Genomic DNA, 107033 nt, shown 5'->3' with positions numbered 1-107033 from the left:
CATTCCGTCCGTTTATTTTGCTCGTCTGTACAACTCTCATGCCCTACCAGTATGGATTCGAGAAATATTCCCAAAAATTTTACTAATATTCAGTAATGTTCAGTTGCTTAGAGTCTAGAGGAAATTATGTGCCAATGTATTGGTAGCGGGGATTTTTGACATTTCCATGTCTTTGCTCTGGCACATAACCGAAAAAAGTTTTTTAGCCGAGTCTGCAACCACGGAAGAGCATTTTCATGTCTCGTTGAAGTACCGAATAAATTTAGATTAGTTGTGGAATTATTATTTAAAGAAAAAAATTACATGGAACTTCCAGTTACAGCATAAGCCAAGGACATTAAAAAATTATGTACAATCAAGTTTCTGGCTAAAATTGTAGTGTTTATTATCAGGCCAAAAGTAACTCAACATAGTAAATTAAACTATTTTGAATTTATTATTTAGTTCTAATTTGAACGTTGAATGTACAATATATCTCTTATCTCATATCAGATAACAGCGTAACAAATTAACATTCGAAATGGATCCGAAGTGGCCTTTCCGATAATTGTCTTTCGTCGTCGCTTCGTAGTTAACATAACGAATGATTTTTGGTACCTTGCGGTGCGTAGCGTAACGCTTTTTTTGGTAACACTTTTTTTCGGTTATGTACCGGCTAATTCTCACCCCTATCTCCCGTACCCAACCCCATCTCCGTGTGGTAACGCTTTTTTAGTAACGCTTTTTTCGGTTATGTGCCAGAACTAAGACATGAAAATATCAAAAGCGTTACCAAAAAAGCGTAACGATAAAGAAATGGGGTTGGGGGTGGGAATTAGTTTTGGCACATAACCAAAAAAAGTGTTACCAAAAAAAGCGTTACGCTGTTATCTGATAAGAGATAACAGGTAACAAGATAGAGGTGAGAGATAGGAGGTGGGCGATAGTGGTTGGGGGCTAGGGGGATGTGAGTGATAAGGGAAGGAGATAGGGGTAGGAGATAGGGGATGGGAGATAGTAGGTAGGGGATAGGGGTAAGATATAGGAGGTAAGAGATAAGAGATATGTTGTACGTTCACGTTCAAATTAGAACTAAATAATAAATTCAAAACAGTTTAAGGGCGCAAATTCTCTGTGAATTGTTTTAAGCCAAATATTAAACACTACAATATAAGCCAGAAACTTGATGTTTTAATATACTAGCTTGTTACTGCTTCTTAATATACTATATCATTATTTATAGTTCCACCACTACTCTAAATTTATTTGGTGCTTCAACGAGACATGAAAATGCTCTTTCGTGGTTGCAGACTCAGCTGAAAATTTTTTTTTTTATTTATCGTACCTAAGTCTTAAAGAACCCGGGATATTTACATTGGTTGATTTTACAGCATATTTTCATTAAATTTTATTTAGGCAAGTTGAGTGCGGTTTTTGCGTCGTAACCGTAACCCATGTAAACATGCCAAAAAACACTATACAAAATTTTCTATAATTTTATTTCCAAAATTGTTGTGTGCAACGAATATATAATTATTTCCAAAAAAAGTTTCATTTCATTATAACATATTGAAACAGTTTTCTTCTATGATTTATAAATGATAGTGTTTTAAACAATATACGGTATTTTAAATTTAAGTAATTTTTATTAAAATCCATTTAAATGATATTATTATTTTTATGTGTGTTCAGTTCTAGTAAAATATTTTAAATGGACCCGAGCACAAAATAATATGTCGATCGCCTGACAATAATTTAAGTCAAACATAAAATATGTATTATTTTTAAAAAAATGTTTAGAATTAATATCATAGTTAAACTCATTCTATAGTGTATGACGCAAATGAATATAAGATTTCTTTTATTGATACAATTGTTAGGACATAATAAAGACATCAATAAACAAACATGTCATCAATTGCAAGCGCCTAGTTGTGAAATATAATATTAAGTTTTTAGAGAACGTTTGATTATTATACACATTTTCAAGTTCAAACTACAATCACAACCGAAGTTGGAACAAGTTAAGCGAATTGCTTTCCACCGCCAAAGTTAATAACTTTGAATAAGTTTAAAAACCTCTGAGACACTAGGTACCGTTTTATTGTACTGATTTATTAACAACTGCAATTCATCTATAACATTTCGAAAGTTATTAACTAGTATTTAAAAAAAATTTTAATAAACCCATAAGGCAGCTTATTATTTATCATAATTATTACTGTTTTGTCGTTTGTCAACTGTATGTAATTGTTGTTTTTGTCTTTATTTTTCAGATAAAAATGAAACTTGTATGTGTTTTAATATCGTTTGCGTTTGTAAACGTTTCAGCTGTAACTCTAAGTAACTATCACATTTTGTTGGCATACTTTGGTTTACAGAATGTGTAGTCTCACGTTCTTTAAAAAGTATTCGTTTATTATTATGATTGTAATGAATAATAACAAAACTTTGTTATAGGATAACATTTACATTTTCAGCTTATTATTGAGCTAACCAGTACTTATCAATCTAAATATTTAAATATTAATATTTACCTTTTTTTTTTTTTTTTTACAGCGGATTACAAAATGGAATTATACATTACAAGTCAGTATTTTTTTTTAATAAAACATACTTAAAAGTTGTAAAAGTACAAGTTCCCGTTTTTTTAATTTTTTTTTTTTTTTATCAAATTTACAGACAACTATTTTAACGTAGTACAACAAAAAAAAAGTAAAATATTTAAATTATCTAATACACTTAAAAATAGCGAATTTTTTACGGTTATTATTACAACGTTATTGAAGTTTAAAGTTTAGGGCAGGTGTGAAGGTTAGGAGTGTCATAACTTTGAAAATAGTTGTTGAAAACTGATCATCGACCAGTCAACATTTCCAGTGCGTTATTCTGAATTTAAAAAGCTAATGAAATAGTAGTCGGTGGTCAGTGATGGAGCATAGTGGGGCCGGAGAGATAAGTGTTTCCTGAAGGGGGGGGGGTGGGTCATTCCGAAATTTGTGTTACGTCTTCGCGTCTCACACATAAAGATGAAGATTTTTTTTTTTAGTGTGATGCGTATGTGGGTACCAGGGCACTATAATACACACATATGCATTGCCACCTCCCCACCACCCGCTGCGCACCGTCCTCGGCTACTGAAAACTCACACGTGCGAACGGTGAATATTGCGTCACTTCGTCTAGCCAACCCCTCCGCACGGCCTGTTAAACCTATTAAAAATAGATTTTTTTTTTTTTTGTTGATTTTTTTTGCACACGGCCTTTTAGACCAAACACAACTGTCTCCGTCAGTGTATGCCAATCGTATACAACCGGTTGAAAATCAACCCACTGGCCGCAGTCGCGGTCTTCCTAAAGGTGTTTTCCCTCTCGGATCCTCTCGTGAAACTATCTTCGCCAAAGCTTCTGGTTGGCCTCCGCACGTGACCGGCCTATTGCAGTATTTTTCTTTTAATCTCATTCACTATGTCCCGTTTATCATAGAGGTCCCTAAGTTTTCATCCTCGTGTCTCTTTTGCCGTTTATAGAGATCGACGTATGATCCATATATTATCCTCCTTAGTATCTTCCTTTCGAAAACCCTCGACCTTGGCCGTACATTACTAAAGATTATTATCAGCGTGATGTATAGTTGGAATTGTTATTTTCTTCGATACTAGTCTCAGCCGAAATTGATTGTCCAGGGCATATAGCACTTATTCTCCATTAGCATTCTTTTTAGTATCTCAATTTCCATTTTAGTCATTTTCTCGAATTTATAGGATCCCACCTTTAATGTGTGTTCAGCTTGTCTTTATTCCTCTTGTATACTGACTGTACTCTGTTTTTTCTTTATTAATACAAAGGCCTACGTCTTAAGTCACTTTTACTAGTCTTGTGCGTACGGTTCTCTCTGCATTCATGTCGTTCATTAGCAGATAAAAACTAAATTTACCTAACTAAATAATTATGTAAATTAGTATAATATATATATATATATATATATATATATATTTATTAATATGTATTTTTCTAGATCTCATGTGCTCATTAGTCAAAAATTACTTGTGTTCAACTGAGTCGACAAGTAACCATACATTTATGTTATTATAAATTTCTTATTAAAAATAAAATAACGCTACATTGATACCAGTCAATAAAATTTCAAATAAGAAATTCAGAATATGATATAGGAGAATACCTATGCTATGCTATTTCTTATTAGTTCCGGAAAAGATAGTTCAGCTAAGACTTGTATAGTTTCTATTAAAAATGAATTTGCAATATTTTTAGAATTAATAATAAGCTTTTGACGCTGTTGAACAAATAGAATCAATTTATATTTTGCCAAATTAGGGAACCGATGGAGAAAGGCTCAAATGGTTTTCTAGTTATATAAATAATAAGAATTATTATTGTTTACCTCGAAGCAGTATATTGACCTACTAGTAGTAACGTATGCGAACAACAACTGTCTTTTTTTTCTGATCAATGTAGCTAGTAACTGTACAACAAAAATCTACTTTAGGTTTAAATATGGCATTTCAAAAATTAAACAGTAGGAAGTGAACTTTGAATGTCAAAAGAATTGTTGCTTTTAATTGTAAACTAATATATATACAGCTCAGAATTTGTTAAACGTGTACCCAAAAAATTCTCACTTTATGTATTATATAGATTCATAAAGAAGTGTTTTTCTAGATTATGTGCACGGTTTCGTCGAAGGGTTAATACTGTCAGCTACGTCATTTGGTACATACATACTTATTTTGTATTTATTTAATTTATAAAATTATAATTTTTTTTATCTCTGCCTAAATTTATTTTTTTTTTGGATTTTGTCTTTAAGACTTTCGCCAATTATCCCAGTCTATGCTATCTCCTTTACTGTCTTTGCATCTCATTTCTTTTATCAACAGCATTAGTTTACGTCAGGTATGCCACTCCCACGCCAATCTTCTTTTTATATCACTTTAGCTAAATAGTATAGTGACGACTGTCTTTAGAGACTAGAACTGGATATCAAAATCTATGGTTGTACATTTTTCTGAGATCTCGCACAAGTACCGCCATTTTTGGGAATCATATCTTCTTTTGCCAATGAATAACTCTTAATAATATTATCGAATCTTGTTTAATGTGTTTAATTTTATTCATTTTAGAGGATTTGGTTATAGCGTTGGCTGCTCCAGGTAATTATTTAGCATGTGGAAATTATTCTTTATTGTGTAACACAACAGATACGGTTGATATTGACTGAATATTACATATAATTGTTCACATTTCAGACTACCCAGACCTTGACCATTTGGACCGTAATTAATTATATATATATTTTTTTATAATTATACAAGTTGTTATAACAAATATTTATCGTTGATAGTAAAGTAGACCTTAAATGTTGACCACCCACTGATATAAATATAGTGAATTATATAATATAGTAAACTGTGTTTTAAATTTCAGAAAGTGTAAATTACGAGAAACGAATACAAAATTTACTAAGATGGAACCACGGTAAATTTTGGCACTAAATAAACTATAAAACCTGTATGTGTTTTCTTACTATTAGATTTGATATGCTCAATCATTTTTTATCGTTTAAAGTGTAATACATGATCTAAAGTCAAATTAGGTTCGCTAGGAAATTACACAACTTTGGGAAATATGTTTTCTAAAACATTTTTTTTCAACATGATTAGCCATCGCAGCTATAGATAAAATAGTAAAATGCATAAACTTGCGCTGCAAAAATAATGTATGGTTTAATATATTAATATTTCGGTATTTTTATTTTCGCAACAGGTATCGAACTGGGATTTCCCAATACCTCGGGCAAAAGTAACGTGTTCAAATATTTTAAACAGGGTGTTATTATAGGGTTTATTTATGGGTGTTTTTCTCCGATTATCAAGTAGAATAGTGCAGTTATTTTGATCATATAATGCTCCTGCTCAAGGTTTGTGACCCATAGTGGAAATGTATGAACAAATCGGTTCAGAGGTTAAAAAAGTTAACGAGAAAATACTCATTGTAAATTATATCTACTCAACATCGCATCAAACGTCAGACGAAAAATAAAACTAAGCTTATTTATTAATGTATTTAAAGCAACACCTTTTTCTTTTGTTTTAAATTGCAGATTTTGATAGCATTGAATTATCAGATTTGGCTAAAACTAGAAGAAACATAGTGAAGCTGTCTTTGAAACGTTTACACAAGAAAGTAATAGGTACGTATAATTATGTTTGATAGGAAACTCCAATATTGGTGTATGATTTATAGGTATTTATATAACTACTGCATTATAGTTATTATACAAATATTATAATGTTATCAACGTTAAATATTCACAGCTTCTCGTAAATTAATTTATAGGAAAAAAATATGTTTTTCCAAATAAATGTTTTTATTGTTTGAAGGTCAAAATGATGGTGAAAACTTCAATGAATGCCAGAAATGCTATATAATAGCGTTGATGATAAGTTTGAATAAGCCACGTAATCGCATAACCAAAGCTTATATCGACAACAAGGGTTATTGTAACCTAACTGACTCTTATGGTGGTAATTCATTGTTCGAAGTATGAAAAAAGAGATCATGTAGGTATATCCGAAGAGTACATCCACTTACTTTTACTATTGAAATTCTTGTAATAAATAATGTATGTAAACGAATAATTAAATATATTATTGTTAATAAAATGTAAAATCAATATAATAACTGTTATATTTAATAAATTAGAAAAAACAATGTTATTTTATTGCCATCCGCAATGTGTTTTTAATATTTTGCTGACAAGTCAATCGCGTTATAGTAGTTTTTCATGTTACAAACACAATGCTTTTTATGTATTACTATAATATTGTACTATTGAAATGCCAAACTTGCGGCAATTCATAAATGTTTTTTTTGTCTAGTACTGCTAACACAATCCAGTAAAATACCTACATAAGCAAAAAATATATACTTATTATCGCTATTAATGTTTTTCAACTAAATTTCTATTATGTTATTATACTTTAATGGTAACGTCTATTAAGTATAGCTATCTCAGTTATGAAATACTATTATAATTACGAATACCTGACATCTACAGGACAGGTTACTTGTTTTTTATCTCATTTATTATTTTCTAAATATGAAAATATATTGTTTGCCATTCTTTATTTTCTAGAATCTCTAAATTGTTTAAATCAGGTGAATGTACCAACCACATTTGTTATAATCAATGTACAATTCTATTATTCCTAGTATATTTTTTTGTACTAATCGCCATAATGATTTACAGCGAGTAGAGCTCCTTAAAAAATGGATAATATTCAGAACATGGCGTAATAAATTAGCGTAATAGATAGGCAGCTACTCTGGCTTAGGTGTTACACCTGTGGTAATCCCAGCCTTGTTTGTAGCTTAGTAAAAATAAAATACTACAAATATAAAATAATGTGTACTTACGTAACACATAACGTTAAAAACCCCAATTACTTTTTTTGATCATAGTTTTGTGACTATTGAAAACTAGACAGACCATTTTTTAGATCTGTAGTCAGGCTATCACAAATGCGGTGACTGGTTTTATGTGGGATTCCCGGTGGCAAGAGAGGTACCCTCATCATAGATTACCATCTCGTCTTAAATAATGCTACAAGAAATACCATTGTGCCGCAATGTGCAAAACTAGGAGACAGTACTATAACGGTTTACTCATTTTCCACCTGTTAAAGGCGAATTGAAAATATAAATAGACTAACTGATCGACGCCACGACGAGATGCCGTTTGATTTTTTCACACCTAAAGACAGACTACAAAAAAAAGAGGTGGTAGGGTACATTTTTAAATAATAATCCTACATACTACTTTTACTAATAAAATGACATTATTTAAATGTGTTATCAAAGTATTAAAGTTTAATTAAAATACTTGTACACTAAAAAGACAAGTAAAAAGTAAAATGTAATCAAATATTTATACAAAACAAAAGATTTTAAATGGTATAAAACTACCTTGATTATTTTTAAGCCATAAAATTTCATAAAAAATAAATCAACAGTTAATTTAACTTACGGGCATAAATAAATGTATAAAAATATTATTTTTCCCTAATGGAAAACATATCTATGGATATGTCCTATCACTAAGAATCACTCTTATCTCTTATCTATAACCTATTATCTCTAACTTTTATCATGTTAGACTTTTTGGTCGCTCAAATTTTGTCTGACTCCCGGCCATAAGAAATATCTATGTCAAAACCGGATAACTCGAACAATTGAACAATGAATAATTGTGTTTCTAACACCCTCCATCTCCATCACCATATTCAGCTCCAGATCCAGCTTCAGATCCAGCTCCATCTTCATCTTCAACTCCATCTCTAGCTCTAGCTTTAGCTCTAAGTCTAGCTCTAGGTCTAGCCCTAGGTCTAGCTCTAGCTTTAGCTCTAGCTTTAGCTCTAGCTTTAGCTCTAGCTCTAGCTCTAGCTCTAGCTCTAGCTCTAACTCTTGCTCTAGCATTAGCTCTAGCTTTAGCTCTAGCTCTTGCTCTAGCATTAGCTCTAGCTCTAGCTCTAGCTCTAGCTCTAGCTGTAGCTCTAGCTCTAGCTCTAGCTCTGGCTTTTGCTTTAGCTTTAGCTCTAGCTTTAGCTCTAGCTTTAGCTCCAGCTTTAGCTCCAGCTTTAGCTCCAGCTCCATCTTCATCTTCAACTCCATCTCTAGCTCTAGCTTTAGCTCTAAGTCTAGCTCTAGGTCTAGCCCTAGGTCTAGCTCTAGCTTTAGCTCTAGCTTTAGCTCTAGCTCTAGCTCTAGCTCTAGCTCTAGCTCTAGCTCTAGCTCTGGCTTTTGCTTTAGCTTTGGCTCTAGCTTTAGCTCTAGCTTTAGCTCCAGCTTTAGCTCCAGCTTTAGCTCCAGCTCTAACTCCAGCTTTAGCTCCAGCTCTAACTCCAGCTGAAACTTTCCTTTTCAGCTTTACCTCCTGAAGCTACAACTCCAGATCCAGCTTCAGATCCAGCTCCATCTTCATCTTCAACTCCATCTCTAGCTCTAGCTGTAGCCCTAGCTTTAGCTCTAAGTCTAGCTCTAGGTCTAGCTCTAGCTTTAACTCTAGCTCTAGCTCTAGCTCTAGCTCTAGCTCTAGCTCTAGCTTTTGCTCTAGCTTTAGCTCTAGCTCTAGCTCCAGCTCTAGCTCTTAATCTAGCTTTAGCTCTAGCTCTAACTCTAGCTCTAGCTCTAGCTTTAACTCTAGCTCTAGCTCTAGCTCTAGCTCTAGCTCTAGCTCTGGCTTTTGCTTTAGCTTTAGCTCCAGCTTTAGCTCCAGCTCTAACTCACTCTATAGCTCCAGCTCTAACTCCAGCTAAAACTTTCCTTTTCAGCTTTACCTCCAGAAGCTACAACTCCAGATCCAGCTTCAGATCCAGCTCCATCTTCATCTTCAACTCCATCTCTAGCTCTAGCTGTAGCCATAGCTTTAGCTCTAAGTCTAGCCCTAGGTCTAGCTCTAGCTCTAGCTTTAGCTCTACCTCTAGCTCTAGCTCTATCTTTAGCTCTAGCTCTAGCACTAGCTCTGGCTCCAGCTCTAGCTCTAGCTCTAGCTCTAGCTCTAGCATTAGCTCTAGCTTTAGCTCTAGCTCTAGCTCTAACTCTAGCTCTAGCTCAAGCTCTAGCGCTAGCTCTAACTCCAGCTAAAACTTTCCTTTTCAGCTTTACCTCCTGAAGCTACAACTCCAGATCCAGCTTCAGATCCAGCTCCATCTTCATCTTCAACTCCATCTCTAGCTCTAGCTGTAGCCCTAGCTCTAGCTCTAGCTCTAGCTTTAGCTTTAGCTCTAGCTTGAGCTCTAGCTTTTACTCTAGCTCTAGCTCTAGCTCTAGCTCTAGCTCTAGCTTTTGCTCTAGCTCTAGCTCTAGCTCTAGCTCTAGCTCTAGCTCTAGCTCTAGCTTTAGCTTTAGCTCTAGCTCTAGCTCTAGCTCTATCTTTAGCTCTAGCTCTAGCTCTGGCTCTAGCTCTAGCTCTAGCTTTAGCTGAAACTTTCCTTTTCAGCTTTACCTCCTGAAGCTACAACTCCAGATCCAGCTTCAGATCCAGCTCCATCTTCATCTTCAAATTCATCTCTAGCTCTAGCTGTAGCTCTAGCTTTAGCTCTAGCTCTAGCTCTAGCTTCAGCTCTAGCTCTAGCTCTAGCTCTAGCTCTAGCTTTAGCTCTAGCTCTAGCTCTAGCTCTAGCCCTAGGTCTAGCTCTAGCTCTAGCTTTAGCTCTAAGTCTAGCTCTAGCTTAAGCTCTAACTCCAGCTAAAACTTTCCTTTTCAGCTTTACCTCCTGAAGCTAAAACTCCAGACCCAGCTTCAGATCCAGCTCCATCTTCATCTTCAACTCCATCTCTAGCTCTAGCTGTAGCCCCAGCTTTAGCTCTAAGTCTAGCCCTAGGTCAAGCTCTAGCTCTAGCTCTAGCTCTACCTCTAGCTCTATCTTTAGCTATAGCTCTAGCTCTAGCTCTGGCTCCAGCTCTAGCTCTAGCTTTAGCTGAAACTTTCCTTTTCAGCTTTACCTCCTGAAGCTACAACTCCAGATCCAGCTTCAGATCCAGCTCCATCTTCATCTTCAACTCCATCTCTAGCTCTAGCTGTAGCCCTAGCTTTAGCTCTAGCTTTAGCTCAAGCTTTAGCTCTAGCTCTAGCTCTAGCTCTAGCTCTAGCTTTAGCTGAAACTTTCCTTTTCAGCTTTACCTCCTGAAGCTACAACTCCAGATCCAGCTTCAGATCCAGCTCCATCTTCATCTTCAACTCCACCTCTAGCTCTAGCTGTTGCCCTAGCTTTAGCTCTAAGTCTAGCTCTAGCTCTAGCTCTAGCTTTAGTTCTAGCTCTAGCTCTAGCTCTAGCTCTAGATCTAGCTCTAGCTCTAGATCTAGCTCTTGCTCTAGCTTTAGCTTTAGCTCTAGCTTTAGCTTTTGCTCTAGCTCTAGCGTTAGCTCTAGCTTTAGCTCTAGCTCTAGCTCTAGCTCTATTTCTAGCTCTAGCTCTAGCTTTAGCTGAAACTTTCCTTTTCAGCTTTACCTCCTGAAGGTACAACTCCAGATCCAGCTTCAGAGCCAGCTCCATCTTCATCTTCAAATCCATCTCTAGCTCTAGCTGTAGCCTTAGCTTTAGCTCTAAGTCTAGCTCTAGGTCTAGCTCTAGCTTTAGCTCTAGTTTGAGCTCTAGCTCTAGCTTTTGCTCTAGCTTTAGCTCTAGCTCTAGCTCCAGCTCTAGCTCTTGCTCAAGCTTTAGCTCTAGCTCTTACTCTAGCTTTAGCTCTAGCTCTAGCTTTAGCTCTAGCTTTAGTGCTAGCTTGAGCTCTAACTCTAGCTCTAGCTCTAACTCTAGCTCTAACTCTAGCTCTAACTCCAGCTGAAACCTTCCTTTTCAGCTTTACCTCCTGAAGGTACAACTCCAGATCCAGCTTCAGACCCAGCTCCATCTTTATCTTCAACTCTATCTCTAGCTCTAGCTGTAGCCCTAGCTTTAGCTCTAAGTCTAGCACTAGGTCTAGCTCTAGCTCTAGCTCTAGCTCTAGCTCTAGCTCTAGCTTTAGCTGAAACTTTCCTTTTCAGCTTTACCTCCTGAAGGTACTACTCCAGATCCAGCTTCAGATCCAGCTCCATCTTCATCTTCAAATCCATCTCTAGCTCTAGCTGTAGCTCTAGCTTTAGCTCTAGCTTTAGCTCTAGCTCTAGCTCTAGCTCTAGCTCTAGCTTTAGCTGAAACTTTCCTTTTCAGCTTTACCTCCTGAAGCTACAACTCCAGATCCAGCTTCAGATCCAGCTCCATCTTCATCTTCAAATCCATCTCTAGCTCTAGCTGTAGCTCTAGCTCTAGCTGTAGCTCTAGCTCTAGGTCTAGCTCTAGCTTTAGCTCTAGCTTGAGCTCTAGCTCTAACTCCAGCTAAAACTTTCCTTTTCAGCTTTACCTCTTGAAGCTACAACTCCAGATCCAGCTTCAGATCCAGCTCCATCTACATCTTCAACTCCACCTCTAGCTCTAGCTGTAGCCCTAGCTTTAGCTCTAAGTCTAGCTCTAGCTCTAGCTCTAGCTTTAGCTCTAGCTTTAGCTCTAGCTTTAGCTCTAGCTTTAGCTCCAGCTTTAGCTCTAGCTTTAGCTCTAGCTTTAGCTCTAGCTTTAGCTCTAGCTCTAGCTCTTTCTTTAGCTCTATCTTTAGCTCTAGCTCTAGCTCTAGCTCTAGCTCTAGCTCTAGCTTTAGCTCTAGCTCTAGCTCTAGCTCTATCTTTAACTCTAGCTCTAGCTCTGGCTCTAGCTCTAGCTCTAGCTTTAGCTGAAACTTTCCTTTTCAGCTTTACCTCCTGAAGCTACAACTCCAGATCCAGCTTCAGATCCAGCTCCATCTTCATCTTCAAATCCATCTCTAGCTCTAGCTGTAGCTCTAGCTTTAGCTCTAGCTCTAGCTCTAGCTCTAGCTCTAGCTCTAGCTTTAGCTCTAGCTCTAGCTCTAGCTCTAGCTCTAGCTCTAGCTCTAGCTTTAGCTCTAGCTTTAGCTCCAGCTCTAACTCCAGCTGAAACTTTCCTTTTCAGCTTTACCTCCTGAAGCTACAACTCCAGATCCAGCTTCAGATCCAGCTCCATCTTCATCTTCAAATCCATCTCTAGCTCTAGCTGTAGCTCTAGCTTTAGCTCTAGCTCTAGCTCTAGCTCTAGCTCTAGCTCTAGCCCTAGCTCTAGCTCTAGCTCTAGCTCTAGCTTTAGCTCTAGCTCTAGCTCTAGCTCTAGCTCTAGCTCCAGCTCTAACTCCAGCTGAAAGTTTCCTTTTCAGCTTTACCTCCTAAAGCTACAACTCCAGATCCAGCTTCAGATCCAGCTCCATCTTCATCTTCAAATCCATCTCTAGCTCTAGCTGTAGCTTTAGCTTAAGCTCTACCTCTAGCTCTAGCTCTAGCTCTAGCTCTAGCTCTAGCTCTGGCTTTTGCTCAAGCTCTAACTCCAGCTGAATCTTTCCTTTTCAGCTTCACCTCCTGAAGCTACAACTCCAGATCCAGCTTCAGAGCCAGCTCCATTTTCATCTTCAAATCAATCTCTAGCTCTAGCTGTAGCCCTAGCTTTAGCTCTAAGTCTAGCTCTAGGTCTAGCTCTAGCTTTAGCTCTAGCTTTAACTCTAGCTCTAGCTTTAGCTCTAGCTCTAGCTCTAGCTCTAGCTCTAGCTTTAGCTCTAACTTTAGCTCTAGCTTTAGCGCTAGCTTTAGCTCTAGCTTTAGCTCTAGCTTTAGCTCTAGCTTTAGCTCTAGCTTTAGCTCTAGCTTTAGCTCTAGCTTTAGCTCTAGCTTTAGCTCTAGCTTTAGCTCTAGCTTTAGCTCTAGCTCTAGCTCTAGCTCTATCTCTAGCTCTAGCTCTAGCTCTAGCTCTAGCTCTAGCTTTAGCTCCAGCTCTAACTCCAGCTGAAACTTCCGCTTTTAGCTTTACCTCCTGAAGCTACAACTCCATTTCCACCTTTGGATTCAGCTTGGGCTCCGACTTAAGCTCCAGCTTAACCTCCATCATCATCTCCAAATCCAGCTCTAGATTTAGCCCTAATTCCACTTCCAGCTCTTCCACCACCTTCAGCTTTATTTTTAGCTTTAGCTTCAGCTGTAAATTATACATGAGTATAATACGTATTGCTGTAAAATTAAAAAAAAAACTTGATTTCTAAGAATCAAAATGGGGGTCGTTTGTTATGTGCGCAACATAGTTAGGTTAACATATTTGTTTGCCGCCTCGCTATTGAGGGAATAGGAATTAAATACGTCCAGTCAATTATAAATCAATTTTAGATATTTATTTTTATTTACATATTAAGTACATATTCGGTTTGGCAAATTGTTTGACATCGTTAATGAATTTATAATTAATTGTTTAAAAGCTTCATACAGTGGATTTTCCTAAATTATTTCAAAAATCAGTTTTAATCTTTATATAAATTAAATTCAATTGTTTTACAAGATTATAAAATAGCTACTGTAGTTTGATCATTTTAATACACATTCATTATGTACAATATTATGGTTTGCACAAGTTGGTTTATGAAACTTTCATATACGTTTAATTATAATATAATAAAGGCAATATTTTAAGGAAAAAAACATCTAGTGACAATACTTGAAATTTATGTTTCGAGAAAATTTTCAACTTGTAATTTATTACAACCCAGTTATAACCTTATGGAGCGCAGACTGTTCGCAAATCTTTTTGGAAATGCATCAGATTATTTTCAAGCGCTGTTCGGAGTTCCTCATGGTAGTCATCTTGGTCCCATCCTGTTTAATATCTTCATAAACACCGTGTATTCCTTTGTTTCCCCATGCCGTGCTCTACTTTTTGCTGATGACGCCAAAATTTTTTATGCAATTTCATCGCAGGAAGACTGCCTTGTACTACAAGCCGTTTTGGATAAATTTTCAATCTGGTGTAATTTGTTAGGTCTATCACTGAATACTAATAAGTGTAAAGTCATGTCCTATTGTCGTACGCGTGCGATGTTGACATTTAACTATAGTCTAAATGCGATGCCTCTCGAGCGAGTTTACCAAGTAAAGTATCTCGGATTTTTGTGTGTCCCTACCCTAGACTTTCGGCCCCATATTGATTTCGCTATCAGTAGAACGTTACGAGCTCTTGGGTTTATTAGGAGACATTCGCCTGATTTCAATTCTAGCGAATGTCTGTCTGCCCTATATAATTCCCTAGTTCGGTCTAACCTAGAGTACGGCGCAGTCATTTGGGCGCCATATACTGCAGGTGACAGACAGAGAATGAACCGTGTGCAGAATAGGTTTTTAAGTTTTGTTGGGTACCGCTTAAAAATCTTACACCCACCTCATGATTACAGTCCCGTTAATAATGTTCTTGGACTGCAACCACTAGAGCAGCGGTGCAAGAACCACTGCTCTCTTGTTTTGCTTTGTTTCGTTTTCTTTTAGTTGATTTGTGTATTTTAAATATCACTACATATATATATATATATATATATTATTGTCTAATTTATAAAAAGCCGTTTGGCGTAAATTACTATAAATAACCACAATGTTATTTTCTCTACGCGTGTTCAGGTGTTTTTCTTTAAATTAATTATTAATAATTGTTGTTTAATTTGGTTTTAACGATGCAAAAGACTAAGAATTATTATAAAACCAACAATAAAAAGTAGTCGTAAAATGTACACAATATTGAATAATTTTTTATAAAATCAGATTTAAGAAATTCTTAAGATGACTAACGATCTTAAAATGTATTAAATAATTAATCGCTTCCGTTAATATAGCATGGAGACAGTCATTAAAATCATTATGTTATACATTTAAAAATGAAAATTTATTATTTTATTACAAAAGGGGACAAGCTTTAGCTATGTTTCTCAATTTTTATCATTTGTTACATTCACTAAATACTTTTCTCTTATTTTCTTCCTTTGAATTACACCTGTTTGCTTCCATTTCTTTAATTTATTTATTTTAATATAGCCTTTTCTGAACTTTCTGATCAATCTGGTTGTAAACTTGATCACGTGAAAAGTACTACTTATCAAAATACAATAATGATGTCACTAAATTGGTTAGCCTACTTCCAAGCAAGTCTATAGACCACAAATCGTATCTAAAAGGTACTTTATTAGGCCAAAAATTAAATAGACTAATTAGACATTAGTCCCAAATTCATATGGGATTTTCTTTAGACATAGTACTACAAAATAACGTTGTGAAACTATTTTTTTTTTTTTTACATTAAGAAATGTCTAGGTTGCTTTGTGTGAGAGAATCAAAAGCCTATTTTATGAAATATTATTGCGTCGATGTGCATTCGGTTCTACTAAAATATTTTCACTATCATAGAAAAACGTTTTCTATGTACGACGCAAATATATTATTTATAAGGTTTGAATTATTGACACAATTGCTAGAACGCTAAAAAGATATCGTTAAACACTCGTGCCGACAGTTGCACGAGCCAACTTGCAAAAAAAAATATATTTAGTGTTTAGGTAACGACCGATTTGCAAGTTCATCTACAAGACCAAAATACAACCACAGCCGAAAAATTAAAACTCATTTAACAAGCTAAGTGAATTGGTTTTGTTCGCAAACGCACAAACTTTTTTTAATAAGTTTATAAGCATGTAAGATATTTAATACTTAATGAGATATTATTACTATAACTGTAATCCATAGTTTTAAAAAATTACTAACTACTCGGTATTTTATTTTTAATTAAACCTATAAGCCAGCTTATTATTTATCATAATTACTAGTTTTAGAGTTTTCAATTGTACTCTATTATATAACGACAAGATACTTATTTATTATAAAAAAAAAACTGAATGTATGTTGTTTGTCAACTGTATTCAATATGAATTGATTTTGTCTTTTATTTTTCAGACAAAAATGAAACATTTATGCATTTTAATATCATTCGTGTTTGGAAATGTTTTGGCAATTACTGAAAGTAACTATCACATTTTGTTGGCCAACTTAGGTTTACAACAAATTTGGTTATCATTATAAATAATAATTAAACATGTTATAGAATAATTTTAATTTTCAACTTATCTTTGAACGAATGTGGGCAAATAGTTATTTGAATTATTTTATGAAGCCAATACTGAAACCAATACTTACAACAACTATTATCTAATTATAAAATATTTAACCTTTTTTTTTTTTTTTACAGCGGAATTTAAGAAGGAACTATACATCACAAGTCAGTACTCAATAGTTTATCCATAAAATATAGGCATTGTTAAATACAATTTAAATTGTTTACATGTTTTTTTTTTAATTTAATTACAGACTTCTTTCTCGGTGCAATAGAACAAAAAAAAAGTAAAATATTTTGAATATCTAATAAACCGACAAAATTTTTACGGTTCTCTGAATATTATATCTTAATTTTACAAAACTATTTAATTTGCTCGAGTTGATGTTATGGCATAATATAGTGGAGCATAGAAGGGCGAGAGAGATTAGCCTATAAATATATCTTGCTATTTTCTTCGCAATCAAACAAATATAACTAATAATAATGACATTTTCGAGGTTTGAATAACTCCATTTTGTTTAGGATATAATTATTCTGATATTTCGCCCCACATAAAATCGCAATTCAATGATAGGAAATATTTGTATATAAATCTGTAAATATGTGTTTTTTTAGGTCTTGTGTCAACATTACGCAACAGTTTAGTATGTTCAACCGAGACGATTGGTAAACATATGATTTATATTATAATAAGTTTCTATTAAAAGTCACATGTTTACATTTATACTTTGTGCATAAATAGGGTATTACTTTAAAATAAAAAAATAGCTGAAACATATTAAAAAACATGTACAACAAAACCGAATACGTTCAAAAAATTAAATTGTTTTCCGTTTAAAACAAACTATAATATAATATGGTGTTATTAATTGCATATTTTCCACGTACGCACCTTGTCTATAGCAATTAAAACGGTAAAAAATATATTGTAAAATTGTTAATATTATTTTTGCAAAATAGCATGACTTCTTTTAATTTTAAAACTTAAAACTTCACGATGCCAACTGGTGTTAGTCATTTATTTACATTGCGGCAGTCGTGATAGTCATGACCAGTCAACAGTCATTTTGAAATGTACTCTAAATTAATGTAAGAAAATATACCGATAGCTTTTTTACATTACTGCTATTTTAAAAAAAAAAATTAATAAAACAAGTTGCTTACATACAATTAATGATTAATCGCATCTCGTACTAATTAAACCCACGGCCCATTTATCCTAACGTCTTAAAGGGTGAATTAATATAATATTTTTTTTTAGTATTATTTATTTTATTTTTATTTTTCAAAGTGCTATCAACTTTTGAAACATACAACGGGATCGTAAATACGTTTTTAAATCGAGAACATTTTTCTGACAATGTTGATTGGTCGATGATCAGTTTTGAATGTTTAGCATTAATGTTATTAGAATTTAGTAAAATTTAAGATGGGAGGTAGAATGTAGTTGATTAATCTGTGCGGACAAACATTAAAATTTAACATCTAAAAAAACCTAATATTGAGATGCAATCGAAATTTGCAGCCAACTATTTATTTTTTAAAACATTTAAACATTTATCCCCCCTATTTTTAAGGGTAACGGAAAGCACATTTGCAACAGTATGCATTGAAGGGTTAAAATGGTTGCCAGTTAAATTTTTATCAAATATTGCATGACCTTTGCCCCTAAATAAATAGCGTTTTCCAATCCTCTTAAGTACCCAAAATTGATAGGGCTCTTCAAAATAAAACAAAAAGGTAATATAGGGTAATTTTATAATATTGCATTGTAACATATTTAAGTCTTTTTACAGATAATCCCCTGGATACAACCATCGAAGATTTAGTTATGTCAAATCCGGAAATTGGTACTTAAATACTTGTATTTTGATTTTCAATATCCTTCCCTATCCTAAGCTCTCGTTCAAAGCGCTTAGTCAATAAATGAGATAAGTTGATAATAAAATGAGATAGCCTTAAGATCATACCGCTAATAACACATTTTACCATATTTCATCCAAGCTCTCCGCTGTTTCTCTACACTGTATTTGCATCATTCTTCACACAGTCTACCTTAGCCGTGATCTGCCCAATGGTCTTTTTCCAATAAGGTCATTTATATTTTTTTTATCAACAATCCTTGTTTAAGTCAGGTATGCCCCTCCCACGACCATCTTCATTTTGCTATACCCTTAGCTATTTATTGTATTTAAAACTGGAAATGGACATCAAAGGATAGGTCTTATTTTTCTAAAAACTTTCCTCACAAACACAGTCAATCGTTCTTTAGCATACTTAATAATTATTGGTCATATAACAGTTAAGATTAGGTCCACCAACTTTTCTACCGGTATTGATAAGTATTTCTCTCCATCATTTTATCGGATCTTGGTAGGTTTTAATCATGGAAAAAAAAGGGGGGGGGGTGCGTTTCTATGCCCATAAGTACTTCCTTTTACCGGTTGTGATTGTGTATTTGGTATTTTTATCCTAATCTCCGTTTGATTGCCGACACATGTTAAATGTTTAATTTTTTTCTTATTTTAGCCTATTTGGTCATAACGTTGGTTGCACCAGGTAATTATTGTTGTAGATATTATGTTTTATGGATGTAACTATTTTACAGATACAATTAATATTTACTGAATATATTACATATAATTGTTAATATTACAGACTACGCAGATCCTGAACTTCTGGACCGTAATTAATTTTATATATTTAAGAGTTATAGTATTGATATAGTTAGGAATTTGAGCGGAATGACTATCCAAATTATATGAATATAGTAAACAATATAACAGTTGGGGTGATTTGAATTTTAGGAAGTGGACAAGACGAGAGAAATCTTCAGGAAAAGATAAGATTGGATTACCGTAAGATTGTTCAACTAAATAAAATATTAAGTCGATGATATTCAGTACATTGGTAACGGCTTGTCTAGATCCCCCTAACTTAAATCTCCACTGATATTGAATAGGCTTCAAATAATCATGATAGTTAAGTGGACTGGAAGTATAGACCTATTCGAATGGGTCCAAGGGGTCCTTTTAAAACTAGATTTGATTAACAATCAATTAACTACATTCATTTTAATTTTTCATCGTTTAAAATCTAAAGTCAAACGAAGCTACTCATGTTGTTAAAACACAATACAATTTTAATAAAAGTGTTGTAAAACATTTGTATTCCAACATCTATTATTCAATAAGAAAATTGTTTATTTTATTTAATTTATTATCATTTATTTTAATTTGTTGCTATATATTTTTGGAACAGATATCAAAGACCCCGACATCTCAAACATAGGTGACATAAATATGTTTTAAACAGTTATAAATAAGTCTAAAGCAATTTCAATATATTGTCTTAGCACCACCGATTTCTTTTGTTTTTATTTGCAGATTTTGCCACCTATAATTTGTCAAACTTAGCTGACATTAGAAGGAATATAGTTAGGAAGTCTTTAAGACGTATACAAAAAAAAATAACAGGTACGTAAGTATATTTTATACCAAACCACTATGTTGGTGTGTAATTTTTAGGTGTTTATATAATTACTGCATTAATAATACAGCTGTTGTATAGATAAAGGTTAATTTTCACATTCCCCCTAAATTGATTACCAAATAAATAATAACAATGAAAATTAGTAAGCAGAAATTTCCTAATAATTTAGTGAAATAAGGTTTTTGTTTTTTTTTTTTTGTTATTAGAAGGTCAAATTGAATTCAGCCCAATCGAAAAATGCTACTTAAAAGCGTTGGAAATAAGTATGGGCGAGCCTATGAAACGCATAATTATAGCTTCTATCGATGTTGAGGGTAATTGTCACCTACATAACCTTGATGGTAGTCGTGATCGACCGTTCGCAATATGAAAAACCGGTACAATGTGTATTTACTTTCTTCATGAAATTTATGTATTAACTATTGGCATAGTATAATAAACTATTGTATTCAAGAAATCCTAAAACGCAGTTTTGTTTTATTAAAATTCACTATGTATTTGTTACATAGTTAAATTATTGTCATTATTTCACTAACTTTGTATTAATTAACGTTTAATACGTTTTGGTAAAAATACTCTAATGATTTATATGGGTCACTTACAGGATAGGGTCCGTTTATTAATTTCTCAATATTAATTACACGAATATTGTTACAATTAAGTTTTTTTGAATTTTGTGTTTCTTTAATATCATCACGGTTACTATTTACAGCGAGCTTGGTGTCTTAAAAATAGTCAGAATACGGCGTGACAGATAGGCAACTACTCGAGCACAGGTGTTACAGCTATGGTCGTCCCAGCCTTGTTTATAACTGTGTAGTGTGTCTTAAAATATTACAAAAATTAAATAAAAATATGTACTTAACGCATAACGTCCAAAAACCCCGTAGAATTGCAAAAACAGTCTTAAATGGTTAAGTACATTTACTCGTTTTTGCATTTGAGCATTGATTTATTATTCAAAAATAATACTTAAAGTTTTTTTAATGTACAATAATTTTATCGATACAACAAATACATATAATAGATAAACACATTTAATGATGAATTACGAGTTTTAAAATAAATTCACATTCTCCTTATTTGATAATAGTTACTCCAATAATCCTAACTTAAATACATCATCACTATCATTTATCAAGTTATTTTTTCGAGCCAACTTCTAATCAACAGGGCATTTTTTTGTAAACTATATTATACTGGATCGTAAAAACAGTTTTAATTTTAACTATAGCTACATATTGTGTAGATTATTATTTTATCATTTTTACTGTGTTACATTATAACCTATTGACGTTTATTTAGCATAATAAAAATAAACCTTCACGGATCCAAAATTATTGCAGTTAGGTACTTAATAACTAAAAATGTTAGATACATTTGTGTGTATACCGGTATAGACTATATTTACAAAGTAAACTTCATTGGGCTCCAACAACTCCACACAAAAAAAACACATTGCCATATGAAAATCAAAAGTTGGTTTCAAGTTTTAAACGAAGGGGAAATCCAAAAAATATATATATATATTTTATACTAATTGTAAGTTAGTGTTTTATTTAAAAAAAAGTTATTAAAAATGTTTTTCCTAAAAAATAAAGTGATCTGTTTTGATACCTTTTTCAAAAATGTTTGATAAAGTTAATGGAAGTGAGATTAGCCGATAATTATTACCTCAATAAAATAATGGAGTTATGATTAATGTTTTAAGAGCTAAATGATAACGGTCGATTAATAAAGATCTATTGAAAATAATAGATAACGATAAAGAAATGGATTTAGACATTTTATTGAGTATGTAATTTGTTTCAAATACTTTTGGCGAAACGAATTATAATTGTAAATCTTATCGATAAGCTTAATAATTTTCTCACTGTTAATTGTACTAATAAATATACTATCTTTGCTATTATTAACATCTTTAAATTGTAATATATCTGTATTTATATGCTCTATTTCTAATTGTTTCCTACATTAATTAAAAAATCATTTAATCTATTACAAATTTCAGTTTTAGATTCAGCAACAATACCATCTTTATTTGTAATCTTATTTGTTTTATTTTTATATTTGTTCGGTTTGTTCGGATCTTAAACCAGTTTATTGTCAGTTTGGGCTTGTTTTAGTGGTTTTTTAGTAGTATATCTGTTTTCGTTTTCTTATTAATAGGCGTGTACATTTGTTAATCAGGAGACCTAGACCCGCGCTAAGAAAACAGTTTTTCTCTATTTCCCATAGAAGTAATAATTTCAGTTGTGATCCACTCTTTTAGATTTAAAATTTTGTTTGACTTGTGTTTTTTTATAGAAACAGAAAAATGGTTAAAACATTATTTTATAGTATCTACATTTGCAGACCCTAACCAGAATGCAAGTTCTCTATTTGAATTAACAAAATCTAAATGGTTTAGTTACAATTAGTTTGTACTCACAATTGTCACATATGTAGAAGGTTGTATAATTTTGTGATGTACAAGCTTCGTGCGACCATAACTTACACCTTTGGCATTGGATCCACGGTTCTCCGCTCTTACATTTTGAATACAATTGATACAATAAATAAATTAATACAATTTTAATAAAAATTTAATGTTACAGCTGTCCCCTAATCAACTGTTACATTTGTCCGTTATATCAAGCATTAGAAAAAAAAATACTTACTAGACAGAGCTTTCTTAACAGAAAAAACTAAAAAGTACTAAATTCTTTTTACATGTACATAAAAATATTGAATGTTATGAATATATATTGAATAAATAATGAAAACTCGGTTGCTTCGTAACAACTAACAAAAGTATACTAGTGATTATTTTTTTTACTTTTTGGTGCCATAATAACTTTTTATTATTTTGCTTTTAATGTAAACACGATAGCAATCGGTTGATAAGAAGATACAATTCATTACACAATGTTACCAATTAGTGTATTTTTTTCAATTTTTTTTACTAGTCATGACTTTTATTTAATGTACCTAAAGGGTGAATAGTTTTAAAGTCATTTAGTTTAAAATTGAAAATCATTTAGAAGCCAGGGTTGCAAGTGTAATCGTTTTTGCCACCATAGTCACAAACAGCGTCAAATTGTCAACATTTACCATTTTTGAGCAATAGCATTATTTAAAAAAACTACTGAGCGGAAATTCAAATTTTCACCACCATTTTTGAAGAAAAAAAAAATTATAATCCAACAGGATATCTGGGGAAAAAATGAGGGTTCCCACATTAATTTCAAAAGTCTGTATCACTCATTGTCAAACCACTCGAGGTCAATTCAGGCATAACACAATATGCGTAAAGTTACATAGAATAACATTCAACATTTAAATACAAATCAAAAGCTGCTCTGAAAATCGAGTAGTTCCAAACGTTTTGAACACCCTGTATGTATTAAAGATGCACCGTTGGACTTGTTGAGCGCAAGAAGAACGTAGGCAAGTTACTTAGAAACTGTCTACACGTCAGGAATGTTTGTAAACAATCGTTTGCAGTAATCGTTTATAGTTTTCATCTTCTAACTGCATATTGCCTTCCTACAGCTCATCTCCATTCGTCTAGGTCTTCTGTTTTTCTTTCAAATGTCTACATATTTTGCGCCCAGTTCTCCAAGTGTCTGTGATATGAAGTTTGCTCTAGGTCGTCTTCTTCTTTTTTTTCCCTAGTATAATTCCTTTCGAGCACTACTTGTATGACACTTGTCTCAAAGTATGTCCAAGCCATTGTAACCGTCTCGCTTTTATAGTAGTATCAATCATTGTCCTTTGTTCAGTTTTACTATTGGCGAAATTTACTACTACTTGTGTTTTTATTTCCATAAAAGCATTTTTCTTATCTCATTTACCTATGTGATGTTATATCGCATGAAAGTGTTCAACTGCACGATGTGTTCGGATAAAATTATCAATATTTTATTTTGATGAATTATGTTACAAGTATTAACAAAATTATTATTTTATTTTAGGTCACACAGAAGTTAAAAAATTGAACATAGTTGACAATCCTCCAACTCAAAATATAGTTACCATATAGGTGAGCATTTAATATTCTCGGTGACAAATTTAATAGTTTTTTTTTAACATAAATTATTTGTTCTAACTACTTTTATTTGAATGATAAAAATAATTTTTAAAATTGTCTTTTCTGTTATAAATAACGATTTTAACTGAGAACGTTACCCTTACATAAAATTAAAATATTGATTTTTATTTAAAATTATGTTTTTAACAGGTAAACGGAGTCGCACTTGGTGATTAAGCAAATTATTCCCTTTTTAGAATATTCCAATGTAAATTAAACATTTTAAATATTTTAACAATACAGCAATCATATTCGTACGCTAGCTTTAATATAGCGAAAAAATACATATGCATACATAATTGTTTATTTATATTAAAACAAATAATTCTAAATGAAAAATTGAGCACATTTTAGTAGAACAGTTTGCACAATCATATTATTGTAATTATATTATTATGAATAAAAATACTATATACATTATCTTCATTTTTTAAGTCATATAATTTCAAACATGTAACCCTTTTATAAAATTATCCTAGAATGATATCCGTGTGTTTAATAGAAGGATAGGTTTTTGTATGCTAAAAAAAAAAAATGTAGTCATAATAAGTAAGTGCTTCTACGATGAAGTTTTTTCGACAATATGGTACCATATTGGATTTTCCTCGGTAAAAATTATTTTCCAAAAAAATATCCATGTAAAAATGAATACCACAGAGAATAGCATCAGTCACAGTTCGTATTGTGCAGGCATGATTTTTTTTTTTTGTTGGCAAGATGTGAAAGTTGGACCAATTAAGTAATGAAAATATATAAAATAATATTTTCCTCGACTACAATAATTATTAATATTCGATGACTAAGTCGACGTGTACTGCAAGTGTACGCGGTATAGCGTTATTTGCTGTTGAAAATAAACGTCGAAGCAATAAGAAAAAAACACGTGTAAAACACACACAGTAAAAAACGTACAGTTTTTTTATTTAAAAAAAAAAATAGTACTCCTACAATGTGTTATATACATGTATTAATGTTATGCCTACACGTATTATAAAGCAAAGAAAAATAATATGATAAAACATGTAGCCCGACTAGTCCGACTAACAGTCAAGTAGATAAAAAACAAAAACTTGTTAAAGTTTATTAAGTTGTACCAAATAAATTATAATGAAAGTTAAAACATATATTGCTTATTTTGTTACGACTATTAGGAAAATTATAAAGAATTATATAATAATTTTGTTTACCTGTTAATTTATCATTAATCATTCGAATGCATTTATATTGCTTATTGTCGGTAATCTATTATACTCAAGAACCACTTTATTCTTTTACATTGAAATTGAACCCATTGGATTTAAATGGGTTGGGCCCAGTACTTTGAACCCTGTGTGTAGTGCTTGGGGTAATTGTATTGCACTTGTTCTGCCTGTTTGTTCGACCTCTCCGGCATTTGATACAATTACATACAACGGATGGAAGTATAAATTTTGAAAAATCTACACTTGCCCGTTTTGCGATATAACCATAACAACAACATGAATTATGATCGTTTTAAGTAACCTATTGTTTTCGTTATAGCCGTCCGATGCCTCAACTCCTATGTTAGCTCTATTCTGATTTCTCAGCGGCCGCACAGCGATTTACACGTCCCGCCCGACAAGAAAAAGGCACCGTTGTTAACATAATAATATTATATACACATATAATGTGATATAATAATAATAATATAATATAAGTCGTTTGCATTGCTCGTGTGTCACTTTCTTGCACCGTGGGTCAGCTGGACGAGGCGCCTAGAAAGTCGTCTGTTGTGCGGGGTCAAAAGACCAACCGTAACCCGGCACTTCTCGGGGGAAGCGTCTGGAATGGCTGGCCACAACTATCACAATAATAATTGTGTGCCGACAATGCGTTTGGAAAATACATCATCGGCTAATGAAGTGTGATTCTGAGATTTTTTTATCACTGACGAAACGTTATATTTTTTTCAAAACACATTCAATTCGTCCCGACCGAATAACTATAAAAGAATTTAACCCTTTCAGACCCGCGCGCCATTATAATGGCACAACAAAATAAAAGCCGTTATAAAATTCAATTCAAATAATATCTTTGTGTAATACATATATATACACGTAAAAACATGTGTAGAATACGTTAAAAATGATAAGAATGCGCTATGGATGAAATATGAAAAGATAATGAAAGATTGTCAAAAAAAAAAAAAGTTGGCTAAAAAATTTTTAGCCATTTTTTTCACATTATCTTCAATTTTCAACAAAAAAATAAACACTAAAAATCCCATATTTTTTTTTTTTGCTTCTCAATTTATATTGTATGCATATTATGATTTAATATCGAGATTATCTTTTACCGTTATCATTTTATTGTACCTCCAATAGTATGTCATTACAATGGCAATTGGGCGTCAAGTGTTGGTAATCAACTAATTTTACCTTGGTAAACGATTTTTGTTATCAAACAACAGAGATAATAAAACCCGCATTTTTCTTATCAAATTTGATATACTGATCGTCCTGAGCAATTTAAAAACTTCGTTTATACGTTAAATGTAAGTATTTTAAACATATAAATTGTTAATTATTGTTTTTTATTATTCTTAAAATAATATGAATATTTTATTCTTTCTGTTAAAGTTTTTATCCAAAGGACATTTTACTCTATATATTGTTTTTTTATAAATGTAATGTTAATTTTGTTTGTATACCTAAAGAATATATGTATATGATAAATAAAATTGTTTTATACCTAGGTATATTGTTAATTTTATTTGTTACAAATAGTTTTAAGTGTTAGTCAACAGTAAAGATCTATAAAAAAAAAATAGAACTGAAAAAACTTGGTTAGGTTAGGTTAGGTCTGAAAGGGTTAAAAAAAGGTCTAATTTCTTCTTGATATTATCGACTGGACCATAGTTAACCATAATCATCCGTTACACGCATTACACACCGTCCTCTCCAAGGAGAAGACAATAGCGAAGCTCCTCATGTTTCCCAAGATTATGATAATCTCAGGCGACTCGGAAACGACGGCGTGGGCCAATATTATTATGGTATTGTGTCGGTTTACAAATAAATTTGCTTGCATCACTTAAACAACATAATTTTACACCCGTGCGTTATTGTTCTGTCCGCGAACAGTTTGGTACAATGAGTAATAGCGGGTAGCCTCGAGATGATGTAAAATTTAAATTGTTGGACATTTTTTATACACCTCAAAAAACGCTCTATTAGATTGAGAACTACGAATAACTAATTTGTTATACAAGTAATAATGACAAGAAGCCAAACGGTACGATGACACCAAAGTACTATTACAGTGTACAGTATTGAATATGTATTAGTATAGAACAGTATAAAACGTTGTTGAACAGTGTTCTCCAAATAACTGAAATAAGTGAATTCCATAATATAATGTGTGCTTTTGACATTCTTTTACTATTCCCATTGCCAAGAAGAGACGAATCGAAAATACTCAAAAGACTTTTATATAATATTGTTTAACCTTTAATTTTGTCAATTATTTTTGAAATTTAAAAATTGTTCTCTCAATCTCTCTGCTTACAAAACACGCGTACATGGTTAGGTGTGCTTCGGCCTATGATTGGACGCCTTTTTGGTTTCATTACTGTCATATGTAGTTTTGTATTCGCCGCTATCGCCGGTCGATGATCAATGTGATGTGCCGAACAAGAGATGTGTATTAAACGTCTTAACGGCCCTATTCACTAGTGTGATTCATCGATATTGGTACCGCTTCGGGTGTAGTTATGGATGTGACCACAGAGACCTGTTGTGACCCCGTCGTGCCGTGTAATGTCAAACAAATATTGACATTTAAAAAGTAATGAAACACCGCCGCGTCATTAGTGGTTAACGCGAAACAAGCTAAGCACCGGAACTTAGATGGAAAAAAAAAGTAATAATAATAATATGACTTTGGCGTGACCCTTTGCCGATACTTTGTCGCCGGCTTTCTACCCAAGGAAGTGGTTGGTATATTATATTGAAATGTGGTTAGGGCGTTGCTATTTAGTTTTAAACGCAACACTTAGTATAGCGTATACATAACAATAAAAAATTTACACATTTTTACCGGGTGACAAATTGTAGTTTTCTATTCAAAAATAAAAATCGGTTTTCATATAGTTTATTTGCAGCCAACTTCTTAAGATGTAGGTAAGTAGTACACACCGTGAGTATATCAGGCACGTCTTGCGGTAAATGAGACAATATTATAGACGTGTTCTTTTATGGCTGTTATTATTATCGCATTACACTTAAAAAAAAGGTTGACATCAAAATTGTACCTACGTTTATTAAGCCTAATTGCAGTGCGGTTACACTTGAGTAATCGACAGTTTTTAGACTCTTTGTCCAAAAAAAAAAAACAATGTAGTAAACAAAAATACCTATGTAAAATCAACATTACGGTAATTTTTTTAAATCGGTTTCGTCATTACCTAGCGCTGGCCAAAACAACAGCTCAGTTCGCATTAAAATATCCAGAAAGTGTCCAAGTGATAGACACGCGTTTGTGTGTAAACTACATAATTGTTTACAAAATTTGCAACACAATTATTTGGCTGAAGAAACTTCTTATTTATGTTGTTGTAATAATTTATAAGCCTCGTACAACTCTTCGAAAAAAATATATTCTGATATTAACCGAAATTATGAAACAATAAATTTTCTAGTTTAACTCTCCACAGCAATAAAATATTTTAATACTTGTTCGTTGAAAAATTACAATGATATTATTAAATAATTGTGGGATAGTCAAGTCAAACCACTCGGTCTAGTCGTTTGACTACTTTTACAAAGCTTTTCTATACTTATAAGGAAACAATGTGAACAAAATATAACCCCAACAATTTTTAAACAAATAAAAACACCATTTTTCGATTTTTCATGTTGTATTGAAGAAAAACAAAAACAATACATTATTCTGAAACCAGTTAAGAAAAATAATTAAAATTAAAAATAAGAAAATACATTTTAGAAAATTATGCAACGTAGAAAACAAGCTGAAAAAGAAAGTGGGTTTTTTACAACTTTGGGACGATTCGGTTCTTGTTGCAAAATAAATTCAAAATGATCACTTTTCGCTAGACCAGAACTGAACGTGTGTAAAAAATTAATCTCTTCTTTCAATCGCCGTGTGGGATATATGAAGTAAAAAAAAAAAATCTGCGTGGTGTCTGAGCTATAACCGGATTTAGTTGTACAACTCGCATGACAATTATCGTTCCCGTAATAAGTATTAATCGTTCCACGCGTATACCATCGGCCGGACGGTCAAAACAATAGCGGCTAGGACCACAAAAGAGCGGCAATAATATTGTTATTATCGGCATACTATATTTAATGGCAATTATAAATGTTGGCAATTCGTCCTATTACATCGGTATTGTTTTGAGCAATAATAATAATTATCATTACCGTCGTTTGTTATCGAGACAAAAGTGGTTTAACCGAGTTGCCTTCGGGTATTGTTAACCCGCGCGCGTTCCACTTGGAAACTCGATCGACTAGTCTCATTCCGGTGTGCAAAACGTCTTGACCGTCTGCCGCTGTTGTTGTACAACACTATTCGATGATGATAATTACTATTATGGCCGGCCGTTCAAGTCTCCGCGACCGGTCGACGGTACAACATACACCCTGCGCTGTACCCAAGTGTGTCGTCACGCTCGTGAAAACGCCTGCGGGTCGGGTCGTCGCCGGGGTTGCCTTTGGAAATTATTTTCCTTACACGCCGAGAACGGCCGTCGTCTTGCCCGAGTGAAATACAGATATACAAGACGACCACGGTACATTGTACAGGTGTCAAACGGTCACGAGTTCACAGGCGATAGAGTAATCACAGCGCTCAATCGAATCCGGCACTACACACCCCCGTTGAGTTGTGCAAACGCGCTATCGACACCTTTTAATAAAAAAAAAAAAAACCAGACAATCGGAACACATTTTTTAACAGTCTGTTGTGCAAAAACGACGATTAACAAACGCGTTGTCCTGATAAAAATGTGCTTCGTTCAACCGTGACGGTATACTTCAACCGCGTCACCTATTTGCACCTATTGTCAGACCCTCGGCCTGACAGATGCCTAAGATAAATATAAAGACATAATCTCGGAAAACGCAGATTGCTAACCACCAGTGGTGCGAGTAGCTACTGCGATTTTGGAGGCGTTTGGTCAATAAGCTATTTTGAAGGCTCCGAGTCGAAACATTCCTGAACTATTTGAACCGCCTTTGTCTTATACACACAACCCTAATTCTATCTAACCTAATTAGTCCACACAACCACTTCAAAATTCATCAACACACAAGCCTTACTGCAATAGTAGAACATTTTTCTTCAGACAATGACCTTTTTTCATCACATAACTTAACAGCTATTGTCTTTAATCTCCACTTCATTTAATTCTACAAGTCAATCTTAATTGCTCAATTGTCTTTCATATCTGTGTCCTGATACTTATATTTTTCAACTCATTAACTATTTGCTCGTCCAGCATAATTATTATTTTTCCATTGCTCCAAAATTACTTTTAAGGCTTTCTCATATGAGACGCTAGTATTTCTAGCATGTCCATAATAAGATTATCTATAATTAAAAAAAAAATAAGAGCTTAATTTTGGGTCTCGATGACCTCCTATTCTATGTGAGTAGACCCTTTGCTTGAGTATTGTTATTAGGTGCTCAGTGATAGTTTGAGGCGTGCACTAATGTACACTACAACTCGTTATGAAAATAATAATTATTGGCTGACATTTAAAGCCTGCATTATTAATGCACATTATGTTTTTGCCATTTTACTCCGAGTCACGCGTAGAATTTTGAATGGCCATATTGCTGTACGTGATCGTGTCTTCGAACACCGAAGATGTTCGTTAATATTCTGTGCAAACTATATTTGTATTTATTCGTTAAATTGTTTAAGTACGTTCGTGGGAAAAAAATAAGTCGTTTATGTTATATTGGAATAATGACAACTAGTAAGTAACGTCACTACGGTGTTTGATTTTGCTAACGCATCTTAGTAAACGTTTTTGACATCAGTATGCCTTACTAAGGTGATGGAATTTTCTGTCACAAAGAGGAGGAGATAAAAGAAAGGATTAGGGGAGATGGAAGATAACTAATAAGAAATGATCCAAGTTTTTCCTTAAAGGCAGAGATTGAATTTGTTCACAAGACCATAATTTGACAAGTTTATTAAATGGACATGTTGCACTCGTAGTTGTTCTGCTTGAATCTTTCCCATCCCTCGCACGTGATCAAGGCCGGATGTCTGATGCGGATGATGGCCGAGTCCTTGTGCACACAAGGTTTACCCCGCAAGTACTCGGTGGCCGGAAGTCGGGCCATCAACGTATCCGGTCGCTTCACCGACTGATCGTCGAAATGACATCCCGAAGTCCATTTGGCGGGACTGCTGACCAAGCCGGTGAGTTGGGCGAAATCGAACAGGGTAATCGAGCCGGTCTGCAGCCTGCACCTACGGTGGTCTTGAGCAGTGACGGCCAGGTAAGTATAATACTGTCCGTACAAGTCGTGCACCGAACGCCGACGTCGACCAGCTGACTTGTCCGGCGGAAGACCGTATAACCGTCGTATGTTCTTGGCGATAAACTGCAAAAAACAAAATTTCATTTCCATCAGGTCACATAAGTCGGTCCGAGTGAAGCGGAAAAAAATCTCGCTGGTTTATGTTCATTATTCAACGAGTTAAGGTTTGTTGTGGTTTTTTTAAAAACTACAGGTTTTGGCGCGAAATCAAAATATTTTGTCTTACAAGTAACCAGGTTACAAACCATAGGTTACCGCTCGGGTCACTGTTTAATCGCGCGATTTACATTTTATGCGAATTTCAAAACACCTTGCTAATGTAAAAATTATTGTTCTGATAATACACGAAGATTGTTATTTTATTTTAATGTTTTTTTTTTGTGATGAATATTTAAATTTTCAACTCGTGTTATCAGGTATAATTGATGATAACCATACGCGGTAACCTCCGAAACCTGTTAATCAGTGAGCACCGTTGATTGGGCCCTAAAACCAATCGTTTAAGCATATTATAAAAAAAAACAATAATAGCATTTTCAAATTGACCGTGTTTTTATTTTAGATTAGTGATTTTTAACGAATTAAAATATTTCAAAACTGTTTTAGTGTTGAAACCGTTTACTTTTGTCTACCGTGAACAATTTTTTTTTCCATGGACATTAATTTGGAAACTCATAAATTATGCAAAGTCGATAACAGTTTGATAAGTATGTTAATTGTATAGCGATGAAGTTTTGAATCTTTTCGATAGTTTCATACGAACTTGGTACACAAACAAGCTTTTGTTAAGCCCAATGTTTTTTTTTTTCAATATTAAATAAATGCAAATAACGAATACGCGGACAATAACGTTATGAAACACACTTTGGCAAAACATGGAGAATTGTCATAGTGTCATTACGCTTTTGGCTCGGACAATGATTTGTCATCCCAAAAACGTGCACTAACAAGCGGTCGCGACGAGGTTCCGGCAAAATAATAGTAGGTTTAACATAATAAATTATTATGACGTGTACACTTTGCAAGACCCTAATATAGGAGCCGACCAAAGGTCATAGAATGCGGTGAGCGACTTTCCATCGTAAAGATCATACTAAGGCGGTTTCCTGTTGGGTCATCTCGTTTATTGTATGCAAAGGTAATGTGCAGTAATGTTGTGCTACCGTCGGATCCAATAAAACAATCACACCGTTACAATGCAGCCTCCGTGAGTGGGGCCTAAATATTGTTAATATTATCATTTGGATTCAATTTAATCCTGTGGCATTGTTATACTAACATATTATGTTGCATAACGGTTGCGGTTGTTTTCATGCGCTGCGACCGCTTGTTATTTATTATTGTCGGTAATCTTACAATATGGAATGATTCATTTGGCCATTCGATTGTAGCTGTATATCATTGAAACCGCATCGAATGCTTTTTTTTCCACCTTAATGTGCATGAATCATTGCTATGTAGGATGATACCTACACGTTAAAATGTGATCAAACACCGTCGCGTCGGTGGACAACGAAACCGGCATGTCGTTTTCATGTATAATGCACATTTTTTTTTTTAGAAGACAATATATTATTTTGCTTAAATTATTATAAGCAGAATAGGTAAAAAATAAAATGAAAAAGATATTTTGTAAAGGTGAGTCAAACTATTGTCAAAACACACTACAATTATTTCAGAACCTTAGCCATGTTATGATATAACATACTAGCTGGTCACTTTTATATAAGTACAAATTATAAATTACATTTTTTTTTCTTCTTATAACTAAATATCTATTTATTATTTACAAGTATTGAAACTTTAAGTCAAATATCACTATTAGCTTAGATCCTACGCTTTACCTTTATGTGTTCAAAGTCGGTGATATTCAACGATGGCAACACAGAACAGTCTATCAGTATCAGTTTTTTGCCGTCGATTTCATTGTGCTTGAATGAATTCTGTGAATAAAGTACATATTTCGCATTCTGTGATGGATAAACAAAAACAAACCATACGCCTAACTTATTATCAGTAATAAATCCTAGTAATCTTAGTAGAGGACATCAGTGCTGGGGTAACATGTAAAATCCAAAATTGTTGTTCACGAGACCTAATATGATTATTGTGAATGCCACTTTTTTTTTATGGAAAATCCCATCTAATTGTATTATTTCAGTTATTTTTGTCTGCCAAATCGTACAAACGTGCTTGTCCTTGTTTTAATGTTATAAAATGTACAGTTTAACAACAACGTTTTAATTAAAATATACATTAACATATTATTGTAAAAAATATGTGTTTTGGCATAAAAATCTTTATTTTGTAAGAATAATAATATAATATATTACTGTAGGCTACATTAGGCATTAGGTTTAACAAAAATTCTCATTTATTTTACATAAAAAATACTTTGTTTTTTAAACCAGTTAATAAAATAAACTTACAACATATTGAGGTAATTTCAAACGTTCCCCGAGCCACTCACAGACATCCGATACTGTCCACGACCAACTTATAGGTTCTCTGAGTTCGTTGATAACGTTCCCGGCAATTTCCATCAGGGACTTGGGGTGAATACAATCCCTAAGGAACAAAATTGATTTAAATAATTGTTTTCACGAAACAAACACAACTTGATCGTCGAAGCAAACCATCGAGTGAATTCGAGTTTGTACTTGAAATGCAATCATTAAATAATAAACTACTATAACTATTAATAATTATAAATACAGGCCTGCTTAATTTATGTAAATATTGTTATATTATATAACAGTGTTGTCTTACATAGTTTTTAATTATGCAAAAACCGTCAAACGTTGAATGAAAAATATTATTTTACATATTTGTTTATTTACTCGAATCTAATGTTTCGCTATAGAAACAGAAACTATAACTTATTTTAGTTTACACGCACAAAAAAAAAATTATTTTCGAAACGTGTTGATTTAAATTGCAAAACAATTTTGGATATATTTTAAATTGTTGATAAAACACAATATTTTCCTTATTTTTATCAATAAAACTATACATAAATCCTTGTAGAAAAATATATTGATGTAAAATCATAATAATTATTACCGACTAAAATATGTGATGGGTGTAATAAATAATAATTATTATTTATTTATTTATCATGTGGGTTATCTAACGTGTGTTAGACAACCTGGGTACTTATTTAATTATGCGAAACGCTCTTCCATAAACTATGCACACAAGTATTATTAGGTATAGTATAATGTTAATTTTATTGCTGTTTACTGTGAGCCTCTCACGTTAAACGATCACCCACATAAACATGCCAGCATCGATAAAAATCTATACAACCGAACGTGATCAACACATTAATTTTAGTTGCTATTAACATGACGTGCCTGTGCATGTAGTTGTTTGTGTGTATTATGTTTTATTTCAATGAATACAGCCAAAATGTCAACTGGATATTTTACCCTGTTATTTAGATGTAATGTTAAGATTTTAAAAGCATGAAATAATTTTCTGTTTATTACTTCTTAGTTCTTATCATATCAGTTATCAGCTGATTTATTCTTATCAGCCGTCGTTGTTATCAGAATCGTAAATCGTATTAACTAAATTCCTTATCAATAAATCATATCATATCAGTTATCAGCCGACCTCGCCATTTACATTTATCAGTTCAATTCATTTACAGATACTATTTAAACGCTGTTAAGTAAGTCAGGGATTTAGTAATTTGCCAAGTAAAATGCATTGACGTTAAAAGTTAAATTAATTTATAACTTTTTGCCAAACTAACATGTTATAAATATATATATATATACATGTTAACAGTGCAAATCAATTCGGTAACTAATATTGTCACTGGACATAATTGAGTCAATTGAAAATTCAACTCATAACGTAAGTTGTATTGACTGTGTTATTCAATTAGACTTGTCCGAGTCGAGTGTGTGCTTCATTTGAAAATTATTATAGTTGATCCGTTAAGGTGGTACGGCAAAAGGAAAATATGGAAGTTATGTCATTGCATATTGTTGTACTTACTAGTGGACATAATATTTCGGTTAAGTGATCTTGAATCTTGACTTTGGACGGGCCGACCAGTAAAAACAAAGCCGAGCACGAAGTCGGTATGAAAAAAAAAAAACAATATTACATTCAAGTGTACTATAACGAGACAAGACGTGTATTCAGCAGTGTGATAGCACGTGTACCAACTATACAGTGTTGCTTAATCGGTTGTAATGACACGGAAAGATGGACCGCTGGCGAATTATTAACGTTTTAAGAGCCGGACGGGTAAATAAACCGTACTTGGACGTTTGTTGTTTGGCGTTAAGTTGCCCAACAGAAGATCTGAAATCGTTTTACACGCTGTTTGTACGGACCAGCGGACCGTGAATACTCGCGCAATATCCCATCGGCTTCACTTGTGTTTCACACTGTTTTTTTTTTTTACTTCTACTCGGTTTAACTTCTTCATCATAACATAATTATACCCACCACTACCACCTACAGGTCCGCTTGCCCCTTTTGCGATCATGATACCTAAACAGCTCGTTTCGACAAATTCTCCTCCGAAGAACAATGCTTGCCATACACACACACAATACTAATACAATCATATTGTTTTTGTACAATGTGATCTCGATTTTTCACAATTTGTTTTGTTTGAATCCCCCTTCCAATTACAAACGTTGACTAGTCGATGACAAGTGTTGAACAACTATTCTTAAAGTTACAAGAGTTTAAAAGACAGGATAGCAGGGTAAGTGAAGTTTATAAGTTCGCGCGGATAAAATAACACTACACTCCACTTTTCCTTCGGTCCTAAATTTTAAACTCTTGTAATTTTGAAAATAGTTATCCAAAACTGACTATCGACCAGTCAACATTTTAGTTCCTACATTTTTTCTCAATTTAAAAAGATAATAAAATGTATGCGTTACAGTATAAATTTAAAAAGTTGCTATCGAAAAAACTAAGTCGGGGGAGAGGGGGTAAAAACAAAAAAAATTGTGAAAAATTGAAATCAATATAAAAAAACAAAAATTGTCCTTATAAACCCTATGAGATATTGAGTGGTTAACGATAAAATTATCACCCTTTGTTTGTTTGTTTGTGATTTTAACTTAAGTAACCTAATTTGTTGAAACGTACATAATTCAGATTTCACGGTACAATATAACATCGGATTTGTATTATTTTTATGTATACATTAAATATAAATACATGCATATAAATTACACATATTTATAAAAAATTGTCTAAGGTTTTTCTCTGTTGTCTGTAGAAACAGGAACTATTGTTTATTTCTGAACAGTTAATATCTAATTAAATATAACCAACACTCAACAGGAATTTGAAAAAAAAATATCCGCTGGAATTGGTAATTATTTTTTTTTTTTTGCAACTCTGTTACTGATGCCTTCGATCGAACACCAGGATGTTACACAAACATATTTTTTCTGGTTTGTGTTTTGCTTTACACGAATCATCCGCCTATGTATAACAATTGACCATTCCTCTTTGGACAAGAAAATATGCAATCGTAGTTCGAGAAATGTAGTCCAGGAGTCGTTTGGTAAAACCGTTTTTGCGCCACATCCGCCACAGTTAATTATTTACTGTTAGCATATTGTTATTATTATCCGACTCGTTAAAGCGATAAAAATCCGTGTATTTTACTTAGCTGATTGTATTCTAGGTATATTTTAACGGTAGACACAATAAAGTAAATTCACAACAAAAATTTAAAGCACATAACACGCCTTGATTTCTCGAAATAAACAACGTTTGAGACCAAGTCGAAGATTCCAATCTTATAAGAAAGAACAAAAAATATTCATTTTTGTATTTTCTCTTCACTATATACCTCTTGTTCGCTGGTATAATCTTATCAACTACAATTCTTATCACTTTTCAGCTGGCCTTTCCTTGTAAATGATCATTCGTACCACCTTTATATCTAATGTGAGCTGATTTACATTTATCAATCCCTATTATATCTCATAGGAGTCACCAACCTTATTACATCTCATGTCTATTTAGTTTGTTTATTCTTCTTTTGCACCTTCATCAGATCTTTATTGACCTGATGGTTCCTTATCAATCACTATCATATCTCATTTAAGTCACTAACCTTATCTCTATATCATCCCTGATTCCTTATCAATCACTATCATATCCCATTTAAGTCACTAACCTTGTCTTTATATCATCCCTGATTCCTTATCAATCACTATCACATCTCATTTAAGTCACTAAATTTGTCTTTATATCATCTCTGTTTAGCTTATTTCTCCTTTTTTTGCGCCGTCCAGGCTTTGTTGACCTGCTGATTCCTTATCAATCGCTACTCTTATAAGATATATATACATATACAATGTTTAAAACTATTGAATTTGATATCTTCTTAAGGAGGACTACGTGTAAGTTTCTGGCAGAAAGAAAATAAATCCATGTTGTTCTCTAGACACCACAAAGGTTGATAAGGTTCCTATTGCATCTGAGTCATCTAAATATGCAATGTTATTGCCGTCAGCTGATATTAGTTTTTAACTGTTGTCGAAGGTGTTTTCAACACACATTTTGTTGGCTATAGACTCGCACAACAGTAACACAAACAGCTGTCGATATTAATACACATAGCATTGTAACTGTAATTAATGTTACCGCGTTTAATTTTTTAAAAATTGCACATTAAAAAAATCTAGAGCTACCATTGTGTGAATTTTAGTGAAATATTTTGAAATAAAAATATATACTATTTTATTAAACTTCGCCATGTGAAACAATTAATTATCGGCGGTGGTATAGTTTCCACCTGTATTAGCCTATGCAAGGTCACTGATTTTCTCATTTATAAAAAAAACATATGAACGCACTAAATTACACACATTCTTCTCACAGATCGTCGTGAAATAGTTAACGTCATTTTATAATAATATGTGCGGTAATTCACACCCGACCACAATATTATGTGAGTGAATTAATGCTTGATGTATTTACACAAATACAAGGTAATTATATATAATTCAGTCTTAAACAAGTAACAAGATGTGTCAAAAGACCTTGGGGTTTTTTTTTTTGTAAAATATTCTTTCTGTATGCACAGTAATAATTATACTATACTGGGTATACGTTGTATATTATATACTTTATTATTGAGTAAAACAAAATGATATGACCCTTTATATCGAAGGTACAGTCGAACTGCACCACGTTACATCCAAAATCTTACTTGTTTACATTTATTGCAATAATTAATTTTGTAGTTACTCAAATAGAGTTGCGTTCACATTATCAGTGCATTATCATAATGTGGCAAATACATTCGACCAAAAAAAAAAAAAAATTAATCAGCAAACGAGATTTGATGAAACACGGTTTTCTTAGCTTACAACCAAAATGTCAAGGATTCATAACAAATGTTAAGCAATGTTAAGTTATCGGTTTAATGATATGTATCGGATTTAAATATAATATGTTAATCTGTTTAGCTATGGTATGAGAGTATTAAAAATATTGATCCCACGGTAAGAAGTGAACGCTTACTTTGCTTGGTTTACAGTAATAACTATATGCTGTAGAATTCTTAAGGTTTTGGGTTTTATGCTGAAACGGTTTACGTTGCACCGGTTTCGCACTATCTACAAATTTGCTTTACTTTGACGCGAAAAATGAAAAGTTCAAAGGAAGTGCGCTGTATTTTGCAGGAAGTGCGGAACCTTTCACTTATTAAATGTCTCAAATTTTACATAACAACAGCAGCATGTCCTGTGTGAATGGGATGTTAACCTATTCCCAAACAATGAATCGTAAAACCGTAGTACCATCGTTAATTTGGCCAAAGTAATAATAGTAATCATTTAATAATATGGACTCGAGCCGCTCGAGTATAAGTCAATTCAAAATTACAACCTATTTATGGCCTGTATTATACAAGTGCAAGCATGTTTATTTGTTGGCTAAAAACGATAACAGTTTCCGTTACCGGTGTTGGTGTTACCTAACTTCGAATAGCAATTAAATAATAATATGGTCGTCAGAAGATCAGACGGTCCTTGTTTTGTTTTATACATTAATTGAACAATGTACACAGGGAAGGAGGTATTAATATAGGTATTATAATGTTTTAATTTCAATTATGTTCAGTGCAGCAACAGTTGGCATATATTATGTAGTTTTGGTACTAACAAATACAATATATTATCTAAGCTAGAAGCTAGACAAAAAAATAGAAACCTAGTATAAACATTTAAAACATACCTAGGTTTTTTTATGCATAGAAAAATAATTTGTTTGTTATTAAATCAAGTGCATGCATTAATGGTATTATGTAAATAAAAATAGTTCTTTCCAAATTCTTTATTCTGACTTCATCTTTGTGTTGACCAGCATTGACAAAATGGAGTAGCACCTTTGTATTGTCTGTACAAAAAATAATTCTCGAGTTTAATTATGCCATACAATTATCACATAAGCAAGTACAAAATTTAAGAAACACAATTACCAATTCGTTGAAAAACAAAATGTATTTAGTAAGCTATAGTCATTATTGGTTATGCTCTAAAGTCAATAAATTTGAAAAATCCAATGTTTTGTCTTTAGACTCTACTGTTTTTATTTCATGCTTTTTTTTGATTTGCTATCTTATCACAATTGAAAAGTGTTTCAATGCTAAATGACTTAATAACAAATATCGTACCACTGCAAACAACTCCATGCAGATGAGCTTCGTGTATGTCATTTTCATATTGAACTGATTGGCATTATTCATTTTCATTGCTGACAGCACCAACTTCCTAGATTTCAAATTCATTTCCGTCCAATTGCTGCTGTAAATAGCGAAAATTATTGACGATTGCTGAAAAACGCACAAACAAAAACCACTATTATTCTCTTTGATTTTTCATTTTAATGTAAAAAATATATTATAATATTTAATACACATCGGTTACTTTTTCCGATAGGTTTCCAAATATGTAGCACGGCAAAAACAATTGAAATGAAAACGACGGTATAGTGAACAATACTTTCAACGACTGTATGGAATTTAGTTCACCGGATAAATAATTCTGGAATGCAATTATTACAAGCAATACACGGTATCATACACGGTTGTAGTATTTTTTTTTTTTAAGTATGAAAAAAAATAATACATTTTTACATTCATTATAAAAACTAGCAATATGTACGTTTATATTTTATTTCAAAAGCAACGTTTGAAAATTATAAATATTTATTAATCAAATCGTACCAATGCTAGGACGTACGATGCACAAATCAGAGACGTTGAGGAAGTAAATATTTGTACGATAGTCATCATTTCAAAGTATTTAAAGTAACTTTTTAATTTCCTAAAAATAAAAACATGACTTTGTTCACTTAGGAACAAAAAATAAGGACTATGAGCCCAATTTTCTTAAGCTATTTAGGTAAACTAGTAAAATTATTTATCCTTTTACTAGGCTAAGTTTTCTTGTGATAGTAAACATTTGTATTTTGGTTTCCATTTAACGTAGAAAATAATGTATACAATTATTTTTATAAATTTGATACTCACTCAATTATACTTTGATGATGTGAAATAATCATTTTCATTTCCTCAAAAGGCGTCGCTGTACTTGTGGGATTTGTTTCGTTCGGATAACCTAAATATCATCCAGTTGTTTAAGTAAACATTTAATCATGGTGAATATAAACATTAATTACTTATACAGTGTTTTTTTAAGGATTCCACTTAACAACATCAATTGGTCCGTTATCACACTAAATGATAATATGGCACATCATCTTCACAGATTATTTCCCTCAAATCCATTAATGGTAATATAACAAGCAGTAAATTTTGAATTTATATAAGAACTTCGAATGAATTCGAATGGTATGAGTTATATTGAATTAACATGTGTATGTTATTGGGCTGGATACAAGAAAATTCATGTAACCATTTTCACGTTACAATATTCAAATATATTTAAAAATATTAGGAGATTAGAGATAAGAAAAATCTGATAAGAGTTTTTTTTTTTTTTTAAAAACATTTACAATCTGTACACAAAATATTATACAATAAGCAAATATGTTAACAAAGTAAATATGTGACTTGGAGACTTTGGGTAGGGAACCTATCCAGTGATAGGACCCTATGACATGTTACGGCTAGAAATTAAACGGTAGCATTACAATTTAGGAGGTCTCGACACCAACGTCTTTTAAGACGACGAGGGGGGTTGTTCGGGATAGTAGCCGTGTGCTGGCTTGCTATTAAAGGATTCGAGTGGAGCAGTGATCTAGAGTGGAATTTTTTATAATGAGTCTTAACTAAATTTTCAACTGATTCGATGTGTAAGTCATTGTGAAGGATGAGGTTGGAAACATACCATGGAGCGGACGTAATTGTACGGAGGGAAATCGATTGGAAAGCTTCTATTCTTTTTGGTTGGGATGGTTTGGCACGACCCCATATTTGAGCTCCGTATGACCAAATTGGTCTTAACATTGACTTATAAATAAGAATTTTGTTATGAAGCGGGAGTTTGGATTTCAGTAACGGACGTAGTAAGTGCGAACGAGTATTTAGAGACTTCCTTTTTGATTTTAGGTGGGGGCCCCGGGTTAGTCTTTTATCTAAAATAATACCTAAATATTTAGTTATTTAATTTTTCTAAATGTATGGTAATTGGAATAATGTTAGGATGATGTATAAAAATATTTGAGAGGTGTTCCCCAAACAGATTGGCTTTATCGAGGGCGAGCGACCCGTCTAATTTTTGAATAGGACAGGAAAATTCTTTTAATTTGAGCAAGTTTTTTGTGGTTTTCCATAATGACCCATCCTGCGTGTTTAAAGATTTGAATTTTCTATCAAAAAGGTCGTTTTTGTATTTTTTAATTAAGTTTTTAATGGTGTTTGCCAGATTGTTGAAAGTAGTCTTGTCGGAAGGAAGTCTGGATCTTTGCCTGATAAGAGTAAGAGCGAAAAAATTGGAGATAAGATATAAGTGATAAGAAATAAGAGAAGAGATAAGTGAATATATATTAGATATAAGGACAGATATAAATATATATATAATAAACTAGATTGCTAACTGTACATGCCGCCAAAAGAGAAAATTGAGATTGCCACTTTTCGCCATCTTTGTAGGAATTAGGACCTTATCACATAACAATTATTAGCCGTCGATTTATATGTATATACTATATATCTGCGCCTATAGATAATATTATATAAATCCACTGTGGTTCGTGATAACACCACGGCAAAGATAACACATAATCCCACAAAAATGGCCGACTGTCGACTTTAATTCTTATTACTATCTGTGGATATAAGAGATAAGTGATAAGAGATAACATATCAATGGTTCAATGACCCCTAAATTTTAGAATTAAAAAAAAGATTTTCCCTTTTTTTTTTTTTTAATTTTAAAGGTGTAAAATATAAACCAGAACTCACATACGTCATGTACGGTGTATCCTACACGGTCCGCCTGGTAAGTATGAAGCACTGAAAGACTTACCCAGTGTCCGGTAGGAGTGAATTACGGTTTCTAAATGCTTGGAAATCGATAGACTCAGCGATATCACTATGGTTTCGAAAACGGCCAGACAGTAAACGTAGCACAGCAAGACAAACGACTCGACCGCGTGAAAAAGATAGAACCATTCGTTGTACGTTCGTTCTTCGATGGGATAGTGCAAATTGAAGATGCTCAGACGGTACGTGCTGAAGGTACGGTCGCGGTTCTGCAACCGTATGTGTCTGTTGATCGGATTGAACGGCACCATTATCCACACCGAAGTGGCGAAGAACAGAAAAGCAATATAAACGTTGGTCATTTTTACGAATTTTTTCTTCCAAGTCTTGAGAGCGCCGGAACCGCGTCGGTCGAGGGGCACGAAATCCGTGCGGGACACTCGGAAGCATTTGTAAATTTCCGACGAATCTCCCAGCATTGCCAACGCTTTGTAACTTGTCAGCCAGAAATTTATCACAACCGAAGATTGGATGACGACCAACGTTAAGTTGTTCGTCCAATAGTATATGCTCAACGAAATCATCAGCGTCGCCACGGTTTGTATCGCCACTAAAACATACACAACGACACTGACCACGTTGAAACCCAAAAGACGATTTTCGTAATCGGGATCCAAGAATTTGTGGATGCCCAAGGTCCTGGCAAGCTTCATGTTTATCATATAATTGTCTTCTTCGTTTTCGTCGAACATGTTCACGGCTCGTTCTACATACAAAAATAAAAAATAAAACCAACACTTTAAACTATATTGTACATTTTTATCCGTCCGAAGACTAGCAGAACCACGGATTGACACATCTTGAATTTAGTATACAATCTTATATTTGCGTCGGTTACTCACTTTTATAAAACGCAAAACGGCCTTTGGACATTGTTTAATCAAAGAGTGTTTCGTGACCGGCAATGATCCAATATGAAACGATCAAAACCAGTCGCAGTGTTGATCCGAAACAAAATGACTGCAGAATTGTTAAGTTCGTGGATTTATACCAGCATGTGCATGTTAATAATATATTCATTTATGTATAATGTTTACCAAACATATTATCCTTTGTAGGTATGCGTTTCTCAAACATTCGGTTTTGCTGTTACACGCGATGATATTGACACACACACACACAATAGCATGTATCCTTAAGCAAACAGGAAATTATATAGTTGTGATCAAGTGCCGAATTAAAATCAACTTGTATTTTCTTAGGACCGGACTAATCAAATAGACAATATCAATTTTGAACCACACGGGAAAAAGTAAAATAATAAAAAATAAGTTAGGGGAACCGGATAGTTCACAGAAGGAGTTAGAGGCAATCGTTCACCTGAGAAGGGGTGGACAAAAATGATAAATGATCATTTAGAATGTCCTGATAAACTTTATGAAGGTAATTTAAGAACTAGCTATAATTAACTGCTACCTAGTTAGTAAAGGTCATAGTCTTAGATGTACAATACACGTTTATAAGCATGCTATTTACTTATGTATGATGTTTACTAAGCATGGGTATCATTTGTGTGATGTGTGTTCATCGGACAAGACGGTTGTTTGTTACACGCGATCTTACATTATGTATACACCGAAAATCGCCAAAAACGAATTAATACTATATTTTTGAAGTATTCAAAAAAAAAAAATACCTAAGCTATTATTCAATATAATATATATATCATAAACAAAAAACATTAATATTTATATGGTCGCTAGTTGCAAATCTATAAATAGAAACCAAATTTGAAGGGAATTAAGTTTTATGGTTTTTCCTCGATTAAAAATAAATTACTGAAGACTGTTGAATTTATTTTGTAGGATCTAGGATAGGAATTAAAAAATCCATATTTACAATTGACGATAAATCCCACTATTAGCTTAGAAAAATACAAAAACTAATAAACTTGGTGTCTAAACATAAACGTTGTAGAAAAAAAATGTATTAAAAAATAATACTAAAAGAAAAATATGATAAAATTCGGATAATTAGTGGCGCCTATTCTGTTTAAGTACTAAGATTTTGAACTTTATATTAATTTCCATATACAGCTCTGACATTTTAACACATTTCGCAACAAATAATTTTTTTATTTAAACTCTTTCTCCAAATTGTAACTAAAATGTGTTTATAAATCTGGTAAAATAATTAATGTTTCTTTGTCAAAGTTGACGTTTTTCGGTGTTCTTTCTTTGTTAGTAGATAAATTATAAGTTCAATTTTCAAAACCCAGCCCTCAAATCTATAAACAATTTTTTTATTTTTGATGTTTTGGTGATTTTCCGAGTTTAAGAAGATAACAAACACATTTCATAATCATAAAACAACATACAAGCGCATCAGTTGAGTTGGTATTAGTTGACTTTTCCCGTTGAATTATTATTTGTGTGCTCCGGGTATAAAGTAATAATTATTATTATTATGTTTCATAACGTTTAAACATTTGTAGAGTTTAAAATAAATTATAATGGTGCTGTGTATTTTCGTGGTCAAAAGTCCTTGGAATTGTGTTGGTACGGTCGAAAAAGCTCTTTTCTGTTTAACGTTACCGTGCACCGACGTGGATAACAGTTATTAAACGTCCAACTGCGCTTTAGGTCATCTATTCCATTAATCAATGATGTTGGTATTATTTTTGAATAGTTTTTGATAATAATTACATTTTACAATTACCTACGACTTACCTAAAAAAAAAAAACCGTGTCGTTTCAACTGACCGCACAAAACAATTTAATCTCAGTGTGTTTTTTTATGCAACAACATCCAACGTCCGACATTGCTGAGAAATTATATTTATTTATGGCCTTATATTCTGACCATAGTCTTAAATTCATACAAGAACATTATATCAATTGAAATTTCCCAAAAGTAAAAAATACTGTTAACTTACATTCGAATTTTTAAATGCTCCAACTTTTCTTTTACAAAATTACATATTTTTATAAATACCCATTTAGCTCTTTTTTGTTTTTTTAATTACTAAACCTAAACTCTAAAAAGGTATTCAATGTTGTGTCTAATAATTTTTAAACCAACTTTTTATACTAATCATTTCTTGATTACACTTATACTCATCTACTTAAACTTCAAAACCCCTAAACAATTGACACCTAAACTTGCTTGTACTGTAAACTATTTACCTACTTAATTTGTTTTTGAAAACATATTTGTTTATGTTATTTTACAATGTTATAAAATTACTAAATATTTACTCGTTTCAGTATTTTTCAGAGATCTATCGACTTCTGCAAATTAAACGGAAATAGGTGAGTACCTATTTAATTACATTTTTAAGGGTTAAGAATAGTTTGCTGAACGTTTTGACTGGCCGATGAGCAAAATCTCAATATTGTTTTAAGAGAAAATTCGTGGCTTGTCCTAAATGTGAATCGCCATGTATATTTTTTTGGTCGGTGAAGTAATTTGTGTTGAATAATATATTTTTAAGTAGCCGATGCCTACACGTTATTAAACATATTTTACTGATGACGCCAATTGTAGATTCTGTCGAAGAAGCGCCCATTGTACTATTACAATAACATGACATTTATACCTATCGAATGAAAGTTGTCGAGCCGTAATAATAAATGTTATTTTCAAGTAATGGCGCTAAGCCTTTTTATTTATTGCATATTTTAGCAATACACGATTTAAGTTTACACGTGGCTGTATTATTTTGTTGATTTCCATGCAAGATTTTCCTTGTTATTAATTAATATACTGTAATTTGATTATGCTGTAATAATGCAACATAAAATGATCACCCTGTAGATTGTCTGTATCGACTGAAACCAATGCAAACCTAAAGTCATGCAGCTTTTAATACTATGTAGTTTACTCGATTGAATTCAACGTTATTTAGAATTTACCCGAAACGTATTAGACTACCTACCTGCGTCACCTGGGTAAATACCCAAATTGAATTCGCCTACGATTCAGTTGATGATATTTCTACTTTTGTGTTTTCTTACTAAAAAAAAAAAATAATAAATAACCTCTTGCAGCGCTAATATTATTCATGTCCAAAAAAAAAAAATGGTAATAAACATTGTAGGACTCCAATCCACGACAGAGCCCATTCGGATGTTGTTTTCAGCTAACGTTGTGAAACGTTTAAAGGAAGAAGAAGAAGAAGTTCCATTATATCTAAAAACACAATATTTTTTAATGACTTTTTATCGCATCCGACCGGTAGGCATATTCCATTTTCGGACTTGGCTTCGTCTATATTATAATTTATTCACAATGGACGTTTTTAATGTCGCCTATAACGTGAGGCTTGCATTAGGTGCACCTTCTACATTCCTAGTCGCAGATGATTGTTTACATATATATATATATTTTTTTTTTAAATCCCAGTCGAGAATCCCAATCATTTATTTTTAATTTTTGTAAATTATTATTATTTCAACAGAGTTAAAAATTTAAATCGGATGCAACGCATATATAAGTGAATAGTTTAGTAAGTGAGTTAAGTGAGTAGTTTTATATTTTAATACCAGCAAAGTGCATTGCGCCTTGATCGATGCGTTGGAGACGGAAACCGTATAATATGTAAATAAATGATTAAAAAAAAACTAGAAACGGTTGCATCATACTTATATTGTCCTACATATCTATAAAATGTAATAATAATTATAAATAACGTGCATAATAAGTATAATATATTATTTATAATATTTCAATGCTGAACGACACACTAATAGGTATTTGTTTTTTTTTTTATCCTAACATTTATTTTACATCGATTCCGTCCTACCTATTGTGTACCATGTGAATAATAAATCGTCCAATGATCTAGTGGGACTTAAGCTAACCTAAGAGTCACGATGTCCGGCAAAGATCTTTAATCTAAAACTAAATACTGTAAGACTTCTATCTAGCCGGGTGGAAAAAAAAATAATTGATCGATTTTCCTGATTTGATTGATTGGGCAGAGAAAATAATATGTAGGTAAACAAAGGCTACAGTATGCTTTACTAAAAAACAATACGATTCATGTTCAGAATAAGTATTATAGCTTACTATCTAAGTTACCGAGCAAAGACAATCCATTAAAAAAAATTAGGATTACAAAGCCCGGAAATGGTCCGGCATAGTAGATAAGAAATGACTATGCGCTTATAACAGCTAATCGTTGCTATTTAAGTTTCCTACTGTGTTTTGCCAGCATAACGTTATATTTAGATTGTGTGTTTAACATATTAGAAAAAAGCTGTGCGTTTCAATTTACATAATAATTTATCAATATTATCAATTCCGAGTCCATATATATACACATGTACACACAACGGCCTTATAATAATTATTGATTTTACTTTCTTAGGATGTCGTTGGCTTTTATTGATTTGCATAAGCCAATGATCGTCCGTTTGTGGTCAAAAACAGGAAAACCGGTTTGAAATGGACAAAAAAAAAACATAATAATATAGAAAAATTTCAGCTTCAGTTACATCTTCTTCGGTTTTTTTCGGGACGCAAAAGTTTATGTAATAAACACATAATAATATTATAATATACAAATGTTGCGCAAGATCGGCTCCCAATGTCTTGGGAGGAAGAAGAAGAAGAAGATCCACTTTTAGTCGAATATCCGGATGCTCTCTCCTGGCAACTCGGGTTTTAATTAGTAACACCGTGGGGACCGTTCACACCAACTAGGCAGGTAATTGGACTTATAATATCATATGACTAATGGTCTATTAGTCATATGATATTATATTAAATTTCATTTGCATAATATAATAATCGTCCATATATATTTACAATAATTTTGTAGTGTACCTACATGATACTCTTGGCTGTGTTTCGACAGGATAGCTTTATTGGAATAATATCTATATTTCTGTATTATGAACAGAGTTTAGACTTGATGTTGTATCAAATTGATACAACAAAAACACACTTCAGACACAATTGTAAAATAAATACCTTCTCAGTGTCGCATCGATGATAAATTCCCACTGTGAACTAAGAGTTACCTACAACTGAAAATGCGATGATAGTTTACAATAAGAAGACATGTATGGAACAAATATTTATTGCAAAAAAAAAAAATGCCCAAAAATTTTGGAAAATTTAAAGTGTAATTGAAAGATGTTACTCTTCAAGAAGGGCGGTGGTTAATTATTAAAATATTAACCGCTTTTGTAGGGATGACGGTTAAAGTATGTTAATGTATTATTATAAATAATATATTAGTAGTATAAATATATTATATTGTATATATATTTTTTTTGGCGTTGGTAAAAATTGATGAACACATGAAAAAGACAACAGCTAAACACAACATTAGAGCAGGTGGTTACTTATTATATACTTGTACAGTTGTGTCCTGTACATTTTTTATCCAATATTTTCACCGGTTTTATCATTTTGTAGCTTGCCACCTTAAAACGGTTTTTTATTGGTGATATTTCTTACCATCCGAAGAATTAATTTAGAAACCCAATATTCTAACAATGGCTCATTAGGTATTTTTAGAATGAAACAAATATTTGTGAATTTGTACACATAACTGTTTTACCTTTTCTTTTCAAACGATTTAATTTTTTTTTCTCTCCTCTAAGTCTTAAATCTCTAAATTTCAATGTTGATATTTTTTTCAAACTATTTGTTTAAGAAAAAAACGCTAGTCAGTTTAAAAAAACTATTAAGCTATTTCATTACATAGTAAATAAACACTTAAAATATAAGCTGTAGTGCATAATGATTGTGTATTATGTTATTTTACTAAAAGTAATAGCCAACAATAAATTTAATACCGACAAAGTATTATTAATTTTGTTTATTAAACAATTATATTGTTTTGTAACTTTTAGGCATATTTTTAAGACTGCTTAATATTGGAAAATTCACTTTTTATTATTAAATATATTTTAAACACAATAATTATATTTAAAAAAATCACATCCACCCAAACGACACGCTTTTACTTAAAATAAACAATCTGTAACAAGCCGAGGGTAAATTAAATTTCGTTCTACACTGAGTGATGATTAATTGATGTGATCCAGGGCTGTGAATAATACACTGTACAATATTATGAAGTATGCAAAAACAAGCACTAGTTTTGCGAAAAAGCGCTTAAAATTAAAAATCTTTATTTTATCGTAACAATATAAATTAACTATTATATTATCATATGTTTTATGAATCTTGGCGGTGTTCAACGCATGAAAAATACGAATACAATGATTTTCGATTAGGTGTATTTAAAACGCGTTCCATCGCTACGTTCACAAAATTAATAGGTATAATAGTTTTTTTACCTTTAAAGTAACCGTTATTGCATTTTAAAATCAACGATTTCTGGACATGTTTGTAGCACGGCAATCCGAGTTTAGTGTACCACATACAAGGTGTCATCACATAATATTTTTTGCTGTGTTCGGGTTGATTTTTTCATTGGTTTTTTCTCAATTCCATTCCAGTTCCCATACCCCGCCGCGACAATCGCCTTGACCCGGTTGCACACAGGCAGGCGCCGGCGGCAACGTCTTCGCGCGGTTGTTTTCTTCCCTACTAGAAGACTGCTAACAAGATCAAGACGTGTAATGGTGGGGCTGGGAGAAAGGAAGACGACACCCTCGGCCGGCAGCCGACCGGGACTCGGTTATCTCCACTTCAACGTGCCATTCACGTCTGTGAACGCGTGTCAGGAACACTGCAAGTACGCGCACGCCGGGCCTTAAGTCTCTCTCACTTAGACAATAATAACAATACCGTAATAACAACGCATTACCGTGGCCGCTTAATGAACCGAACATCCGTTTGTATAATACGTTAAAAATATTATCACCGACCAGCAACAAGCACCACACACACACACACACAAGAAACGGTCAGGTCTATCCCGGAAAAGCCGTTTGAAACCTAACCGGAGATCTTCAAAGGATACGACGATCAAACGGTGAGTCTTAAGCAAAAAAAAAAAAAGAACATTTTATGACTCTCCTTACGGTTATTAAGAGTTATGCCCGTGCGGTCTATGTTTGTTCAAGTTCTTTGGCAAATTTACCGTGTTATGCAAGAAGCAGAATAGTTTAGTTTGAAAATTTCCATTTCTTGTAATTCCAATTTTTTCACATAAAAAAAAATTAAAGTCTGTTTCTCACAAAATCTAGTAAAGTCGCCGAAAAACTTGAAACATAAAATTGAAACCGTACCGTGTTAAGTAGCCGAAATTTTGTTTTAAACAATGAATCTTTCCTTAAGTAGTTAAGGTCAGGGACAAGGCCTAAGTGCCGTTTTAATGAAATTGAGTTTACTGTGATATTCTTATGCTGACATCGTCTCCTCGAAGCTTCGGTGTGCACGTTAAAACGGACTCAGTCACGTTACTAGAAATTATAGTTTAATACACATACTTGTGGCATGTAAAAAACAAGAGTTTTTTCAAAATTTTAAAGCTATGAAAAACATTAAGTATATCAGGTTGAACGTAGATAAACCGTAAAAATCTATCGAATTTCTGTGACTTTCCACTTGGCCAGATGATTTCCCATCCTTTCAACAATTTGTCTGCCAATTTTTGTTTTGTTTTTTTTTTATTCAATACTCTTCGTGTGAATTGACTGTTGTCTTTAGGCGCCCAGATGCGATAAATTGTTCTGTTCAAACCGAATCAAATCGCGGTTTGGTTAACACCCGAATCCGTCTTCTGCGAATCATTCTGCGCATTTTACAATACCAATTAACGAAAAGAAATCAACGACAGCTACCTAAATTCTACCATTCCCCCCCACCCCCCCCCACCCCCTAATAAATTGCCGCTTTGAAAAAAAACCATCAGCTGTTGAATACGCAACGAGGATAATATATTGGACTGGGTACCGATTTTAATATTAGCCCAAAAGTCTGTTTCAAGTCAACGACTTGAGTTATAGAAAAAGTTTGAAATCTATTGTGAATTTCATAACTTGTCTTGTGCTCTTCTTGGCTACTACCTACTGTTTAATATTCAATGGGCGAACATACATTTTAATGATAATAATAATTATTATTATTGTTTCCAAACAGTCGGTAAAATATATTAAACAATTTTGTCCTAGATTATCGCGCATGGCGTTGCTTTTTTTTGTGTTATTATGATTTCGTTTTGAAACTCAATATTATTATTTGTGCACTGCGATGAACTAATTATTATCATCATATTGTATTTGGCCACGAACTCTTCGGAGGAGAATCGCGGCACGATTCGCCTGGGCACGGAATAAGGGCACCAGAAACCCGCGGTTAGGTTAGAGAAGCATCATGACTAAAAAATAAAAATAAAAAAAAACGTTTCACGATGAGCGTAGGCACTTTCAGTTTTTTTTTTCTTCCAATCTTCCTTCGACTTACAATATACTCACAAGACACACACACACACAGACCCTTTAAGTACAAAACAATAATATTGTATATATATATATATATATATGCCATTGGTCGTAATACACTCCTCGCGGGCTCGGAAATCTGTTTGTCGATTTGATTTGCTTTTACACACATGTTATTATAATAATATTGTATGTATAACATATTATTCGCTTTCCACTCGGGTTGTAATGTCTCTCCGTGTAACCCTTTGGGCGCTGTGCCCAAAATTAACACTACTTAGAATATATATATCATGGCCCCCGTTACAGTATATAACAGCTGCTATACCTATCGTGTTATAAACGATTGTTGATCCGACGAAGCGCAAGACCACACACAACGTCATCCTAAATCAATTTGTATCCATTGTCAGTGTCATTGAAAACGGAACGACCGCAGAAAGTGAACGGCCCACCACTTCAATAGCGTTCAGGATTATAGTGTAATATTATTATAGTCTGCCGGCTATCTGGATCTGTGTATTTAAATGGTTCGCAAGAAGAAAAAGAAGACGTTTAAATCGATTTGCTCAAAGGCGGTAAACAAAATTGTTAGGGCTCCAAATATAACATTACAGTCGACTGTGGCGTGTGACAGTACTTAGGCAACAGGTATATTAACAGCTATTATATAAACTTGAAAACACACGTTTAACTCACAGCGTGTATTCCTATTGAAATTGATCACAGCTCAGCAACAATGCGTACCTGTTATACTAAAATTTCAATCGTTCACAAGTCTGTCGATTAAGAATACTTCTAGTCATTAACATCTTCGCCGGTTATTTATTTTATCTTCCATCGAAACTGTCTGAAAAATATCCTATTCAGTTTTTTTGCTTTAAAATACATATGTTGTAAACATTAAGAGTTGTTTTTAGAACTAAAAGCTAGTCGGTATTAAATAACAGAGTCAGGTGGTGGAATTACATATAAACAAACAAGTCTCAATGTGTTTTAAAGCAGTTTTTTTTGTTGAAAAAAAAAACCAAAACAGATCTTGCGAGGCGATGAAATTTTATAAATAACAATTTTTTGATTTCATTGATTTGTTCATTTTCTATTGAGACACATGAACTTGAAGACACAGAACACATCAAATTGGACTGCATAACTGCAATAACTTGTGTTATACTTTGTAACGATTTCGCAAACGATCTGTCGTTTTTTTTTTGGACACACATATTGAACTATATATTATTCTAATAATAATAATACGCAACGGTTGTGTGCCGGTTACCCCAGTTGGACAGAGTTCAACAAGAATAATAATGTACATTCCATTGTGGTGCCCAAAAACAAGACAAAAAGGACGAACCGAATAATTTTCGGTGCTGGCAGCGGCGTCGGTTAGGTTAAAAAAAAAAAAAACACTTATTATGTGTACAATGAAAGGCTCGTTAAAAAACGAGATTATTTTCCACACTCACCCTAATGAAAAACACAATATTGTATCATGTAGTAGGTATTGGCCGCTCTATAATAGCGTGTACAGTAAGATGGTGCGCATAACATATAGTAATAATTTGTTTCATCTCCTGAGGCGTGTAACCGTCTGTAATAATCGCTTGTAAACGCGTTACATCATTTTGAATATTTATTTATTTATTTTTCCTCCTCGAGCACAGTATTATATTGTTGTATGGGATATTTTTTCTTTTTCTGAACAATGTCCGTTCATTATTGCCCGTAACTACATCCAGATGAGAAAAATCATCCCGTCATAGTGTTGTATTATCGTTATCGATTTTTCTCGACAATAGATAATAGATAATATTTCCACCGGCTAAACTGTTCGTCGCGTTTGACTTAATACTCAAGACGATTAACTTTTGGACTCCAGCACCAATCGGTCATCATCAACTTATGAACGGCTAACCGTCCCACACCGGTCTAAAACCAATAAAATACTTACTGGTTCCGGTTGTGTGTTCACATAACAACCGTCCACAACGACTGTGGCTGGAAATCTATTCGTAAACACAGCAATGCATTTTCATTAGCTTAGTATAGTAATAATTATAAACACCGTATGTAGATGTTAAAACAATAATAATATAATATTATACGAAAACTAGGTATTTTGCAACAACAAGTAGTACCTACCAGTCGTCGCAGTAATATTACACTGTAAGAAATTTATTGGAGCGTTAACACAATAGGTGTTATTCGCGTTGCATTCATGTATTATTATAAAATATGCATATTATTTAATAATCCGCGTTTTCTTCAATTACTATTTTGGAATATTCATTACACAAGCCCCCGTCGTTGCATTGTTAGCCGTTGGAATAATAATTAGAAAATATCCGACTTAGGCTAAAAATATATGCGGGTATTCCCTTCGGGTTTTTGTTTATTAAAATAATGCTAATGTTTGGGTTTTCCCACTACATGGGTTCAAAACTATAATTATTTTTTTTTTTTTAGTTACCCGTTCTTCGTACGACGTCAAACGCGTTTGTTTTTTTTTTCGAAATCCAATTAAGTGTGGTTTACAGGCAACGCACATTTTTGTTGCAGTTTACTTCAATTCGATAACCATAATTGTTATTATCTCATTGTACTTAAAATCAAATTTTACTCGAGAGGTGCGACACGGTAAAAAGAAATAATAAAGAAACAGCGGTTTTGGTAAAATTTACAAGAAAAAAAAAATCAATGGACGGTGGTGATGTCCACACACGTCGTACACTGCTGGTTGTGCTAAATGCTTATTGTGCAAATTGGCCTGTACGGATTGTATATTTTTCTAATAAAAAAGCAATTTCTTAAGTCCAAGAAAAAGTTGACCAATTTACATATTTTGGCGCTACTATAAGCGGTAATAGCGACTGGTCCATCGAGTTGAGTTGCCAAATCATCGAGGCATCATTCGCTGAATACTGGTATTCACCTGCGGCCCAGTATATGGCAACGCATTGGGATGCTGGCGAAGAAGAAGAAGAAACAAACAGATGCGAGAACTGACAGGAGTTTCGAGCACAAAGAGTCGAACGAACGTCCAAAGAAGCCGCGGATAGATGGAATATAGCAGGACTTGGAGAAATATTAGGGATACTGAATAGTACACAGCCGGGAAGAGTGGATGCAGAACAGGCACATGTTCAAGGGTCTGGATTCCGGTCGATTGGTTACAGGAACGTCGGACCACCGCTGGTAAAACGCCACAAGGAAGCACGTGAAACTAATAAGACCGCTGTAAGATTTACCATACGATTCGGTCGTGTCGACTGTGTGTGATTCAAGAACTTCTAAACGACCGCTATTGACTGTGCACACACAGTACACAAATAACGACTTGTCTTGGTCACGTCAGTGATATTATATAACCAATCACGACGGGTCGACTTCCACTCGGCTAGTGTTTTGGCGAAATGTGATCGTGTGTCAAACGATTTGGCTTGTGCACAATTGTGCCATTCGCATCATTCCAGTTCAGTGATCGTCGGACAGTATTGTATTGTCCAAGAAGATCTAGGAGAGACTTAAACGTGATTTCTCGGTTTCTTGCACGTGAATGTTTTTTTTTTTAAATGTATTAGTTTGTCTCCGTAGACGCCTCTGCGCGGGTCAATAAAAAATTATTACATTACAATGTTTAAGAGCCCGGAACGACTGCGTACTTGGATTTTTCCACACACACACACACCCGTACGCAATAATTATTATTACTGCAAGGTTTTTCGGGTTGACATTATTGTCGTGCGTTTGTGTGTATCTGACGGTTCGGTTAGGTTACTGTAGGTTTTAGCGCTTTTTTGTTTTTGCCTCGGATGTAATTATTATTGTATTACTATGATATAGCAAATACACACTAGGCCAGGACGTTGTCTAAAAGATTCTCTCGCTAGACCGCGCTAATGACGTTTCACAACGCCGCCGGCTTTTATATATTTTTTTAACCGTAATAGTATTTCGCTTTTGTTTCAAATAAAAAAACACAAAAACAACTGCATCTGCTGTGACACCGAATCCTCGGGAACTGCTCCACGTTGGATTATTTCATAACAGCTCAGAGCGAAATCCGCTGTTTATATATATATATATATATATATATTTAAATTACAGAGGGGAAAAAAACCTGGAAATCTTACATGACTAATGGACAACGCAATCGGCACGGACGAGAGACCGAGTAAAAAATTACCCGTTAAAAGTTTCTCACGTCACCGTCGCCGCTTTTTTGGCCGGTCAAAATAATAGTGTAATTACACCAACAGCAAAAATTATTAGGCCTTATAAGACAGAAATTTTACAGAAAAAAAATTGCTTTAGCTTCCACGCGGAACCGAAAAGCTATTGTGTATGTACGGTTGGTACGAATTGGTCGAATAAGCATAAGGTATATGATTACAATTGGAAAGATATTTAATTAACAGTGTATGACAATTAATATCATAAATCCTTTTTCCCTCGAAGGAGTGGAAAAAATTCTTTCTTTATTTCTACACAATTTTTGTTCTTAGTGTCTGAAAATTCAACCGACGGTTATATGTGGCTATTTTGATTAGTTAACTATTTAGAAGATCCGTCTATAACTTAATCGAAGGGGTGATTTTTTTGGGGGGGTTCTTAAGTCGTCGCTAACAAATGGATTTTCAATATAAGCGCACCAATATATATATATATATATATATATATATATGATTGATCGACGATGCGATAATAATAATTCGTTAAAACTAGGTTTACGATTTGTAAGTATACACTCGCGTGTGTCAAGTGTGTTTTTTGCTGTAAACCGATTGAAGAGTACAAACCGGTTTGATGGTGAACATTCTTGATTAAACGTCCTGTCTGTTTACAGCGTGCCACGCGATAATCTGATTTCCTAACTACCGGTTCGTCACAGCCTAATCAATTACTGCATTACATTTGGGTTTCAAAAACACACACACTCACACACACACACACTAGTAACAAACCATAGCTCAAAACACAAGTACACATTTCCAATCTAACTTTCATAGATTCTCGCTAAAGGCTTTTTATCGAATTTAACTAGTACCTGTTACTACATTGTAATAATATGTCAATTGCTTGTTGCTCTATGCCGATAATGAACAACATAATTTGTTATAATATGCATTGCATCGTTATTTATTTTTAATTGTCCAGCCATAACGTTGTAAAACGAAAGCTATGATGATAAATAACTATAAAGTAGTATACTAAGCGCCGTGCAATTATGTCGACTGGTCGGTGCGGTCACAATAAAACGCTCTCCGAGTCTGTTGTGTGTGTACGCCCAGGCCCAGGAGTCATGTTATAATAATATGCAAAAAAGTCCACTTTGTTTTCATCCATAATCGCCGGTATGGTGATAATTGCTGCCGTTTGGGCTGCCGAATGAAATATAATACCGTTTATAGTAAGTAATCGTCACGTGGAGCCACCTATGATAGCTGCTATAGCTTGGAGTCACGCTTTGCAGTGATTTTTCATACCGTTAAGTCGGGCTACCGCTCGTTCGTGTGCTAACCCAGCGTTTAGGTCACCTGGTCTAGCACTCCAAATAATTATTATTGATCAACACTATTACCAATGCGGATAATAATATTAATTACAATAACTGTGGGAGGTGGGCGGGTTAAGTAACATGCGCGGCAATCGTGATCGAAAATTCGTCGTTTCATGACCCATTTGATCCATTAAAATATTATAGGTATTATATTATATTACAAAAAGAACAACAAACTTTGTCCGGACCGCTCGAAGAGCTCTTGCACCGTGTGCCCCACTGTGTGCTTCAGAAATTAGCTGTCTACATAGTTTTTTAATGGGGCGACACATCATAGTTTACACATCGAAGGTAAAACTACTGACTTTACATATATATATCTAAAAATTCCAACAATTCCTGCTTTAGCTTCCTGCACACATCCAAAAGAACTTCTACAACAACAACTACAATCACTATAATCCACCAATATCCAAATTATCATCCCTCACTCTTCCCGATAACCCACCTAGGCCACCTTAAGGGAAAACGGCCCAGAGATCTTCTTAACACATAATTCAAAACGCAATATGAAGAATTGAGAGGCTGACCTCAATTGGCATAGATACCAGAAATGTTTAACCGGAAATTCACGCGCACAACAGCCGCGGATTAGTTATTTTTGTTTTACTTTTTATTTTTTAAAACCGATTTAACGACAGATTGCGGAGACAAGCGCGATTAGGTACTCTGAATTAAAAAATATACCCACTTCTCTGAGGCTATCGTTATTACGGATATAATCATTATTATTATTGTTGTTGTGGGCGTGCGAACGGATGTACACGACCGGACAAACGGAAGTTTTGATCAACGTAAAAAGAGTATAAAAGTTTTTAAAAAAACCATAATAAAATACTCGTTACGCAGAAAGGATAATATGTAATTAAAATGCGTTCGTTGTGGACGTTATTGCTGGAGATCTATCGTTGTTATTATAATGGATATCAGGTGATCCGGTTTGGTAAAAAATATATTATGTATATAATTTGTTATTTTCAAAACAGTTTGTACACATAAAATACAATAAGCGAATTATGTAGACAACTAATGTTACTTGATAGAAGAAGAAGTCCAGCGATCCCACTTAAGCGACAAATGTATTTACTTGGGAACTTTTTGCGGTTTCAAGAAGGTCTCTTGGCCATCTTCTTTTGAGTCGGTGGGTTGGCGTTATGGGATCGGTGAGACTACAACGTAATAGTTTGAAATTAAAGGATTTGTAAGATTGATTGAGAATGGTTAGGTTTGACCGACATCCGGTCAAATTGAATGGCTCACATCACACTAGGATCATACAAGACCGTGTTATCACCACCTAACCAAACATTTACATATTTACCATGGAAAAGTAACGTAGCATTTTTACTTTCCATGAAATTGGAACACAAAATGGCCGCCTCCCAGATGAGGCCATTTTTCAATCACACCTACCATGATTTTGTCTCTCAATCCATAAGAGCCCGTGTATAAACGGAACGCGGTAGTGTCGATAGTATATATATTATTATTTTAATAGTACATCAATATAGTAGGCAATATAGCAGCAGCAGTTGTAATAGTAAATAATTTAATATTATTATCGAACACGTTACAAACGGGATTTTTTTCTTATTCAATAAGAAAACGCCACGTTGTCGTCGTCGTCGTCGTCGCCGTTGCTATTATTATTATTATTATTATTATTATTATGATATTGTTGTCGAGTTCAGAGAATATTGGTTTGAACCGAAACACAACGTCGAGGAAACAATGAGCGAGGAAACTCCACGACCGGAGAAAACCAAACACAATTATCAACGACAATATTGTCATTGTGTACGCGAAATATATAATAATAACGTGACTTGTTTAACTTGTATGTTTTTAACGCTTAAAAATCACTTATGAAAACGGCTAGCCTAAGCCCGGGCTTGTTACCGCCGTCGATTATTATGAATGAGATTGGAAATTCTATGTGTGTGTGTGGTCGACGAATATTTTATTATCTATGATAAACATGACTTGTACCGCTATAAATCATTTGAAAATCGTCTACGGTTCGACAATATAGTAGGCAATATTATAGTTTAAATAATATTAGTTAAGTGAAAACTTTTAAAAATCAATCAATGGTCAGAGTTGGGAATTTTCTATTCAAACAAATCTATGACGATTTATTCGAATAAAAAAAATTGATAAAAAATAATCCAAATAACGCCAAACTCTGTCCGTGGTCTTACAAAAATATATTATATACCTACTATGACTTGCTAATAGAAAAACCAATTAGATTCTTAAGAATTTTACGTAGTAACTAAAAATTTAAAATTGACTTGGCTTTAACTGAATTTTACCAAGTTTAAAACCATTTCTTAGTACAATTTATATGTTTTTATCAAACGTTAAAAAGAGGTTTATGGATGATAAATTGGTTTTATCCATATTACACGTTTGTACTTAGGTTTATCTTACGGTTGAGTTGAGTATTGAAATTTAAAAATTTGCCACTTATACACTAATTTTTACAATATAATTTACTTGATTACCAAAATCGTCAAAGAAAATTAATACAGGGCCATTGTCAACATGGGTTTGTAGATTTTTTGTTGGCTTTCTTTGAACTCTTTTTGTAGTACGCCCTTGAATTGGCCATTTGATTTAGATTTTACATAGATTAAGAATATTCGTTTAAACTCACCATTGCTTTACAATATTAAGACTTTTTTTGCATTAAAAATTCCTGACAGCATTACACAACGTCGTTCGCCAAAACAAGTCATTCGCCCTGTATACTTTAAGGTTGACCATCCATTACTTGCGTCACGCCATACTGGATTGACCACAGGACCAGGTGCTCTTAATGTTATACAGACTACATCTTATTGTTATTGTTATTATATATATATATATTTTATTTCTTCAAAACCGATGACATTTCTTCCAACAAGTCTGTGCCCGGGCCATTGCGCAAGCTCATAAATAAATGAAAAATGTTTTCTCGGCCAAACCAGTTGTTCTTCTTCGCTCGATTTGAGTGTGTTCGCTGTGCGTTCGCCTTCCTGCTTTGGAAACGTGTCGATTCTCATTTGGTAGCACAAAAGGGTAATGCTATAACAACAACAATGTAAGTGCGTTGTGTGTAGCGCCGTTTATCATAATGTGGAATTTTTTAACTACTCGCGATTACACCACAACAGCGTGCGTCACCGTTATTTATGTGTGGTTTTTTACACGGATCTATTAACTGCTTACTGAAAGAGGTAGGGTGAAGGGAAGAGGAAGACATAAGAAATTACACTAGGGACACAAGTAATTGTGAGCCAGTGTAATTTTTTTTTTTTACTAGGATTTCTCCGCCTTGCGTTTATTTCCCGACAGCCAGTAGAGCATCTTGCAAACGATTACTCAGAAGCTAAAATATATGATGTGTACAAATTGCTAATAAAGTTTATTCAAAAAGTCCATCCGACTCTATGAGTTAAAGTCAGGCTTCTTTTGAATTTATTTGATTTACCTATTTAAACAGAAAATATGCTATTAGCATTTCTTTAAATTCTAGTAGAATTTTTTTTGCTAAAACCATCATCAGCTGTTGATCATAAAACGCACACTCAAAAATTATAACAAATACGTATAAAATATTGTATTATGCTGTATTAAGTTTTATTTATTTTTTACCATATCGTCATTGCATAAAAAACACATCGTTTTTAGATTATATGATTCTTTAAACTTTTACACTCGTTGAAAAATTATTTATCGCGTTTCTCTCAAAGCATCAAGACCAAGACTTAATACCATTATGTTAAACTTGTTTTTTTTAAGGCTTAATATATTTAATGAATTATTATGTTTATAACATATGAATCATTAAATTTGTATAATTATATTTTGAAAAATATCCGTCATCCAAGTTTTAACCAGTTGTTTTTTGGTAAAAGCACTTTTTTCAAAAATAAAAATTACTTTTAGCAATTGCTACTTGCTTATGTATTTTTTATACATACACATAACTTTTTTTATTATTTAACAATATTTTTGTAGATGTTCGAGACAGTTGTTTTTAATTAATATGACTACTAAATAGTCGTTTTTGTGACTGACCATCAGATCAACCATAGACCAAAATCATTGGGGGTTTGCGTTTTTAATGATTTGGCAGAAAGAGATAAGTCTAATTTGTATACACCGTCTTTTGGGTAAACCAGTAATGTGCTCATTAGCGTTCGACTACACCGATGATAATTAGGTACAACATTTTACTTGTAAAATTCCTTTAAAATTCTCATCTCCTTCTGCCTCGTCTGTTGGGATATTTTTTTCCCGTCTTGCAGAGCACGTTTGTGTTTCCATCATGTCGCACTCAGACGGTGTAGAATGTGGTATGCGAATTTGTTCACACTACAACTATGATTATTAGTAACATTTGCGATTACTCTTGTGTTGCCGTCGTTGCACAAAAACCGATCACTTTAAGTGCTCTTGTTTTCGCCGCTTTACCCAACTACCGGCTTCTGGTCCGTTTTGGACAGCAAGCAATCCGTTTGCAAACCGTTCTCAATGTATGTCGCTTAGGTGTTGTATATTATAATGTTCTATCTGTATTGATGAAAACGACCACGCACGATCGGTTAATTTCGATTTTGGTGCACTCAATTTTCGAGTCACGTACACGAATAGTTTACCGCCTCGATTGTGAGTGTGTGTGTTTTTTTGTTTATTTACACTCCAGTAAGAACGTGTGATTCAATTTGCAAAAAATCCTTGAAAAAAGCAAAAAAAAAAATGAATAATAATAACTACAATAAAATTAGATCATTACATATTATATATTTTTTTAATTTACCCACATGATTTAAAAAATTATATTATTCATAAACTATAATATAGAACTGTATACACATACATATACTATGCATGATCTATAATCTGAATAAACTAAAATAAATCCTTGACGAAACCTATCGATAAAACGGTTTTTTTTTACTTAATACACTATCACAATGAATCAAAATATTATAATTATTATTTATTTGCATTGTCACACATTTTCCAGTCGGCTAAAATAATGTCCTATTACATTACTGTATAGCCAAGGCTGAGATAAAAGGAAAATAACAATTATTTAAGGTAGGTTTGATTGAGATTACTTTTTATTAGAGAAAATTATTGAAATTCATAAAAAAAATTCTGGTTTTATTTTTCACCCGATGAACCAATTTTAATAAATAACTTTATAAGCATATTATAAATTATTATGAGAAATACTTTAACCCTTTTTTTTTTACTTTTGATCCAAAGACAATTGTTAGTAAAAATGCTCATAAAATCTAATCAAATCGTAACTGGCAGGCAATAATAATAATTGCGTTTCTGTCATTCGTGAGTGCAATTTTTCAACTATTGAAGTAATTTATTGGTGAAAGCAGCTATGTTCACCCGAAGTAAGAACCCATAATATAATATGTACCATGTATTGTAGGCGATAAAATTTTCCTCGGGTTCAGCATTTTACGTTCTCACGGTAAAAATACCTATGGGCGGCAAATGACTTCTGGTTTTTAGTGTGCACAAAATGAATTATTACACCCATTTCTAAGCCAACACGAATATAGGTAACGGCCGTAGACATAATATTTCCTTTTTACTCCACTTAATAATGCACTATACATCATCATATGATCTCCGGGCCAGTGTGTTGTACCTCACTCGAGCATAATAATTATTATCGTAAAGCAAGTAAAAACTTTAAACTTTCTAATCGATTCACCGAAGAAAAGAAACTTGTTGAAAATTTGTTCAATGTGGTTTAAATTTGCAATTTCAAGAGTCAGTTTGATGTCAAAAAATGACTGTTTACGATGCAAATCTATTATTTTCTTAAGTAGCAGAATTCGAGAACAATTGGATTATTCGTCTGGAAAGCCTATACACGTTTTGTTTTTTTTTAATTAAAAATTTAGATAACTTTTTTTATGTGAACCGGAAACGATTGGGCTCGTGACGAGCGGCAAAGCAAAACCGTAGGGACACAACGTGAACGAATGATGATGACGGTTGTTTTGCGCAGTAGAAATCCAAGACAAGTACAAGACGTGTCATTACATCAATACTATTACTTATTGGTTTTTGTAGAATAGGTACCGCGACCTAAGTCACGAACGCAGTTGCGAGGGGCGCACTTTGTCTTATACCTACACATTATTGTATTACCTATTATACATCTGATATAGGTGTATATATAATATATATATTTTTTTTTGATCTACATTCGTCTATATGGGTGTAGTTTACACCAGGTATGGAGATGTCATGACAAATGACCTTTTAAATAATCCCCTAGACCATGCCAATTCAACAGGTGTTATGGCTACCGTTGCTGGTGTTGGCGCGATGATGTCTTTATTGTCAATTAGCCGAATAGCGTAGTGTGTACATAAAGCTAAACGGGCAACGAACAGCGGTTATTATTTGACTTCCTGTTTCTTATTCAACAGAAGAAGAAACACAGCTTCGATTGGTGTTATGGACATGACTGGAGCGAGGAACTACTTAAACACTCAAAACATGTGCCAAAATATACACGATGCGGATATGCAACGAACAGATTACTTAATATGTTCTAGGAAAAACTTAATGTGGTTAAGGGTTTATTTGAATATCTTATAATTTTATATTACTTAATGTTATGTTGTTCAACGTATTGAGTATTACGCGCAAAACTGTATTGGCAAACGGTCAAATAATAATATAGCATAACCAGTACACTTCATCTAAATAATCGTTTAATATCAGACATATAGAGGACATATATAAACATACAAAATAGTTTAGAATAATTAAAGTTTTATATGAATATGTTCGGCATTTCAGCCCTTTTTAGGTAAATACAAAAATCTTCTGAACAAGATCGAATGATTTAAATCAGTTTTGTTATGTTAAAGGTGTACAGTTTGCAGAAAAAGTCAAAGATTTTTTACAGTTTCAGTATAAAGTTATTGAATTAATTTAAAACATGTATGGCTTGGCTTTCGATTTGGAATGGTAAATAATTGCGCGTACCCTGTATAATATGAAAAATTATTTAAATAAACAGCGTTAAGTAAGTGAAGGAAAAAACTAAAAGTTTAGTTGATATTGGATCTTTTTACATTAAAAAAAACATACAACAGTCAAGATAGGGGAAGAATCTCAGCTGTTGTCAGATCCGTATGCAGATCTATTACTTTACACTTGTTGAGTTATTTTCACGATTAGATGTCTCAAATACAATATTCATAGCTAATCAGTGTCTAGAACTAAAGCAACAACAATACAAAATTCGTGTTAACATAATATTAAAATATCAAACTAACAGTTTGGACAAACCTTTTGTCTGGATGTTGACATTTTGTTAGGTAAATGTTTTGAGTGTACTAGAAGTGTATTATACAATGGTCGTTTGAGGGCTCGTGTAATTCATATTTTGGACATAATTACTAATCTTCAGCCGGCCGTCTCTGGTTTAAATTAAACAGTGCGATACAAGCGATTACCCTCGTGGGCCGAGACTGTTGTTTATTAGGATTTTGTGTCGAAAAAATATTTTCCGTTCCCGGTCGTAATGACCTCCCGCGGCTGCACGTCATATTGTTTTCACTTTCATCTGGAAATTACCTATGAAAAAAAAAATATGTAAAAATAGCGTAGGTATTTATTTGTATTTTAATTTTTTTAATACATTATAATAATATTATTAATATCACGTTGATGCGCACAGGTCGACCCACCAGCCGGCGGCGTTATCTTATCCTTCTCCTCCCACGCCAGCGCAATCTCAATTCCCAAGATTCGTAACGCCGTGTGTGCATTCCTTCGGTTCGTTTCGACATGGCGTGCCCCGCCGTCACACTTGTGTACAGCTTGTGTGCATGTGAATCATCAACAACGTTTACAGGATCATCGAGCATACGTGCCGCAGTCTGCATACACCTAGTGTTATTATCTCTGTATTTGGCTTTCACTCTCATGCACGACGACCGTGCGCGGGTGTAAACGAAAATTGTGTTCTTCTTATAGTATAATAATTCTAAGGTTTTTGCACTACTGAGAATGTGTCACATTTTTCAGCTTCCACGCGAACCCCAAAAAGGAGTGTTTTTTTTTTTTTTTAACTACGATGCCCTTTTTTATCCTTAATTTAAAGAACATTAATAATCGTCATTCATTTTGGGTAAGACACACTTTGTGTACTATATTTTTCAATACATTGATCGTTTTTATCTCTATCCCTTATACGACAAAAAGGGTCCAAGTTCACTTTTTCAAATGACAACGTATCTTTTTAATTCCATAAATTTGTAGGCGAAAAATGTTAAAATGTGTTATCGTTTGAATTTTCAATTTTCATCCATCTGTTCGTTAGTTATGACTTTGTAAAGATATTACATTTTCTCCTAAATATCTACTAAATCTGGATCTTATCTACTAAATTATTATTTTATGTGATGACCGGTGTAATAAAACTACTTGTCTTCGTTGAACCGAATGAAAATACTAAGAAATATAGACAACAATTTTAATCTTTACAGTCATAACAAGCGAACAAATGGATAAAAATTCAAAATTCAAACAATAGCATTTTTTTAAAATTGTTGTCTACATATTTATGGAATTCAAAACAATTGTTGCCATTTGAAAAAGTGATGTCTTACCCCCTTTTTTTTGTCTAAGGGTTGGAGATACAAATTTTCACAGTGTTGAAAAATGTAGTACAATGTGTACCTAAAAGTATAGGCATTTTTTTTTTTTTAATGTTCATATTTTCCCAGAAATATAGTGTCTTACCCAAAATGAATCACCCTGTTAAACTGAATCAACATGTTAAAAATAATATTTTCTTTATAAAGTTTGAGATTATTATTATTTATTTTTCGTAATATTCAAACATGATTTGAACTGATATCATCACAAATTCTAAAATATTTCGTGTTTGATCATACATTTAATATGAACTCCTAGACCAAGGTACTATTGTCCTTAATTGTAAATCTAAGACCCCAATCTTAAGCAGATAAAAAAAATCCGTTTATTCTACGAAAATTGTGTTATTCGCAACATTAATGTCAATAAATAAATTGGAAAGAGTTGGTGGAAACGTAATTACATGTTTTTTTATTTACCTAATAAGTTTTATATTTGGCGATTGGGCTGGTCCATAATACTAGACCGCAGATTAAAAAGTGTATACTTAAAATAAACGTTCGATTTACTATACATATATATTTTAATCTATGACCAGACTAGGGGGGAAAATTACGTGTATTATAATTGGACAACAATTGTGCAAGCCAAAAGCAGCGCCGGCCAAGTGTAATGCGCGTTTGTGAAACCTATTAAATACAAATATATATATAAAAACTTAACCGTTTCTGGTCGGATATTATGTGTTGTTAACGAATTATATACTCTTAATGTAAATAATGGGCGAAGGTATGATATAATTCGTAAGCCTTCGCGTGACATCATGGGTGGATCGTGTGTCGGACGCTTCTTTGGCTAGAAAGGTGAAGGTCGGTCGGTTACACGGTTCACACACACAATATTATAACATTATCATCTTTATCGGTTTCTTCCTGGGATTGGTTTCACAACTTTCCCCGATATTTTTTTTACTTGCTATTTGTACAAAAAAATTGCGCAACCTCGAACGCGGTGAAGATGATACCGAATCCGGTTGTTACCGAACGATTCAATAAACGGGATGCATCGCAGCAAAACCCAAATTTCCTTTGGGCACATTAAATAACAACAACGAGTGTTGTCCGAAAACAGAATAAATTCGCAATTTTTTTTCCACTAATTCCACACATTAATCAGGCTCTCACGGTACGGGTAATTTATTGTGAGAGAAATAATATGTGCACGAGACGACTTGCAGTAAACAGCCTCAATGATTGTCTAACTACATTAACAGCTATCATAATTTGTATTGTTACGTAACAATAATAATCGGCACGATACGCACAGACGAATATTTATTATGTAAACAATTTAATTCCTATGGCACACACGGCTTTGGCGATTGGTATTATTACCGTTTATTAGCTAAACGTCTACACCTACCTAATTGTAGGTTGGTCCGGTCACGATTAAGACGCGTACAAACGATCTACATTAGCACGGTCCGATCGTCGTTGATCGATTATTACCGGCAATAGTATTGGGTATACGTGGTAAAAATAAAAAATCAAACAATATCCGACAACAAAATACCGACACAATCGTTTTCCAATCGGATTTATACACTTGTCAAAGTGAATTAAACCGGTATTCTACAATAGGCATTATAGCTTTGTGGTATAAAAAGATTATTATTATTATTATTTAGACAGAAGTAATCTTTCTAATGTTACCAGCCTGTGTAAGAAAAAAGGTTTAACAAAAAAATATAAATACTCATTATATGTAAATAACTATTAAAAGTACAGCGACCAAGTCGGATATTGAACTTCTCAAAATGTTCTTATTTAACCATTACCTGAGAATCTAACGGTCGTGACAATCTAACCGAATCTCAATCGTATCTAGGTCAACCATTATCGTATCGAGATCTACAGAGATTCATCGTAGCCGCTGTTGTCTCAATCGATAGTACCCAAATCGATCGTTGTAAAGACTAACAATAAAACAATAGCAACAATTATTATAATGTATGCACCGGACCGCGAACGTTTAAGATTTTAATACTTTGTTTTCTAAGCAAATGCGTTCAAGACAAATGAAATGTGTGTGTTTTTTTTTTTCAATCATTTCTGTTTGTCAAATCCGTCGATTTGGTTACACGGGACGACTTTTACCCCCAAAATTTACTGTCGGTTGTATAATGATAATAATATAAAATAATAATTATCATTGTGCTGATGTTATTTCGTCCCCGCCGTTTTGTCGTTTTCAATTTGAATTAAACGCACCGGTTTACACACGTTAGACGGTGAAAACTTACCGTACACAATGATTCCACAAAGTCAACCGACCCGGAACGTTTGTTAAAATATAATAATATAATGTACAATATAGCGTTATTATTATTATTTTGTCTGCACATGGCACTATGGCGTCCGGCACACGTCTGCGATGAATACAATTTTTACCAATTATTACCACTTCTAGCCGTCTCTCGGCTATTGTTCGCAGGACGGACCAAGACATGTGTGACATCACAGACCGAACACGTGCACTTGTGTCTGTACACTGTTTTCTTCTTCTTCTTCCGTCGACTACCAAGACTGGGCTGGATATAAGACATTTCATGTAGTTTTCAGTTAGAGATAAGATTTTTGTTAGTGATGAGTGATAGAAGATAAGAGACTAGGGTTAAGCGATAAGACATTTGTGATTTGTGAATGATAGTGTATTACACAAAGGGCACGATTTTATTGATTTGTTTGCAATCCATTCCCCCCCACCAAAAAAATAAGAAATTCATGATATTTACGAGTTAAAACATTTTCACTTTATCTTTTGGAAATGATAATAACGTTTAATAACAAAAAAAATTGTAGAGCACACGACGTGGCCGTTGTCGCGTTAATAGAATTTGAAAAATATTGGGCAGGCATGCAATGGGAAATTCGTACCTAGAGATGCAGACTGTAGAGGTATAGGAAATCTGTTAGACTCTGTTAGAATCTGTACTCTGCCTTTTATTGTGCCATATGTACACACGTGCCGACGCTATTATATTGCCTAAGTACGTATATGAGTTGCCGAAATCTTAATATAGTATTATTGTTATTAAAGACGGGTTTGCGGCAACGTCATTGCCGGTTCTCATTTTGGCACCGTATCGAAAAATCCGCTAAATGGCAAAATATTCTGTTTTTTTTTTACATTGATTGATTTTAAGAGTAATTAAACTCCTATTTTTTCTATGGCAAACGAACGCGAGTTTTTTTTTAAGGCTGTAACGGACTCGAACAATGGTTGTGATGAGTCTTCTTGTCGATAGAGAAAAGGCGATGGATTGAAGAGATGGTTTACTCGGTTGAGAATACACCAAGCAATAAACCTGCAACATAAGATATTAGTCACTTGTTCCCCCAAGCAATTTCCAATAAATTTCCATTACATTTCACATGAGCTGGTCAATTAACATAATATTGTTATGCTTCCTAATGGAAAACAAGACGCGGCGGAGACTTTAACGCGGGATCAGAAACGTCGTTACTTAGCTAAGCTGTCCAACAGCCTAGTACAACACAATAGTTGTATTTGCATGTAACTAAAAAATAAGTACAATATAATGAATGGATTCGGTTTCTTTGGAAGCGTTTCCCCCAAACAATTATTTTTCCCCCACGGTTCCTGTGTTGTTCGAAGGCACACCGTGGTCCGTGTCACTGTCAACGAACGTTGGCCGCAGACAGTCTCCAAGTGCCGTCGCCGAATCCGTCGCTCGTGTCGTTATTTTAGTTTGTTTTTACACCTTTATACCTTACCTTGACTGCGTTGGCAATTTCAATAACACACACACACTATAGTACTAGTAGTAGTACATTATGAGAAATCATGTTTAAACGGTGTTTTTGTGTGTTTACAGCAGTTTTCCACTCACAGATGACAAGATGAAGCGCAACTGGATTATAACGGACCGAGCTCGGTGTTTGTTGCTAAGTGAGTATTAAAATATATACATTTTTTATGGTGCACACGTTTGAGAAAAGGGATAATATATTGTTTTAGAAAGCAAACGTCTTTTTTTTTGGAAACGCGATACTGGCAATAGTGCAGAATTTTTTTTTATTTGAAGAGAACGGTAGGTTAGGAATTTGCCAAAGTCGTCGGTGTGTGTATATTATATAAGCAAGCAACAGCTGTAAAAGGTCATGGCAATATATTATTATTATTATTATACAAACCGGGCATTACGCATGTAAAGTACTATATTATATACTCATCTTGTGCCATCGCCGTGGCTGATTTATGCAGACAGTCGACTAATAGCCGGTTGTGTTAATATTGTCCAAAAGTATTTGTCATGGGCTCATCACCACCGTGTTAGTCAAAACAAACCGACGAGGCCTCCTGCTTGATTATTATCACCTCTATAATAATTAATCTTGGCGTTTCGTACCCGCCGGGCGAGTAATAAGGTTGTCGACCGCTTGTATTTAATAACATAATATTACAATATTCTAGGACCTAGTCTATTGGGTCTAACAATCTGGTAAAATATAAGGTCCACGTTCGTTTTTTAAACACATTAATTATCTTACTTGTACTTTACATTTCAATTATTTACAAACAAATTATGTGATAGTAAAGAAAATTTTCAAAATTCATACTTAGTTTAATTGAAACCTAGATTAGAAAATAATCTAGAGCTTACACTGCTTGAAAAACCCCATATGAATCTATATTTAGATATCAACTTATCTGTTTTCTCAGAATACTTGAATAAAATATGTTATAATAGTTCATAGTAAGTTAATTGACTAAACATAATTTGATGATTTTATATTAGAAAAGTCATTGCACGTTACAATAAATGTTTATAATTGTTTTTCGGTTGTAAAAAATAATATTTCAAGTTTTTCATTAAAAGATGCTAAAAATGTGACAACCATTTTTATTTAAGTCTACACATGGGTGTTTCTAATAAATGTATACTCCTTATACGCCCTTTTTTTTTTTAGTATTTGTATAACTTTTTGTAATTTTTTATTAGAAAAACTAATACAATTTTTTTTGTTTGAACATCTGAACAGTATTATTAATCTGTAATCGATGGTTACCTATACACATGGTATTATTGATTGAATATTATTATATCCAATATTCGTTTTTATACATTTATTCTATTATAACTTACTAAGCTATTATGTTTTATATATTTTGCTACACCATTTTACTATGTGCCAACGACTGCATAATTTCCCCTACAACAGAACTTTTCATTTTATTATTTTTTATGCAAAATGACACATTCTACACAATATTGCGAAATTATATTTATACATGGTAGGCATCCATCGTTGTCATTTCAAAAGAACAATTTAAGTAACAATTCGATAACGATAAGATAGAAAACAGTTTAAATCGGTAACAACTATAAGCACACCAAGCGAGGAGAATGTGCTTAGTTGTTACCGATATTCTATGAGTAGTAAATCTTGGTACGCCTACTCCAAATAGCAGTATTGTAATAAGTGTATAAGTGCAAAGTCAGAGATATTACATGGCTTTTTAGTGCTAGAGACGGATCGATCAGGACATACATAGTGTGTGGACTCGTGTGCATGGAATGCATTCGTTCGTCTTAAGGGTCACATTTAAATGTATTATTCCATGAGCCGCCGGTGGGTGACATCACAACATAGTGCATAGGTGCGACGTCGGTTTCCGGATGACACACGTGTTGTTCTCGGATATACCTAACGGAGAAAGCACACGATGCCGACCGCCGGGTCGGGCACGCACACAGACGGCAACAACAGTGATAATAATAATTATTAACTTGTCTTGTCCTCGCGGTGTTGAGATATCTTAACGGGGTCGGAATCGATAAAAAACAAAAGGTGTAGTAGAGATTTACCATATACACGCACACAGTATTGTGAGAACGAACCCCAAAGCAAATAAAACGGTACAAAAAAAAAACACACTGTAATATTATAAGAAGAGGAGGAGCTTCCGAGACACGAACGACGTGTCCCGTCGGAAACGCGTCCAATTATCATGCCGTCGGACACAATGGAAGAATAATTTAAATAATAACAATTATTTCACACAGAAAAGCGCAGGAAAACGGTCAAGACGGGTTTGTCGGTCCGTCTTGCACGAGTAAGAAACATTTTTCTGAATAAAGTCCATCACTTTCCAAAATACAGCACCTCTTGTTGTCACACGTGCACTTGCACTTGCGAGGATGGGCGTAGTACAAGTGTCGTACAAGTTTAGGATACATAAGATGCAGTGTCTAGTGCCTATCTGTTTTTGAGATATTGTGCTGAAAAGTGTCAAATATGCAATCTAATTGAAATCTAGCGTTTGCTGCTAACATTTATTTGGGTATAAATGTGATTTCACCAAAAATTAATAAAAGCCAGTATAGTGGGGACGGAGAGGTCACAGGTCTACAGATTTTATTATAACTGAATGTGATAAAATCACTTTTAAATAAACGCTTCGATGCGAATCTGTGGATAGTATGTTCAAACCAGTTATAGTGGTTTAGAAGATATCGTGGGACCAGCAATAATGTACTTAAAATTTAATATTTAGTCTTGTGCAGGGTGCATACGACAAGGGTTGATCGTCTGTCTATAAAAATGTACTGTCATAGTTACCCTTGTATCGTAATTAACAATAGAATGAAAATATTTTCATTACCTGTTGACTTTTGATTCACTCGGACATAGCAACCTAGAAACTGACTACGACCTAAGTGTAAATTTACCCTATTTTTGGGGGTTTTCCTTAATAAAAAAAAAATTTGACTACAGATTTTTGAGAAAATTGTATATGCTATACTCGTAGTTCCATTTTAGACCTACCTTCGGCCTAATGTTCAGATGTGAATCTTTAAGACTTTGCTTGAAAAAGTAAAATAAAGAAAAAATTTCTATCCCTTTTAAGGGAAAGGGTTTATGATATTTTTTTGGTTTGTTAATGTTTATCGATAGTACTAAGTTTGAAGAACAATTCATATAAATTTGGAACATTTTCCACTACATTTCAAAAAAGTTATAGAGCATCGTAATTTTAAGTTGAAATATTTGTAAATTTTTTGGGTGTTTTTCTCGATTTCGATGCGGAAGTGGTGACTTCTTTAAATGTTTGGCCCATTAGAGTACCTTCCAGGTATGATTTCTGATCTATAGAGTTGCTACACGAAGAAATCGGTTCGGCGGTTTACGAGATATCGTGAGTCCAGACACAAAAATAAAAAATAAAAACACATCATTGTAAAAACAATACCTTCTCAGCTCCGCATCTAAGCTAAACAATTTTATCCAAAGTCATAAACATGTGATTTCCATCGCATCATCAGTCCGTCTGTCGATTTCATATTTTTTTAATAACAAGAATAACTGTTATATTACTATATCGCTCGCACAAACAGAGACACACATTATAATACCCGCGGCACGGTTACCAATTAAAAAAAAAAACCACTCTTGCCAATCGATTGTCCGAATGTGATTAATCCAATTAATATCACTGTCGATATTGTCATACGCCACGTTTATATTATGTATATATGTATACATTTAATAATAATTACCAACTTATTGCGCTTATTGTGTTTATTATTATCGGTATTGTTATAACGTGGTATCGATCATCGTTGGCGTCTTACATTTTTCCCATATGGTAGTTTCTAATCGGCATCGACAGAACTAGATTTTCTAATGTCTTGTCCATGAACAATAATAGCAGGTAATAATAATATAGCATATGTGTTTCTATCCAAAGGCACTACGCTGTATCTAATTCAGCTGATGTAATTATGCGATGTACTGCTTTGTAATCACTCAAAAGTAATAAAACGCACAAAACGAATTATTTGCATAGGAAATTAGAGACTTTTTTTTTATGTTACATTCAAATGTCGATAAAAACAATAAACATAAATGTAATTTTTTCAATAATTTAATACTTTCACCTCTCCCGTGAATGTATATATAATAATCGCTTAAACACTTCCTAAAAAATATGCTACGTTTAAATAAATAAATTTCATATTTTTTTTTTGTTTCATTTAAAGTATAAATATGTCATCCCGAAATTAGATAAATTATATCGAAGAAAATATTTCGGCGGTAGAAAGTGTGAGAAATGGATTATTAAGTGTTTTTTTTTTTTGTGAAGTAATAAAATACAATAAAATTTGTCGGTATTAACAAACGCTGTATCTTCTTTTTATTTTACACCTTTTATTATACAAACGGGTTCAGCTTAATAGATATAAGTTTTATTGTTTTTTTTTTTTAACATCTTTATAGCCCCAATCGAATTAGATCGAGCGAACTTAACTCGAAAGTAAATTTACAAAGTTGTCAAAAATTACAAGTTGTAATTTGGAAAGTGTAAATTCAATTTATACTAATTTAACTGACTCGGTAACTGTTGAAAAGTAATAATTGTAACATTTGACGTTAGTATCGAACAATTTTTCTTTAAATTTTGTGTATTTCGGTGTTATTTAATTATTATCAAACGTGTGGTCGGTTAATGTTTTTAATTAAAAATATGAAGAAAAAAAAAACCCAAACAAAAGCAGAAGATTTTTGTGGGTTATTTTACTGACGGTTTTCTCCATCACCTCTGGAGGCCTTATTATTTACTTTTTTTCTTTAAACAAAACGACTTTCACGCCAGACGACATCGCGAATCACCTTCGTTTGGTAGTTTGTGTAGAAAAAGTTAAAATTGTTTAAATATAATATTAAATTTTAGTCTTTAGGCGTAGGTGTAATATTGTTCGGGTTTTCAGGTTATTGTCGCTTTAGTTTGGACAGCATAATATTATTATAAAATAACGGCGGCGGGCAATTGCATGAAATCGATTCCAGCGACCTTGACACGGTTGCTGTTGTTGTTGTGTACACTATCTCATCGTTTGGACCGTTTGCCGGCGGATCTTCTTGTCTGATTTATGCGCACAATCATACACACTATTTCTCTCAGACGACCGCGACGCAGCGATTATTATTGGTGCGGATAAAATCATCTAAACGTTTGCACGAACTAGATATTATTATTTAATCTCGGGCACACACACACAATAAAACGAAAATCCTCCGTTCACCTCCTCTCGTTAGCGCCCCGTGGCGCCGTCTTGGTTCCCACATGAGCAAGGTCAAGTCGGACATGAATTCGTTCGCATCTCCACCGCGGTGAATCAAACCGCTATAGTCCGGTTTAGTAAAACAAACTGGCAATCGTCAAAGATATATTTTAATGAAGCGTTAATTTTAATAAGCAATTAGGAAACGACAAACAGACATTATGCGAGTAATGGAATGAACGGAGGGCAGAACACTGGAACAGGAATATGTGAGGCATCACATGGCAAAAGGACCAGTGGGAAGAGTAGGTACTTTGTGGAGAGGTGATAGGAATGCCCAGGAAGAGGAGATCGTATAGAGATTTGCTAGTCCACAATTGATAATTATTGGTTTTTAATCCACCCCATTGGGGTCTCAGGGTTAGGGTCACCCGTCACGAGCCGTTTGTTCTGATAATAAAATATAATATAATAGTAATACAAGATAATTAAGTACCTATACCGGTCCAGATTCGATTACTCCGCCGTGACCTATCGATTACATCCAAACAGCACCGCCGCAGACGCCATTACCGTTATTAGCATAGTATTTTTTTTTTTAAATTTATTATATTGGTCAGCCCAGCGACAACGCCGCACACAAAACAAGTGCTTTCACCGGTTTCGGTTTTTTTTATTATTTATTTTTTTATATCATTGTGTACACAATCCGAATGCCGTCGGACGCGTTCGCCTGTCCGTAACTAATATGTTAATAATAATATAATCGCATATAAATTTTAAGCTGGGAAAAAAAAAATTAAGCGATTCAATGTCACGGTCGTTAATCATCCCGTCGAAATTATATCTCATCGACATGGCTCTGATGGCATATTCAGCCGCGGCTGTGGCTTGTATAAAAAAAATACAATAATAAAATATAGGTATTACAATATTGATGGACAATACAGTGGCTTGATTACCGGCGGAATGCTTGGTGATTTTCGTCGGGGTTAACCTACACACTAGCGGGAATGGACGTGACTTTCTCGAATGAATAATGATCATAATATTATTATTGTGTGTTTATAAAACCAACAATTGTGGATTTTCGCTGCGATAGCTACCGACAACACCGGCGCGCGTTAAAGTCTCTTTGATCCGAAAAGCCAACCGCGGTTGCCAAGCACTTTGGATCAAATTTGTTAGTACGCTTCCACCTACCTATTGCCGTTGTTATGGCTAAAAAGGGTATCAGTATCATTAGTGCAATGATGGGAACGAGAGAACACAGAAGAAAAGCTCTATGCAGCTATTGCATGCTGGTCTTATCTCGTTTAAGCTGGTCTGTAAAAGCTGCGGTCAGCCATTTGTACACCATGTGACTCTATCGTACGCAGGTACAACATAACGTGCATAATCCAACATGCTGGGCCATGGTGTATAGTAAATAGAATTACTAGAATAACATACACACGGTTGGTGCGGTGTGCTGGACAACGCGGAAAGTGAAAAACAATTTTCTGCCAACGTGCATTCTTTAATAATAATAATAATATGGTGAATGCACTTTTCGCTTATATCGAACGTTGCGCCGGGATTTAAGTACATGATGATCGTAGAAATCATATCTATAAAATGCTTGTATATAATAGTACAATATAATATTATACATGTGTCGCCCAGTGAGTGGAATCACACAATTTAAGATAAACGAAATCGACAGCTCTGTCTCTTTACTTTGTAGATTACCTACAAAAAAAAAAAAAAATACTATAACACACGTCTTGGTCACTTAATACGTTTCAGAATGGTTAGCTAATATCTTCAGTGAAATTGATTTAGTTTATAATAGCTTTACTTTTTCTAAGATTAAAAAAAAATATCTACACGGCATTTTAATTCCTAAACCTTATTCAATTTGTATAGAAACTATCACCTCTTACAATCATTGGTGAATTTCCCAAATTCAATTAGGATTTCCGGTTTTTATATTCATATATAATGGTAAAATTGGTACGATACATGATTCTAAAAATAGACATTTAAATTGAAGGAAATGTTATACAATTTACAATCTAAATCAACGTTTCATATACTTACAAACTGTGTAAACTAAAAGTTGTTCATTAAGAGTAAAAGTTCTTACAGAACACATTTTAAATACAATATAAGTTAATACTGCCTTACAATAGCGGTTTAACAGTTTATTTCAATAATTGTTTATGTACATAGTATAAAGAGTACATAAATAATGTATGCACAGAATAATTACATTCCATTCTAGACTCTTGACTGAAATGAGTGCGTTTAAAATAATTCTATTGTTAGCTGCTATCGTCTCGGCCATTATATTATAAAGATATGGATTACTGATTAGCCACACTAAACGTTGTGATGTTGAAATACCATCAAGAGATCATTGTCTGAAATTGGCAGGAAACGATATGTAAAAATAACGCGATAACCTTCAGCACAATTCAATTGAATTTTGTTCGTTTTAATTCCAACCGAATACAACAATAATATGAACTTGGTGCGTTTTTACATAACCGATGTACTCGGCCAGCTCAAGTGGGACGTTAATACATTACTCAACTTGCACTGATGTTTCTAATTCAATATACTACTTTGGGGGGGGGTTAAAGAATCTGTTGCGGTCGACTGCCAATTCGAAGGTATTATCATACAATATGTTATGTTAGTTAATGAATATTTATAAACGGATACAATTATTGCACCTAATTGTATCGAGTGGCAACCGCATAGAGAGATGTAATCTCTAATATTTCAGCCTATTCATTTTTTTTAAATAACGCATTATGACCGCAACAACTTGGTTTGTACACCAAAAAAATTAAAGTTTAAATTTTATGATAACATGTTATGGACAAACGCTGTGACTTTAAATATTACACAAAATTTGGTCATGTCACAAAGGTTATTTTCAATAACGATATGTAACTATTTTACTATTGTGAAAAAGTATCACTGTGTGTGGCAATAGAGTATATAGTTGATTTTATTGGATCCATACAAGTTTAATAATTTTACCATATTAATAGGCGCCGACAGACTGGCAATCGGCAATGATGAAAAAACCAATCGGTCGATAGTAAAATTATTTTTCACTCGCACGTTATAGATACATACACATTATAATGTTGTACCTAATGATTTTATTCTACCGGTAATGGCGTTTTCATTATTTCACATTTGAATCATAACACTGATAGTACCTAATATCACCTATATTAGTAGGTATCCGAGTCTCAACAAAATTATCAATAATTGGTTCACCCTGCATTTCACCATAATATGTTATATTAAATTGCATATGTTAATATAAAAATATACAGTGTGATCAACGTTTGTCAGGTTATTAATTTATTGTGTAATTTTTTTTTATTTTCAGTTTGTGCCGTTGTTGGAGTGACGGGATCCGCTGCGAAAAACGCCGGCCAGGTAAATAATAATTACATTGTTCAGCTATTTTTTTTATTACTCCACAAACCAATATTGCTCTGTTTATCAACTAACTAATAATATATCTATGTCTAGTTAATACATCTGTTGTGTATGTGTACAGCAAATGATGCAAAAACAGTAATGATTTGTACCTCATAATGTTTAGGTGCAGTGATAATTTCAGCCGAGTACACAAATAACTACCGCACAATTTATTTAGTAGTTTTCACTTGTATGTTTGCATACTTATAAAGAATCAGACTGATAAATTATTGCAGACTGAAGTCATTTTAGTTTGACCAGCAAGTTGACTGACTCGTATGTAAATCTCTTAAAATTGTTTGAACCGTTTCAATCAAATAATGTCCAGCTAATTAGTTAAGCTACCCATTATGAACCTCCTACATTTTCTTAATAGTAAGAAAAAGCAGGTAAAAATTGATTTATTACAAGGTTTTAATAATATAAATTGTAATTAGAGCGTCCAATCTTGTAAAACAATAAGTCAAATGAAAATTACTGAAATCATTAAATATACAGTGTAATTCATCTGATGTAAGACACTGGATTTTTTGGAAAATATTAATATTTTGATAATTACGTTTTCCCTATATTTATAGGTACAAATTTCACTATATTTATCAATACTTTGATAATGCTTATTAGTCATCCCTTATACGTATGGACCTTAGTCTATATTTTCGTTCAGATAATTTCCAATGCTTCCAAGTGTTGTTTTGCACTTTTTGATCACTCAAAATCAACGTTTCAGTAGTACAGGTGCCGTACAACTAACTAGGGTAGACTAAAAAGATGTTTATTTTTTGAAAAACCAAACAGATGATACTTGAGTTTGCCATTTATATATGTGTATTTCTACAGTTTATTCATATTTTTCATTTACCATGGTCGTTCACGGCGCCTGAAATGAACACAAACGGTTAACTAAGTATTTTGACAGCTGTTGAAAACAGACACACACACCTCGTCGTACAACACGGTCATTTTTTCTTCGACTTCTCTGGCCAGTGCTTCGAAATTTGCTTCCTCGAAAAACGGCTCTTTGCCCGCGGTCAGGGCTAGTTTCTTGGTGTCTTCGGCCAGCAGTTGGAAATCCTCATCCCTTAACGCTCTTTTGCTTATTACCTGTTGCACTATTTCCCGGGTTTGCGGGTTACCGTCGTAAACGAACGGGTCGGCATTATTGGAGTTGAACTGTGCCAACACAATCAAAATTTTGCAATATTTCCAAATAATATACCAACACTTACCAGAGGCATTGCCAGCTGTTCTCCGGGTTCGTCGTACGCCATCGTGTTGCTGGTGTTCTCTCGCGGACGGACAATCCGGTTTGCCGGTGGTTTATCGCCGACCTGAGAGATGTTTCCGTCGAAAAAAAAAAAAAATGACACACCTACAGAATACACCAACAACGGGGTGGTAATACTTACAAAAAGTTTGTACAGCAACACCAGTATTACGCACGAGTAAACATAAATCCAAGACACAAACGCCAACGACATGCTGACAAAAGCAGTGCCGACTTGATTAGGAGGTATTCGGTCGTTAAATAATAAAAATAATCAACTCTATACTGTTTGTTTTGAATTGCCTGGACAACAGTGTATTAAACACCGTTCGGTATGATTACAGCTATCGATAGTATAATTTAAACAAATTGAACCAAACTAAAAATCGGTCGATGGCTTCTGACCGCTCTTGGAACGAGTGGTTCAAATTGTGCAACGCTTTGTTCACTGTCATCGACTCGCCGCCCATTAACAGCCGTATTAGTAGTTTCCTCGGCGAATCCGTTGCATAGCCATTGTCTCGAAGACTATCCATTAAAACTGCATAGATCATTTTTAACTAAAAAAAATACCACTCCATTATTCGATCACATTAGCGGAAGCCCACACGATAGACTATAGAATAACTTGTAATTTTTTTTTTCTATGTGTTCACAACGAGGCCGTTATGCAATTATAACATAATATTTTGTTTCCTCAGAACCGTCATTGCTGTAGATATTTTGCCGCGGTACTTTCTTTTATTCGGCTCCGCTTGAAACAATAACTCAAACGGAATTCGTTTTTAACAGTTTGCAGATGCCAGCAATGATGATGGACGATGGCACCGGTTAACAAATGGACACGTGGTCATCACATCTCACTGTTGCGCGTTTGGGACACTGCACAAAGATGTTAACATTTCGAACAACCCAAGACTATTGTAAAAATCTCTGACCTTTAGATGATGCACGCTAGTCGATTCTCCAAAGTCTCAACACTTAGGATAGGTCGGTGGGACACGGTTAAAATATACCGATGGTCTGTTTAATGGATTATCTCTCTCTTCGGAGCAAGGCTATGCTACTGGTCTTTAGCATTTTTGTTTCGGTGTCTTGTAATTCGTACAGCTAGCGACGCTCTGTAGATGTTGTTGGTCTTCTGTATGTCGTATCAGGTGTCCGAAAAATGTCGCTATGTTTTTTTCTAAAGCCTTTTAGGGCACACGACTGTTGTGATGCGGGCAACAGGAAACGGATAGTTAAATAATGACAGGACAACGTAATCAGCTGTAGAGGAGTAGGTAATGAGAATAATAATTACAATTGGAACGGTCTAGCGTTAATTTTTTTATTGTTTCGCTATTAATTGGTCTGAGACGAATCCGCGGCGTAACGTCTCCAAACGCGTCTCTCGTATTTAAGTACAATACGATTCTCCCATACGGATTGTTATTGTTATTATGCAACAATAACCGGGTTATGCGATTATGTCGGTCAACGATGGTAATAATAATAATGTTGTTATAATATTATTATTACTCCACACGACCCGGGCCGGCGATGATCTATTGTGTTGTCCGAGCACCTCTCTTTTTCTATATCAGCTCCTTCGTGGCGCACTACATTGAAATATGTGTTGGTTGTTTTTTTTTTTTTTTCACATTTCATACATTGTAATTTTTCACACGTTTTTGCCGGGTTTTTTTTTTTTTTGCTAACGACCGTCCGGCGTGATTACCTCAGACCCAGTGGGCAAGAGACCACCACTATACGAACCGTGTCTCGGAAGTAACAATAGTAATAATTATTATTATTAACATTATTATTGCCATCATCATGTAATTAGTTGATCCACCGGCACAGTGCAATCGTCATTGTTTCGCGGTTTTTATCATGAGAACTGTACTCTCAATACTATAAAAAAAAAGTCTGGGAAACATTATGCACGTTATGGTATTGTGATAGGGATTGAAAGCATTTTTGTTTTTGTTTTATATAGCCTTTATTGGCTAAATATTTCAGCTCAACGATTACATAGTTACGATTACAAACTAAAATAAGAACAAAATGTTATGTTATGCATTTTGAAACGATAAAATATATTGACACTGCAACGAACCGTGGGTGTCGTCCCAAAAAGGCATAACTTGACATTGAAAATCTTTTTTTTTACTAATACAATTGTCTGGTAGCTATAACGAATAGTGTACATTGTGGCTTGGTAACGTTTTCAATCCAATTTCATTTTTTATTATATTTGAAAAATCAATAAAAAAACTTTCAACTTAAATCCGAGTACTTTTGAGAATATATTGTTTGAAGTAGAAATTTAAGTTTTTCTACAAAAATAGGGTCAGTATGAGTTATAAAAGTTGAAAAAAAAACTTACATATAATATTTATATTATTATAGTTCAGAAATTGTTTTATAATTTTTGTTGACTGAGTATACTAGTAATATATAATAATGGACAACACATTTGATGAGGAACTTGTTTATTATTATTATTGAGTATTTAGAAAACAATAAAAATGACAACTTCGAGAACTCTTTATTAGGTAAACAGAAGTTATTTCATGTAGGTAAATTAGGTAAAAAGGAATGGCATAGACTTGCATTATAGGTTCAAATATCATAATTTATTGTATTTTCTAATTTAGATAATATCATTATTATGTCTTGCCTGTTCTGAGTGTAACAATGGAAATAATTCTTATCACTACCTACCCTTTTTTTTAGGCTTTCAAAATAGAGAAAAATATTTTAATGACCGCTAAACAATGTGTTTACAAAAAATTATACATAAATTATTTATATAAACCGAAACGTTAAAAGAAAGTAAAATTGAATGCCAAATAATAACACAAACTGACAAATTGAAAAATACAATCACTTATCAGTTATCACATATTTTAATAACCAATGAAAACGTTGGAATCGAGGTAAGGTTAGGTTAGGTAAACAATACCTCATCGAAGTGTATTATACTAATTTTACTATTCTCAATACTTTGAAGTGCTATTTATAATTCAGCAGACTAAACTATACGAGTACTGCTAGTTGTTCGAAGATTGCTTTCAAAATCATAAACACTATTACTGTTATATTTTAAGATTTTTCCCCCGAACCCGAACCTCAACATTTTCAAATGCCTGTCTAGGAATATCAAGCATTTAAATTATACAGTGTGGTCATTTTAACTTGGATCACTCAATATCTCATACGGTTTAATAAGAAATCGGTCGATGACCGGTTTTGGATGACTATTTTTAAAGCTATAAGAGTTTGAAACTTAGGAAAAATAATATTACACATCCTACCCTAAACTTCAAAAGTTTTGAAAATAGTCATTCAAAACTGGCTATCAGTTTCTTTTAACGTTGCGGTTTCTATAAGTAATTTATGTATAATTTTTATAACACATTGTTTAGTGGTCATTAAAATATTTTTTTCTATTTTGAAAGCCTAAAAAAAAGTATTGGGTTATAAGAATTATTTCCATTGTTACACTCAGAACAGGCAAGACATAATAATGATATTATCTAAATTAGAAAATACAATAAATTATGATATTTGAACCTATAATCCAAGTCTATGCCATTCCTTTTTACCTAATTTACCTACACAAAAATAACTTCTACTTACTTAATAATGAGTTCTCGAAGTTGTCATTTCTATTGTTTTCTAAATACTCAATAATAATAATAATAAAGAAATTCCTCATCAAATGTGTTGATCATTATTATAATATATTACTAGTATACTCAGTCAATAAAAATTATTAAATAATTTCTGAACTATAATAATATAAATATTATATTTAAGTACTAAAATACATTTTAACAGTGTTAAAATTATTACCATGCGAGTAGTAGAAATAAAATCAGTTTTTTTTTTGGTTCTATTACCTTCCAGTCAAATTTTTCAGTACATAATTTATACAAAGTTAATGAAACGTACGCGTTACCGTTTTAAGTTTTAAAAGTTGGTATAAGAATAATTATTTAGTTTGGGAAGGGGTTGGGAAAATTGAGATCACATTTTATTTTTAAAAAAAAACCTCTTTATTAATCAAACCCAATGGGTTATTGAGCGGTTCGCGATAACATGATCACCCTGTTTATATATATATATATTTTTTTTAATTTCTGCGTGACATTTACTATCGTAACAAACTTGAGACCGGAAAAGATCTTTAACCTCAAGTGCTCGAGCAAGTACTACAAGAAGGTATGTGCTGAAGATGTACATAGAATGGAAAAACCCGATAAGCCTCGCCGGTGTGCTAATAATAATGCGGTTCGTGTGAAACGGTAGTTTCCCCGGTGTGTATAAGAAATAATATTATATTATGTTATCTACACAGAACATATTTTATTATACAGTGTGTTCACACACAGAGTGTTATTAACCAGGGAACATTATGTGTATTCAATTAGGCGTTTCACGCGAGCCATAATTTGGCCCTCTTAAAAAAAAAACCACAAGAGCGATAATTTGACAAAAAAAATCATTAAATGCAGTGCTTATGACCATATCGGACGTGGGTTTCCTGTCCGGCACACACAACTGCCTATGATAATAATTCAATTATTATAATAATGTCAACAACAGAGGTCGGCAGAGCACAATACTTGGGTATTTTTTTTTAATAATAATAATTAGAAATAATTTTCGCATAATTTCGTGGTTTTTTTGTCTCCTTAACAATATTTTTTTTTGGTACTTTCGAGCTGCCGAAAGTTATGGAAAACGCAAACGATTATTTGCATAATATGATATTTATAATAATAATAATTGGATTGGTAAAAAAAAAACGCGCCGTTTTTAAGTGCTGACAAACGAAAATATAAAAATTTACTCGAAGAAATGGCCGCGCCTTTATGGATTTTAAAAATAGATTGGCAAATATATATGAACATGATATGAAAAATAAAACATTAAAGTACATTCGCTCAACGGTGAGGTTGGTTCAATCGAATTGCAAATTTCAGATTGAGTCAGCAAATTCAACAACTTTGTAGGTCTACTACAAAAGTAGAACTACTGCGAAATCATCTAACGCTTAAGTTTCACTCACTGCAAGTCTATTAGCGAAATCGTTTAAGCCCATAACGATTATTATACAGTCATAGGCTTTTTAACCGTAAGTAGTGTATCGAAGAAATCTCTTGAAACCAACGCGTTTTAATGGCCGGCCTTGAACGGATAAGTACTTCGAACTGTCATTTTGACGTTTGCCTTTATAAAATTATTTTTATACACCTGTATCTCCTCCGCACGTGCCATTGGAATAGGTGTAGTATTTCTTTTTATGGGATTTTTTTTTGTTTTTAATGGCAATTTTCGAGGACAGCGTTTGGAACCGAGTAAAAGTTTACCGGATAAAAATAACATTATTATAGCATAGGACCACGTGTTCGTGAGAGGTCTCCCTCTGCCGCATGCGGTCGTCGTCGTCGGTAGTGTAATATATTTTTCCTTAACAAACTCGGTTCCCATCGGACCGTCTTATACCTTCTCTCGGCCGGGCTGAAGAAATATCGGTTTGTCGTGACCGAAAAACCACCTGGCGGCACGAAATCGTCCGAAAACGGCCGTGGCTGTGCGGTGTCGATTCAAGTTCGATCGGTTCGCTTCTACCCGTTCCACCGACCCGTGTAACGCAAATTTATATAATAACAGAACATCACGTCTTTGCCTAAATACTCGCCAGTTCAATATCCCTCTGTGCTGCTGTTCTTTCAATTCTGTCACCACTGACAACGTGCTGTTTTCAGGCGAAATTGTCGATAAAGAGCACCGACGACTTGCCGCAAGTGGCCGAAGCGCTGAGAGCGGCCACGTACTTGGAAGACTTTGACGATGTGGAAAAGAACTACAGCGAGCAGCGGCAAAGTCTCAAGAGGATACCCAGGAAGTTGCAGAGCGCGACCAACGAGGATTTTCAATCTTATCAAGGTAATCACAGGATCTATAATTGGGGTTGGTACGTTTGTGTAACGATTGTAATATACTCACATTTTACCTCTAGGCGTGATGGGTCGTCCGGGCGTAGACTTTCCCATACTGTCTTCGATTCCGCACACCGAGTTCAGCTGCAAGAAAGTGAAAAAACCGGGCTACTACGCAGACTTGGAGACCGATTGCCAGGTAAGATCGTCATGGTCGGCCGTCGCAGGGTTAAGGAAGACACTCTCCAAAATACCTAATGGTATAAATTTCGGTTGTAATTTTTGCTTTGTTTTCATTACACAGGTATTCCACATATGCGACAACGGAAGGAAGGTTTCGTTTTTGTGTCCTAACGGTACGATTTTCCGGCAGTCTCATTTGATATGCGACTGGTGGTTCCGGGTGGATTGCGAACGGTCAATAGAGCAGTACGAAGAGAGCGCAGAGCTGCTGGCTGCCGACCAAAGAGGTTTCAAACAGCGAACTGAGGCGCAGTCGAAATCAATGCTGAGAGTGCAAACCACACTGCCCACGAATAGCGTTACTGTGACCGAGCGTTCGTTCGGGCCAAGTACTACGGTTTTCAATTCGGAATCAAGATTACCGCAGAATCAGGGTGGTTATTTTGGCGATTCGCTGAAAGGAGAAAATCAAGTACCCGCCGAATCCGGTTCGATCGTCGGCGGTAACAACTACCAGGCAAGTTTCAATAGCTATTATTCAAAGTCCAACGTGCCCGCGAACAATTGGTACAACAATGCTAACCCACAGCCTGCCGTATACCAAGTACCGTCTTCCACCGTTCAACCCCAGTGGAACAATTTCAATAATTTTAAATCTGTAAACTATCAAACGCCGTCCACGACCGTTCAACCGAACTGGAATCAGGGATTCTATAGTAACAATAACAATAATAACTTCCAAACGCAAATCACAACTGCGCAATCACCTTGGACTCAAAACGCCAACGACGGCTTCCAATCTGGCGTTTACCAAACTCCATCGACAACCGCAGCACAACCTTTCTGGAAGTATAACGCCAATAGCGGATTGCAGTCTGTAAATTATAACGCACAGCCTACTTCCACGGTAAACCCAGCTGTCAACCAAGACAACGGCAATTACTATCAACAAGGATACCATTCTCAATTCACTACAGCCGGCCAATCGAACTGGAACCAAGCAAGCAGCTTCCAACCTGCTTATCAGTCACAACCGACCACTGCGTCGTCGCAAGTCAGCAACAACTGGAGTCAAGGCGCCAACAACTTGCCGACGAATAACGGATACCAGTCGCCCAGTCCGGCGGTTACCAACGGAAAATGGGACCAAAGCTCTGGTAACGTGCCGACCAGCCAAAACCAACCGACCGTTAGCGCAACGGCGACCCAATCGAATTGGAATCAACAAACGGGTCCGGTACAGCCGACGTATCAAACCGAACAGTCGTACCAACCACCCACTACCACATCTTTGCCGTCGTCATACACCGAACAAACCGTCGCGGCCAGAGAGAGTCAACAGCCGGCGGAATCTTCTTCGTTTGTCGCAAATCAAAATTCAGGCTATTACGGTTTCCAACCCGAAAATCACAACACACAAGCCAATCAACCGGTGACAACCGAGTTCCAACAGTCGTCGGACAACGGTGTGGTCAGCACAACCGCCGTTTTCGACTACACGACCACCGTGTACAACTCGACCGAGTCACCGTCCGGCGAGACTCTCATACCGAACATGGTCAACTCCCTGCAGACCCTGACGGACAACAGCCTGTACGACAACGCGGACGGCCAAAACAATTACCAGCAACAGCGAAACACCGACGAAGAGCTCAATTCCGTGGCTTTGTACTTCAACAACGGCTCGCCGCAGACCACCACCGTGACCAGCGCCACCAAGTCCGACGAAGCGGACTCGGTCGAAGAGACGACCACGTCCGTCGAGAACCTACAGCTGCCCGCGGTGCTGACGCAGACCACCAAGGAGGCTTATGACAAATTGTTTCCAAACGACACGCGCAAAGAGACCGCGACCGAGGCCGACAATAAGTCCGCCGTGGGCGAAATGGACGAAGCCAGCAAATCGGTGAACAACTTCGCTCAAAACTTGGTGCTGAACAGGTCTTCCGCCGAACTCAGGGAATTGGCCGCGGTTTTCACGCGCGCTCTGACCGCGTACCTAGACGACCCGGAAAACTTCCGCAAGATACTGTCCGAAGTGAGACCGACCGAACCTCCCGGCTCGAAATCCAGCACCGTCGAAGACCAAGAGGTGCTCGAGTTCTCGGACGACTCCAAGAACCGGCGAAGCAAAAAACCCGAACTCGCCGCCTCTACTACCACCGCGGCCACCACGTCGCCCATAAGCCTGGCTGCCGAAGTCAACGGCATAACGCAGGACCTAACCACTCTGGCCGATCTGTCTACCATCGTGCCTCAGTACACCACGTCGCCCCTGGTGGACATTACGTCCAACTACGCTGGGACTTCTGCTTCTTCGGGCAGTGTACAAGAGTATGCGCCACCAGCCGACAGTGAACAGCTGCAGACCGCCGGCAGCCAGTCGTTCTTCGCCAGCAGAGACAACGCCATCGTAGGCGTAGCCAAACCACTCAGTTCGGTCATCAACTCGTTAACGTGGACCGCGTCCCCCGCGTTGGGCAACGGCCAAGAAGACCGTTTCACTACTCAATCGCCCATTTACTTCACGACACCGTCGCCATTAGATTTAGAGACCACCGCTATCGTTCAGAGGGCCAAAGACATGTTCGGCCATCTGAACGAGACGGAAGCTGGCATTTTGATCAACGTCATGAAGACTGCTGAATCCAACGACACGGTTAAACGGTATGACATTATTCGATAAGTATTGTAAATAGAATAGATGATACGTGCAGAAGAGCAAGTGTTGAGAGCTACCATCTCAGCCTGTTCTCTCTCATTCACTCCACAGTTGATGCATTCCTTTAGACCCATCCTTGTGTATTCGTTAATTTATTACTTGTTCAACAGGTTGGTGCTGTTGTTGGTCAACGATCCGAACAAGGACAACGATCCGGAGCAGACCAGGAACAACATCATCGAAGCGTTGCTGGAAAACAGGAGCACCGAGACGGCGGCTTACTTGACCACCACCGCCACGCCAATTGGCAATCCCACGGATCCTGCACCTTCTGCCGACGTTTCGGCTATTCCGTTCGGTCAACGGCTCAAAGACGACGGCACTCCCGTCCAAAGCGGTCAGCAGCACAGGAAAGCCCGGAAAGGCACCAGGAGAAGAGTCGTGCACAGGAGTCGGTCGACCAGCACCACCACTACTACGCCGGCACCGACAACGTCGTCTTGGCAAGGGGCCAACGACATCGGTCCTGGCCTGAGCGACGAGTCCGACGCCAGAGCGGTTGAACTGCTGAAATCTTTATACTCAATCGCTTCCAAGTGGCCATAGACTTTTCGACTCGGCCCATTTGGTCGGTGTACTGCCCGTGTCATATATAAATGTGCGAATCAAATGTATTTTTTAAATTTAATTCTGTATATTACTATTATAATTTCGACGACGTTGCCTTTTAAATGGCAACAATAAGACACTCGCGAAAACGTCTAAAATATTGGATCGGCTATTGGTTCGATCGTTTTCGGACCCCTATCCACGTTGGCATTCGTCTAGACTATAAATCTGGTTAATATGCGATGCTATGGATCCAACCACAATCAGAAATCCTATTTGTAAATACAATTTCTCGTACAGTCGCTATATTTGAAATCCTAGTTCCACGATCACTGTCAACGTACTTGGCTGCTAATGAAAATTTACCATCAGATTCGTCCGTCCTAAATTGTAATACAAATATGGTCAACTCTGAAAAAAACTTTGTATACATAAAGATATATTATGATGTAACGTATTGCCCTACCAGTTTTTTTCCAGCTCGGTTTTCCTGCGAAATAGATGATTGTCACTAGGCTCCAATAGAATGGGGTTCATATGTAAATCGCCATTCTCGATGCATATTTAGTACTTAATTAGAATATTGTAACATTATTATGTTCAAGAGCACACCATGTCTATTGACTCTAGTCCTCGGCGAATCGTTATGTTAATATTGTAGCCTTAAGGTTTTGTTCTAATTTTAATTTTGCTCATATATCAAAAGTAGACTACCAGCTGTAAAACGTCTTATTCGATATTTATGTTTAAATTAAAAACAACAATAATAGTATGTTACTATTGTTGTGCTATGTAAATTGTACTTAAAAATTATTATATATTTTATCTTTAAATGTTTTTATTTTTCATTCTGATATTGTTTAAAACAAAAAAAAATTGTTAAACGATAACAACATTATGCAATGATTCTGAATGCTTCATTAACTGTTTATTTTCTATAATATTATACAGCCCAAATACTTATATATTATAATAATCTTATTCTATGTTTATGTCTTACTCGTGTACCATTTAAGTTTTATTACAAGCCATGTAGGTGTATTATCATATAACTATTGTGTACATTTTATATTAATTGTAAATAAAAACTGTTGTATTATTGTGTGTACTCGATTATTGTCAGTTAATTAGAATTATTTCAATGCGATTTCGATAACTTACCGAGTAACCATTAACGTTTTTCTGAACTTTGTAATATAATATTATATTATATAATAATAAAGAAAAATTGTATTCAATTAAAAGGAGACCGAGTTTACAGTTTAATCTGATTTATTAACTATCAAAATAAGTCGAAACCGCTAAACTGATTTAGTGGTGGAAAAATTAGCTAAATAATATCACCTTATAAAGTACATAATTTAATCCAGGGGATATCCATTAAATACATATTATGGATCCAGTGGATGATCATATTCCCCGTTGTAATAATATGATCATCTGAAATGGATCTCATTTTTCAAAAACGACATTACACACTTGTCACAATATTCAGAGCAATTTATCATAACACACAATTGTTATTAACTTGTAACTGCTCTTATTGCTTTTATGAGACGTTATACTTAAAAAAAATTAAAAAAAAAAAAAATTCAATATTTTTATATTTCGGATAAATGTTTTATTTTATTTATGATTTTATGATAATTTTCCACTAAAGGTTTAGCAGTAAAATACATTTTATTATTATTATAAATTGTCTGATAATTTTTTTTTTTTTGTAACCTTTATTTTTGAGTTTCGAATGCATCACATACTATATCCCGAATATAAGAACTTTTCAATTCTTCCAGAGACGTCGATATGGCTGCACTCTTTTTTTTTTCAGCGCATCTTTCCAACGTCAGGTTAGGGTATTGTCTTTGGCAAAATGATTTTAAAATTTCACCATACTTTTTCTTGTCTATACTTGTTGCTAAAAAAAAAAAAAATACAATTAGAATTAGAATTCAAATAATATCACAACCTATTGTTTTTACAAAACGTTATGTTTTTATTTATCTAAAAATTCGTGTACTTGGATCCGCCGCGAAGCAATCTTCAACGATCCCTAGATCATTGTCAGAACGATCACCGAAATAAGAGATTAACATGCCCACTGTTAGTATATGATCAGGTGCGGGATCCTTGCCGTTGTTCGCCCATTTTAAACAATCGTCGAACGACACTTGTACGACCTGAACATTATTTTTTTTGTCAATATAAAGTTTATATCCATAAAAAATTGCAAGTTCTTGTGGAAAAAATTTAACCTTGCACGTATAAATTACCTCTTCGTCAGTTTTCGGTGCAAGTACAGCTATAATAACACAGCTAGCAGCTACAATCGAATATATTACAACAATAGACAACTTGGAAATCATGCTGAAGTTAAAGTCTTTGTGTGACACAACGAATTGATTTCACCGTCAGTTAAACGAGTACATGTAAGTACAACAAAGTATATGACGGTGACTATTGAACTGTTCAGATGTAGCTATCTTTTGAATTGCATTTTTGCACAAGTTTATTATATTATACAAAAGTACACACGAGTACTGTTTGCTGTACAAAAACCGTACAAACATATCGGTTTGGTGTTTTTTTTTTTTTTTTTTTAGTTTAAAACGGTTTGGTTAGAAACGTGTGTATTTCAACATTTGTGTATACACAGATGTTTTTATTTTATACTGCTCTAAATCATTTGATTTTTTATAAAACTTTTCATAAATCCCAGTGTGTAGAACACAAAGAAAATGAATGTGTACCTTTCTCATATATTGTGTACATTTTTGAAATTTTATATATTTTGTAACGGCTATGAAAAATTTGAAACATTTGGGACTAAGCGTGAAAATAAAATACAAGTACACAATTTTAAGATTCCGTTTGGTTGTATTTATTAGCGTTATTATTGTTTTTTGACCATTCTACTAAAATTAATGAAATATATGTGAAACATATAATTAAATTGTTAACACTGATTCAATACTATTCGACACACACAAATAATGACTACCTACTAGTATATATTTAGGCAAACCTTATAACATCATTTGTTCAAACTCTAAATAAAGACCTCCGATAAAAAATTGTAAATTATTTTTTTACATAATTTCATCTATTAATTAACGACTCGATTAAATGTCTTATATCGTCAATTAACATACATTTTAAGTGCAATTCAAGGCGGTATAGATCATTTAACATGTTTGCTACACTTTTTCAGTTCAACAATTCCCTGACTTTCCCCCAGAGAGAGAAAATCATATTTTCCATACCCAAAATGTTGTTGAACTAGACACATAGAGTTCAATCCAAAATTCTAAATTTTACTACTTTCAGTATACTGACAGTATTTTTGTAAATTTCTCTCAATTTGCAATATGAATATTATAAGCAGATATTTTAACGACGCGTAGATTTGAATATTGGAAATCTATTCATTTGCCGGTAAAATGAAATGGTTCTTATTTGTACAATATATTCTTTCTTCCATAAACCGAACTACTATTTGTTTTTGGTAACATTATGCTTGTTGTTGTTTTTGAGGTTTCACAGTCATTTTTGTCCCTGAAAATAATTTTTCCGTTAGAATAAAATATTTAAATCCAATTTCACATGTAATAGATTTACCACGGTCAAAATAACAATAAGACATTCATTTTTCCAAAATCAATACTCGATAATATTCAATTTAATATACTTATATTTTATGTATAAAATTGTCTCGATGCCTAAGTAAATGGTAACATAGTACAATAAAACTTTAAAGATTAAACAAGATAAATAGATTAGTATGAAAAAAAACATTAGATCACTTAAATCAATTGCAGTATTAAAATGACAACAGAGAAAAATATTCAGTGGTATTTTTTTTTTAATAAACTTAAAATATAATGGTAAAACATTGGTTGATCTTAACATCGGGTGTTAGGTATAAAATATCATAGTAAGTATTAAACAAATCATTTTATGTACAATCACTAAATTTGTAAATACAACCTCTCGGGGTTTTCAAACGTTATAAGTGGCTTTTAAATAATGATAGAAAAAATAAATTCAAGAACACTATAAAATTAAAAAACTTACTCTAAGTAATCAATATGTGGTAATAAACCTAAGTTTTATGGCAATTTTGAGCTTGGATCATTATTTTTTGTAAGGTGGCAAATATTCTCTTTCGGGTACCGGTGGACTGTTGAAATTATTTACAAATTGTGCGTCCGATAGGGATGAAGTTGTTCCAGGAATGGCCGTTGGCGATGAACCGGGAGGGCCGTACGACAAACCTGTGTCCGTACTACCATAGGAATCTTGCGAACTCGGTCGTCCGTTAGAGCTCGAACCTGGATACGAAGACGGGCCTTGAGCCCCTGGATAACTGCTTGGACGTTGTCCTGGGAATCCACTCGAAGGCGATTGTCCAGGGTAGTTAGCGGAAGGTCCGGTTGGTCGAGACTGTCCGGGGTAGTTGCCGAATTGACCAGTTGAGCCAGATTGTCCCGGGTAGTTTGCGGTCGGTCCTACTCCACCAGATTGTCCCGGGTAGTTTGCAGTCGGTCCTACCGGACCAGATTGTCCAGGGTAGTTGGCGGTTGGTCCTACTGGGCCAGATTGTCCAGGGTAATTGGCAGTAGGTCTTACTGGGCCAGATTGTCCAGGGTAGTTTGCGGCTGGTCCTACTGGGCCAGACTGTCCCGGGTAATTGGCAGTAGGTCCTACTGGACCGGATTGTCCAGGGTAGTTAGCGCTAGGTCCTACTAGACCGGATTGTCCAGGGTAGTTGGCGGTTGGTCCTACTGGACCGGATTGTCCCGGGTAATTGGCGGTTGGTCCTACTGGACCTGATTGTCCAGGGTAGTTTGCGGTTGGTCCTACTGGGCCAGACTGTCCCGGGTAATTGGCAGTAGGTCCTACTGGACCTGATTGTCCCGGGTAATTGGCAGAAGGTCCTACTGGGCCAGTTTGTCCAGGGTAGTTTGCGGTTGGTCCAACTGGGCCAGATTGTCCCGGGTAATTGGCAGTAGGTCCTACTGGGCCAGACTGTCCCGGGTAATTGGCAGTAGGTCCTACTGGACCGGATTGTCCAGGGTAGTTAGCGCTAGGTCCTAATGGACCGGATTGACCAGGGTAGTTGGCGGTCGGTCCTACTGGGCCGGATTGTCCAGGGTAATTGGCGGTTGGTCCTACTGGACCGGACTGTCCCGGGTAATTGGCAGTAGGTCCTACTGGACCAGATTGTCCAGGGTAGTTGGCGGTTGGTCCTACTGGACCGGACTGTCCTGGGTAGTTGGCCGTTGGTCCTACTGGGCCAAATTGTCCCGGATAGTTGGCGGTCGGCCCTATTGCACCCGATTGTCCGGGGAAGCTTGCCACTGGACCGATGGGACCCGATTGACCTGGATAGTTTGCAACTGGACCAAATGGACCGGATTGTCCTGGGAAGTTGGCAACCGGGCCAAATGGACCGGATTGTCCCGGGAAGTTGGCAACTGGACCGATGGGACCGGATTGTCCAGGGAAATTAGCAACTGGGCCTTGTGAGCCTGATTGACCTGGTGAACCTACTTTGGAATAATCATAAATATTTGCGTTCAACCCATACAAACTCTCAGCAGTTGAGCAATCAAACTGATTCCACCAAACACAGACAAAATGTTGTTGATGGAATATTGTTCCATTCGGGCATAGAAAATCGTATTTAATATTGTTTGAGCAAATATGAAAAACTTGGCATCTAGTCTCAGTGTCAGCATAGTATCCAGGTAACTTTTGATTGCATGTAAAGGATGTTTTAGGAATTTGAGATAATATTGGGTAGTCGGTTCCTGGTTCTCCAGGAATGGCAGAAAAGTCACCACCTGGATATGATCCATCATCGCCATCACCACTGGGTCCCTGGCCACCGGAGCTTCCTCCGAAAGCACTGCTCGGTCCTTGACTACCACCAATTCCACCAAATGAAGAGCTAGGACCTTGTCCACCGGAGCTTCCACCAAAAGCACTGCTTGGGCCTTGTCCACCGGAGCTTCCGCCAAAAGCACTGCTTGGTCCTTGACTACCACCAATTCCACCAAATGAAGAGCTAGGACCTTGTCCACCGGAGCTTCCACCAAAAGCACTGCTTGGGCCTTGTCCACCGGAGCTTCCGCCAAAAGCACTGCTTGGTCCTTGACTACCGGATATTCCACCGAAAGAAGAACTGGGCCCTTGTCCACCGGAACTACCACCATAAGAATTGCTCGGCCCTTGACCGCCGGAGCTCCCACCATAAGCACTGCTTGGTCCTTGGCTACCAGCGACTCCTCCGAAAGCACTACTTGGCCCTTGTCCACCAGAGCTTCCACCAAAAGCACTGCTTGGTCCTTGTCCACCAGCATTACCACCTCCGTAATTTCCTTAACAAACATTGAATTTGTTCAGCATAAGAAAACAATACTAATACAATTATTACAAGTAATTCTTGCACGCTGTAAACATTTTAATTATTGTTAAACAAGTATACCGGCTTAATTAAAAAATATCGTATGTACTAAATGACGATTTTACAGAAGACCGTTTTAAAAAATCCTTTACATTTGTTTACTGTTCTTACCGCTTTTAGTGAATGAAATAAGAATATTTTTTATCACATTTAAAGTGCGCACAGTTATGTCAAAAATGTACTTAAAACATGTTTTAACTAAGCCAATATTACATTATAATATTGTACTTATTGATTTTGTACCTGGCGCGTTTCCAATACCAAATGCATTAGATCCCGGTCTACCTCCTTGTCCTGGTGCACTACTGCCGCCGTAACCTGGGGCATTTCCGTTTCCAAAACCAGTAGTTCCTTGTCCAGCGCCATTGCCGTAACTACCAGGTGCATTGCCAGAACCGAAACCAGTAGGTCCCTGTCCAGCCCCGTTACCGTAACTACCAGGTGCGTTGCCAGAACCGAACGCGCTCGGTCCTTGTCCGCCGAACCCGGTTGGCCTCGAGCTAGATCCGAAACCGGTCGGCGCATTTCCGGAACCGAAACCCGGCGAACCGGAAACGCTACTAGGTCCACCAGATCCGCCGTAACCGTTTCCGCTTTGAGGCACTCCAACACTGTCTTGTCCGGTGGGACCGTAGCTCGGTCTTTGGGGGCCAGCTGTTACGCCGCTGCCGAAACCCGGAGACGACGCCGAACCAGGGAAGTTGGCTGTGGTGTAATCTTGTTGCGGTATTGTCGTTGGATAGCCTCCGGTGTAACTGGGCGAACCCGTTGGTCCGGTGAAGCCAAACTGATCCGGAGAGGTGGGATACGATCCTGCGGTGCTGGGAAACGATCCAGGGAAGCTGGAAACAGTCGGCCGAGCTGGCTGCGAGGTACCGAACGGCCGTGGCGAACTGGGTCCGTTCAAAGGGTTCGCAGGTTTGTCGTAGCTATAGCCATTTTGTGCCTGCGTCGAAAATGTAATTAAACGAAAACCACTACAAATATTATTTCCAAGCTAACACTTACCCCGGCAAAATGGCAAAACGCCAATAGTGCGGCGCCTGGAACATATAAAACGAAAATACACTACAGTGTGCGGTGTAAAACAACAACAATTGTGATTATTGTTATTTTTATTTGAGAACGGTTTAATAGGGTTAAGACACAAAATGTAATAAATTAGACGGTCGGATAAGTAAGTGTGAATTTATTTTCAGTGACCTTAGTGGGAGTTGCTCGAAATGTTATGACATTTGGCCTATTGTTGTTTCCAAAGAGACCGTCTGCAATGTCTAATTTGTGAAAATCGAGCATTACCATTATCATCCGACACACACGACCTCATTCTCTGCGCATTTTTTTTAACACGTTTTCCCACGAAAATAAACATTGATGCAATAACATGCACTTCATTAGCATGTCGCAAATCTCAGACTGCGCTATGCAGTATAACGAGATGGCCAGTTTTTATTGGGCATCGTTAATAATTATTATAAATAAAAGTAAACGCGATTTATAGCTGTTGCGATTTATTCGACAAACCAAAAAAGCCTTGACAAAGTAAAAACGGTTTTTCGGTTTTGGAAAAATTAAGTAATAGACACCCGCAGGAAGAGTGTGCGCACGATTTCACGCACGAGATAATGATATAATGTTTGTACTGAAGCAGCACCGCCGTGTCTGGGTCGTGTGTGTTCTTTAAGATGAAAAATAATTTTAAAAAAAAATACAAAGCGTGAAATATTACCGCGAGAGAAGTCTATATTATTATTATTATTATTATTATTAGATGTCGATTGGGATTTTACATGCAAGTAAAGCGTTATTTGGTCCTTCGTTGGGTTGGTTGTTTTTTTTTTTTTTTTTAGTGAAAGTCTATCGTTAAAAATTAAAAATCTACGAATAATAATAATTGAATGTTGTAACGATAATATATATATATATATATATAATTCTGTTTTTCCCCACAGATGAAGACCCGCGATAACCCCTTTAGTGGGTCGTCTCCAGCAGGTATATTATATGGTATTGCGAAAATCGCTAGCTTTTCCCCCCCCCAAGGACGTGAGTCGTGAGCTTTCAATATCGGATGCCGCCACGAACGATGCTAATAACAATCACGACCGGCACAGACAAGATAGTATATGTATGTATATCAAGTGAACAGGTATAAGAGCACTACCGCCGAGTTGTCGCGACCGAGTATTAATTTTATTTACAACAAGACGTTCCTAACTAGTGCTATCTGTATGCATCTGAGAATAATTAAAATATACTACTTTGTACAGTGTTGACTAATTAAGAGCGGTAATACAATATTCCTCCAACGCGTTCGTGACCGGTCAATTAACGTGTAGCGTCGGTACAATTGTTGTTATTATTATTTTTTATTTTACTTACACAATAACTGCAAGTGGGAGGTCTTCATGTCGTCCGTCCTGCAAGCAAAAAAAAAAAAAAAGCAATATATGTAGTAAAAAACATGACACTCGGTTAGTGAATGCAATAGAAAAATTTAAAAAATATAACATTAATAGACCCTACTCTTGAAAATGTTAAAATGGCTAAAATATTGAGCTAAATGTAAGATGCTTTTGTTTTTGATAAAATCTAGATTTACTCTGTCTCATCGTCACTAATTTTAAGGCGTTCTCGACAACGATTAAATACTCCAGCTGAGTACTTCAACTGAGTTGATTCCAACACAACTAATGCTCTCGAATCAACAACAGCTGGTGTGTGTTTCAATGTCAAAAATGCATTGATATTAATGAAGTAGATTGTTGTCAAAACGTGGATCGTGAGTGTTCGTTTGACCTACTTGTCTGAGAGGAAGAATAAACAGCAAAATGAAGAAGACTGGTAATGTTAACTTAATAGTTTACCAGTGTTGTGATTGTATTAACTCATCTACTCCGTGGATCGTAAAAAGGACTGATACGAAAAAAGGCTTTCTTTCCTGAAAGTATAAAGTCGTGGACTAAAGCCCTTTTTGAATCATATTCGGTTAAGCAGGTGTGTCATCATTGTCTATTGTGTAACCCGGCAGCCTGGCATCGCCAGCACTAACACAGTTTCGGGGTCACACATTGAATAACTATTATTTTGTCCAACTCGACCCTATAAATCGGCGGTCGGTCAACGACTTAAAGCGATAAATATTGTTACTGTTTTACAACCGGTCTCGTTGCATCCAGAAAATTCGTGGCGGCCGTCTTTAAGTTCAGGAGCACGACTGTGTGCAAGGTTAAGCCCGGCCATGATTGTATCTAATGAGGAAAACCCGTATGAACACTTATTATTATTGTTCACCTTCGGCCGCAACAATCGAATAATTTCTATATAATTTCTATAACAGTGCACCTACTTGTGTACTTAGGCCGGTTTACCGGAACCTATCGTATGTCTGTGGAGTGGAGATTTTGTTTTTTTGAAAAAATAGACGACCCAGAAATACAGCCCGACTAAGATCCAGACAACACTTTTAAACTCAGGGACGGCACTTTCAAAGTACACATTTACCAGAAACAATAAAAAGGGATAGACCTAGGGATAGTACGCCCTTCTCCCACTCCTCTTCTAAACAGGTGCACTTACCAAAAATCACTTTTTGGTCCGATTTTGAACGGATGGCATCACAAGGCGAGTATAGTGTTTATTTCTATTGGTACTTTGACGCGTTGGGTCAGGCAAGATGTGTAATTTTTGTGGAAAACAAGTTCGGTAAAGCGCGCACGCCGACTGTTCACGTAACGTTTCCTCCAGACGGTGTTATTGTCTTATCGTTGAAGGAGTAGTAAAAAAAAAAATGTACAAAAATTAAATAAATATTCTCTCACACTCCAAGTGGTCGTCGGACCGCCGCTCTAGTTTAAACAGACGGTACTGGTTTATATTATTATGAATGTATACTTAAAACAATATATCTATAACGCTTCGGACCCGAACAAAGGTATATTTTGGGCAATACGTTTTGCAACCGATTAATGTCGGTTAATTGCGATTTACCTGGCCACAATGGCAGTCGCCGTTTTTGGGTCGGTTTCTCATATTATAATAATATTACTGTTAATGGGAACGCCAGTAAATATATATATATATACACTTGTTGCACAACATAACGATATTGCGCATAAGAAAGTTTTAATTAGCAAAATAGTATTTTTTTCCAGATCATTTATAACGCTTTAAGGTCAGGTCAGGTTAAGGTGTTAGGTTTATAGCAAGGTATATCCCCCCCCCCAAAAAAAAAAAAAAATGAAATAGTTATTTAAAACAAATTCTATAACAACTATGTTTCGGCAAGAATTTCAACGTCAAAAATATGTTTAAAATTTAAACGGTATTTTCTAAATAACATTTTTGAAACGTTAAATTTCGCGCCAAAAACATTTATACAAACTATTGAAAACACGTTGGAAAATCATTGTTTTTTAAATAATTAAAATATTTTTGCTGTTTTCGTGGTCAATTATTGTTTATAAAATGGCCAATAAACAAAAAATTAAAAATATTTATAGTCCAAGCGAAGCATATCAATGCCAAATGAAAAAAATATACATATAATTAAAGACAACACTATTTTCGACGATCAGATATTATGAAAAAATCTGAATAGTTTTAACAATAATTTTTATTCTTAAATTCTAACCACGCTTTTGGGTTGAGTCGTTACAGTTAGGTCAATAATAGTTTTGTCGATTCTGATGTATTTACAGAGATATCTTTTGAAATTGGTATTATAAAAAAGGGCAAAAAATGGCATCCAGACACTAATATTATCAAGCCACGGCCATTAACGTTTAAAAGTACATTTTCGCTAAAATTTCAATAAGTATATATATATATATATATTTATTGTTCGTTGGATTTGATATCTAAAAAGGATATGCACACTTGTTATCTCTCCGCTCTTTTTCAAAATACACTTTTTCATACCAATAGATAGAAAATTGAATGCATTTTATTTTTTACAAACGTCCTTTACATCTCAAAAGTATATTTTTGTTACAATATTTACATTTACAATGGAAACTTTGTAGTACAATCTTATTAAATGTAAAAAAAGAAAAAATGTAATTTGTGTAACTTATAACAAGTGTGCACTAAGCTAACACATATGTTGTGATTATGTGGCACAGCTATTATGGAAAAACATATAAACAGTTAAATAGTTTGGGCGTTTAGAAAATTACTGAAATTCACACATGTCAAACTCGAATAAAAAACATACAATATTGCATTTTTCTATACTCAATGTCTATGTTTTTTTTTTTACATAATAGCTGTTATTAATTGGGTGAAAAAATAGAATATTGTTTTTTTTTTTTTTTTTAATATCAATAATTACCTTCGACCGGTGATGTTTGAAACCGTACAGGCTCTTGTTGGCTGCAAATCAACACTAGCAGCACACTGACACTGTGGACACGATCGCAACAGAGAGACAACGACCTAAACGAACGGTACAAAAAAATCAAAAACACCGAAACTTTTGAAAACGAACGTTTTTCGGTTTGAATTAAATATTGCAATATAATTTATACAATAAAAATACAACGTGATGATTTGGCCGATTCGGCAGAGCAGCTACAAACGTGTACAATCGACGGAGACGCACAAGACGGTGTGTGTGGTACTGTGAGTGCACGTTTCGGGTTCGCCGGACTATTTATATGCACAAGACGGTAGGCAAAAGTTTAAGTAAGCACAACGCCGGTTAAGACGGTTGTGGTGGTGGTGGTGGTGGGGCCAACACGGCGAACACCCCCGTCCGGTACTTTCACGAGCCACTCGGAGTTGGCCTCGTCGCCAGTCATTCGGATCACCCTGTATACGGTGCAAACAGTTTAACAGCATTGGGTAAAATCAATTTTCCATAGTCGGTTTGGTCGTGGAACGATATGGCACGAAGAAATGGCGTAATCGTTCAAATGATTTTTAAATTAAAAGTCTAATTTTTTAAAATCTAATCCCATCGGGATACTATTTCGGTGCTATTATTTCGAGGTGCGACGTCCACTCTTAGAGTATACGAAAAAATCACCGACTCTGACTGAGATTGCATAGATAACAAAAAACATTTAAAAAAAACTCTCGTATGGATCCGATATACGTCCAATGTCTTTATTAATATGATGTGTTAAGACTCTCACGGGTTAAAATATTTATGAAAAACACTATTTTTTTGATAATCATTTTCAGATGTGCTCATGTACGTTGCACATAATCAACGTGTTTTATACTTTTTTTTTAGTTTAATTGCAAAGACCAGAACTGTGTGACTATCACATAAATTATTACCAACAAATATCCATACTAAACTACTAAGTATAAATGAAAATAAAGTAAATCAAGAATTAAAAAAGTGGGTACTTCAGGGAAACGTTATAAAGTTTTGTACAATTTTAAAGAGCTTATTTTCAGCAAATCCATTTTTGGACTTGGTGTGTTTATAATTGTATTTTTTTATTTTTCTGGTTTATCCTTATAAAAAAAAAAAAAAAAACATGGCTAGTGATATTTATATATATTTAATTTTTTTCCCCGTTTAAATTATTAACGTTTAGAATGTACTTAATGCATAATTATTAGCAGGGTGGTTCATTGAGGACGAGACACCGGGTTTCTCTTAAAAAAATATTGCAATGCTGTCGTTTATTTCTTTTTGGAGACATTTTAGTTTTTGTTAAATTGCAACGTTAGACCATATTCAAATTTTGTATCCCTTTTAGTTTTTGTTAATCAACTTTTTAAGTTAAAAATAATTTTTTAAGACCGGTCGATTTTACCAATTTTAAGAGCAACGTGCATAGATAACAATAATACCACATCCAACCTTTTATACCGTCTTAAAATTTAAACTTAAATACCTTTAAAAGTAATCGTCCAAAACTGATTATCGACCAGTCAACGTTATCAGTAAATTGTCCTAAATTTAATATATTTAACGTACCACTCAAGTATTCAACATTTTTTTCTGGATTTCTGTTAAAAACAGGCCCATTTCGATCCAATTTTGTTTTTTATTATTTATTTAGACTTGCACGACCGAAGTAGACAAAAGCGGCAACGGTTGTCTTTGCTTTTCTTTTTTTTTTCTTTTGCGGTGTCTTTGCCATTACTTTCTCGCCCGTCCCGACCGCAACGGTCCTTCGCTTTTATAACTATTATTTTAATTATTTCTAGTTTTACTATTATATTATAATATTATATGTTATACACAAGCCCAGCAGCCCACTTTTCGATAAAACAAAATAGTTTGCTATGAACAATCAAGAACAGCGCCACGACACGACCGATTTCTAGCTAATACAATTTCTGGCAATTTCATAATTTTTTTTTTTTACAAAATTACTTGTGTAAAAAAAACCTAGCAATTTTCGCTCTGCACATCCCGATAAATACACATCTATCTATGGTACTCACGTTTGATGTATATATATTATACACTACATATTATTATGTGTCTTCTTTCGGGACCTTGACTCGTTCCATTTTGCACTCCCACGACTCTAAAAAGACCAAGATGCCCATTATTATTATTTTTTATTATTACTAAAATCCGTTACACGCGCATAAAAAATAAAAGTAATAGGCGCGCTATGTATTTATTACAGTAGTGATAATAATAATATTATCTAGTGTTAGTATTATTATACTGTTATTCTGCATCTAAGTACTCTATCTAAGTATCGTTATCAGAGTAAGCGATTTTTATAATCCCATAACGGAGCGTTGTTGTTGAAGGTTCTATTTTTTTTTTATGATGATCAAACGCCCTCGTCAATCGTTAAACAAAAACAAATGCAATAACTCATTCGAAAATTAGAATATTAAACAAACGGTTTTTTTCCTATGTAATTTTCATTCGGCTCTCAGTCGCTTCTTACTCGCTGTTAAGTATACATAAAAAAGTGCATTAAATTAATTATATAGAAAAAATAAATAAATAACACATGTAAATCCAATATATATCCACTAATACTTTAAAGCTTGATCAAAAACATGTTATCACCGAAATGTTCATGAAATACTTGTTAATAAAATTTGTTGGTTTGTAAAAACTTAGGAGATACAAAAATACTACTGAAATTACGTTAATATCTAATTGATGTTTCGGCCAAACATGGTTTAAAATTTTGTTTTAAATATAGTAAAAGTTTATTGAAAATATTATCTTGCTTCGATGAGATATTTCCAACTAAATTACAAAATTGTACTTGTATTTTTTTTTACAAATCATATTATAAATATATTATTTTTATGAAAACTTATAAAAAATTGAAAACGTTATTGACCAAATAAATTCAGCTCAAAACATTTGAAGGTATTCCAACGTATTATATAACATTTATATAAAATTAAGAAATGTATGAATTTTGATGACAACATGTGACTTTTAATGTTTCAAAAATATTTTATAACAACTACAATAATACAATTTTCGGTTAAATAATTATTAAGAAGTATTCACCAAAAATATGTTGGAAAAATTTTAATTTTTATGCTGATTGAGCTTATATTCCTGTCAAAATATTATCTAATCACATGTTATCAACATTGGTCATGATGTAAGTATATACCGATATTTATAAAAAAAATGTTACAACTATTTTAAAACATTACAAATTTCCAATGAAACATTATTTTTTAAATTGGTTTCAACTTAATAATTATTGTTGCTTTCCAATAGAGCAACATGTTATACTTCCAAAAATTGTTCAGTGACATCAAAATCAAACATGACAACATGTAGTTGGGGAGTGTAAGGCTAAAACGAAGAAGAACATAATAATAATCAAACAAAGGGACAACGCGAATGATTCAAAAGTATTTCCTATAAATCTTACAAATACAAATCTACTTAGACCTCAAAAAAAAAAAAAACATGTTTCGCTCAGTATTGATGTTTAAAAAAATACAAATCGTTTTACGGTTTGCATAACGCTTTCTTGACTCAAGTCATCGGTGTGTATATATAATATACATGTAAGTTTATTATTGAATTATCATAACGCAAACAATTTATCGACCGGCCCGACGACGTTGCCGGCTAACTAAATATTATCATCTTCATAATTTATCTATATTGAATAACCCCACAGTAGGAGTGTATTATTTATTATGCATTAATAATAATAGTACAATACTGGATCTGTTATATTAAATATGTGGACCGTGTGTTCCGGCTGCAACCCAAGTGGCCGTTGGTCGTTAGATAGCGTTTTCCAAGCTCACGACCGTTTTAAGTAAACTTAAGTAACAACTTGAATGAGAAAATATCATTATTGTACCGCCTACTCGATGGTCTAATGTTTGCGGTTCGATTGAATAACGATTTCACGGTCTCGCCTTGTTGGTAATCTCTGTGAACCTGTTTGGACTTGAATAGGTATTATTTAATGTAAAAAAAAAAAATGTCAGCGAATGGGGAAGCGAGGCATCGAAAAAAAATGAATCTATACTTGCCCTCATAGTAGTACTTATAGTCTTATCTAGATTGCATGTTTTAGTCATAGCTAATATTATTATCTATAAAAAAAAAATTGTTTAAGCAAAAAATATGTTCCATGTAAAACCTGTGTGTCTAATGTGCGTTATTCTGGTGTGATAGATGGGTTGGGAAAAGTTTGACGGTTAGAAGACGGTTATATTATCAGGCCTTGGAATCCGTTCTCCTTTAAAAGGCAACACTTAGGTTAACGAGCAGTGCAACGACACAAACGGCGTGTACGGCTTGGCTTGCAGTAGAAATTTGTAAATTTATCGTACACTTAACCGTATCCTCCAGCCGTCGGTAAAGAAGGCACACGAGACGACATGAATTCCAAAACAACATTGAAATAAAGAATTAAAAATTATAATATTTGGCTGACCGTGATGGAAAAATTGTTATACCAAGCCAAGTTAACTGATCATCCGTTTTAACGTGTATTACATAATAATTGTCATTGCAGAATAATAATTGAAGAAAAACAGTAAGAAAATAAGAAGCCACCAATTCAGACGTTGGAAACAAATTTTTTTTAAATTTTATTTAAAACATTATAAATTCAAGCGAAAGGCAGACGGTTGGCTCGTCTACAAATTGAACGTTAGTAGATAAGATCAACAGGTACTTAACAATGTAATTATTTGGTTAGGCACTTGCTGGACGCGGTAAACCTAAAACCCGTCGAGAGGGATTTAAACGAATGACGGCAAACCAACTAGGTTAGGTACTAAAATATATTACCGAAAAGAAACTTTGTCTTTGTTGGTTACCGAAAAATCTTCAAGTGATTTCGCGTGAATCTCTGCGTTGTTGTTGTAATAACCGTCTGAGCGTGTGTGTGTGTTATTCGAATAAGACAGCCTAAAAAAATATATTTAAAAAAAAAAACGGTCTCGTGAGGGGTATTACCAATTCGGTCCATCTTCGCTGTAGGTTTTTTTTTTTTTTTTGGTAGTTTAAGTGCACACCGGCAGACGGTAGCGGTGAATCGTGACCGGTCCGTGGCCCACTGTAATAATAATAATATATTATACAGGTAGGTATTTTTCGTAGCTCGGATGGAGTAATATGCCGGTAGTATTACAATATTTTATTGAACACAATAATATCTCGACCAGATGACTGGCGGTTGGTATTTTACACGAGAACGGTCAAAAAAACATTGTCAGAGTACTTGTGTGTGTGTGTTATACATAACATACGGTTAAGT

The 107033-nt window shown here is 34.5% G+C and overlaps 7 protein-coding genes across 32 annotated transcripts; 3 read left to right on the top strand and 4 right to left on the bottom strand.

The window, feature by feature from the left end:
• Positions 1–1930: 1930 nt before the first annotated feature.
• On the top strand, positions 1931–6718 carry LOC126836079 (uncharacterized). Of its 7 annotated transcripts, XM_050569089.1 has the most exons (12): positions 1931–2072; positions 2256–2322; positions 2539–2568; positions 2662–2694; positions 3997–4047; positions 4662–4712; positions 5123–5152; positions 5249–5275; positions 5427–5477; positions 5766–5801; positions 6103–6192; positions 6383–6718. In XM_050569089.1, the coding sequence occupies exons 2-12, from the start codon at positions 2262–2264 to the stop codon at positions 6547–6549; spliced, it is 627 nt and encodes a 208-aa protein (XP_050425046.1). In that variant the 5' UTR covers positions 1931–2072; positions 2256–2261; the 3' UTR covers positions 6550–6718. The 7 variants fall into 7 exon arrangements, with proteins under 7 accessions (XP_050425046.1, XP_050425049.1, XP_050425047.1 ...); XM_050569092.1 differs by lacking the exon at positions 4662–4712; XM_050569090.1 differs by lacking the exon at positions 5249–5275.
• Positions 6719–13015: 6297 nt separating this feature from the next.
• LOC126835964 (testis-specific H1 histone-like) lies at positions 13016–13585 on the bottom strand. The gene is made up of 2 exons (XM_050568870.1): positions 13419–13585; positions 13016–13316 (listed from the first exon to the last, which is right to left on the bottom strand). Exons 1-2 carry the CDS (start codon positions 13583–13585, stop codon positions 13016–13018), a joined length of 468 nt encoding a protein of 155 aa, XP_050424827.1.
• Positions 13586–15899: 2314 nt separating this feature from the next.
• On the top strand, positions 15900–24354 carry LOC126835499 (uncharacterized). 2 transcript variants are annotated; one of them, XR_007685215.1, is made up of 14 exons: positions 15900–16094; positions 16354–16420; positions 16646–16675; positions 16765–16797; positions 17129–17179; positions 18310–18363; positions 19043–19072; positions 19172–19198; positions 19321–19371; positions 19775–19804; positions 19900–19989; positions 20212–20382; positions 23962–24029; positions 24228–24354. XR_007685215.1 is itself a non-coding variant. In XM_050568137.1 (12 exons), exons 2-12 carry the CDS (start codon positions 16360–16362, stop codon positions 20373–20375), a joined length of 621 nt encoding a protein of 206 aa, XP_050424094.1. In that variant the 5' UTR covers positions 15900–16094; positions 16354–16359; the 3' UTR covers positions 20376–20462. The 2 variants fall into 2 exon arrangements, 1 of the variants encoding a protein (XP_050424094.1); XM_050568137.1 differs by lacking the exons at positions 23962–24029; positions 24228–24354 and having other exon boundaries at positions 20212–20462.
• Positions 24355–39921: 15567 nt separating this feature from the next.
• On the bottom strand, positions 39922–41320 carry LOC126836092 (odorant receptor 46a-like). Its single transcript, XM_050569118.1, has 5 exons — positions 41152–41320; positions 40846–40945; positions 40547–40663; positions 40294–40452; positions 39922–40016 (listed from the first exon to the last, which is right to left on the bottom strand). The coding sequence occupies exons 1-5, from the start codon at positions 41187–41189 to the stop codon at positions 39954–39956; spliced, it is 477 nt and encodes a 158-aa protein (XP_050425075.1). The 5' UTR covers positions 41190–41320; the 3' UTR covers positions 39922–39953.
• Positions 41321–50738: 9418 nt separating this feature from the next.
• Positions 50739–90218, top strand: LOC126835474 (uncharacterized). Of its 2 annotated transcripts, none has more exons than XM_050568096.1 (7): positions 50739–51025; positions 70544–70614; positions 79128–79177; positions 86252–86432; positions 86506–86624; positions 86730–89275; positions 89441–90218. In XM_050568096.1, the coding sequence occupies exons 2-7, from the start codon at positions 70566–70568 to the stop codon at positions 89874–89876; spliced, it is 3381 nt and encodes a 1126-aa protein (XP_050424053.1). In that variant the 5' UTR covers positions 50739–51025; positions 70544–70565; the 3' UTR covers positions 89877–90218. The 2 variants fall into 2 exon arrangements, with proteins under 2 accessions (XP_050424053.1, XP_050424052.1); XM_050568095.1 differs by having other exon boundaries at positions 70541–70614.
• A 1368-nt stretch (positions 90219–91586) lies between these two features.
• LOC126835975 (uncharacterized) lies at positions 91587–92385 on the bottom strand. The gene is made up of 3 exons (XM_050568885.1): positions 92150–92385; positions 91897–92056; positions 91587–91794 (listed from the first exon to the last, which is right to left on the bottom strand). Exons 1-3 carry the CDS (start codon positions 92240–92242, stop codon positions 91607–91609), a joined length of 441 nt encoding a protein of 146 aa, XP_050424842.1. The 5' UTR covers positions 92243–92385; the 3' UTR covers positions 91587–91606.
• A 1223-nt stretch (positions 92386–93608) lies between these two features.
• Positions 93609–101984, bottom strand: LOC126835639 (collagen alpha-1(I) chain-like). Of its 18 annotated transcripts, none has more exons than XM_050568359.1 (7): positions 101678–101984; positions 98728–98765; positions 97354–97388; positions 96589–97291; positions 94928–96259; positions 94811–94888; positions 93611–94576 (listed from the first exon to the last, which is right to left on the bottom strand). In XM_050568359.1, the coding sequence occupies exons 2-7, from the start codon at positions 98753–98755 to the stop codon at positions 94011–94013; spliced, it is 2742 nt and encodes a 913-aa protein (XP_050424316.1). In that variant the 5' UTR covers positions 98756–98765; positions 101678–101984; the 3' UTR covers positions 93611–94010. The 18 variants fall into 18 exon arrangements, with proteins under 18 accessions (XP_050424322.1, XP_050424321.1, XP_050424316.1 ...); XM_050568361.1 differs by having other exon boundaries at positions 93611–94498; XM_050568352.1 differs by having other exon boundaries at positions 93612–94771.
• Between the last annotated feature and the right edge of the window lie 5049 nt (positions 101985–107033).

This window comes from Adelges cooleyi, unplaced genomic scaffold (genome assembly GCF_023614345.1).
Source record: "Adelges cooleyi isolate 19-005CV unplaced genomic scaffold, UGA_ACOO_1.1 ACOO_flye_CR_arks_rails_tigmint_CR_PRNA_23, whole genome shotgun sequence".
Taxonomy (NCBI): domain Eukaryota; kingdom Metazoa; phylum Arthropoda; class Insecta; order Hemiptera; family Adelgidae; genus Adelges; species Adelges cooleyi.
This window is presented reverse-complemented; position numbering and strand designations above follow the sequence as displayed.

Coding starts and splice junctions, on each gene's coding strand:
- LOC126836079 (XM_050569089.1), top strand. CDS start 2,262: ATGAAACTTGTATGTGTTTTAATATCGTTTGCGTTTGTAAACGTTTCA. Junction 2,569..2,661: donor AATGGAATTATACATTACAA/GTCAGTATTTTT, acceptor TCAAATTTACAG/ACAACTATTTTAACGTAGTA. Junction 5,478..5,765: donor TTTACTAAGATGGAACCACG/GTAAATTTTGGC, acceptor TTTTCGCAACAG/GTATCGAACTGGGATTTCCC.
- LOC126835964 (XM_050568870.1), bottom strand. CDS start 13,585: ATGTATAATTTACAGCTGAAGCTAAAGCTAAAAATAAAGCTGAAGGTG. Junction 13,317..13,418: donor CCAAAGGTGGAAATGGAGTT/GTAGCTTCAGGA, acceptor AGCTAGAGATAG/AGCTAGAGCTAGAGCTAGAG.
- LOC126835499 (XM_050568137.1), top strand. CDS start 16,360: ATGAAACATTTATGCATTTTAATATCATTCGTGTTTGGAAATGTTTTG. Junction 18,364..19,042: donor TATGTCAAATCCGGAAATTG/GTACTTAAATAC, acceptor TTCTTATTTTAG/CCTATTTGGTCATAACGTTG. Junction 19,990..20,211: donor TATACAAAAAAAAATAACAG/GTACGTAAGTAT, acceptor TTTTGTTATTAG/AAGGTCAAATTGAATTCAGC.
- LOC126836092 (XM_050569118.1), bottom strand. CDS start 41,189: ATGAAAATGATTATTTCACATCATCAAAGTATAATTGA. Junction 40,453..40,546: donor TTGGAAACCTATCGGAAAAA/GTAACCGATGTG, acceptor TGCGTTTTTCAG/CAATCGTCAATAATTTTCGC. Junction 40,017..40,293: donor GCATGGAGTTGTTTGCAGTG/GTACGATATTTG, acceptor TTTTTTGTACAG/ACAATACAAAGGTGCTACTC.
- LOC126835474 (XM_050568096.1), top strand. CDS start 70,566: ATGAAGCGCAACTGGATTATAACGGACCGAGCTCGGTGTTTGTTGCTA. Junction 79,178..86,251: donor CTGCGAAAAACGCCGGCCAG/GTAAATAATAAT, acceptor TGCTGTTTTCAG/GCGAAATTGTCGATAAAGAG. Junction 89,276..89,440: donor TCCAACGACACGGTTAAACG/GTATGACATTAT, acceptor CTTGTTCAACAG/GTTGGTGCTGTTGTTGGTCA.
- LOC126835975 (XM_050568885.1), bottom strand. CDS start 92,242: ATGATTTCCAAGTTGTCTATTGTTGTAATATATTCGATTGTAGCTGCT. Junction 92,057..92,149: donor CACCGAAAACTGACGAAGAG/GTAATTTATACG, acceptor AATAATGTTCAG/GTCGTACAAGTGTCGTTCGA. Junction 91,795..91,896: donor TTGCTTCGCGGCGGATCCAA/GTACACGAATTT, acceptor TTTTTTTTTTAG/CAACAAGTATAGACAAGAAA.
- LOC126835639 (XM_050568347.1), bottom strand. CDS start 98,755: ATGAAGACCTCCCACTTGCAGTTATTGT. Junction 97,389..98,727: donor CTCCCACTTGCAGTTATTGT/GTAAGTAAAATA, acceptor TATATGTTCCAG/GCGCCGCACTATTGGCGTTT. Junction 97,292..97,353: donor CGTTTTGCCATTTTGCCGGG/GTAAGTGTTAGC, acceptor TTTTCGACGCAG/GCACAAAATGGCTATAGCTA.